A 144,179-nucleotide genomic window follows, 5' to 3' on the forward strand; every position below is an offset into this window, starting at 1 on the left:
GTTAAATTTGCATTGAGTATGGAAACTTGGCACATAGAGTGTCAAGCAGATGGAGTTTCAGACTGGGAAAAAAATGCCCTTCACATTCCATCCAGCTCTGAGCTATCCTCTCTTTCCTGGGAGAATTACTCAGGATGATCTAGAAGAGAAAGGAGCTGATAGTTGGTCCCTGAGCACAAATGGGGAGCAATTGGGAGTGGAGAAGGTGAGTGATTGAAGATGAGAGCTGAAGCATTGCCCCTTTCCAGGTATACAGCAGTGGCAGGTACCTAGCACTAGGCACAGGTTTAAGGGCTGGCTTTTCATAGAAACAAAGACTGGTCTAGACACAAGCCTACAGGCATTTCCAGATGATGGCATTGAATGATGCGAGAACTGCTAAGAGTCCTTTTGCCTTGAAATTCAAAAAAGCAGAGGACCTTACCTGCTTAGCTAGGTGAATGAGAATGTGTTTTGGTGGCAGAGAGTGGATAAGGGAACTTGTGGAGATGTCTTCAGTCAGCTCAGATAAGAAAAGTGAGGGTGGGAATTACCCTCAAATTTTCCTGCCCCAGCCTTTGGTGTAGTCTCGGTTTCAATCATTTCTCCTTATTCTCTCTCCCTATCCACAGCCCACATTCATATTTGCCATGTCCTTCTTCCAGTGTAGGAAAGGGACAGCTCAGATATCACCTCTTCCAGGAAGACTTCTACAGAAACCGGTGCCTCGTACTGTGTCAGATGCCCTAGCTTTATATCACAAACCTTCACTAAGCCCAAGGGCATGTGGTCCTCTAGTGCATTGTGACCATTGGCTCTCTCTTGACTGGGAGCTCCTTGAAAGAAGAGAAGGTCTTATCCATCTGTGTGTGCCTGGCACATAGTGGAAATGAATAAACAGAAGCTAGTGTTCATTGTAGTATGTTAGCTTAAACCATTACCACCAGTGAGGCTGGGGAGCTGTGGAGAGTTTGAAGTTGGAGTAATCAGACTGTAGCCCAGGCTGGCCCTAGTGAAATTTCCCTGAAGCCTCTCCTGCTAAATTTCATCATTCAAGCAACAAATATTTATTGTGCACCTATTATGTTTCAGCACTTTTCTAGGTATTTGGACACATCAGGGATCAGAACCAACAAAAATTATGGAGTTCACATTCTAGTTGGGAAAGGGAGGAGAATGCAAACAATAAATCATACATCATGAGAAGTGAGTAAGTTGGTCGGTCAGAGTAATATGTATGTATCTATTAAGATATCATGTTGGGGAAAGAAAGGAGTTGGGGGAAATAAGGCAGGAGCACTTAACATTTTGACTGATACTTTAAGGTGTCAGCCTAAAAAAAAGACATCAGAGAAATATATCTCCTAATTTAATGAATTTATTTGGGAGTAAGCAAAAGGATTATAATCCAGGATGCACAGCTACAGCAAGCAACAGATGCACTTGAAGAGGGGAGGGTGAGGGGAAGCTGTTATTGGCAAAAGAAGAAGTTCACATAAGCTGCTTGGAAACAGAGTTCATTGGCTCTGGAGGCTCAAAGCCAGAGTTGGTGTCAGTTCATTGGTCGAGATGTTGTTACTAGGCAAGTGCTCTTTTGAGAGTATCTTTTCTGAGTTGCTGCAGTCCTAAAGAATGTCTAGTGATAAACCTGGTCCTAGAAATATGTGCCTACATACAAAACATAGATCATGAAAAGCATGAGATGTGTGAATGATGTGAAGGAATTTCTTAGGGGCTTATTTTAGAAAGTCCTTGAAACAGTCTTAAACAAGCAAGCGTGGGTCTTTCTCCTTCCTGCTTTCCCACCTACAATTTCAGTCTGAAAAAAGTGATTTTGTCCCAGTATCTGTAACTTTCACAAGGGTGAATAGAATTTAGGCAAGATAAAAGGGACAAGGGGAATCATGCAGAAGGGGTATTGATAAGGGATCTTTCGGTAATGGTGACAACTCAAAGTTGCTTAAGCAAGAAGGGAATTTACTATCTCACATAACTTAAAAGCCCAGTGACAGCCCAGGCATACAGGATCTGAGGGCCCCAGCAGTGATGTCAGGGCTCTCCTCAACTTCATCTCTTGGTCCTGCCTTTTTGTGTTGACTCCATTCTCAGTGAAGGGCCTCTTGAGGATGGTAAAATCATCACCGTAGCTCCAAATGCCCATCCTATCTTCTGAGCAGCCTCATTGAGAAAGAGTTCCTTTCCCCTTTACTCCAGCAAAACTCTGAGTTGACCTCTGATTGGCACTCTTCTGGTCACATGACCCTCTCTGACCCAATCAATGTAATCAGAGAGATGTACAATGGTGTGATTGGCTGAGCCCAATTCCATGTGCACCCCTGGGAGCAGGGTTAGCTAGCATCCGGTCCACCTAAATCACATGGCCTAAGCCTGGGGTGGGGTCGTTTTCTCAAGAAAAATCGGGGGAGTGGGCAATAGGCAAGCAAATATCCATTGTCTTATCTACAAGGAAAGAAGTCAAAGTCTCAGATCCAAAGAAGTGAGCTGATTGTCTGAGGTCACACCCTGGCAAGGCCAAAGCTGGGAGCCCCACTCTTAGTTCATACTGCTTCTGAGTGCCCTCAGAAAAAAAACCTGCTGGGGGCCACCTTTTCTAGCCTTCCACTCTTGATTTTCTTTTTTCAATGACTTTAGTTGCAGCAACAAACAACTCCACTATTTGGAATGTCCTTATTTCAAAAACAGCACTCCTATTTTAATTCCTGACCCGAATTTTGTATGATTCCACTAGTTCTAATAAATAAACAAAAAGCATGTATTTCTTTGTTCCTCTTTTAGTGATCCAGAGCCTCAGAGGTGTGGTTCAACCAGAAAACTAAGGACCCCGAACTGATGGTGGTTTTGTGGAGGAGGGTGACCCCAGAGAACATCTAAGGGAAACATAAGGCCAGGTCCATCTACCTCTGGTTGTCAGAGGTTGTTCACTGGTGCTCAGAGGGGGTCACTCCGCCTCCTGCTGGGGTAAATAGGGCAGACCAAATTTCTCCTGATGTACTTCCAACCTGCCCCTGGAGAGCAAGCTGCAGCTGGGTCTACTGGAAACAAAGACCACATAGGAGCAAATTTGTTTTAATCAGCCAAGATCCCTTCATGTATAAATGGCTGAGAGCAGACTGACAGAAGTCTGAACTTTGAACCTCTGAACTTTGGAGTGATAACTCCTGTAATCCAAGGGTTAGAACTTGGAGATTCTTTCAGGCCAGCCAGGCCCTCCCCTCTATTCTCAGTGACTATTTCTGTGATGACTGGCATGGGGTGCATGGTTTAGGTTCCAAGGCCCTGACAGCAACAAGGGGAGTTTTTGTTTGTGTCTGAGTTGTTTCCACCTTGATAATGCCCTGCTCGAATAATAAGAGATGTGGATGAGAAAATAGGACTCATTTTACCCAAAGTCATTTTGTACTATCTAGCACAATACTTGGCACATAGTAGGTGCCTGACAAATATATATTGAATGAATGAACGAATGAATGAGTGAGGAGCTTTTCAGGAACATGCTGTCATTCAAGTAACCCCACAGAGGAGCTGCTTGGTACACAGGCAGATGGTGGGCTCCTGGCCCATCTGGGGGAGGACAGCAGATCTGGAAATTTGAAAATCTCCATTTTTGCAGAGAAAGCGCTGTGGCCTGCACATGCTCATGCCCACCCCACGCCTCCTCTAATGTGTTGTGCCTGATCAGATGGGAAGGTAATCCTTAGCAGTGGAGAGATTTAAGCTGTTATCTAACAGACTGCGGGTGGATTAACGAGGCTTTCTGATAAAACCTTAAAGGGGTTAGAGTTTCATTTTCCCCTTCGTGCTCAGGGAGCAGGTGAAAAGAACTAGCTAGTTGACTGTGTTGCAGTTTGGACCAGAAAATTAATAAAAGGAGAGACAGGGCCGGGCAGTGGGCAGTGAGGTTCAAGGTAAAGGCTGGATCTTGGCACTGGCTCAGCCTTAGGAAATTCTGGACAAGACATTGAATCTCCGGGCCTCTCTTCCCTTAGCTTCAAATGGAAAATAATAATACCTACCTCACAGGGACACTGTGCAGATGAAATGAGATCTCTGACATGAAAGGCTTTTGAAGAAGTTAAAAGCACTTCCCTGTGTGAGGCTATTATTACCATGGACAAGAGACACACTGCAGGGCTGAGGCTTAGCCTAAAACACCAGGTTTCTCGGAGGCCTTTGAAGGATGGCCTTTGGCCTACATTTGCTCATGTGGAGAGGGAGAATTGTGGTGGCAGCCACACACTTCCCTGAGGAATGGGAAAGCTGGTGGTGTCTGGCCCTGGGTTTGGAGATAATGCCACGGCAGAACAGGAAGCCACGTTCACTATTGGTGACTCACCGACATGCTCTTGAAGACAGAGCCAAGCCCAAATTCAAGGTCCTGTCCTCCAGAATGACACAGGCTCAGAGTAAGGTGATTATACCCCTTCTGTCTATGCCTAATTCTCTTTTTCTTGTCCATAAGACTTCTCACAGGAGAAGAAATCTTCCAAATCCTTAATGAATTTAAATTCTAGTTGAGGAGAAAAAATAAAGACACAGAAAAGAATTTCCTAACAATGAAGTCATTATGTTATGAATTTAAAAGTACAGTACAGCACAAGCATTCAGGGAAAGGACGAATTACCTGGGTTGGGGACAGCTGCATGTGGAGTGGAGTGGCTGAGTACCTGAATGGGTGGAGCTTGGACCAGTTGCTTAACTGCTTTGTGCCTCAGTTTCCTTATCTGTAAAGGGAGAATAATGATAGTACCCATTTAATTAGACAGATCTGAAAACTGTCAAGTATTTAACAGGAGATATCTATCATTTCTATTATGTCGTGGCTTTGTGGATATGTAATACTGAAAGAGAGGAAAGGAGAAGGTCTTTGAAACAGAGGCGATGAGAGTGAGTGGGATGCCTGCAGACACCCACTGGGAAGCTGGCCTAACAGGAGAGACGGTATGGTGGGGAGCTGCCCTGCAGACATCCACTGGGAAGCTGACCTAACAGGAGAGACCGTATGGTGGGGAGCTGCCCTGCAGACACCCACTGGGAAGCTGACCTAACAGGAGAGACGGTACGGTGGGGAGCTGCCCTTCAACAAACATTGTTCAGCCTTCCTTGAGATGCTGGAACACCACAGTGAGCAATGACACCAGGGTGGGTGCCCAATATTGGCTGGCCTAAGTGGGAACAAGAACGTGACCCTAAAACCAATCCTACTTTAAGGTTTGTTGAGATTACATTGGATGGTTTATGTGCAAAGGTCATGTAGAATTTTATCACTATTAAAATTTATAAAGAAAAATAATTTGAAGTACAATAATAGATATGCTTATTTTAAAGTATACCTAAAACTTATGAATCATAGCTCTTACTCATATACAGCGTATGGAATGCATCTATATTCTACAGTAGTTAAAGTACACTAATATGAGTGCTTTATCAGTAAAACTTCAGAGAATTAAAAAATCTCTGTGGTCTTACTCTCCCTACACACACACACACATACACACACACACACATGCACACACCAAGCAAATGAGTTTGCCCTTTATCTTGCAGACAGTTGTGAGCAGGTGCCTGGGAAGGGGTGCAGCATAATGAAAGTGATGATTCAGAGGGTTCTCCTTGCTTCAGTGTGCACGATGGCTTAGAGGGTGGAGTGAGATGGGGAGATCGGCAAGGAGGCTATTGCAGTAAGTCAAGTTAACCAATCCAGTGCCTGTCTTTTTCTTCTTTTCCCTGATGATGATACAGTGCAGAATTCAGCAACACCTAATACCACTGACTGTGCATTTCAATCCTTCATGCTCTCCCTTTGTCTGCCCCATGTCTCAGATTCCCTCAGCCCTCCTTGCCAGCCCAGCCTGCCATTTGGGGGCCTACTTTTCTATCCCTCACCTTTAGAGTAGAATCACATAGAAACCCTTCCAACTCTGATTAAAAATCCTCACGTTTGAGAGCTCCAGAAAAGAGCACGTAGGGATAGCCAGGCTGGGGCATCTATGGAAGAATGCTCAACCAACGTGATCACAGCAGGAGTGCCCATTTCCTCAGGGTTTCCGTGTGCAAAGCACGGTAATGAGGGCTGTATAGAAATAATCTCATTTAATCCCCACAACAAACCCAAGAAGTGGGTATCATATCTCCCCTACCTCTGCCTTTTACAGACAAGCCAATCAAGGGGTTAAGCCATTCACCAAGATCATGAAACTTAAAGCGAGGTTATGAAATTGAAAGCAAGGTGGAGAAGGGCTTTGAGCCTGTACTCCCACCACTGGGCTTCCTGCCTCCCAGGGTCTCCTTGGAGTCCCTGCCCCACTCTGGACCATTAGTTCCGAGGGTTCTTGACAAAGGTAAGGACACTGAAGATAGCTCACCTGGCCTTCCTGAGTCTCAGGTTCCTTATTTATAAAATAAGGGGACATGGAGTAGCCATTTTGGAGCAATGAATTCTATTTAGCCAATGAATCAGCTGGACTCCAACAAAGTACATACAGTCAACGTCCTGTACCCTTGGGTTCCAAATTAGCAGATTCAACCAACTGCAGATCGAAAATATTTGGGGAAAAAACAATAAACATAACACTCCAACAATAATAAATAATACAAATTTTGACATAGCATTTACATTGCATTAGGTATTATAAGTAATCTAGAGATGATTTAAGGTATTATGAGAGGATGTGCGTAGGCTATGTTCACATACTATGTATTTCATACAAGGGGCCTGGGCATCCCAGGGTTTTGGTATCTGTGGTATCAATCCCTGGGGGATACAAAGGAATGACTGTAGAAGATTAGATGATCCCTGAATAATTTTCAGCTTGGACCTTCTAGGAGCCTTTTCTTCAGCCTCTTGTTCCAATAATTCTCACTATCATTCCGTGCTTTTGGTCTAGTTCAAATCCCCGTGCACATTAGCTCACCTACTTTAATGTGCAAATTCATCTCCCAGCAGCAGTGAGATGAACTCCGTGTGGGGGGTGTGTATGTGTGTGCTTGTTGCCCGAGGGGAAGTGAGGCATCTAAATGAGCATCCAGAGCTGCTGAAGATCAGAAGCCCAAATGTAAAGTTGGGGACAGATGTGACAATGGAGTGATGCTCAGGCTAAGCTGAACCGGCACATCTGGTAGGCAGCCACCTTCACTCGAAGCAGTTCCTTCCAACCCGCTGGTGACAGGAGCCCCGCCTCAGGTCTGGGGAGATCTGAGGCTGGGATGGCTGGCAGAGGTGATCGGCAGCCCACTGTTCCCTGCTTTGCTAGCACCCCAGGGCTCTCTCCCACCCAAGCCAGGGCTGAGCCTCAGAGCAGCCAGGAAAGCCTGATCCAGCCCGGGGCAAAATCAGACCACAGGGCAAAATGTCTCCAGGGAGAACTCATTCATCATTTTGCCTTTTCAAAATTGAGATCAAATTAGAAGTCTGGTTAAAAGGAAATAAGTCATCCAGCAGCTTTGGTTCACAGAAGCCCAGTGCTTGGCAGGTATGCAGCCACCCACTGGGCCGGGAGCTGCTGGAGGAAGTGATGGGCAGCTGGATGTCCCACTGGGCTAGCACCCCTCTTTCTAGGGCATCAGGGAGGGTAGAGGGATGCAGCTCTGGGGCTTGAGGAGAAAAGAACTAATGACATCGTGATGAATGTATGATTGGAGCTACAGCCATTGCAATCAACAGGTTTTCCTGATTCTAAACTGAGGACAAATTGCAAGTAACAGAGGAGCATCTGTTTGAGAAGAGGACTTTTGAGCATTGATCCTAGCACCTTCCACTTCACACTGGGTCCTGCTGATGTCCATGCACCCTGGCCCCAGGCCCTGACAAAGAGCACTGCTGTCTTATCCCTGAGCCTTGAGTGTGCTCAGAATCCCATCCCACCCAGGACTGGTGCTTTCAGGTCCTGCTGCCATGGGGTCACGTAAAAAGGCAGGCTGCTGGCTGGCAGCTGGTTCTTGGGGGAATCTTCCTGTTTGCCACCAGGCACAGTAGAGAGGGAAAGGTAAACAGAGCCAAATATATGCTCGCCTTCAGTGAAATAGAGGGCCAAGTAAGATGAGCAAATCCATGAGGGTGGGAAGGGGCAGATAATGGGTACATGGTCATTTCTAGTCTCAAAATTAGAGTCACCATTAAGTAAGTATCTTCTATTTGCCAGTCACCTATGCTAGGTACTTCATGTATATTATATCCAAACCACAGAATGAGAGGTAGGGGTTGATCCTCCCATTTTATAGAGAGGAAACTGAGGCTTAGAGAAATTTGGTGATTTATCTTCAAGTCACACATAGAAGGAGAGGAATGTTTTACATGTAGGAAGTGTTAAGAACACACCTTGGAGTCAAATTCTGATTCCCCTGCTTACTGCTTATGTGATCCTGGGTGGGAAAGTACTATTCTCTTCATATCTTAGTTTCTATACCTGTAAAGTGGAGATAATACCTGCCTCACCATCTTTATGAGGCTTATGTGGGCACAGGATCTTCAAGTTTTGATAGGGCACCTAGTGCAGAGCAAAGGCACAATGCAGGGTGGGGCTGGGTGCAGTAGCTCATGTCTATAATCCCAAAAATTTGGGAGGCCGAGGTTGGTTGGTCACTTAAGGTCAGGAGTTTGAGACCAGCCTAGCCAACATGGTGAAACCTTGTATCTACTAAAAATACAAAAATTGGGATACAGGTGCATGCCTGCAATCTCACTTACTCGGGCAGCTGAAGCACGAGAACCACTTGAACCTGGTAGGCAGAGGTTGCAGTGAGCCAAGACTGTGCCACTTACTCCAGCCTAGGTGACAGTGTGTGACTCTGTCTCAAAACAAACAAATAATGCACAGACAGGATTTATTCTCTCTCTCTCTGCTTGTCTGCAGGATGCCAGTCTATGAGGACCAAAAGCTCATTCCATGGGAAAGGGAATCAGTTCTAAATGGTTTTTTTCTTCACCTCTGATTAGTCTCTCCTCTAATGGAAACCTTGGAGGCTGTATTTTCAAGGTATTTAGAAAATGAGACCTCTTACTTAAAAAAAAAATGTTATATGCGATTAAATGCTTCTGTCCTCAGGTCAGTGCAAAAGTAATTGTGTTTTTTGTCATTACTTTTAAATGGGAAAAACTGCAATTAGTTTTGCACCAACCTAATACTTCCCTCAATTCTCCAAGCCAAGAAGCTCTTATTTGAACCAGTCCTCAAAAATGTGTTTACAATAGCAGCCCCTGACCTGCTGCAGCATCTCAGCCCCTTCCTGTCATTTCTTCCCAACTCTGAACCTTGCTGGCACTGAAACTGCCTTCCTCACATCGTCTATGAAGACACTGGGCAGCTCTGGACTGTCTGTTACCTGCCACCTCTGCTGTGGCTTCAGAATCGTGATGGAGTTCCAACCTAGCCACATCCCCTTTAGGATGGACAATCCCAGGTCCTCTGCCTGTTGAACCAGAAAACTCTGACTACCCGGAACAAGCATGCCTCCAATGGTGTCAGGGCTCCTGGCAAGCAGAGATGAGGCCATCTTAAAGATGGCATTGGCATTTTCCACGCTGCCTGGAAGGTTTGCATGGTAGTGTGTGTTAGAGGTAACAAAGTTGGGGCAGTGGCGGGGTGGATCCACACTGTAGAGGGAGAACACTAGCATGTGAAACATCTCTTCCCACCTGTGAGAGGAGAGAGAGCCTCAGGTGCAGCACCTTCCTCCAAATCGGAGATGACTGCTCTCGGCAGGCACTCTGGAGCAACGATAATAATAACATAATTTGACATTCCCCATTCTTTGTGGAAGAGAATACACCTGTAATAGCCATTTTCAAAAGCCAAGAAGGAGGAGTGCAACCAGAGCAGGGAAAGGATGGGCCTGAACTTCAAAGGAGACAGGCCTGATGGTTATGCACAGAGGCAGCCTTTCCGTTTTCAAAGCTCCGTGGATTTCTCTCTGAAAACACCAACTTTTGCACCCACTAATTTTCTTCTTTGTGCTCTGATCGGCATCAAGCCATTCTTCCTTTGCAATTCAGTAGACTCTTGAAGGGTGTTTGCATGACAGGACTGATGGGCACGTCCTGGCTTCTCTACAGTGGCCTGTCACTTGCTTGCCACCCAGGGTGCCACCACAGAGTGCCCCAGTGAGCTCCCTCCAGCCATATGCAGTGCATCTATCCCAGTGAGGGGATCAGGCCATTGATTTTCTTCCACCGCCCACCTCCACCACTCCTTCTGCCTGCCAAATGCCAATTATTTATCTTGGTTTCAGAAATGAAGTTCTTAATTTAAGTCAACAGCTGCCTTACCTGTGAAGAGCACTTTCTTCACAGGGTATGTTGAATAAAATCTCCCTGGCGGAGGAGGATTTCCTTTCCTACATGCTTCAGAGAATGGCCAGCTTTGATTCCTTATAGGACATGAACCTCACCCTTTCCCAGATCCCTCAAACTTTAACCCAACCGACATCATAGTCAACGCCATCAACCTCAAGATAGAGCCTGGTAATCTCTCTCCCTCTCTCTCTCTCTCTCTTTCTGAGATGGAGTCTTGCTCTGTCACCAGGCTGGAGTGCAGTGGCATGATCTCAGCTCACTGCAACCTCCAACTCCCTGGTTCAAGCGATTCTCCTGCCTCAGCCTCCCAAATAACTGGGATTACAGGCATGTGCTGCCATGCCTGGCTAATTTTTGTATTTTTAGTAGAGACGGGGTTTCACCATGTTGGCCAGGATGGTCTTGATCTCCCGACCTCATGATCTGCCCACCTTGGCCTCCCAAAGTGTTGGGATTACAGGCGTGAGCCACTGCACCAGGCTGGTAATTTCTTACATTTGCGTAGCACTTTATAATTCCCAAAGTGCCTTCACCTCCAAAACCTCATTTAACCTTTACAACAGTGGAGGAGGTAGATTAGACAGGTATTAGTTTTTCCAGAAGCAGTAGCCAAAGCTCAGAGAGGTTAAACAAGTTGCCCAAAGCCACACAGCTGGCAGGTAGCAGGATAGGACCAAAAGTCTTTGGAATTTTGGTCTGGGACTCCTGACATTCACTGTACTATGAAGACCCTGTCCCCTACTCTAAAATGATTAACTGATTATAAGGAGGAGCCAGAGAGTAGTGTCACTTACTGAATGTCTCACTTAGGGACTTGCAGTCCACAGGTGACCCTGGTTTAGAGTGACCCTGGGGCAACTGGAAGGGAGCATTGCCTTTGGGGATGGGGTGAGAGTACAAGGTGGGTTAGGGAAATAAACTCATTTGCATCAGTCAGGGTTCACTGCAGAAAGAGATGCCTGTGCTTTGGCACCTTAAGCAGAAAACAATCTAACCCATGGAACAGGATGCCTACAGTCCCACCAGATGGGCTGGAGGAGGGTGCCAGGAGAGACCCCTAGGAACGATTCCCAGAATGATTCACACAGAGCTCTCCTAACAGGAGACACACCACCTACCACTCGCCCTACTGAATTAAGAGCACATGCAGTGGCTGCGGGCCAGGAGTCAGCTGCAGGCCACCGATGACGCCAATGTGACTCTCTCTTAGCACTCCACAGCTGGAAAACGGATGCTGAAATGCTGCTACCAACAAGTCTGATGTTTCTGGCAAACTGCCAGCAGAAAATAGCAAAAGGGGTAGAAAGTGGCATTGGGCCGGCCAGTAGTTCCCGTCTAGAATCGTTTCTACAAGAGAGTCTGGGGAATGTGGCTTTTTGTGAGATGGTTTCTAGCTTCTACCGAACAGGATGGAACATTCAAAGGAGGGAACAATGGAAGTCGAGTAAGCCAGTGCACAGCGCCCACCACAGCAGCCAGCCCACTCTCTTGTTACCCGCGAAAACCCAACATGCAAACACTGAAAATGAATACTTGATTCCAGAGCGGATATTTCAGAGGTCTTTATTAGCATAGGAACAACTCAGTGTGTGTGTTTGTGTGTTCCCCAAGTGCACACAGACACCATATCTCTCAAGAATCACTGATGTATTTCACCGTGGAGTTGAGAATTTCTAGGCCATGAAGCTTTCTTAGTTGAGCAGCAAACCTGTCACAATCAAAACACACAACCCAGGATATAAGTGCCAAGGTTCAGACTTCTGGAGCCCAGAGCCAACCCCCTCTCAGATGGAAGCTGGCTGGGAATGTCAGCCTATCATTCTGGGTGGAAACAGGAGGTGGCTGTGGCAATGGGGTACCCTAAAAATTACAGGGGTAAAGACGATCGAGGCCCACAAAGCACTGAAAACACTCGCTGGAGGTGGCAGGTGTGTCAGGCTGATCAGATGGGACCTTGCTCTTGGGAACTCCCCCACAGGTTGCCACTTTGAAGTCATCCTAGCTAATATGTTTGCTTTCTACAGAAGAAAAATTTTAACTATTCCTTCCATTTGAACCACCAGACAGAACTAGAGAGGACCTTAGTTATCATCGAGGCCAAGCCCCTCATTCTACAGAGGAGGAATTAAAGGCATGTGGCTGTAAGGGAAGGAGCCTCTCTCACCCAGCCCCAAGGTTTACCCCTGCTCTATGGCGGGGCTCCTTCACTCAGCCACATGTGGACACCTCCCAGAAGCACATGCAATGAGGTGCATCCACACATCAGAACAGGAGCACAGCGGAGCGGAGGTCTGAGCTAACAGAGAAGGCACGGGCACAGTTACAGCCCACATCTCTTGTCCTCGCTCGCTGGGGGCCTCGATGCACTGCTCTATGTCTTTGCTTCACTCTGCTTTCTCCTGCATGAACGTGTGACCCTTGCTGGCCATTTCTCCACTTGTTTAGGCTGAGGCAAAGAACATGAAGTGGGAGTGTTTCTGGAAAAGTGAAGCAGAGAGAAAAGAGGAAAGAGAAGGGAAGGTGGAGTGGGAGGGAGGGGAAGGACGATAAAGAGACAGGGAGAGGGATGAAGAACGGCAGAGAATGGAATGGAGAGAAGGCAACGGCAGCAAGTATGAGCAGCGAGTCCTCATCAGACAAGCCGATTCCCTCTCTGGTTGGAGCCTGAGAGCTCCCAGTTCCTCTAGCAAGGCTTTCTTCAGAGAAGCAGCTATTGGGCTTAACTAGGTCTGCACAGAAATCATGAGGGCTCCCCAGTGTTTTGTGTGGCACACAGTCCAGACAAAACACAGTGCCTTAATTCAGCTGCTCTTTCCGCAGTGAGACCGACACTGGGTTAGCCTGACTCCCAGTCCACAACGTACCTGGGCTCAGCTGTGCACAGCTTCCCCAGAGCAATGCCTGCGTTCACCTGCACAGCTGTCTTCTGTGTGTCACTGCCTGCGAGCCTTAACAAGACCTGCACGAGGTCCGTCTTTAGCAGGGAAGACGCAACGTTGGGCACCTCCATGCAGTTACCAAGGCAGAGGGCAGCATTGCCCACCAGAACCTCATCCTCCGAGCTGAGTAGCTTCATCATAATGCTCAACTCTGTAGGAAAGGAAGAGAACAAGCAACAGCTCCTTCAAATCCCAAAACAGGACGCTGGCAACAGGACAGGAGGGGCGCTGTCAACAGACTCTGAGCTTCCCCAGTAACTCTGCAGCAGAACCTATTCACTCACTCCTCAGCAAACATTCACTGAATGCATAGGAACCTCCTCAACTCCTTGCTGAATCTCTGAAGTGTCCCGGGTTCCCAGAGCACTGCCCAGCACAACACAGTTGTTAGATGAATGAACGCTATGTGTCAGACAGGTCTGTCTTCTCAAAAGCCCCTGTTCTCAGCCTCTCACTGCACCAGGGTGAGAGGCCCCATCTGACAGCCCCCAGGTGGGAGGCAATGTGCCCGCAACCTATACCTGCAGGGCATGAAACAGTTCCAGAAGAAAGTTCCTGCTTCCATGGTGGAGCCTCCTTCAGTTCACCTTCTGTGCATTCCAGGGAGTTGGTAAAAAGCACATTAGCAGGCTGCCTCTCCTATGAAGCCTACTGTGAAAAACTACGGCTGGTGCAAGTTACTAGGCTAAAGGTAGGCTCAGACTCTGATATTCCCCTTGTTCACTAAACGTTGAAGGTGTTTTCCCCGCCCTCCTCCTGTGAAGGCAGAGAACTGAACTCGGTAAGAGAAGGGAGTTTCCTAGCTTGGACCCTGTTATCTTTGAGCCGTCTAGATTCTCTCCTGTCTAGAGTCTACATCTGTGCAGCCAAAAGGCTAATTAAATGCTTTCAGATGTGGAGGTGAAACATCTTGTTCTGTAAACACTGAAGTCTGGGAGTGGTCAGCAGCATTGCTGATAAGTTCTTCCTCGGCCACAGTTCCCTTTGCAGCTTCAACGGTGGATGAACCTCTGGGACAAGGGCTTTCTTAAGGAAATCGTCACTTACTGTTATCCAGTCTTACTACTTCTTCCCGAGCTTCATGATAACTATTCGTGCAGATGGCTAGTATCTTTACAGCATAACGTGACGCAGTCTCGCCTCCTGTCTAGATTTCAGAATGAAATTAGAAAAACAAAATCAGTGCTATGATTGCTCTTGACCAGAAGCCACAGAGAACAGTTATTATAGTGCTAGTGGCTTCCTAAACTCTGAAAAGAGAATTCCACTGAGAAGGGCATATGCTTCCAGCATCCTCTCTAACCCCACCCTCACCCCTGACAGGAGTGCAGGCCTGCCATGTACACCTGAGTAATTGCCTCTGGAGGGCTTTTTTAGCAAATGGCTGAGAAGAGAATGATGCTGATGAATGGCAGATCTACCAAAAAGGGAGGAAAAGGCCCTCCCATGTCATTTTACCATTCGAGAATGAGGACTGACTTACTAAGACTGTCAGGCTGACAGTCCTGCATGGAGAACATCAGGAACCTAGATCATTTTAAGAGGTGACAACAGTCAAACATAGCCCTTACCATCACCTACGTGGTGTCTTTAAAAGGCATGTGTGCACGTATGCATGCATGCATGGGTATGCATGTCATCAGCAGTTTTTGGTGGGTTTGCAAAAGTCATAATAAATGATAGTCATTGTTCAAGTGGCAGCCTAAACTCAGACCCCCTGTGCTGCCTCCTTGCCCCACAGCAGCCCCCAGCGCATGCTTCCCTGCCCCACTCTGCCTGATGCTTTATGAATAAAAGCCATGTGTCACCACACTAACATGTGTGCACAGACCTCATGGGCACATACATCATAGGTGGGATTCTGAGATGGCAGCCTAATCATCCTCCTCACCCTTGCAGGTGAATCCAGATAACTGGTCTACTGACTTGCTTAGATTCACTGCACTCATTTCATGGGGAAATCCCAACATCCTTTGGTTACATGGTAATTCTGCAGGCTACATGTCTCATAGATGGAGTTCCATCCAGCACTCTCCAGATAACTATATAAAGCATCATGAGCAGTAAAACCTGATCAAAACAATGTGCCTGAGAAACGTAACAGAAAGCCACTCAGATCATTTTTTTTTTTTCAAGAACAGAGGCCATATATTTTAAAGTTAGGCTTGAGGGGTAAGCAGTTTTTAATAGATGTAGCTAATGAACGATTTTCTTATTTATTCAACAATCTGTTGTTGATGTTCAGAGTATGGTCTGAGTAGACAGGCAGAAGCAAATCCCTATCCAAGAAGTTTAAAATCTCGCGAGGGAGAAATGGCAGCACATTGATCAAACAAATCCCACCTTAATACTGTTCGCCGAATAAAGTGGGAGACTTCTGTACATTTCAGAGGTTGTAACCAATAATGTTATTTTACCTTCAGGAATTTAATCATTTTCTTTATCACTCCTGCTCGCAAGGCCTCCTCAACAATTTTCAGAGAGGAAGAAAGGGTCCGGCTCAGAACACCAGCAGCTCTCTGAGTACAGCAGAAAGAGGATAATTAAATGTCCTTTTCAGAACTGCTGACAACATTTAAAAGTTAACAGGGAGTTTGGTGAGGCAAAAGGCCATCATTAATATTGGAAGCAAAATATAAAAAATATGATGGCCAAATAATAGCAAGCACTGTTCTTTTTAATAAAACTATAAAGGAGCTGTAACCATTGCCCCTTGCTACCGAAAGGCCCATATTATTTCAGCCTCACACAGGAGCAACTAGTTTAACTCTGAGAAAGGAAGTTCTCCCTTGGGATTCCTTCCAGCGCTCTGATTTCAGCAGGCCCTTTATTAGGAAATGTTTGACTTCCTGGGTTGGTCTTCTGTGTCTTTTGTCTTCATTTCTCTGATCTTTGTCTTTTGTTCTATTTTCTGCGATACTTCATTTACCTTATTTCCCAGCTCTTATTTCCTTTTTTAAATAAATAAATGGCAAGCTGTTACTGTTTTATGGATATAACTATCTTAAATCTTTCTCAGGATACAAATGATAGTTATTATTTTTTTCTTCTGTTTCCTATATCATCTCTATTTCTTTTGGATTAATTTTTACGTTTATCTTGATTTTCCTGTTTATGTGTGTGGTTTTCCTGCAGTGTCTGGTGACCCTTATCTGCCCAATCACATGTACAAAAAAGGCAATAAAAATATGTTTGGGCATGCCATGTTTATGGGAAGTTTGGTGACTGAAAGGTAGAGAGGTAGCACGCCCATATACTAGAAAGAAAAATGTTTTCTCTAGATTTTCACTTCTTTAGAGATAAAAATGTTCTGATTTTATGCTTGGAGGATGGATGCCTGCAAGCAAACACAGCTCCACTGCCTCATACTTGCTTTCTATTGTACTGGGAATTTTGAAACCTTGATCCTCTTCAGGGTATTATAAGGCAAACCTGCTACACTGCCCAGCGACATATTCCTCCATCTGTACTCTACAAGAAGGTTTCCTCAGCCCTGCCTCACTAATTATCACCCTTGCAGCTGTTCTCCATCTTCAGAAAACTTGTTATAATTACTTACCTATTGGTAACTACTTGCCTGTTTACCGTCAACGTAGGTCTCTACTTTTTTTTCCTTCAATGGCTTTAATCTCATTTTAATGAGGTCTCCAGAGGGAGAAAAGATAAACTTGTGTATTATCAAGTTTGTTTCCCTAATCTGCTTCCTAAAGATCCTAGAATTTTGCAATAGCTGACACCATGGATCCCTTTTCAGGCCCAAGGCAGTGGAGACTGTTGCTAGACAAGGACCAGATGCCCATGGTGAAGCTGCTGCCCTGCTCAGCAAGCTGGGAAGCACCCAGGGTGGCACATGTGGAATTCTGAGGAAATCTGGCTCGGGCTCCCCTAAAGGTTTACTCAGGGACTAGTAAACTCCACCTTTAGATCTGGACCATATGAGAATGGTGGTGCTTACCACTTTGGGGGTCATGGACCTCTTTTGAGGATCTGATGAAAGCTATGATGCCCCTTCCATGAAAATGAACACTCACTTAAAATTGTCTGCCCAGTTGCAGGGGATTCCAGGAACGCAATGATGAAGCCCATGTTAAAAACCTTTGCCCTATCCTGTCTGAATTGACTTTGGGGACGTTTTGAGAGTGGTACCCGCAAACAAGGTATGTTGGATCTACTCAGAACCTTTTTTTAAATTGTGGAGCCAGTCCTCAGCCTGCAACTGTTGAAAGGCTGGTTTCCCAAACCCACCCTAGATGTGGCCGTAATTGCGTCTCTAGGGGTTTGGGCCCTGCCCTGACAGGGAGAAAAACAGGGGTGTTCACTAAGGTGAGTGAAGAACATATTCTAGGGTGATGGCAAATAGCCTCTTGAATCATACTAATATTCTTTTCCTGATGCACTGTGCTAACATATAGGCCTTTCTCAGTTTTCTTATCCAAATGTCAGACACAGAATTGAGAAAGCCATTCCAGCATATATTTTAAACAGAGACGAAAACTATTATGCACAAACAACCTCTAGGACCACTGGCTTAAAACATGGACCTGGCTTTTTTTTTTGCCATGGAAAAAAGGGATTCCAAATAAGTTGGACACTTGATCTGTCCAATTTGCAAAGGATATTTTGAAATAGGACAAAATATATCCTCTAAGCTGGTTAAATTTCAGACCATACAGAAAAGGGATTCTTAAGTCGGGCTCCTAGACTCTAGGGGATCCACAGATGATGCGCACTGCAAGGAGGTCATCAAATTCCTGAAACTGTAGACAAAACCTGATATCTATGTGTTTGTGTGCATTATTCTGAACAGTATATCCATACCATATCTTGGAGAGTCACCGGATTCTCAAAGGTGGCAGCTTCAAAAAGATTAAGGACCATTGATAATAAAATAAGACAAAACAGAAAGAACAATGGAAGCTACTTCTGGATTTCCCTGGGAGAAACTTACTGTCAGGATTCCTCCATCCTGGCTGTTTAGTAGAGATAGGCACCTTCTGCTCACCTCCACAGCCCAAACCTACAACAATGGGGAGAGGCCAGGAGGTGATTGTAATTTCCTGGCAATCTGAATTCTCGGTGGAGCTTCTTCTGAGCACCCCTCCTTTTTAGCACCACCACACTGTGCTCAGGTTCCCTCATGACACTGGCTTTTACTGCTCTTATTCCTTCCTATGTCTATCTCCCCTAACTCCAGAGCATTTCCTGATAGCAGGAACCACCTTTTATTTGACTTTGTGAACGCAGCACCTCACACTCTGCTTAGTACACCCTGGATACTCAGTCTGTTTTCTGAGTGAATACGTGACTGAGTGACCCATCCACCCCTCAGCAGAGCAAAGGGAGAGTGCATCCCTCCAGCTTTCCCCATTCCATGGCCAGTGTGTCAGTGTACATGCTTCTGTTCTTTTTGTGAACATGCGAACGGTTTTATGCCACAGAATGTGTGCAGGTTGTCCCAGGGTTTCAGGCAGGGAGACGGAATGCCATACCTCAGAGACAAAGGGAGCCTGAAGACACAGGTTCATCAGGAGTCCCAGGAGTGTGTAGATAACCTCTCTGAACAGGTCCACATCCTCCTCACACCTGGCCTTGAGAAACAAAACAAGGTAACCAATGACCTTTCTGCCTTACAGGTTTTTATGGTCACCTTTACCCTTGGACAAGGATCTCAGAGTTAACCCACTCTCTAAATTGCCAATATCATGAACCTAATGATGTTGGAAGATCAGAGACTAGTTCCATGAGTTCATGTTAGTCGAGGAGACTTAGAAGGAGTCTCTGGTGCTTCTGCCATGGAACTATGGCTCAGTTTGTTCCTGGGCTTAAAGTGAAGAGTGAGCTGCTGAGATGGGTGATCATTCAACTCCACCAGAAACATTTTTCAAATTGGGATCAGGCAAGATGGCTGACTAGACACAGCCAGGTGGGACAGCTCCCATGAGGGACAGAGACAACTGGCGTGGTCCTTACAGATCTTCAGAGGGAAGGCATTGAGAGTAGATGGAGAGAAGACACAGAAGCAGGAAGGAATGGGAGTAACTGGGAACCCTGCATGGGGGTCCTATGTACCGAGGCTTGTTATTGGCCCCCAAAGCCTCTGGGGGAATGAGTAAGTTGAACTGGCAAAGAGCAACCTGATCTCATAATGGGCCTCTGGAACCCTGGCAGGAGAAATCCCCTCAACCACCACAGACCCTCATGGAGTTGGCAGAGAGAGCTGCTTAGAGAAGCGGTAGGGTTGGCAAGCCAGCTGATGTGGAGCCCAGAGGGCTGGGTGTGGTAGTGTCTGTAGTGGCGCATGGCCCCGGACAACTATCCCCCTAGGCTCAACTTACTCCCATACGAGACTTTAGCCCTAGGGGAACTGTCAGACCTGAAATCTGCAGGGTAGCCTTGCCCATCAGACAGGGCCAGTCTAACTTGAGGACATCTTGCTCTGTTGGCCTCTTCTGGGGCCCCAGCCTGGCCACACATGCTTGCTGAGCAGTCTCGAGGACCCTGGGGGCCGGCACCATAGTTTCTAAACTGGTGGACCATGGCTGATCAGTGGAGAGCTCCAGGAGGGTACCCCTATCACCACACACCAGCCCACATGCTCCCTCTCCACACTACAACTTCCCCTGGGCCCAGGGCAGCTCCCCACATCACTTTGCTGGTGAGTATCTGCTTTCCTTGGGGAAGAAAGGGCAGGTTTTGCTTTCCTTGCCCTGCCAGAGCATGGGAGTGCAGTCCTGCTCCTCCTCTTCCCTCTGACCACCATTTCAGATGGAGTCTTGGTGGGCATAGAGCCAGCCATCCCACCCCTGTCAGCATCTTGCATTAGTGCTAGCTTGGCAAAGAGTACAGTGGATCCTTCCCCCTCTAGGAGCAACCTCCACTGCTTGAGAGGCACAGAGAAGGCACAACTTTCAGCATGACCATGTACACAGTCACTAGCAGGGACCCTCTTCCCTCAGGGTGGCACTGTGGCAAACACCTGCAGAGAGTCAGGCACCCTGGCACCCACTAGCACCCTGCCACAGGTCTTCCGCTGCTGTTGGCATGAGCAAACAAGTTGAGTTCCCACTGTCACCACATTATGAAATTCTTGGGCTAACACCACCTATTGAAGTGTAGTGACCAGAGGTTCAGAATCACCTTGGCTCCCCCAGTGTGGTGTATGCTTAACCTAGAGGAGACAGAAAACAAAGTCAAGGCCCAATAAAAGTCCCCTAGAGTTACAGCATCCAGTCTAAGAGTTGGGAGCTGAATACTGACCCCCTAAAATCTTCCAGAAACAAAGCCAGTCAGCTGACTCCACCTTATACCACAATAAAACCCTCAAGGTCATCAAATAGGATAAAGGAAAAAAAATTATCCAAAGGTCAGCAATCTCAAAGATTGACATTAGAGAAACCAACAAAGATGAGAAACAATCCACACAATAAACCTGATGATTCAAGAAGTCAGAATGCCTTCTTTCTTCCAAACAACCACAACACCCCTCATCAAGGGTTCTAAACCTGGCTGACATGGCTAAAATGACAGAAACAGAATTCAGAATATGAATAGGAATGAAGTTCATTGAGTTACAGGAGTACATTGAAACCCACACGAAGAAAGCCAGAATCATAATAAAACAATGAAGGAGCTGACAGACAAAATGGCCAGTATAGAAAAGAACATAACCAACCTGATAGAGCTGAAAAACCACACTAGAAGAATTTCACAATGCAGTTACAAGTGTTAACAGCAGAATAGATCAATCAGAAGAAATAATCTCACACCTTAAAGACAGGCTTTCTGAAATAAGATAGGAATAGATAAAAAAGAATAAAAAGAAATGAGTAAAAGCTCTGAGAAATATAGAATTCTGTAAAGAGACCCAATCTACATCTAACTGATGTCCCTGAAAGATGGGAAGAATAGAACCAATGTGGAAAACATATTTCAGGATAACATCCATGAGAACTTCCCCAACCTAGCTAGAGAAGTCAACATTCAAATTCAGAAATGCAGAGAACTCCAGTAAGATACTCATAAGAAGATCATCCCCAAGACATATAATCATCAGATTCTCCAAGGTCGATATGAAAGCAAAAATACTGAAGGCAACTAGAGAGAAAGGTCAGATCACTTACAAAGGAGAGTTCATCAGACTAACAGCAGATCTCCCAGCAGAAACCCTACAAGCCAGAAGAGATTGGAGGCCAATATTCAACATTCTTAAAGAAAAGAGATTCCAACCCATAATTTCATTTCTGGCCAAACTAAACTTTGTAAGTGAAAGAGAAATAAGCAAATGCTAAGGGAATTCATTACTACCAGACTTGCCTTACAAGAGTTCCTGAAGGAATCACTAAATATGGAAAGAAAAGACCATTACCAGCCTTTACGAACACACACTGAAGTGCATAGACCAGTAACATTATAAAGCAACCACATAAATAAATCAGCAAATAAGCATCTAACATCATGATGACAGGATCAAATCTACACATACCAATACTAACCTTGAATGTAAATGGGCTAAATGTCCCAAGAAACACAGTTGCAAGTCAGATAAAGAACCAAGATCCATTGGTATGCTGTCTTCAAAAAACCCATCTCACAAGCAATGATACACATAGGCAAAACAACAGGAGGGAGAAAAATCTACCAAGAAAATGGAAAAGAGAAATAAAGCAGGGGTTTCAGACAAAACAGACTTTAAACATCCCAGTTTCAGACAAAACAGACTTTAAACCAATGAAGACCAAAAAAGACAAAGAAGGGCATTGCACATATTGGTAAGGGGTTCAATTCAACAAGAAGATCTGACTATCCTAAATAATTATGCACCAAACACAGAAACATCCAGATTCATAAAGCAAGTTCTTAGAGACCTTCAAAGAGACTTAGTCTGCCACAAAATAATAGCAGGAGACTTTACCACCCCACTGACAATATTAGATCACTGAGAGAGCAAATTAACAAAGATATTCAGGACCTGAACTTAGCACCAGATCAAATGGGCTTGATGTACATACACAGATTTCTCCATCTGAAAACAACAGAATATACATTCTTCTCACCATCATGTAGTACATACTCTAAAATCAATCATACTCGGAAGTAAAATGCTCCTTAGCAAATGCAAAATAACTGAAATCCTAATACTCAAATTAGAAATTAAGACTAAGAAATGCACTCAAAACTACATAATTACATGGAAATTGAACAACTTGCTCCAGAATGACTTTGAGTAAAGAAAGCAGTTAAGGCAGAAATCAAGAAGTTCTTTGAAACTAATGAGAACAAAAATACAGCATACCAGAATCTCTGGGACACAGGTAAGGCAGTGTTAAGAGGGAAATTTATAGCACTAAATGCCCTAACAGATATTTCTAACAAAAATTTAGAAATATCTCATGTTAACAACATACCACCACAACTAAAACAACTAGAGAACCAAGAGCAAACAAATCCCAAAGCTAGCAGAAGACAAGAAGTAACCAAAATCAGAGCTGAACTGAAGGAGACTGAGACACACACACACACACACACACACACACACACACACAAATCCTTCGAAAGGTCAACAAATCCTAAAGCTGGTTTCTTGAAAAAAATAATAAAATAGATAGATCACTAGCTAGACTAAAACACAGAAAGAGAGAATATGCAAATAGACACAATCAGAAACAACAAGGGCATATCACCACTGACCCCATAGAAATACAAACAACCATCAGAGTATATTATGAACACCTCCATGTACATAAACTAGAAAATCTAGAAGAAATGAATAAATTCCTGGACACATACACTATCCAAAGACTGAACCAGGAAAAAATGGAATCCCTGGACAAACCAACAATGAGCTCTGAAACTGAGTCAGTAATAAATAGCCTACCAACCAAAAAAAGCCCAGTACCAGCCAGATTCACAGTTGAATTTTACCAGATGTACAAAGAAGAGGTGGTACTATTCCTGCTAAAATGATTCCAAAATATCAAGGAGGAGGGATTCCTTCCTAACTCATTCTATGAGACCAGCATCATCCTGATTCCAAAACCTGGCAGAGACACAGCAAAAAAAGAAAACTTCAGGCCAAAATCCTTGATTAACATTGATGCAAAAATCCCCAACAAAATACTGGCAAACTGAGTCTAGCAGCACATCAAAAAGCTTATCCACCACAATCAAGTGGGCTTTATCTCTGGGATGCAAGGTTGGTTCAACATATGCAAATAGATAAATGTGATTCATCACATAAACAGAACTAACAACAAAAACCATGTGATTTCAATAGATGCAGAAGAGGCTTTTGATAAAATTCAACACTTCTTCATGTTAAGAACTCTCAATAAACTAGGTACTAAAGGAACACACCTCAAAATAATAAGAACCTTCTATGACAGACCCACGGCCAACATCATACTAAATGGGCAAAAGCTGGAAGCACTCCCCTTGAAAAGTGGCACAAGACAATGATGCCCTCTCACACCACATGTATTCAACAGAGTATTAGAAGTCCTGGCCATGGCAATCAGGTAAGAGAGAAAAATAAGGGGCAACCAAAGAGGAAAAGAAGAAGTCAAACTATCTCTGTTTGTAGATGACATGACCCTGTATCTAGAAAAATCCACAGTCTTAGGCCAAAAGCTCCTTAAGCTGATTAACAACTTCAGCAATGTCTCAGGATACAAAATCAACACACAAAGATCACCAGCATTCTTATATACCAGCAACAGGCAGACCGAGAGCCAAATCAGAAATGCAGTCCCATTTCTAATTGCCATCAAAAGAAAATACCTAGGAATACAGCTAACCAGGGAGGTGAAAGATCTCCAGAAGAACCACAGAACGCGGCTCAAATAAATCATATATGACACAAACAAATGGAAAAACATTCCGTGTTCATAGATAGAAAGAATCAATATTGTTAAAATGGCCATACTGCCTAAAACAATATATAGATTCAATGCAATTCCTATTAAACTATCATTTACATTCTTCACAGAACTAGAAAAAGCTATTTTAAAATTTGTATGGAATCAAAAAGGAGTCTGAATAGCCAAGGCAATCTTAGGCAAAAGGAGCAAAGCTGGAGGCATCACGTTACCTGACTTTGAACTATACTATAGTTACCAAAGCAGCATGGTACTGGTATAAAAACAGACGCATAGACAAATGGAACAGAATAAAGAACCAGAAATAAGACCATATACCTAAAACATCTGATCTTTGATAAACCTGTTAAAAACAAGCAATGGGGACAGGATTCCCTATTCAATAAATGCTGCTGGGATAACTGGCTAGTTATGTGCAGAAGATTGAAACTGGACCCCTTCCTTACACAATACATGAAAATCAGCTCAAGATGGAATAAAACCTTAATTGTAAAATCCAAAACTATAAAAACCCTAGAAGATAACCCAGGCAATACCATTCTACACACAGGAATGAGCAAAAATTTCATGACAAAGACACCAAAAGCAATCACAACCAAAGCAAAAATGGACAAATAGGATCTAATTGAAGAGCTTCTGCACAGCAAAGGAAATTACCAACAGAGTGAACAGACAACCTACAGAATGGGAGAAAGTTTTTGCAAACTATGCATCTGACAAAGGTCTAATATCCAGTATCTATAAAGAACTTAAACAAATTTACAAGAGAAAAATAAACTATCCCATTAAAAAGTGGGCAAAGAACATGAAGAAACACTTTCTGAAAGAAGACATACAAGTGGCCAACAAGTACATGAAGAAAAGCTCAACATCATTGATATCATTAGTGCAATGCAAATCAAAACCACAAGATACCATCTCACACCAGTCAGAATGGTGATTACTAAAAAGTCAAAAAATAACAGATGCTGGCAAGGCTGCAGAGGAAAAGGAACTGCTGGTGGGAGAGTAAAGTAGTTCAATCGCTGCGGAAAACAGTGTGGCTATTTCTCAAAGACCTAAAACAGAGATACCATTTGACCCAGCAATCCCATTAATGGGGACATACCGAAAGGAACAGAAATCTTTTTATTATAAAGACACATGCCCGCATATGTTCACTGCAGCACTATTCACAATAGCAAAGACATGGAATCAACCTAAATGCTCATCAATGATAGACTGGATAAAGAAAATGTGCTACATATACACCATGGAATACTATGCAGTCATAAAAAGAATGAGATTATGTCCTTTGCAGGAACATGGTGAAGCTAGAGGCTATTATCCTTTGCAAATTAATGCAGGAATAGAAAACTAAGTACCACGTGTCCTTCCTTATACGTGAGTGCTAAAAGATGAGAACACATGGACACATAAAGGGGAACAACACACACTGGGGCCTGCCAGAAGGTCGGGGGTGGGAGGAAGAGGGAGAGGATGAGGAAAAATAACTAATGGGTACTAGGCTTAATACCTGGGTAACAAAATAATATGTACAACAAACCCCCATCACACAAGTTTACTTATGTAAGAAACCTGCAAATGTACCCCTGAACTTAAAAGTTAAATAATAAATAAATAAATAATTTTAAAAAATTAAAAAAGAAAATCCTTCCCCAGGGCTAACGAAACTTGATCTGTGGGGCTGTTTAAGGCTGGTAGTGCATAAAGTCTACAGTTACAGAAGGGATAAGCCACTGCACCATTCCAGCATCTACAGAAACAGAATTTTTGGAAACACCAGACAACTAAGAAGCAGCTAATATCCCCAAAGAGGATAAAGAGCAATTTTGAATAGAAAAGCTAACATACCATGAGGCTCAAGCAGCCATCCCCAAATTCCTCACAGGCTGTCATGTGTCTTCGGGTGGCAGGCTCAGCACTGAGGTTTCCCATGATGGCAATGCACTGGCACAGAGCCGAGGAGCTGCTTACCTTGGGATCTCTCTTCTAAATGAGAATCAGGAGAAGGCAGAGCCTCAGAGGGCAGGCAAAGGATGTCGCATGACCTCTAGGTGGGTCCCTCACTCACCAAAAGGTCCGTGAACCAACTAGATAGCTTCATGTCAAACAGGAGCATCCCTAGGGTCACACTGGCAACAAAATGGAGGCACATAGAGGGGTAGATCCAAAAGGGTCTTGGCCTAGGGCTTAATCCCAGCTCCTCCACCAACCAGCTGGGAGGACTTGGACAAGTCCCTTCCCTTCTCAGAGGCTCCATTTCCACAGCTGTGACATACTGGGGTGTGGTTATGCTCTTCTAGGGCCCCTGAAACTTCTAAGGTTCAGTAGGGACAGGCTCCAGTTGCAACACACTCTCCATGGAGAACCCCTGCCCCCCCCGTCATTCAGTGCTTTATCAGCTCAAATTGCTACACTAGTTTTCCTGACAGGATGACTTCCATTCAGCAGACAGGGTTACACAGCGTAATTAGTGTCAGCAGGGGACTGATGGAGACTGACGGACTCTATCCACCTTCCCTTACAACGTCACCCACATCCAGCTTTTCCTCCCCTGTAACCAGCACCATCCATATGCCACCTCCACCTGTCCCTCCTGTAGTTGTTTCAATAACTGAGAATTGTGTAAATTCCAGCTGTTAATAAATGATTAATCAACCGAGAGACAATAGTTGTTCTAGATTGTAAATTGTGTTTAAACAGTCCCATTCATGCACCTGAGAGTGTCTGTCACAGAGGATGAAAATGAGGGTTTGCTCACCAGAACGCCTGTGAGTGCAGGGAGAACACCTGGAAGGTTGGCCTGGTACCAGACTTGGAGCCTGTTGAGAAACCATCAGACAGGATTTATTTTTACATTGCATAAACTATAACATAAATACAGCGTCTCAGATAATTAATGTTGCAGGCACTTGCAAACTCTAGGCCCATGTGATTTAGAGTGTGCATGGACAATAAAGAACCAAAAAAAGAAAAAAGCATGTCACTGTGTATGTAATGTGGCTGTAATTGTTCTAAGTCTGGAGAATTGCTTTTGATGCGAAACAACAGATCTCAGATGGCAGCTCCCATAAGCAGGAGTTGCTGGAATCTCTAGGCTTCTGCCAAGCTGACTTACCCCCCAATCCCTGCTCTGAGTCTACAGCATGTGTGTGCTGTGCAGAAGGCAAATACCATGCAAGCAGGTTTACCCTTCGGAGCCTCTCCACACGCTACAGCCACTGTTCCATACCCCAGCCCATGCCAGCTGGCTGGCCTGCCTGTGAGCACAAGCAGCTCTCTCATCCCATTACCATCTCTAAGCAAGGTGTCCTACAGTTTGTGAGGAAATTTAAAACACAAGATGAACTTTAGAAAAAGCACTTGAAAAATTATTAAAACTAAGATCTTTACTATCACCCCCAGTAGCTAAGCAAAACAAAACAAAACAAAGCAGCACAAAGCCACGGGGCAGAAGGAGATCATTATTTATGACGTCACTGGCAACCCCAGAGGAGGCTGCATTTGACTGTTCATTCTTGCTTGCTGGCTTGCTCAAGTTTTTTCAATGCAAATTTGCTGGGCAGCTCCTATGTGCCAGGCACTGATTAGGAAGGAGGAAGCTTCCCGACACTTGGGAGGCTTCCCTACTGTCAGAGGCACTGCTTTAAGTATGCGGCTGCTTCCAAACCCATGGAGGCCCAGGTCAGCCTCTACACAGAGTAACTAGAATGGGAGTAGTTGGCCTCGGCCCCTTGGGAGGCATCAGCCCTCCTACTCAGTGAATCCTGCAATACTCACTTGGAGACTTGGCCTCTCCAAATATGACACATTTTTAAAGATCAGACAGTTCAACAAAGACTGAAGAAGAAATGTCAGTCTCTATAAATAAAAAAATTACCTTTCTTCCAGAGCCAAGTCTGTGAACAGTCCCATAGCAGTGTCAGCCTCCTTATCCGAGAAATCAAGAAATGACACCAGGGCTTCCAACAATCTGCAAAAACCCATAATAACCTCAGAGGTAGCTGTCCTCCAACTAACAACATCCCAACAGGGTAACCTTGCAAGGAAACCAAAATGGAGTCCGCACCTGGGTGAAATAAGCAGAAAGGGTGCCTTGCCGCGCCCTCCTAGGAAGCACAGCTCCTTACCCACCCAGACACAGATACTCTTAGGTGGTTGGCTCCACCATTTAATGTGAATCCCCAGAAGGTTGCATACTTTTAACCAAAGTTTATTGATTATCGGACGCCAGCTCAGAAGGAGTTTCTGTGACTCAACCATGTGACTCTGGCTCAGTCAAGTTCATTAACTTAGATGACATCTAAATGGCATGCTTACTAATCTGCTGATGACTAAAGTGGGAGGGCCCCCTAATAAGGTGGGTGACGGAATAAAGATTTAACAAGATTGTGACAGGCTGCTGAATATATTAGATTAAATTTAATAGGGTTAAACTCAAAGTCCTCCACTTAGAGCTGGCAATTCTGCATAAGTAACAGAATTGTGAGACCTGGTTTATAACTGGTTCATATAAGAAAGATTTAAGGATTTTTAGCCACTTACAAACACAAGATGAACAAACAATCTAGCACAGCTGCCAGAAAACACCTGCTGCAATCTCAGGCTGCCCAAACGGACTTATTGGCACCACGACAATGGAAATAAGAGTAATTTGTTTATCCAGCCAGCTTGTATTAAATGTCTATAACGTGCTAAGTATACTGTGCTCAGTGCTGAGCTCCGGGTTTCCTACAGTGATACACATGCAAATAAACAAGTAAGATAAACTGTCTTAAGTGATATGTTAGAGACAGACACATGTTGAGAGGACCAGAGTCTCGCCAGTGGGAGGTGTGGGGATGGAGGTGAAGCAGCCTTCAACAGATGACATTTCAGGGTCTCTAAAGTGTAGGGTTAGCTATTCATTCGTTTATTCATTTGACCAATCACAATGAATAAGCCCTGACTGTGTGCCAGGCAATGTGGTCAGTTCTGGGGTCACAGCAATTAAACAAGACAATGTCCTAGCTCCAGGCAGCTTGCAGGCCAGCATCGCGTTGGGCCGTTGGGGACGCGTGCAGAGCAAGTCAGGCAAAGCGGCCTGCATTCACAGACCATGAGGCATAGAGTAGCAGGAGTACATTTGGGGACTGCTGGCATGCTTAGGGTGAGAGGGGAGGACAGGGGGCGGTAGAGAGCTGGACAGAGCCCAGATCCTGGGGCCTTCTAGAGCCTGCTGGAAAGTCTGTGCTTTGCTTCGTAGGCCCCTGTTCTCCAATGTGTGGTTGGTGGTGGGGGCCTCAGGGACAGATTCCTTAGTCAGTCTGAGTGTGAGGAGGCTGCTTTTTCATTAAGTCCTAGCCATTATATTTTGCAGTAATTGGAGAACTAGCCTTATGAGGAATAGAGAGTCATTTCAGTGTGTTAAGTAGGAAAATAGCAGAACAGACGTGCATTTTGGAAAAATCCCTTTGGCATACAGTGGAGGCTGGGTTGGAGCAGGTCATACAGGAGGCAGGAATTCAACCTGGGGAGAACTGTGAAGAACTGTGATTGTCCAGACAATAAACCCTACGGGAGCAGACTGAGGCAGCAGCAGAGTAAGAGGTACAGTAAAAAACAGACACTCATGAAGACCTGGAAGGAATGACTGGAGACAGTAGAGGACAATACATCCGAATCATCAAAGGAATGATGGATGGAACAAGAATGGTTAACCTGGAATATATCAATATTTTCAGATATGTAACACACTGGAAATCTGGGAGGAGTCTGGACCTGGGCCTTAATGTAGGGAGGCAGGATCAGTCCTAGAATAGTATGAGGCAGGCAGCTTGTGCACAGTGTAAGGAGATGATTTATGTCAATCAGAACTGTCCTAAAATGGGATGGGCTACCTTGGGAGGTGAGACCCACAGCTTCTCACTAACTGGGGAGAGACTTCCTCCACCCAGTCCATTAGCTGCATTACTGCCCATCCCGAACCAAATGTAGGTAAAAATAATGAAAGCACTGGCATGTCCCCTGGAGGGCATGATGCACAGGCTGCACACGGGTGCGCAGAGGAATCTATGCTGAATGGGGCTTGACCGGCTGGTTCCTGAGGGCCCAGGTGACGCCGAGCTTCTGCAAATCCCTAACATCTTCAGGAATGGACTCCAGTGCTCCTGCTGTCAGAAATAATTTATTTGTTTTACACTTAGTTCAGATTCAGCCTATTTTCTTCGGTCTTGAAGATGAATACTAATAAGCCTGAATAGCACAGAAGATGAGACCGCAGTCTCATCTTGGTTTTGTCCTGGGAGACATAAGCAGCTAGGCCCCCTCACCATGTGACAAAGCACACAGCCGAAGCGGACTCAGGACCTAGAGAAGACTGCATAGCTCTTTCTACTTCCTCACATCCCTTCTTTTTTGTGGCAGATTTTTTTGCTCTGCTTAGAAGCAGCTGTCTCTGTGAGTGAACCACAGGTCAGAAAATGCTTTCATGTAACCAGTAAATGCACGGTTACTTTAATTTAGGACCCTGAACAAATACCCTACCCTGAGAGAAAAATGATTATAAGTGTTATTGAGCCCCTCTCATGCCATGTGTCAGGCCTGATACTTGATGTTAGTTGCTTTTTTTTTTTTTTTTGCTGTAGGAGATGCTGTTTGCAGGCTAACTCCACATTCTCCGCTCCCTTCTATTCTTCCTGACTCTACTACAGAGGAAGCTAGGACGATTTTTTTTCCACCAGGGGTAGCATGTGACACAATTCTGTCCAAAGAGAAATAGGCAGTAGCTTTTCTTGATAAAAGGGACAGATTCAGCTAGTGTTGACCTGTCTTAAAGAAGGATGTGAAGCTTGGAGCTGCAGCGAGGAGGAAGGTATGACCACGTGGGGAAGGTCAGGAGAAGGATGGGACTTTGACCTCGACATCTTTAAGTCACTGCACCAACAGTTGCTATCTTTAGCCTCGTTTTATTAGGTGACAAAACAAGCCAGGCTTAAGCTATTTTGCCTAAGCTTCTTTTGTTCAAGTATTCTGCACAATGCGGCAGCAAAAAATTCAACTGACATAGCTGCATCACCCCCCGCCCCGTGTCATCATAAGTGAGGGTGCAGATGACACATGGGGCCCATCAATGCTAAGTCACTTTCCTGGGTCACACAAGCAGAGACATGCAGGGAATTTAAGCTCAGTACTACTTAAGACTAAAACCCAGCACTTTTTACAAAATGACACGGGCCCTTGGCCAGCACATATTCGTCCCTTCAACCTCTCCTAGGAGGATAAGCACTGTGGGTGGAATGTGATACGTGAGCTGCCGTGACAGTCATGGGACTATTTGCATCTCTGTTTTGATTCAAACTGCCTCATTTCATCACAGAGAACCCATTCTTTCTGGTTCAACTGGAGATGAACGGTAAGGAGGCTAGTAGGCATAAAGGTAAAAACCTGAGGTTTCTCTGTCTAAAGAGAGTAGGCAGGACCACATGAGGTGATTGTGAAAGCCACTCTCCGAGACACCGGAAAAATTCACATTGAAACTCAAGCAATTCAAAGACAGCTTGAGGGGAAAAGCTCATGATAGCTATAGCTACATTTACTCAGAGACAAAAACCATATTAAAAAATTATGATGAAGGTATTGAGGAAATGACTGCAGAGTCATTTGAAATGTGAAATGTGCTTTTGGAGAATTTAACTCCACTAACAATCTGCATCTGCCATGAGGCCTGAGCTTCAGGAAGTTGCCAAAGCCTTTCCTGGGAGCCACTGAGGCTGTGACTGGGCCCAGAAGGGGAGCCATAGGCAAGGCTTAATAGCCACCCTGGCACAGGCACACACAGAGCTCCACACCAAACTGAACAGCGTGGGAGGGCTCAGCAGGGTCCCCAAAAGATCTGGCAGGAACAAGAGCCAGTCGCAGCAGGTTTGGCTCTTTTTCCTGCTGGGAAGACAGAGCGGAGCTGGGTCCTCGGAGCAGTGCCTGGGGGCCGGGCTCGCTGGGGGAGATTCCCTTGGTTCCTTGCCACAGTGCCTTCTGCCCCATCAGGGACGTGAGGTAATAAAGCTTACCTTGCCTACCTCGAAGGACGAGGGAAAATAAAACAAAATAGCAGTGAATGAGAAAACTCAGAAGGGTAGTCTCCTGTTTTTAGATTGTGTGAGAAACATTTATAAAGCAAGGTACAATAATTGCCACTATTTCTACTAGATTGAACCATATGAAATGGCTGGCATGCAACCTTTTAGATCTAGTAAGTGGCAATTTCACATGTTCAAACTAATTATGTGAAGATAAATAAACTAAAAACTTAATGAAAGTAAATAAATGAATAAGTAAAACAAGTAAGCAAAATAAATACATAAATGATTTTAAAAATAAGCTAATACATTATAAAGGATGGGGCAGAATCACTGTGGTTCAGCAATCTTTCTAGAAAGGCTACTTAGGGGACACACATTCTATGCCCATAGTCTTACACTTTGGAAAGACCTCCATGCAACAGTATTTGAAATGTTTTATTTATTCATATTCCATCTTGTTCCAGAAGCGGTTTAAGGATATGTAGAATAAGATAGGATTACCTCAAACAGAAATCAAAGAAGAAAAGGAAGGGCAGGAACAGGGTAGAGAAAGGACCGAGGCCAAAGGTGCAGAAGCAAGTGACCTATTTTAAGGTGGGGCTCCCAATCTGGCTATGGAAGGGCTGCCATTTGCACCATTTGTGGGTTGGGGACGAGCCAGTTGCTCAGGAGAAATAAAACTGTCCATGGTACCAAGTGCAGACAGGAGTCTGTCCTGGAGGTCCTCATGACAGAGCACTCTTGTCAAAGGCTCTTTCTGTTATTGATCCTTCAAGTCACACATCAGAGATACGAGGGGGAGACAGGCACGCCTGAACTTGTCAAGTGATGACCTGAGATGTCCCAGGAAGAACCTGCCAGCAGAGACTTACCTGGTCAGGTCAAGGTGGCTGATGATCAGGCTCCGTCCGCTCTCAGTCTGGGCGAGCTGCAGCAACAGGGCCAGGCTCTGCTGCCGGATGGCCAGGACCCTGGAGGACAAGAGGGCGGCCAGCAGCCTACCCCTGTCACGGTCCATCACTAGCACACGCTGGTTTTCCTCTGCAAAACACAGGGGTTGTCTGTCTTCTGCATGCCGTGACGGCAATTAAACCAGCTCTGTTGCCCTCCATCCTAATGGGAAACTCAACTGTTACCCACTCATTTGAAGGCAGGAAAATGAAATGTAAGAGTGTAGATTCTAGAACCAGACTGCTGGGGTCTGAATGCCCAGGGGAGCGAACTTAACAGTGAGCTCTTGTGCTCCTCGGTTTCCTCATCAGTGAAATGAAGATTATGTCCTACCTACAGGGATGTCATGAGGATTAAATGAGTTAATACATGACTGTGCCAGATGGGGACTGGCACCCATAAATCAGCTATGTCCTTATTATTGTCAAGTCTGCTTGGCGTGTGGTATCTGGAAACACCAGGAAAGGGAAAGAAATCAGCTTAATCATGGAATATCTTTAGACCATCAATATTCATACAACGGCTAGAGCGGTCACTTGAGGAAATGTTATCTAGGAAAGCAGAATATCACATGAGAGCATTAACAAATAAAGTGTGCCCTTCCTAGAATATAAGCTCTTCCAGGGTGGTGGCAGAAGATTTATCCCCTTTCGTCTGCTTCATTTTCTGACCAGGTACATGAATTTGTTTGAAACTGCAGGGTAGAGACTGCAGTATGAGGCCAAGCTATAAAACAGAACAAACTGGATTTCAAAGGGGTGGGCCCGGTCACTTGGACCTCATTACCCTGGGCCCTCTCCCCTCCTGTGCTAATTGCCCATTTACACACAGCATACAGCATCAAGTAGAAGACACAAACCAGGACTCTTCTAGTCCTGAAAGAGCCAGAGTAATGGGACTGCAGGATATGATGTGCAGCCCACATATCAAACCATGTTTTTGTTGCAAACATTACATCTCAAGCCTACACTTCATCTATGATTACTCCTGCCCATGTAAGATAGGGTCTACTGATTTCTGAAATGGGAAGGTTCTTGTTGATTTGTTTAGTTTATGTATTTTTTCTTATACTAGACAAGTAGCTTGCTGTGAATAATTCAAATACAGAGTTAGCTGATACCCTCTCCAGGTAAGCCCATTCCCCAAAGGAGTTATTATTCACCCCTCATATAAATAATGTTTAAAATATTATACATCCTACCCTGTAATTGGCTTCTCTTTCCCACTCCACAGTAGATCACTGACATATTTTCATGTCCTTACTTTTAAGCATTCCCTTGCCCTTTTGAAAAACTGCTTTGTATTTATTGAGTTAGATATATCAAGATTTTATTGACCTGAAATATAGCATTTACATCACAGGTATCTGACAATATTTTAAAGATGATTAAAAAAATGTAACTCTAAGGTCCACAGAAATGATAAATAGGTTCACAGAAATAGAGTAAACAGATTGTTATGTCGGATTCACACTGAGTAGACACAGCATCACCAAGTCCTGCCTTCCTCACTCTCCTGTTGGGGAGTTTGCAAAAACACTGCCCTACGCCTGTGCAGGGTCCTACAGAGAGTCGTAAGCTACCTTGGTGATGATATTAGTCTGGGCATAACTCGCCTTAAATCTTGTCAGGAAACAGGCCCCCGATTGTCTAGATGTTTAAGAGCTTAATTTCTTATGCTCTTGATTCCTCCACTCTACTGGAAAAAAAAAAAAAAAGGTATTATCTCCTACTTAACATCTCAGAGTATGCAAACTGCATTCACACGCTCTATCACTGCCTCCCACAGCAGCCCTGTGAAAAGGAGACGTAGCTATCATTATCCCCATTTTCAATGTTTTTGTCCAGGGTCAAAAACACTGAAACATATATTTTAAAATTCGTATTTACACTGAAGTTACAAAAGTGATTACGAAAGATTACACGAAAACGTAATGAACTCTGGAAGATGCGAATATGTGAAAAGCCTGAGTTAACACAGTGAATAAATCCCCGTGGCATTCTACTTTCTCCATATTACACATGAGTCAGTGTGTGGAGATACTGGTGGGGAGGACTGTAACTCTCAGGATGCTGGAAAGGTACTGTGGTTAGCAAAAAGGAGCAATATTTTTAAGCTGGCAAGAAAAGAAAAACTCCATCTACCTCACTGCCAGTGCACAAACAGAAGTCATGAGTCTGCAAAGAGCAGGAGGAGAAGGGAGAGGAGAGAGACCACTCATTGTGCTGACATGACCTCCTCCCTTCACCAGCCTCAGCCCTCATCTGTCTACCTGGCTTTTGATCCATAAGCTTTCCTGGAGGGAGAGGGTGTGTGGAAGTCTAGACAGCAGGTATCCATGGCGCAGTCTTTGGGGAGGACAGTCCCGCCTGACAGTGTATTTCCTGCACGCAGTGCATGAATGGTGATCAGTGGTGATTACCCAGGCTTACCATTCCCACTGCACACTGTTTGCCAGAGCTTGAGAACAGACACACAGACCGTCTCTTCAGCTGCATCTTTTCCTGCTGTGGAAAAACACCTACAATGGACAAAGGAGAGCTATCTTAAAAAATATGAAAATCAGTCTTGATTTTCTCTTCATTTGGTTTTATTTCACCCCTAGACTTGCCAAATGCAGGTCTGAGAAAGTAATTTTATAATCCAGAGCCATGGGTCACCAGGACCAATTACTGAACCATGAGTCCCAGGCAAAGGATGCAGACTGAGGAAGCCAGGGCTGCATAGAGGGTGGCCAGTGAGCCAGGGCCTTGGGTGATGGCTGCACCAGTGAACTGTGGCTGAGCACACAGACATGTATTGGTGACTCCAGCCCACACCTGTAACCTAAACCTCAGGGAGCACACCAGAACAACCAAAATTAAAATACAGTAACTTTAGCAAACTGCCTCCTACCATATAGGCTTTTCTTCAGATGAAATTATAAACGGGATTGGCCAGCACCCTGCTGATCTTACTTCTTGATATGATCAGCAAATTCCAAATGAAGAAAAGAACAAATGACAACCTTGCAAAAACTGGTGGGAAAGCAGCAAGAATGATAATTTCTCTTTGATGAGCTTGGAGGAGCCCTGGGAAGTGCTGCTGTGCCTCTCTTCAATTGCATGGTTTTTTTTGTTGTTGTTGTTGTTTTGTTTCGAGACTGCATCTCACTGTATCCGCCCAGGCTAGAATGTAGCGGCTCACTGCAACCTCCGGGGCTCAAATTCAAGCGATTCTCATCTCAGCCTCCCGAGTAGCTGGGATTACAGGCACCCGCCACCACACCCAGTTAATTTTTGTATTTTTAGTGGAGAAGGTTTCACCATGTTGGCCAGGCTAGTCTCAAACTCCTGACCTCAACTGATTCGCCCACCTTGGCCTCCCAAAGTGCTGGGATTACTGGCGTGAGCCACTGCGCCCAGCCTCAATTGTTAACTGCAGCGTAACTCCAATGACTTGAGGGTCAGCACTCAAAGGTGTTCGCGTAGTAGCTTTGCGGTCCTGGAGAGGCCCCTACTACCGACTGAAGGTTCAGAAACGTGACTACCTATGTGCCTCGTGTCTGATTCATAAGCAGCGGTTATCTTCCCTTGTTTTGATGCTGTGCTGTCTTTATAAACATCCCTACCTTCTTATGACCTCGTTGTCACTGATGATACTAAATCCATTGTGTATTCTGAATAAAGTTTGTTCTGTGCCTGAAACAGATACAGAGAAAACCACTTCAAACTCCCAAACTGGCTGGCTGGTGTCTAGCTGCAACACAGCCACCTGCTAATGAGAAACCTAATATGGAACATCAAAGTCCCCACATTAATGGTTTAGCAGAAACAAATACCTTTACATTTTGAAAAATACAATTGTCAGCAGCCTCTTAGTGCCACAGGCAGAGGGACTGTTTAGAGAAGGAGAGCAGAGCTGGGGTGGCTCCGAGGTCTATCTGCACAGCTCAACATTCTGTAATCTTTAGAGAGCCTCCCAGAGCTGCTTAACCTATGGGAAGTGCCAGCATATCCATCTGTTCTTAAATATTTATTTCAAAGCTGTTTCCAGGCTCTAGAGAGGAATTTATAATCTCCAGGAAACTGCTGAAGGGGATGTTTGTGCACCCTCCATTGCACACTAAAGAGAAGTCAGAAACTCCATCTATTTGTACAAACAACATGCTGTCACTGAGTAGAGAGATCATTTAAGCCTTGGAAACAATGTTTACAAGAGCTAGTACAAGACAACAGTATGGCCTCCTTAGCAGGAGAGCTGATGTTTGCTCTGAAGCCATTTTCACATCCTAAGCAGCCATTAAATGTAACTGGGTGAACCTTACAGTTTAACCTACAAAATTCTGTCCCCCATTCCTCCACAGTGGAGGGAAGGTGTCTGAGGTGGTATGGGATGCCTGGGGTGTCTGCGGGAGTACGTGTGGGGTACATGCAGGATGTACACAGGGTGTGTGGAGAAAATGTGAGGGCATAGTATGTGCAGGATATGTGGACTGATGTGAGTACTTATAGTGTGAGTGTGCTGTGTGTGGTATGTGGTGTGTGTGTAATATATTCAATATGGTCAAGAATATATTCAAGTGAGTGAAAGCTAAGTGCATGTGTGTGTGACATATGTAAGTATGGAGTGTGTGCCACGTGTGTGTGTTGTGTTGTGTATGTTTATTGCATATGTGCTGAGTGTACGCACGTGCTATAGAGAGGACAGAGCAGAGTTGGGAGGACATTTCTTGTGCACCCCTTTTAGCAGCTACATTAGAGTACATCTTCAATCAGTATTTGTGGAAGGAAGGGAGGGATTCTTCGCCTGGTAAAGGCAGACCTCTGAACGTGTCCCTTCACACCGACAGCACTCATGAGATCACACACATCGCTGGCTTACACTCCTTTATAATTTCAGTCAGGATCTCAATCCCCCCGGCATAGAACAAGGGGATCTGGTCAGGCTTGGAAAGGGTCTCCAGGAGGTTCTTGGTGGTCACGGCTGTGTTCTTTCCTGAATCCAGCAGTTTGTGGGCTTCCTTCTCTTGATGGTCTGCTTTTTCCTGAAGATCTACTTGATTCAGATAATCTAGAAAAGCAAGAAAGGAAAAGCAAAACAAAACCCTAACAATCAACAATACTGTGCAAGAAGTAACTTTTTATTCCTTCTCTTTTGAGGATGGGAGTTTGAGAAGCATAAAGCATTAAAATAATTCAAACTCTTCTTCAGCAAGGAACATTTTAGAAACAGCCTAAATCTATAACCAGAATCTTAAATCTTGTTGGGGATTCAAGGGAGTCTAACAGCGTCTAAGGGAGGATGGTGTAGAAGATGAAGAAGGCAAATATTAATATTTGCAAGGGAGCACAGCAGGCAGAGGAGTGGAGTGAGCTGGTAATACAGAGGACTGGACCGTGCAGGAAAGAAAATCCACTGCTGCCTCGTGGCCAAGGGCGGTGTAGGCAAGGAATGTATTCTAAGGCAGGAGGCAGAGGGAAGTGGAGTTCGGATGAAGGGCCCCAGCAGGAACAGGCTCACCTTTCACCTGGGTTTGCAGCTTCGGGTTTATTTCTAAGATCTTCTTATAACACTCTCTAGACTGGAAAAAAGAAACAAGACCTTGAAGAGTGGCTGGGGTAAAGGTGATCACGAGGAAGACATTGGGTGCCGTTAGGCTTAGCTGCTTTATTATTTTCTCCTCGCCTCCTCCTGCTCCCAGCACAGGGGACAGGCATAGGAACGCAGTGTGCATTTGACATTTTGTTCAGGCTTCTCCAGTTCTAGGGGCAACAGGTATTATTTCAAAATTCATTTTAAAAGAAGCAGTGTTGTAGTGCTGTTAGATGCTCATGATGAAAAATGATGAGCAAAATATCCAGTCCTAAATTCCTGTAGATCATGTCTGTCTGGGATAGAAATAATCATAAAGTAAATGCAAAACTTAGATATGATATTTGCACTGACCGAGAACAGGAGGCTGTCAGATATGTCCCTAGGGAGTTAGGAAATAAATGAAGCTAGAGGCAGTGTTGACAGAGACTCGGGAATAGGAAAAGAGAGCTGCCTATTTAAATGTACAGGCTGCGAAGAGAACCAGTAAGGGATCCATTTATGGGCCACATAAGAGTCAGCTGGAAAACTCAAGAGTTAGGGCTTCTCATTGAGGAAATTGCTAGATATAAAGTTACTGGATTCTAGTTCATAGGATTCCTGGGCTTAGGGCAGTATTTCCCACAGGAATATAAGAACTGCCCAGAGTATAATCTAACCAGTCACCTAGAGAAAAAGCTCAGATAAAAAGCAGTTCTGAGATAATCTTGAAGTTTCAAAGTTCATCTAGAAGACTTAGAGTTAAGAAAGAAACTGAAGGGGAAACAAATTACACATTAAAGTAGAGAACAGTGTCCCAGGAACAGAAGTCCACACATCAGAGTGACCCCATATCCAACTTCTCTTCAACCCCAGATCTAATCTAGCAACAATTTTTGTTGGCATCACTGTCAGTAAATATCCAGAATCGCATCACTTCTTACCACCTCCATCACCACCAACCTGGTACCCAACATCACCTCTTGCTTGGATATTTATTGCAATGCCTTTTCACATGTTCTCTGTTCTTATCTTGCCATGCCAAAACGCATGCTCAATATAGCAGAGTAATCCTTTAAAATCTGTCAGATAATTTAATTACTTTACTCAAAATTCCCCAATAAAGCGAGAAGATCACTTGGAGTAAAAGCCGAAGTTCTTTGAAAAGCCTATAAGGCCCTACAGGATCAGCCCCTTTTCCACTCGTATCACCTGTTTGACCTCATCTCCTGTTGCTCTCCTCTTGCTGACTGTATTCTCACTATCCCTCTGCCAGGAATTTATTCCCTTATATATCCACATGGTTTGTTCACCACTCCCTTCCTTCAGAAAGCCTTTTCTTACCACTGTATACAAAACCACTCTCATCTTTACTGCTTCCTGATTTATTTTTCTCAATACTACTTACTACCACCTAACATATTACACATAACATACTACACATCTACTTAATTGTTTTTTGTCTCCCGGTCACTCTTACCCCAAGAACATGAGTTCCATGAAGCCAAGGATTTTGTCTAGTTTCACTGATGTATTATTTATTGCCTGTATTTACAGTGCCTGACACATAGAAAGCACTCAATAAATATCTGCTGAATGAATGAATTGAATGAGTAAATAAAAATTGGTGGACAGGGAAAGATTAACATTTTCTTGATTCACATTTATTTTATTTGGCTTTATTACAATAAGCTTGTATTAGATTATCAATTAAAATCCAACAAAGAAACCTTTAAAAAATGTATAATATGAAGCAATTTATTTTAAAGACATATCTTATAAATGGAAAGACATCCTAAATTCATGGATAGAAAGACTTAATATTGTTTAGATAGCAATACTTGCCAGATTGATTTACAAATTCATATAATACCCATCAGAGTTCCATCTGGTTTCTTTGCAAAAATCGACAAGATAATCTTGAAATTCATATAGAAATTCAAAAGTACCGGAATAGTTAAAACAATCTTGAAAATGTAGTGGAACAAAGTTGAAGGACTGGCACTTCTCAACTTATTACAAAGCTACAAAAATGAAGACACTGTGGTACTGGCATAAGGACAGACAGGTAGATGAATGGTATAAAATTGAAAGTCCAAAAATAAACTCATATATTTGTGGTCAGCTGATTTTTGACAAGGGTGCCAAAATCATTCAATGAGGGAAAAAATGGTCTCTTTAACAAATTGGTACTGGGACGAGTAGACATCCACATGCAAAAGAGTAAAGTTGAACCCCTACCTCACATCATACAAAAAAATGGACTCAAAAATCGATTAGACAGAGCTAAATGTAAGAGCTAAGGGCACAAAACTTTTAGAAGAAAATGTAGGTATACATCTTCCCGACCTTAGATTAGATGATCATTTATTAGACGTAACACCAAAGTCACAAGCACCCAAAAAAAAAAAAATAAGTAATTGAGGCTTCATCAAAATTAACCATTTTTTTTGTGCCACAAAGAACATCATCAAGAAAAGGAAAAGGCAATACAAAGAATGGAAGAAAATATTTGGAAATCATGTATCTGATAAGAAACTTGTATGCAGATTATATAAAGAACATTTGCAACTCATTATAAAAAAAGACATTTCTCCAAAGAAAATATATAAATGGCCAATAAGTACATGAAAAGATCCTCAACATCGTTAGCCACCAAAAAATGCAGATCAATACCACAATGACACATCACTTCACACCCACTAGAATAGCTACAATAAAAATAGATAACAAATATTGAAGAGGATGTGGAAAAACTGGAACCCTCACACACTGCTGGTAGGAATGTAAAATGCAGCAGTCATTTTCAAAAGCAGTTTAGTAGTTCCTCAAAAGGTTAAACATAGAGTTATTATATGATCCTGCTATTCCACTTCTAGATACATACCCAAGAGGACTGTAAACATAAAAAGAAATCCTGCACGTGAATGCCTCATTGCATTGTTATTCATAGCGGGCAAAAAGTGGAAACAACCCAAATGTCCATTAACTGATGAATGAATGAATAAAACATGGTATCATACAATGGAATATTATTCAGCAATAAAAAGGAACAAAGAACTGATACACATTACAACATAAATGTGCCAAGCAAACATTATACTAAGTGAATGACCTTAGTCACAAAAGACCACAGATTGTATGACTGTATGAAATCTACAGAACAGGCAAATATATAAGAGACAAAGGCTGGTGGTTGCCTAAGGCTGATATGGGGCTTCGGGGAAGGGGACTGACTGCTAATATGCACAGGGTTTTTCTGGGAAGGGATGAAAATTTTTAAAACTGATTTTGGTAATGGCTTCCAGACTGTGAATATACTAAAAACTATTGAATCATACACTCTCTACAGGTGAATTGTGTGGTATGTGAATTATATCTCAATAAAGCTACTTTTAATGATATATAATATCTTAACATGGATAGACAGGTAGATAGATTAACTGATCTGCATGGTTTTTTTAGGTGATGAGAGTATAGCAAATTTTGTTTTCTCTTTTGCTTCTGTCTTTTCTCTCCAGAGACTGAACAAACACTGGTAGAGGCTGTTGCAGAAGAGTCCTGCAGCTGGTGGGGTGCAGCTGACACCCAACATTCTTCCCAACTTTAAGATCTTGAGCTTTACCTTGGAAAATACTAAAGGATGGATTAATACCTGATTAGCTTGGAGAATCATGGTTCTCCTCTAGTACAAGTGGGAGCATCGCTCTGTGATCAGTCATGTCAATTACACTCCTCTAAGAACTTACCACACTGTAGTTCTTCAGGGCCAGGTTGGCTTTTCCCATGTGGAAATATGCTTTTGTGCATTTTTCATCACACTGAATAAAAGAGAATGACTGATCAGAAGTTTTAGAAACTGTGAAGTCATTAGCCACTCCCCTCACTATACAGCTAAAAGAGTTAAGGTGAAGCTTTGATTCTCAGGGCAACTACCAGAGTTGACAAAACTTTTTTTTGCATACTTGTGACCAAACTAATTGATGTCTGCAAGGAGCCTGGATGCATCAGCAAGCTCTTCACCAAATTAATTAATGATACCTGCCAGTTTTCATTTCCATTTAATGAGATGCAATCAGGAAGCAAACCCTCAGTTTAAAAGAGCTCTTAACACTGGCAGAACATTAGAATCATCTAGGATGCTTGTAAAAATCCTGCATCCCACGTCAATTACATTATACTCTGGGGTAAAACCCAGGCATCAATAATTTTTTAAGCTTTCTAGGTGAGGTAAATGTGCAGCTAAGTTTGAGAGTCACTGGTTTACTAGAAGAGAGAACTTACTCTGGGAAAACAGCTGAGATTACTATTATATCTTAGCGGACCGGGGAAGTCCTTCCTCCCAAATAAACCACAACATGTGTACTGGGAACTTCTGTTCATATCAGTTAAGATCAATAGGGATGCCCCCTTCAAAAAGCAGGTTTGAAGCTTATGGCAAACTAGACCATTTACACAGGGGGCCCTGCACCTGCCTGCCCCTGCAGGGGATGATTTGACAGAGACATACACTAAAATCTAAGACATTCAGTTAATGAATATTTATTGAGCCTCTTTTATATGCAATACATTGTGCCAAATCAGATGCCCATCAAAGTTTTAAATATGAAGAGTTTAAGAGTTCAAGCTCAGGGCCAGGCACGGTGGCTCATGCCTGTAATCCCAGCATTTTGGGAGGCCGAGGTGGGCGGATCACAAGGTCAGGAGATGGAAACCATCCCGGCCAATGTGGTGAAACCCTGTCTTTACTAAAAATACAAAAATTAGATGGGCGTGGTGGCACGTGCCTGTAATCCCAGCTACTTTGGATGCTGAGGCAGGAGAATGGCTTGAACCCAGCAGGCGGAGGTTGCAGTGAGCCGAGATTGCACCACTGCACTCCTGCCTGGCAACAGAGCTAGGCTTCATCTTAAAAAAAAAAAAAAAAAAAGCATTCAAGCTCGGGAGTCTAAAATGTCCTGCGTAGATCCTTGTTCTGCTACCAGCAGAAGTGGCATGTTGGCCAGGCCACCTAACTTTTCTGACACTCATTTTCCTCACCTGAAAAATGAAGACAATAGTAGTATCTCTCTCGGGTGTTTGTGAGGAAGAAATTATGTAAAACACTTGGTGTGGCTCTGGGTAACATAGTATTAGCTGCTATTGCTGCAGTTATATCAGCAGCAATTCATTTCAGAGCAAAAGAGAAAATCTAAATTTAATAAAAGAGAGGAGAATAACAATAGTAATAAAAGAGAGAACAATAATTGTTGGAGAAGCCTTAGAGATACACTTTTGTGTATATCATTTCCCAATTCACTGCTAAGTGAATGGAAGTCATAATAATAACTGTGCATGACAGTTCAGCCCAAACCATGTGCCAGGCACTGAGCTTTATGGTTCATATGAATGATCTCACAGAAGCTTTATAATAACTCTACGAAGTGGATACACTTATTATCCATATTTTACAGATGTGGAAACTAGGGGTTGGATAGGCTCAAGGTCACAAAGGTAACAAGTGGAAGAGCTGGAATTTGAAACCTGGCCATTAAACTCTCAAGGGTTTAAAAATGACACCAAATCTCCTTCAGAGAGTGCTATAGAAAAAAGTATATAGACGCTATAGAAAATGCTACTGAAAAAATTCAGTGGAAGAAAATATGCTCTAAATTGCATATTTTTAAAAGGGCATGCAGAGGAGGAGGGATCTGGGCTGAGTCTTAAGTGACATGGAGAGGTGAAGAGAGGAGGAAGGAGGGAGAGTGGGGTGGGCAATGACCTGAGGGAGGAGAGTACAGGGGATTTGGGGACAATCCATCTGGGATCGAGGAGCAGGTGCTGGGTGGAGGGATGATTCCATCTTGAGCTAAATGGCAACTCCACATGGTAGCCTCGCATGCCACACTGGAGGAGGGTGAGTCACCAATGGCAGTGTGGAGGTAAGCTGGTAGGAAGGTGGCATGCAGACATGACCAGAGGAGGGAAAGGCTGAACAAGAGGTATGGGCTGAACAATGAGAGATGAGTAAGGAGACCAGAACAACCACTTAGAACAAGGGCTAATGTCTGAAGTCCTGGTGACAGTGGGAAGGAAAGGAAGTGCAGATGCCAGAGCTATGTCAAAGAAAGAACTGGCCAGGATCAACTAGCCATCAATGATAAGGAGCGCTAGGATGTGAAGTCAAAACCGGGGGTCTAGATTCCTGAAAGACATAGTGTGTCATGAACAGAAAGAAGTCAGCCAGGGCAGAACGTGGGAAAGGCTGAGTAAGAAGATGAAGAGTTGACTTCTAGACATACTGAGTTTCAGAAGACATGAAGACAATCAAAAGGCACCTGCAGGAGGCAGCTGACATGCAGCCCTGGAGCCGGGGAAGGGGAGATTGGGGAAGTAGGTCTGACAGCCATTTGCAGAGATGAGAGTTGAGCCCGTGAGAGGAGAAGAGAGCTGTGAGGGAGTAACTGTAGAGAGAAGAAAGGCAGGGAGCAGAGGGGTGACCCCTCATGAATTCACAAAGGATGAAATTGAGGAAGCAGGAAAGGAATGGTCAAAGGGAAAAGAGGAAACTCTAGTACTTCAGCTCATGAAAGCCAGGTATTCACAGTACATTCACTGGCAGAGCACTGGGGTTACAGCAGGCGGGAAAACCCAGCCCCAAGCATTAGAGCCTTGTCCCTGGCCTATCGTGTGTCACCGTGAAGTGCAGATAGTTGTGACTTGCCTTCCTCAGACAATGACACAAAGGGCTGCTAATGGGTTTTTCTCACTAATACGCCCATTCTCCTTTGATCATGTGTCAACCCTCACTAGAATTTTCTTGGGTGAACCCCAGCTTCCTTTTAAAGGAATCCTGCCTTCAGAGGAAGATGTATTTCATTGTGCAAGAAGTGTTCTGCTGAGAAAGAAATGATGTTGATCCTAATTGAAACCAGCTTTGCTGCCTTATCTTCCTTGACAAGAAACATCAGTCTTGAAATATCATCACATTGTCTCTACCAATTTAAAAGTGTCAAAAAAGATTAAATTGGCACGAAAGTACTAAAACTATAAGTAATGGAGTGCCAGTGACATTCACTATTGATACATTAATTTTAAAGAGGCCAAAAGTTTTTCTTTTAATTCACAGCTGCAACATAAAACAAATCATTATTAGTTTTAGACTCTTTGTACATTTTTTTTTCTCATTTCTCCAAGTGTTTACCCAAACCTCTTCAACTAGGAGCCTCGCTGGGCATTTAGCAAGATTGGCTGCTGAATGTCAGCATTTTTTAATGTCAGCTCCATTGGGTCTGCTTGGCCTTGGTTTCACTGTTAATTACACTGTACTTCAATTAACATTTGGGAACAGGCCAGTGTGTTATCCTGAATCAGCATGATGGTATGTCTGCCCCTTTGGCATTTTTCAGATCAGAAAAGATACTCTTGGAGAACCTGTGAGGAGATCGCGTTTCTTCCAGAGAAGGGAATGAGATCCACACCCAGGGACTGTGGGGTTTGAGGCTGCAGTGGAGAGGCCCTTTGTAGATGTTTAAGAGCATGGGCTTAGAGTTAGACAGACACTAGCTTCATGATCCTGCACCAGTTACTTATTCAATCACTGAGGCTTGGCTTCCTTGTTAGAAAAATAGAGAAAATAGTGATACTGAACAGAATAGAACAGAATTTCGTGAGCATGCAGCAAATGATGTTTGCTGTTATTGCTGGAAAAAACAAGGAAAACATTCTTGCCTCTCTCTTCTCCTGCAGAATAATCATAGAAAAAGGAATCATTATCAAGCAAGGTGACAAAGCAGGTTGGTGGATCTATGATGGAGCTGTGAGGAGCTTGATGTCATCAGCTTTGGGCAACTCTTATAACTTAAAGACCATACCCGTGCAATGGGAGAAGATTTGCCATACATTGTATCTTCTAAGGGATAAAGAAATCAGGCACTCCAGATGTCAGTGTTTTATGTATGATTATAAGCAGAGGTGACTTTCTCATTCATCCCTGTTTTCCTTTGCTTACCCTCTCAGTAAGAAATAAAGTAGACATGGCCAGTATGCTACTAGGAAAGTGTCCTCTTGTTTTGGGCCATGCTCATTAGGCTAGGGTCGGTGTGCTGTAACCAAGAATTGAAGCCAAAGAACAAACCTGGTACATTGCCCTGCTACCTCAATTTTACTTTATTCTAAGGTATTGAAAATAATACTATTATATTTTAAAAAACAGATAACTTTTATGAAGTCCTGTGCAAAATTAACAAGGTTTTGGTTTTTTTTTGTTTGTTTGTTTTTTAAGATAAAACACACATCTTAAAAGAAATTTCATGCTGTCTGCTTCTAGACCCTCTCGAGAGGCTCACATTCATTCTCCTTTGCTGTTAGCAGCACTTTAGTGCAGAAGTCTGAGAAGTACTAGTTTTGGTTACTTAGTTAAAACCCCCTGTGACAGAGGAATTTAGGGGAATGTGGATTAAGGGTTACTTAAATATTTGGTCATGTCCCTAAAAAGTGATTGAGTTATTTTTCTTTTAGTAACTCTTAACATTTCCATCAACAGTCTTTACTTCTATGCAGCTTTGATCATCTATTTTGGCAGATTTCAGAGGAAATGCCATGTATAGAATAATTTTGTCTGCCCGAGGCCTGACTAAAGTCGAATCATAGGAATTCTTTCTTCTGATTATTCCTCTACAAATAGAGGATGTTATATTTCCAAATTATTAGGGCCGGAGGGAAAAAGCACAAACTGATGAGGAAGAACCGCATTGCAGAAACAAGCTCCAATGGCTTGCTCTAGAAGAGAGGAGGCATTTCCACTATCACATAGAGCAATGCGTCTGATAACACAATACTAAAGAAGGAGGTGCTGTAATATAAGACCTTGAAAATTCAATAGCAGCAGCTCCCTGGAGTGCTTTCTAGGAACTAGGTAGTTTTTGTGCATTGTTATGACTCTCCTAACAATTTTATTCCATCCCATTCTATAGATGAGGAAACTGAAGCTCTGACTGCAGCGACTGTACTCTTTCCTACCTTGACACACTGGCAGCTACCTTCTGTCTACTTCAGCCCAACACCATCATGTGGGAAAAGAAATACTCTCTTACCTTGAGAGCCCATTCACAATCCACCAGTGCCTTCTCGTAGTCCTCAAGTTTCATATAAGCCTGTAATGACACCAACAGCTGATATTCACACACAACTCTGCATCAGGCAGTTTTCAGTTCACAAAGAAAGAGCATTTGAACAATAGTTCAGTGATGAACTATTCCCTACCTGGATCAGTCATGGTCCTGGCAGGAAACAGATGGCACACTGGCATAGGGCAACTGAGGAGAGTTTAATATAGGGATCTCTTCCACGGTGAAGGCAGGGCATAGGGAACCTAACGAGGGATGCTACAGAATCCCAGGGCTAGCAACAGTGGACAGCCATTACCATGGCTATTACTGAAGGGGAAGAAGCAGGGAGCAATGAACAAAATGGGAGAGGACAGCTTTGCGAAAAGAACTGCCTGGCATGAGCTGAGGGATTCACCAAAGCCAAAGTCCAGGAGAATAGATACCCCAATCTCACGTTCCCTCCTTCTTTCTTATTTTATTAGCTGAACGCAAATGGAAGCTAGAGGGCTGGGAAGCCAAGGAGCCAATCTACACAGGTCAGCCCTCCAGGGCACAGAGCAGGGCAGGGAAGGATCTAGAGGGATACACAGAAGAAAGCCAGCTCACTAACCACATCCACGAAGGAAGAACTGGATTCTGGAGTCCACCCTGCTGTGAATGTTCCAGAAAAACACCAAGTGATAAAGGGAATCAAAAAGACAGACAATTAGAGCCCTCATACACTGCTGCTGGGAATGTAAAATGGCACAGCCCCTCTGGAAGACAGTCTGGAAGTTCTTAAGAAGGTTAAATATGTTACCATATGACCCAGCACTTTTATTCCTAGGTATATACTCAAGATGAATATAAATATAGATCCATACAAATGCCTGCACATGAATGTTCATAGCAGAATTATTCATGAGAGTCAAAAGGCAACAATCCAAATGTCCATCAGAGATGAAGGGGTACATAAAATACGGCATATCAATACAATGGAAAATTATTCAGCAATAAAAAGAAATGAAGAATTGACAGATACTATGACATGGATGAATCTTAAAAACATTATGCTATATGAAAGAAGCCATTCACAAAAGGACAAATGTATGATTTCATTTACATGAAATATCCAGAACAGGCAAATATATAGAGACAAAAAGTAGACTGGTGATTGTCTCGGGATGGGAGTAGTAATGGGAGGATTGGGGGAGTTGACAGCATAAGACGGACTTTCTTTTTGGGATGATGATGAAATGTTCAAAAATTGATTGTGATGGTTGCACAACTCTGTGATTATACTAAAAACCCATTAAATTGTGTATCATAAATGGGTGCACTGTATGGTATGTGAATTATATATCATTAATGCTGTTATCAAAAAATGATAAAGCACTGCTTCTGTCCTCCTGAGCAGAGCAGAAAAAAAATGCAAGAAGAGAGTAACATATGAGAGTCAGAGCATCGCCACGAACCCTCAGTATCAAATGCCTGGGGCACTGTTTTACAATCAATCCCCTTAGAATTGGGGAAAATCATGAAAATCAAGAATTGGCTCAGAATTCCATGATCCATTCAAACTAAACTGATTGAAAACTTAGTTCAATGTTTCCAAGAACTAGAGGAATATAAAGAAATGAAAGACTATTTACAAACAAGCACAATGGCTACTATGACCTCTCCATTATTACTGAACACAGTAAGTGGTCAGTAAAGTCTTACCAAGTTGCACTAAGAAGATTTGAAACACTCTTCTTCTGCAAAGCTCCCTGAGAGGCAGCACCAATCATCCCATTTGTACGAAAGGGTAGCCAAGCACCAGGAGCGGTGGCTTTGCCAGGGATCCATCAGTTACCAATAATAAAGCCAGCACTACATGTAGGATTGCCCATGATCAAAACTGTACCAGGGCACTGCAACCACTCTTAACAATGAACCTGATGAGATATTTACATGGACAAGCCAAATCGTGGGGTCAGTGCTGCAACTCACAGGGAATCCAAGTATCCAACCCAAGTGAGGAAGGAACTGGCAACAGCCAGCAAATGAATTGAAATCATGCAGCTCTTGGCCCCCACAACAAGGAAGCTGCGAGTGGTGCTTTCATTAACTCAGGTTCTATAGTAATCGGAGAAGATGAATCTTTGAGCTGTCTGTTCTATAAAGCATCATCCTTTTCTCCAGGGCCTCAGGTTTAATTTGAAAATTAGGGGATGTGAGGAGGAAGCTGGCATGATTCTAGACAGCTGTAGCCATGATTTCATGGCACTATTATTCAGGACACATGCAGACTCTGAAGAAGTCTTTATGGGTTGCAACAATACACAGCTTTTTACTTTTTTTTCTTCTTTCTCTCTTAAGGCTTGGATTAAACACCCTATAACTTCCTTAATCTCTTTTGCATGTTTTGAAAAATAACTACTTTTTCCAAATAGCAATTAAACTCCAGATTTATCTAAATTACACCGGCAATCTATTGATCATAACATTAACTCCAGGGGGAAAACAAAGCAATGAAAGGTTAGGTTTACTCTCTAGCAAGCAACACTCAATTTACAGGGTCTTTATTAAGTGTTTTCTAACACTGCATGCATACAGGGGAAGCATTTTAAAAATAGTCAATGGTTCAAATGGTTCGTAACACCAAGCAGCACATTTTCCGTTTCTTTGTCTTTGCATAAGCTTTCTCCTTGGGAAAGCTGTGAGGAATCACTCCCTCAGACCTTTTCATGACATTTCCTTATATTTACCCACATTCATTCTTAATGTGATTCTTCAGAACTAATCAAAATGCTGCTTAAAAATGAGTGCAGTGAAAATGTAACTAATTTAGATGAATTGGGGTATAGACAGTCTGATTTAGATATGTCTGAATTATATAACTTTTTTAAAGCAATTCCATTTTTATTGCTTTCAAATAACTTCAGAGTAACACGACTGAACAAGCATCTGTAGGCAGATGTTTTTAGAGACCAAATTTGGTGATAAATAAGAAGGAACTATAATTATTCTATTAATTGCTTGCATTTAAACGATGCTTCTGAATTATCAACAGAAACTTAACTCCCTTAATTGGACTTACTGTGCTTCCAATGTTATGTAACCAAAAAAGGATTTATTGAACATCTGCTATAAATAAAGCATTAGAGGAAGAAAGTATATGGCAGTTTTTGCCCTCAAAAAGTTTATAATCCTGTTAGGGTAATACACTGTACTGCTAAATCAACCTCTGGGCATCTTTTTCACTGACTCACTTCCTTATAACAAGTTTTCTCCACAAATTGAGGTAGTTGAAATAACACTTCGACTCTAGTCTAACTTAACCAAATTGCTAAACTAATGAGGTTATACCGCTTGGATTTATTTATCATTAAATCACTGTCACTCCGCAGAATTTTCAGCCTCCAAATGTCCTGTTTTTTGCTTCCAATATTCTTCCTCAACATCCCACAGCCAGACATTCTTAATCTTGAGTTAGGGAAATTGGAGCTGATGAGGACTCTGCTGCAGCCTCTTCCTCTTGCAAATGACAAGGCATCAAGTCCACCTCAGACAGGTCCTGCTGACATATTCTGATCATGGGTAATCATGTCATGAATCTGCCAATTTTTCAGGCCTGCCCAGCTGAGAACTCTACCACACAAAAACTAAACTACTTTCCAAAGATAAGGTCAGAAGTGCTAGTTTTGTTTCAGCTGAGAACTATCAGCCTATCTCTTCATTAAGTAGTAAATGCACATCTGGGCGGTTTTTAACTGGTGTTCCAGTTAAAACACTAATTTGTTAGTGTCACTAATTGAGCTAATTTGTGACATAAACTAAAGCATAAAAGCTTTTGGAAACCCAAAATTTCCAAGAAATTGGCTCTAGGACCATTGGCTATCCACTTTACCCCTGTCAAAGAATCTTAAAGAGAGATTGATACAACAGATGAGAAACTAATAGAAGGGCATCCCCTAGGAATTAAGGCTAGTGCCAAAAAAGGAGGCTGGACAAATCTATTGGTAGCAGAATTTGAAGGTCCCATAGGTCATTTCATTCCACTAGTTTTCTTCTTTATCCACAGAAACAAGGGCATGGTCGCCATCAGTGATATGATGGAGCTGACTTATACTATGGAGAGAGCTGATATGGGTAGCTCTTGCCAAGTCCTCCTGCAGTGACTCCAAATTAGATCATGGTGAGAATATCTGCATCATGGAAACTGGCAAATGGTACGTATAAGTCAGCGCCCCCCTCACCCAAAACAAGAGCCAGTTCTTACAAACATTTCCCAGCCCAACATCTAGTCTCATCTTTGTTTTCCCAGGTGTAGTGACAACTATTCCCCAAGAAAGCCCCACGGACACATCCTTGGCTCACTGACCTGGGCTCGGTTGGTGTACAGCACTTTCATGTCCTTCAGCTTCTCCAAACCCTCACTGTAGCGCAGGATGGCTGTTTCATAATCGCCTTTAGCAAATGCTTCGTTCCCCTTTTCTTTTAGGGCTAAGGGAATATAAGTTACACAGGTGAGCTCTCACCACACATCAGAAAATCTCTCAGACGTTATTCCCCTGATTTTCCAATTCTACTTTGACGGTCTTCGCTTCTATTGATCCAAAAGGGATTTGTCACTTGTTTCTCTCTGCAGATATTTCAGAACCAGCTTCCTCAAGTATTTTTTTTTCTCTGAATTCACCCAAATCTTCTAAGTAGATTCTCAGAAAAAGTAAATGTTTCTAAATTGAGACTAAGAACCACACTAAGCTTGCCACAGAGACCAAATCTATGCATTCAGTGTCTCATAAAGAGAGTCAAATAATTAATTTTCCCAACAAATATGGAATCATTCAGAACTGCAGCACACACAGCCCTGGGTGGTATAAATGTTGAAAGCATTCTTCTATTATGTGTATGTCCCCCCAACACACACAATCCCATCCCTTCCCTTTCTTTGATTTCGCCTCTCTTTTCTCACAGCTGTTTTTCTTTTCCACCTCATCTATGCCTTAGGCGAGCCAGTGGCACCACACTGCTACCCCCCACCACTTTCTGAGCACTGTTTAGTACTATTCCCTTCGCTCTGCTAAGTGCATAAGAATGCTTTAGAAAGAGGTTTTCACTGGAGGCAGTGAAAGAGCTTTCGCTGAAGGTCGGTATGTCCTATGCCTGCTTGTTGCAGCAGGAACAGAGAAAAGGCACCAATGGTTTCCTTCTGGCCAGGTCCCATTCCCTCAAGCTCGTCACAAACCTCACCACTGGAATCTAGATGTCCTCACATGTCAGCATATAGGCTTTCGTGTGCTCTTTCTAGCAGAAATCATCCCAGCCATTGAAAAGTAAGGATTGGCAATTACCGTCTGCTAAGACTTTGTTTTCCCTCCTTCTCTTGGCTCGTTCCTTTGCATCCTTCTCCACAGATGCCAAGAAGGCCTCTGACAGCAGGGTAATTTCAGATATTAAAAAGAAAAATCCAAATACTATAATCAGATCTTTAGCTCAAATTCTGAAGAGTTACTTTAGAGCCACACGTACGCATATGCACACAGGCACACACACACACGCACACATGATTCTGAGGCAACTAAAATGACATTTTCTTAATTTGACATTAAATGGTAATCTGTGTGATGTATTATTATACATGATGGCTATGATTGTGCTTCAAATTTGAATTATGTCTTTTAAAAGAGTTTTTCTTTGAAGGGAGATTTTTTTTTTGCTCCGTTTAGCATAATGAGTTTCTGAGCTGAGCAATAGAGAAACTATCTGGATCCCCTGAACAGCTAAGAGTAAATTGGATGATACAGAATAACCAAATTGAGTTTACAAAAGGTTGACCAAGAGAAAATAGAGAAAAAAGCTATCAGGGCAGCTCCCTTTGACCACTAGTAACAGAATGGGATGATCAGTAAGTTTTTGTTCCCAGATTGTTTATAAGCCCAGAAACAATAATTTAAGGGTCTGGGAGCTACAATCCATCAAAAACTGATCCTATACAAAGAATAAAAATTGGAGATGCTGTCCTTACCTGAGTCTATTTCTTCTGTACTCTGTAGGATGTAGATTTTCATAAAAACAAAGAAACAAATTTCAAAAACCACTCTCTGATTTATACGTGCATAAACCAAGAAGGCAAATAGTTGCGAACATTTCCTTTAACCGTCAAAACTGAAGGGCTGAGAATTCAAGGGGCTTGCTTTAAATCAGAAGATCTGACTATGGGCACAATTGCTATGGGAATGAGGCTACCCAGGTCAAGGGACCTCAGCTGTGGCTTATAAGTTGAAAATAAGTTAGAATACTTTGCCTTAAAAGTACAGCTTAAATATGTCACACAGGCTCAGGGGGTGGAGAGGCCAAGTTTCCATTAAAATAGACCCAAAGGAGGCCGGGCGCGGTGGCTCAAGCCTGTAATCCCAGCACTTTGGGAGGCCGAGGCGGGTGGATCACGAGGTCAAGAGATCGAGACCATCCTGGTCAACATGGTGAAACCCTGTCTCTACTAAAAATACAAAAAAAAGTTGGCTGGGCATGGTGGTGCGTGCCTGTAATCCCAGCTACTCAGGAGGCTGAGGCAGGAGAATCGCCTGAACCCAGGAGGCGGAGGTTGTGGTGAGCCGAGATCGCGCCATTGCACTTCAGCCTGGGTAACATAGTGAAACTCCGTCTCAAAAAAAAAAAAAAAAAAAAAAAAATAGACCCAAAGGATTGTTTAAAGATAACCCAGAAAGACAAAAGGAAAAAAAAAAAATCAAATTTTATACTTTCTTATAAAAAATAAATATAGTGAATCTAAGAAACAAAAGACCATTTCAGCCTCACTGGACAGTTTGAGATTAAACTACTGCTTTGGTGTAGGTCTTCTCACTATATGTACTTATATAGCTTCTGAATAGAAAAGGAAACCTGCATAGTAGTTTGTGGAGGACTGATCATAGTCTTGTTCAAGGTGGTCCTGCAGTCATCCTCCTCCTGGTCTTCCTCCACAAGCAGTAGTCTCTTTTCTGTCTCCAGGACAGCTTTCTGTTGCACAACTGGGTCATCAGAATTCATCTCCTGAATTAAATTGGCTAGAGAAGAAATTGGACATGACTTCATCAAACAAGATATTCAAAAGACTCTATTCGCTAGAAAGAATGGTGCATAAAATGTATGGGAAAGAGCTTAAAGAAAAAAATATAGAGCAATAGAAAGCAAAATAGAGCAAGCAGAACCAACGAGAAAAAATTAACAGTAGTTGTTTTGTTTTTGTTTTTGTTTTTGTTTTTCCTAGAACAAGTTGCAGGCAAGTCTAACTATTAGTTTTAAGGAACAGGGTTTTAAGCCATTATTCAATTCAACAATAATTTATGGAGAGTTCATTATGAGTTAGACATTATGCTGAATGCTATAGATAACAATGTTGAATAAAAAAGATCCTTTTTTGAAGAGTTTATGAACTTGTGTAGGAAACAAACACGTAAGTATAGGCAGCTCCAAAAATCACAAAACAACAGCCCTTAATCCTATCCTCACCTGACTTCATTTACTGCCTATCCAGCTTAGATTCCATGGTCAATCACTCAGGAGCCATCCTGCCCACAAACTCAACTCCCTTGCCCCACTATCCCACCTAACAGACAAAATTCCAGTTCTAGGTGATTCCAATTACCTACTTCTCTCAGTCTGTATTAGGGATGTAAAGTACTGATGGAGACAGACAGATGCCTCGGGCACTAGTCCAAACTCAACTGGACCTTCAGTGATGCCCAGCAATCCTTGTTATCCTAGGCAAGACATCCTATCATTCCCCCAATGACTTTTTACAGTTTGCAATCTAAACCTGACCATCTCAAAAAGATGACCTTACTTATCAATTCAGAGAGGAAAGAGATGCATCAACTTCCTGCCATTAAAACTACAAAACTGCCTATACCTACATCCATCCTTCCTTTCTACCAGGAAAAGGTGCCCATTCCTCTGTGAGGTTAGTCCCTCATCCTGGGCTTAGGATCCCATGATCCTATTTTGCATAATCAGGAACTTTGCATCACCAATTAATAATCCTATTGCTCAATATTTTCAACCGATTCCATTCGATCAGCTTCTTCCTAAATGTATTTGTGTACCTTAAATCTCTCTTAATGCTCTGTCTTCTCCCCTTCACAGCGAAACTTCTTAAAGATATTTTCCTGTTCCAATTTCTTTATTTCCCACTGACTCAAGGAAATTTGAAAAATTTTAATTGTAAAATATTTCAAACATACAGAAAATAATATAACATTTTTGTTTCCACACCATTTGTAAGTTAATAGTGTCTTTTCCCCAACATGTTTTAATGCTTAGTATTTGTGTCATTTAGATTTTGCTGCATCACACACCACATCAAAACTTAGTGGTTTGAAACAAACCACGACTTTTGTGGCCGAGTTTACAATTCTCTATGTCAACAATCTGAGCTGGAATCAGCTGGCCAGTTCTTCTGGTTTCAGCTGGACTCACACATACATCCACGGTCAACTGTCAGTCATCTAAGTGGCTCTGCTTTGGAAAGTCCGCTGGGTTTTGGCTTGAGGAATGTGAGCAACCAGGGGAAGTGTGTCTTACATGAGTGGCATGAACGCAAGCCCCAGTTCACACACACTGTTCAAGCCCCTCCCTGTGTCATGTTTGCAAACATCCTTTTAGCCAAAGCAAGGCACATGGCCAACCCAGATTCAAGAGGTAGAAAAATAGCCTCCACTCTTGATGGGAAGAAAGGAATTTGTAACCATTCTTGCAATCTATCAGAATACTTTTGTATGTAACATTTAAACAATTTTTTTAAATGGTTGTATAAAATATGCCATTCTTTTGCATCTTACTTTTTTCTGTTAAGATGCCTTAGAAATTTTTCTTGACACATATGGTTCCAGTTGATTCATTGAAACCATTATATATACCATAGTAATCCATTCTCTTACTGATAGCCTGGTGGTTTTTAATTTTCATTTTTTTCTACAGTAAATAAATGCTGAATTGAATACCTGTACGTACTTATTTCCTTGTGCACATACATTATTCTTCAAGATATGGCTGTATAAACTTTTACTCCTACAAAGGTGTACAAGAGGGAGTTCCCATTCTTCTACATTCTTGTCATCACTTGCTAGGTTAAACTTTTTAATTGCTGTCAATACAATGGATGGGAATGGTATCTTGTCAATGTTAGAATTTGCATTTTGCTAAATATGACTGGAATTGAGCATCTTTTTATTGGTCTGTAGCTTATTTGGATTTCTATAAACAGCCTATTCCTATCCTTGGCCAATTTTCTATTGGGTCATTTGTCCCTTTATTAGTTAACATAATTTCTTTTTTAAAAAAAACATTATTTTAAGAGATAGTCTTGCTATGTTGTTCAGGCTGGATTTGAACTCCTGGGCTCAAGTGATCCTCCTGCTTCAGCCTCCGGAGTAGCTAGGACTACAGGCACACATCACCATGCCTAGCTGATCTGATTGTGAAACAGGAGAGTTCACTGATCTCCCTCAAAGGATGTGTGACAGGGGTGTAGCTTGCTTGGTCAGGCATCATTGCTGCTCAAACCCCTGAGGGGAGGGGGAGAACACAGATAGGCAAGTGCAGGGGCCCATTGGACATGTGTTACAGTGGTGCCCTTTCAGCCCTGTATCTGCAGACGGCTTGAGTGTTAACCAGCTCAGTGGACCCTCTGCCTTTTCAAAAGGGCAGAGGGAAGTGACAGCTTTCTGTATTCTGAGCTCTTGCCCAGTATCCCTGGAAGAACTAGGTCACACACAGGCTTGAAGGATGAATGTAGGGTTTAATTGACTGGTGGAGGTGGCTTTCAGTGGGATGGATGGGGAGCTGGAAGGGGGGATGGAGTAGAAAGATGATATTCCCCTGGAGCCAGGCCATCCAGTGGCCAAACTCCCCTCTGACTGCTCCCAACCAAACTCCTCTCAGTGTTCAGGCATTCCTCCTCTTTTCTCTGCTGTGTTGTTCTGCCATTTGTCTGCCTGTATCCTCTTCTCCTCACCTGCCCATCTGCTTCTGGAGCCTGGGGTTCAGGGTTTGTATGGGCACAGGACAGGGGAGCATGGTGGGCTAAAAGGCAACTTTTTGGGCACAAAAACAGAAATGCCTGTTCCCACTTAGGGCTGCATATCTCCAAGCTTGAGGGTGGGGTCTTTGCCAGGGAACCACCCTCCCCTATCCACTATTCCCCTCTCTCCTATCCCTATCAGTTGTATATTCTGGACTGGTCACAGGTATTTCCAAGCATCTTCACCTTGGGTATGCTTTGTCTTTTCATTTGTTTTTATGGAATATTTTGTTGAAGATATTTTCTCTTTAATTCTAATGTGTTAAATATACCAATCTTTTCCTTTACAATGTATGCCTTTTGTGTCAGTAAGGTTATAAATATACTCTTATGGTGACTTATAAAAGTTTTAAAGTTTTTTTCTCATTCAGGTATTTAATTCACCTGGGGTTGACTTTTGGGTAGGGGAGGAGCATTATTTGTTGAGGAGTCCCTGCCAGCAACGTGTCTGGTCATCCCTGTTATGTGTGTAAATCTACTCCAGGCTCTTTATTCCTTTCCCCGACTGTCTTTTCCAGCACCAAAGCCTCCATGCATTGATTACTATGGCTTTATAATAAATCTTGAACATCAGGTAGGAAGAGTTGTCCTGCTTATTTTTGTCCTGCAGTTTGCTTGGGTTTTCTTGGTTCTCTGCTTTGCATGTAAACTCTGCAATCAGCTTGCTGAATTTTAGTATGTACTACTTTAGGAGTTTTGATCTAAATTGTATTTACCGTATAGAATATTTTAAAAATTGACATCTTTACCAAATGAGTCTTCCTATGATCAAATATGTCTCTATTTAGCTCTTCTTTCATGTCTTTTAATTAACATTTTTTTATTAACTCCGCTCCCCACTTCATTCTAATTTCATTGTTTTTCTCCCTAACGTCCTTTTTCTATTCTAGGATCCCATCCAGAATACTATATGACAGTTAGTCACGTCTCCTTAGGCTTCTCTGTGACAATTTCTCACCCTTTCCTTATTTTGATGACCTGGACAGTTCTGAGTAGTACTGGTCAGGTATTTCATAGAACACCTTTCAATTTTGGGTTTATCTAGTAATTTTCTCACGGTTAGACTGGGGTTACAGGATTTTGCAAAGAAGATGGCACACCATGGCATATCAAGGATGCATGCCATCAGCGTGATTTATCATGAGGTTAACCTCGATCATCTGTCTGAGGTTGTGTTTGTCAGCCTTTTCCACTGTAAAGTTATTCTCTTCCCTCCCTTTCCATACTTTACTCTTTGGAAGCAAGTCACCAAATGTATCTCCCATTTAAGGGGTAGAGAGTTATGCTCCATCTCTTTGAGGGGAGAGCCACCACATAGATTAGCTGGAATGGATTTACTGCTCTTAGGGAAACACAAATTCCTTACTGTGGTTTCCAAGGTCTTTCCTAATCTGGCCTCTCCATATTCAGATGGGACTCTTCTGTCCTTGATCTCTTCTTTCCAGCCACAAGGGGCTTTCTTTCTTTCAGTTCCTCAGAAGTACCACATTCTTTCTTAACTCCTAGGTTTCCTGCCTCCTTACTTCTCACACAGAATGCTCCCCTATCATCTCCCCAACGACCAACTTCTACTCACTCTTTACATTTTGCCTAAATCTCACTTCTTCAGGAAAACCTTATTTGATTTCTGTCATGGACGAAATTGCATCCCCCCAAAATTCACAGGTTGAAGCTACAACTCCTGCTATGAGTGTATTTGTAGATGGCGCCTTTAAAGAAGTAATCAGTGCCCTAATCCAATATGACTACTGTCCCTATAAACAGAGAAACACCAAATACATGCACACACAGAGATGACCACGTGAAGGTGCAGTGGGAAGGTACCCATCTGCAAGCCAAGGAGAGAGGCTCAGAAGACAACAAACCTACTGACACCCTGGTCTTAGATTTCTTAACTCCAGAACTCTAAGAAAATAAAGTTTTCTCATTTAAGCCACCCATCCTATTTTGTTACAGCAGCCCGAGCAGACTAATATGACCTCCCTAAGTTGGGTTAGATTCCTACACTTTATAATTCTGTGTCTCACATAGCACACTTGAATTTACTGCTGAATATCTGTTTTCTCCACTGGACTATTGATACCATGAAAAGAGGTCATTCTTTTACTGTAATCTCTAGGGCCTACCAACACTCAACACATAGCAAGAGCCCAAGAAGTAAATGTACAGAATCTATATACATGTGGCTATATAAATTTAATTAAAACCAACCACATTTCAAACCTGGGCTGCAGCCATAAACACACAGAACCCTAACCACTAGACCACAGGGTAGAGTTATAAGCCACATTTCAAATGCTCAATAATTGTATATGGCTAGCAGCTATCAGAGTGGACAGCTATGGAGCATTTTCATCATCACAGAAAGCTGTATTGGACAGTGCTGGTATAAATGATACATGAATGAACTTTGAGTATGAATAAAAGTTAGCCAGGTTAAAAAAAAAAGAGGAAGAGACAGTGGGAATGGCAAAGACCCAGTGTAGAGTGTGAAACGCAGGGTATGCATGGGAAACTACCAGCAGTTTATTGCTGCTCTAGTGTGAGGTAGGGAGAGATGAGAGAGGTAAGGACAAGGTCATGGGAGGACTTAAGTCCTGATGAGAGCGTGGGATTTATTGTGACTGCAAAAGGAATCCAAGCAGAGAAGTGTCTGGGTCAGATTTGCATTTTAGATACATTACTCTGTGGGGAGTATAAGACTGGAGAGAGGAAAAACAATCAGGGGGTTGTTGAAATAGTCTGGGTGAGAGGAACAAGAACAAAGGGAGGGATGGAGAGGATGGCTCTCCAACCAAACTAGGTGGCTAATTGAATGCTGGGTTTTGAGTTGGGAGGAGTCCCAGATGACTTGTAAATTTCTGGATGGAGGTGTCACCAACTGAGACCAGGATGAAGGGGATGGCAGGAGAAGCAGTTTTATTTGGGAGGGAGAGGGCAAGGGGGAAAGAGATGATGCCTCAATTTTGGACACATTAAGTTTGAGGTATTTGTGGGCTACAGTAGGTATGACAGTGACCATAGAGGCAGAGGCTCAGAAAAGAAGGCTAAGCGTCCATATAGAGGTGGGGGTCATGAGCAAACAGATGGCAGGTAAAGCCACATGTTTAGACCAGCTGAAGAGAAAGGTGGCGGTGGGCCAAGGCCAGAGCTCCACGGAACACCATTCAGGATGAGCAGGCCCGTGAGGCACACAAGGCATTATACATGCATCACTTACAAAGCCACCCAAACTAGCTGTAAAATTATTTTATTCCTTGAACCCATACAATCTGCTAGAAGCAGCAATTTCAACATATTGCTTGTATTTACGATGTAAGGTCTGTTTGCTTGTTGATTTGTCTGTTTCTATACTCAGACAAACTCCCTGAACAGGGACTGACAGGTTTAGAATTTCTTGAATGTGATCTGTGGGATCAAAGTACATATTCTTTGAGATCCCAACTGCCTGAGCTTGGGAAAGGACGTTCTTATCTACAGGGAGAGAAGGGAATGATGATCATAAGTCTTCCATGTAATTTGATGGATCCTGAAGCAAAACCGTTTGATCTTACCTCTGCAACTCTAAAACAAAAGGTTCTACTCTAAAACAGGAGGACCCTCACACTGATCAATGAGGCTCTTGACCCTTGAAGGGAACAGCATGGGGCAACAGCAGCTCCTTTAGATCAGATTCCACATAGGAGGATACACGATATGGAAGAAAACAGTCAGCCTGAATTCCTGTCAGAATATTAACAGTTTCTCTGATATCAATTAACAGCCAGAAAATACTGCTCTGAGGCTACAGCTTGCTTCTCAATACCCCTTGTTTAATTTCAATTACATTTTTTTCCTAAGAGTTATAAACCTGTCAAACCACCCAGAAACTTAATCATTTCTCTTTATCTACTCCACCTTTCTAAAGCAGAAATTAATTTATGATTTACTAGTACTTACTGATTTCATCCACATTTTTAAGAAATTTCTGCAAATCTTTCTCTTGATCAGCATCCATTGTGAACTGGAATCCCTGAGGGATGCAGCATAAATGATGAAATTAATAATAATAAAGCACTAAACAGAATGGTCAGGCTTACTAGACTTCAAAACTATGAGCTGAGTGATTATTTTTATGACAGAGTTTTGTTTATAAACGTCAATGAATAACAGTAGGGTGATCCATTTCACTCCAACTGCTGTTTAAGGCCAAGAGACACTCTTGGCAATGCTTCCAGAAAGCTTCCAGCCCTCCTTCCAGTGCAGAAACTGCTGTGCAAATAGTTCTTCCAAAGACGAAATCAACCCCTGCGATTTAGGGTCCTGGCATAGAGATGAGGGGAAACCAGCTGACAGATTGCCAAGGACAGAGAAATACACTAACACCTGACTTTGATTATGACAGGCTGGTGTAGTCAGAAGCTTAGATGTGGATGTGTGACAGGTAGCAAAGCATGGGACAATTTGCATCTAAATGTCCATCCTTGTTTAAAATACGCCTTTGGCTTGTTTCTGAAGTTAAGAAAGGCTACAAATTGGCTGAATGGATTAGAACGTGACGTTACCACGTGTCTCTTCTGCTCCAGGTAACTTAGACATTATTTTACAGTTGTTTTTGTGCGAGAAGGCCCCGTGGTGTATCCAGGGGTACTCAACGGCTCATCCACAGATCATAAAAATCATCGGGAAGCTTGTTATACATACAGCATCCTCAGCCTTAGCCCAAGATTCTGAGTCAATAAACCCAGGACAGTGCCCAGCCTGGAATGTATATTTTAAACACTTTCCAGGTGATTCTGATTGACAGCTAGGTTTCATAGTAGCGCAACACGCTTTTAACACGTAATCTGCCACGAACAAACTGCGAGTGATCTAATTCGAGTCTCCAGTCTCCTCATCTCCACCAGTTACAAGCTGTGTGATGCTGGCTAAAGTCACAACCTCTCTGAGCCTCAGAGTCCTCACCCATACTACTGGAACGGTAGGAGGAACCTGGAGGACTATTTTGGGGACTGATGTAAAGGCACGCGAAGAGGGCTCACTGTGAAGCACCCTCTCTATATAAAACGGGGAGTGGGGTTGCAGCTTAACTGAATGATCACTAGAGTTTCTTCCAGGTCAAATCTTTGCAATTACCACGGAACAGAGGCCCAGTGCAGTGAATTCACCTGCCCAAAGATATGAGGGTTAGAAGGCAGCGCGCGGGTGCATGGAAGCCAACCCCCGTCTCCCAGGGCATGGATCTCAGGGTCCTCACTGCCTGGCCAGTGCCACTCACGCTAGGGCAGGAGGCCCAGAGCCAGGTGATGGCGAAGCGGCGCCGCGCGCGGTGTTTCACTCGGTAGGGCTCTGGCAGCGAGGACCTGCGCCGGAGCCCCGCGCCCAGACCGCCCCAGACGCGCGCTGCGGCCGGGCGCAAGGAGGCCAGGCCGCCCGCACTGTTGCCCGGCAACCGCTCCCCGGCGTCCACAGGCCCCAGGCCCTCCAAGCAGGTCCCAGACCGCAGCCGAGACCGTCCCAGGCTCTGAGGCCCAAAGCAGCGTCCTCTGCTCGGCTCTGAAGGCCAGTCCAGGACCAGCTCCCAGGGGGATCCCGGGGTACCCCGCTGCACCGACCTGACGCGCCCAGCTTTGGACGGGAAATGGCGCCGTGATCCGCCTAGGCCGAGGCTGGCCAGGGGCCTGGGGCCCGGGGCGGGGCCAAGGGCGGGGTCAGAGGTTGGGGGCGGGACCGGGGGCGGGCATGGACTCGCGATCGAATTCGCCACCCTAGAGCTCTAGTTCCCGAGAGCGCCAAGTTCAAGGCCAAAGTCGGGGTTGTTCATCACAGGCTAAGTGGTTAAGAGCTGGGACTCTGGAGCCATTTTGCTGGGTTCAAATCTCACATCTCCACCTATTAGCATTTATTAAAATGTCTTTAAGCACCTACCATGCACCTTCTATTGTGCTAGGTACTGGGGATCATATTCCTTCTCTTTTATTACTAACACTTTGAAACCATCCTTACAAACTTTATAAAATTAATCAGGGCAGCAGGGAAGGAAGAGAAATAAAATCTCTTTCCAGTTTGCAGCACATTCGGCATGAACCACGAGGCCAGCTTGCTCTCCGGCCTGCTTCTTCATAATTGTTTGATGTCTGTTATCTCAGAATCACATAGACTCAGTTACAAGATTACAGTTCCCTTTAACTGCTCTGTAGATAACAACCTGAACATAAATCATTACGTTTTCCACTTGGAATACTCTTTCAGGTCCCGCATACCAGTGAAATTACTAAGGTTAGCTGTTCTGAAGGACCCACTGACACCAACTGATGTGAGGGCCCCCTGTCACCCTGTCCTGCTGGGCCCCCCAGGTCTCCTGCTATAGCTGACCAGAAGTTGACTCACCAAAGAATGCAGCTTCCACATCCTGGTATTTTCATCCCCCATACCCCACCTGGACAACCCCAGTTTTCTAGCCCATTGCCCTAGATGATCTCCTTAAAAGCCCCAGCCCAGCACTCCACCGGGAGATAGATTTGAGGGGCTCCTTCTCACCCCAGCTCTGCTCCCCCTCACTTGGTGCCCTGTGATCTGACTGTTTCTGTGCTGCACATCCTGCTGTCTCAATGTAACTGGTCTGTTATATACAGTAGGGATACAAACTGTTGGTTCTATACATCTGCTACTGCTACTGCCAGATGTGTGACCTCAAACAAGTTACTTAATCTCTGTGGGCCTTAGTTTCCTCATCTGTAAAATAGGGTTGTTACATGATTCTCTATCCCATCGGGTTTCTGTGAGAGGTACATAGTTAATACAGGTAATGTGCTTAGAACAATGCCTGGAGCATTATCAATACCTAGTATTATTAACTATTACTGCTACTATGATTAGTATATGTTTGACCAGGTCCTCCAACCTTGATTGTGTGTAGAAATTGCCTGGGGATCTTGTTTAAATCCAGATCAACAGGCATAGGGGCTGAGATCTGTGGTGACACTCCTCTGTGGACTGTGGACACACTGAGTAGCAAAGTACAGTCATTTCCTTAAATGCTGGGATGCAGCAGAGCACCAGTGGTACCTAGTCACCAGACTCAAGAAGCTTACCACCCAAGGGGAATAAGGGTCAATAAACAAAATCATCATGTAAATTCTCATTGTGATAAGCGCTATAAGAAGTGAACGGTGAAGAGCAAAGGTAGCACAGGCTGCCATGAAAGTCTAGTCTCAAACTCTGAAAGTCTTCCCTGATGATGTGACGTTTAAGCAGAGACTTAGGGGGTGAGTGGGCATTAGCCAGTTAAAGAGAGACGTGGAAAAGGAGGGAATGGCATTAGCAGTTAGGAAGGAGCCTGGTATGGAGGAGGAACCAGCAGAAGGCCAAGTTTTCCCACTGCATAGAGAGCAAAAGGTAAGCGGTGCAAGATGAAGCAAGGGCCAGATAGCATTAGGCCTTTGAAAGCCATGTAAAGGTTTTTGGTCTTTATCCCAAGCACCATGGGCAGCCTTCTAGGGGTTTTAGCAGAAGAGTGACATGCTCGGATTTTTTTTTTTTTAAATCAAATCTTTTTTTTTTTTTCCATTTATTTATTTTATTGCATGTTAGGTTTTGGGGTACATGTGAAGAACATGCAAGATGGTTGCATAGGTACATTTTTTCTTAGAAAATCATTCTGGTTGCAATGCAGAGAATGATCTGGAAAGAGCTGAGAGGGACACTGGGAGACAAGTTAGGAGGTTGTTGATAGTGGGTATTGGCAGTAGGAATGGAGATGAATTTGAGATGTATTTTGGAGGGAGGCTTGACAGCAGGAAAGTATCAATAATGACATTAGGTTTCCAGCTTGAGCCAGACTGAGGTTCTCCATTGGCTGTGCCAGAGAATATGAGAGAATCACGTTTGGAGAAAAGATGAGTTCAGATTTGTGACATTCAGTCCAAAATGCCTATGAGTTATCCAAGTATAGATGTGGAGTAAATTGATAATTGTCCCTTAATATTTGTTCTCCTCTAGAATAGACTGTGTTTCCCAGCTTTCCTTGTGTAATACATGACCACGTTCCGACCAACTAGATATAAGCAGAGGCGGTGGCGCTACATCTGAGAAGTGTCCCCAAAAGGATGCTCTTCTTTTTGCCTTTTCTCTTTTGTGCTGATTAGAATGGGGACCCAGTGCCTGGAGCTGGGCCAGCCATTTTGAACCATGGTGTAGAAGCATTGTGTTAATAATGGGAAGCCAAGAGCTAGAAGGAGACTGGGTCCTGAGATCATGAGATGCCTCATGGGCTTTGGACTGCCCAACTTCATATTTCTATATGAATGAGACATTGAATGCCAATAAGAGATACTTCAGTTGCTGGAAATATAAAGACTTTTATTGAAGATTCTGCTGTCTTGGGTTTTCTGTCACTCCCAGCCAAACCTAACGTTAACTGATATGGAAAGCACTCTTCATTCATTCATTCATTCATTCAACTAACACTGTCTTAATGTTTATATCTAATTTTTTCCATCATAAGTCCAAATAATCTAAATGTTATACAAGCATAATAGAAATGTTGATATTTAAAAATAAAACACGTCAATTTTTAAATGCATCTCATCCAATAAACTTTAAACATTGGAGCAATTGGCTACTGAGGTCATACAATTAAGAAGTTAATGAATAATGTTTTACTTTATAGTTAGAATTTGTTATTCTTTTTTCTCCTTGAAGTCATTTTTCCATTTTATATTTCCCCATACACACTTGGAATACTATCCTATACGGATTTTTTTTTTTTTTTTTGAGATGGAGTCTTGCTCTGTTGCCCAGGCTGAAGTGCAGTGGTGTGATCTCCCAGGTTCAAGCAATTCTCCTGCCTCAGCCTCCCTAGTAGCTGGGTTTACAGGCATCTGCTTCTGTGCCCACCTAATTTTGCATTTTTAGTAGAGACGGGCTTTCACCATGTTGGCCATGGCTGGTTGGCCAGGCTAGTCTTGAACTCCTGACCTCAGGTGATCCACATGCCTCAGCCGCCCAGAGTGCTGGGATTACAGACGTGAGCCACCACACCCAGCCTTATGGGATATATTTTTATGCTTGCATCTCTTTTACTGATCCTCTCATCATACTTCTCTGCCACAGTAATATCAAAAAAAAGTTGGAGTGTTTGCTGTGACCAAATATCATACTATGAGGCAGGGACACAGCCTCTGTCCTCAAGGATCCCACAGTCCAATGAGGAAGACAGACGCATAAACAGATTATTATATTAATAGAACAGCATAAGAGCAGTGAAGGTCTAGTGTCTAAGGAAGAGGAAGGGAGGAAGAAATGCTGTCAGTCAAGTCCCCATAAGAATAGGGATTTCCCCAGTTAATGTGAAGGCTGGGAGTGTGTGGTCGGCTCCAGGCAGAGGGGACAGGACTGGCAACAGTTTAGAAGCAGGAAACATTGTGAAAGGCAAGAGTGGTGCAAGATGAGCCCAGAGATATGGGTAGGGGCAGCTGAATCCGGGAGGGAAGCCGTAGGAAGGGCGTGAAGCAAAGACACGACGAGGCAAGAACCCAGGGACAGAATGATGAGAGTTCCTTGGGCAGGAGGGATACAAAAGTCAGGGGCAGCGTGTTTGCCTCTGGTTGAGCTGGAAGCCACAGACACTCATGACTTCTTCAGAAGTCACTTCCATCTTGATGATTCCCACATATATCCCTGTGAACCTGGACTTCACTTCAAGTCCCGACACTCTAAATCCAACAGGGCAACGAGACAATGCCTTTCTTGGGAGTAGAGATTTGCTTTATCTTTGTATCCCCAGCTCCTGGTGCTTAGTTGGAGCCAAATAAAGATTTGTTGAATAAGTGAGTTAATCTATTGCTGTGCTCAAATACAAGTTATTCTAGATGGAAAAGGAATAAGGGTGTTTATAGTTTCTCTGCCTCAGCCTTTCCAGGGTGGTCCACCCTGGAGGACAAGCGCTGTTACAGTCACAAAATACTTTTTAGGATAAATATTGCACTTGACAGATTAATCACTTTAACATGTCAGAAGTCCTAGTAAACCCTGAATAGCCACTGGGTTGTCCACAAAGATTCCAAATTCCCCCGTTCCAGGTGCATTGTAGGATCTCACTTCTCTATGGCCTGGTGATTTGCTTTGGCCAATGCGGTGTTGGGAGAAGTGAAATGGGCAGAAGACTTTAACAGCCAGTTTGACTCCCTATATGTGTCTTTTCCCCCCACCCAGCAACCAGATAGCGAGGCTGCATGTGTCCACATCTCTAAGTGAAAATATGGAGCACAGATGCCTGTCTACCTTTGATGGGTAAGTAGAATGAGTGAGCAATAGAACTTTCTTGTTATAATCCATAAAACCTTGGGGCTTCTTTGTTACCACAGCATAATGTTGCCCATCATGTCTAATACAGCCACTCAGACCACTTGCTCTTCAGTTGTTACAATGACAAAATCTAGGCACCTTGCATATGAGAATATGTAAATAATGATTGTTGTGATTTGCATTTTAAATGTCAATGTCTGTGCATTTTCATATATATTCAAACACACAGAGGGAAACACACTTTCAAACTGTTGCTGACTTGCATTTCAAATGTATTTCTCCTAGAGAACCTTTATGAATCATCCTTTCACAGCCACTGCTTCCACCTGATCTAAATCCACTGTGTGGTACTTAAGTTTTACTTTTGCTTTATGTCCTCAATTCAGATGGGAGAACATTTGTTCACCTTTTGCTGTACAGTAAATCTGAGACTTGCAGATTGTATACGCTGTCTCCTCTCTCTTTTACTTTGCTCTTTCTTTAGCATAAATAACTGTCTTTGTTGTCTTTATCTCTTTGTTTTTTCTCATCAATCATACTTGAAAAGCTTAGGAGGGATAACTTTTTTTCTTCTGAGGACAACTGCATGAGGAATAAAGAGATCCCACCTTTGCCTGCAGAGAGCAAATGGTGTAGACAAGGTCAATCTGAATCCAGGAACCAAACTACAAAAAAAATGGCCCATTAGACAAAGACCCTCAGCATGGATGCTGGGGCTGCAATTGACTTGATAACTTTGGCTTCAAGATTTAGAGAAGGAGAAAGCTGAGGAGTTTAGTACTGTCCCTTTCCTCCCTAAAGAGAATTCAAAAGTCACGTTTGATTTTTTTCCAAAACCTATGTCTTTTTGTTAAAAAAAAAAAAAAGCTAACATTCTTGCCCCTTGACTTAACAACAACAACAAAAAGCCAATATTTTACCATACATGTAGAAATAATATCAGGATCCAGTTAGACTTAGACTGTGTGGCCACAGGGGCCGAGAGTCTTCTTGAGATTTCTATACTTAATGAATGACACTACAATGATTAACAACAATAACAACAGTAACGATACTGACTGGCTTTCACTGAGCTGCGATGTTCTAGGCTTTGTGCCCAGTCCTTTATATGCACTATTTAGTTTAAAGCTCTTACTAGCCTTACAAGTTCTTATTCCTATTTCGGAGACAAGAAGATTCAGTCATAGAGGATAAATGACCTGTCAGGGGCTGAACTAAGATGTAAGCACTTGTCTGTGTCCCGCTGTAGCTCAAGCTAACTCACCTCACCACACTGCCTCAGGATGTCCTTTCTTGAGAGAGCCCTGTTTGAAACTCTTGCCGTCATTGACCACTCCAGGAGCCTCTGGGCCTCGCAAATGTGGAGGCCTCCTTACAGGCTGCTCCCTCCACTTCACAGGCTGGCCGACCCTTGCAAAGGTGAAGGATGCATCTACAGATGGAGGGGTGTGGCCCCCACTCCATTAAGAAAGACAGGATGTCTCCACCAACATCGTCTTTAGATTCTTTCTGGGGATCATAGAACTTCTCCGCTTGAAAAGGAAAAGCGTTAGGCATTCAGTGCTGGGTGGAACCGGTGCCACCAACCCTGACTAGTGTGGAACGGCACTGCCACCGTGTGGCAGGCTGGCTGTGCCTGGACAACCACGGTGTCAGAGAAAGGCCTTGACCCGTGAGCAAGCTGTTCATGCATTTATTTAATGTTTGCTGAGTACCTACTATGTGTCTCGTACCTGGCTAGCCGTCTCTGATTGCTACTGCTGCTGTGATCACTTCTCTGGATAGTGAATTAAATGATGTCAACTATTTAGGCTCCAGAGAATGTTTAATACTTATTCGTCATTTACTTAGGGTACTTGTTCATTCATTTAGAGGTGACTCGTATCACTCAGAAATTATAAAGACAGAGCCAGACACAGTGGGTTATGCCTGTAATCCCAGAACTTTGGGAGGTTGAGGCAGGAGGATTGCTTGAAGCCAGGAGGTCTTTCTCTTTCTGTATTTTCTTTCTTATTAGAGATGGAGTTTCACCATGTTGGTCAGGCTGGTCTCCAACTCCTGACCTCAAGTGATTCTTCCTCCTCAGCCTCCCAAAGTGCTGGGATACAGGCATGAGCCACAGCATCTGCCCCATTATATCATTCCTATGCCTTTGCGTCGTCATAGCTTAGCTCCCACTTATAAGTGAGAACATATGATATTTAACTTTCCATTCCTGAGTAACTTCACTTAGAATAACGATCTCTGACCATTCGGGTTGCTGCAAATGCCATTATTTTGTTCCTTTTTGTGGCTAAGTTGTATTCTATGGCACATATATATATATATATATATATGAGTGAATTAAAAATAATTATACATATATATATATAACTATATGTATAATTATATGTATAATTATTTTTAATTCACTCATTGGTTAATGGGCTTTTAGGCCGGTTCTATATTTTTGCAATTGGGAATTGCTCTGCTATAAACATACATGTGCAAGTATCATTTTCATATAATGACTTCTCTTCCTCTGGGTAGATACGCAGTACTGGGATTAGTGGGTCAAATGTTAGTTATAATTTTAGTTCTTTAAGGAATCTCCATGCTGTTTTCCATAATGGTTGTACTAGTTTACCTTCCCACTAGCAGTGTAAACGTGTTCACTTTTTACCACATCCATGCCAACATCTACTTTTTTTTTTTTAATTTCCTGATTATGGAATGGGAAAATATTTTTGCAGTCTACCCATCTGACAAAGGGCTGATATCCAGAATTTACAAAGAACTAAAACAGATCTACAAGAAAAAAAACAAACAAGCCCATTCAAAAGTGGGCGAAGGATATGAACAGACACTTTACAAAAGAAGACATACATGAGGCCAACAAACATATGAAAAACTGCTCATCATCACTGGTCATTAGAGAAATGCAAATCAAAACTACATTGAGATACCATCTCACGCCAGTTAGAATGGTGATCATTAAAAAATCTGGAGACAACACATGCTGGAGAGGATGTGGAGAAATAGGAACACTTTTACACTGTTGGTGGGAGTGTAAATTAGTTCAACCATTGTGGAAGACAGTGTGGCGATTCCTTAAAGACTTAGAAATAGAAATTCCATTTGACCGACAATCCCATTACTGGGCATATATCCAAAGGATTATAAATTGTTCTACTATAAGGACACATACACACGAATGTTCATTGCAGCACTGTTTACAATAGCAAAGACCTGGAACCAACCCAAATGCCCATCGATGATAGACTGGACAGGGAAACTGTGGTACATATACACCATGAAATATTATGCAGCCATCAAAAATGACGAGTTTGTGTCCTTTGTAGGGACATGGATGAACCTGGAAACCATCATTCTCAGCAAACTGACACAAGAACAGAAGATCAAACACCGCATGTTCTCACTCATAGGCGGGTGTTGAACAAAGAGAACACATGGACACAGGGAGGGGAGCACTACACACTGGGGTCAGTTGGGGGGACATAGGGGAGGGACAGCAGGAGGTGGGGAGTTGGGGAGAGATAGCATGGGGAGAAATGCCAGATATAGGTGATGGGGAGGAAGGCAGCAAATCACACTGCCACATGTGTACCTATGCAACAATCTTGCATGTTCTTCACATGTACCCCAAAACCTAAAATGCAATTAAAAAAATTAAACAAATAAAAAATAAAAAAAAATAAAAAAATTTCCTGATTATGGCAATTCTTGCAGAATGAAGTGGTATCTCTTTGTGGTTTTAATTTGTATTTCCCTGATAACTAGTGATGCTGAGTATTTTTTCGTATGTTTATTGGCCATTTGTATATCTTCCTTTGAGAAGAAGATATTCTTCTTAATGTATTCATGTCATTTGCCCACTTTTTGATGGGATTATTTGTTTTTTCTTGCTAATTTGAGTTCCTTGTAGATTCTGGATCTTAGTTCTTTGTTAGATGCATAGTTTGGGAATATTTTCTTCCACTGTGTGGGTTATTTCTTTTGCTGTGCAGAAGCTTTTTAGTTTATTAAGTTCCATTTATTTATCTTTGTTTTCGTTGCATTTGCTTTTGGGTTCTTGGTCATGAACTCTTTACCTAAGCCAATGTCTGGAAGAGTTTTTTCAGTGTTATCTTCTATAACTTTTATGGTTTCAGGTCTTAGACTTAAGTCTTTGATACATCTTGAGTTGCTTATTTATTTATTTATTTATTTAGAGACGGAGTCTTGCTCTGTTCAGAGCCTTGCTCTGTTGCCAGGCTGGAGTACGGTGATGTGATCTCGGCTCACTGCAACCTCCGCCTCCCAGGTTCAGGTGATTCTCCCACCTCAACCTCCTGAGTAGCTGGGACTACAGGCATGTGCCACCATGCTCAGCTAATTTTTGTGTTTTTAGTAGAGACAGGGTTTCGCCATGTTGGCCAGGATGGTCTTGATCTCCTGACCGTGTTATCCACCTGCCTCGGCCTCCCAAAGTATTGAGATTACAGGCATGAGCCACGGCTCTCCGGCCAAGTTGATATTTGTATAAGGGGAGGGATGAGGATCCAACTTTATTCTTTTACATGTGGCTAGCCAATTATCCCAGCGACATTTCTTGAATAGGGTGTCCTTTCCCCACTTTATGTTTTTGTTTGCTTTGTCAAAGATCGGTTGGCTATAACTATTTGGCTTTATTTCTGAATTCTCTATTCTGTTCCATTGTTCTACATGCCTATTTTTATATCAGTACCACGCTGTTTTGGTGACTATGACCTTATAGTATAGTTTGAAATTGGATCATATGATGCCTCCAGATTTGTTCTTTTTAATTAGTCTTGCTTTGGGTATGTGTGCTCTTTTTGGGTTTCATGTGAATTTTAGGATTGTTTTTTCTAGTTATGTGAAGAATGATGATGGCATTTCAATGGAGATTGTGTTGAATCTATAGGTTGCTTTTGGCAGTATAGCCATTTTTACAATATTGACTCTACCCACTCATGAGCATGGGATGCGATTCCATTTGTTTGTGCCATCTATGATGGGGATACCAGCGCCTGCTGTGGTGGAGGAGGCAGGGGAGTAAAATAGACTCTGTGAGAGTCCTTGGCTGTAGATGAGTTTTGCGTGTTGGCTTTCTCTTTTTCTTTTTTGGTTTTTGAGACAAAGTTTCGCTCTTATTGCTTAGGCTGGAGTGCAATGGGGCAATCTGGGCTCACCGCAATCTTTGCCTCCCAGGTTCAATCTTTGCCTCCCTGCCTCAGCCTCCTGAGTAGCAGGGAGTAAAGGCATATGCACCACGCCCTGCTAATTTTGTAGTTTTAGTAGAGACGAGGTTTCTCCATGTTGGTCAGTCTGGTCTCAAACTCCTGATCTCAGATGATCCGGCCGCCTCAGCCTCCCAAAGTGCTGGTATTACAGGTGTGATCCACCGTGCCCGGCCGCTGGCTTTCCCAAATGTTAGTTATGCTAGCATTGAAGTTATCATGGGGACAGATTCAGGACCACTGATTAGCCAGGCTATTGCCAGCAGTGGAATTAGCTGTTGTTTTCTCTTTCCTCGGAGCTGGGTTATTCTGTCTTGAGTTGTTGTGATGTCTGGAGTTGGTTGACCTCCAGCCAGGAGGTGCTTTTAAGAGAGCATCAGCTGTGATAGTAGAAGGAGGATATAAGCTTGCCAGACCTTAGCCAGGATAAGTATTTGTGTTAGGCGGGTGTTAGGCGGGTGATAGGTGATAGGTGGGGCCATAAAAGCTCCCAAGAGTTTATTTCTTTTGTGATTGGCTACCGGGGTGGTAGAGAAATACCAACAGGTGGGGGCAGGGTTAGGCCCAGCTGAGCTCAGACTCTCCTTGAGCAGGGCTTGCCCAGGCTATTGTGAGAGATGGCGGTGGAGTGGTTCTTAGGTCAATGGGGTCATATTCCAGAGGGGATTATGGCTGCCCCTGTCACCAGGGAAGTGGAGGAAAGCCAGTAGGGTTAGCTCTCACTTAGCTTCCAGGCGGTTGCCTGGTGAGGCCAGCCTTTCTCCTGCTGTGCTCCACTAATAGCGCTGAGTTTATCTCCAGGCAGCCTGCATTCAGGGCTCAGACCTTGCCCCAGGCTATAAGCTTCCCTGCTGAGAAAGCGAGATGGCATGCATAGGAGAGGGAAGAGTAGGTGTGCAGGCATACAGTGTCATCAGTAGTTCCATCTTGTTGAGAGTGAATAATACAAGGGGAAGTTGCACTCAGTGAGGCACAGAGGGAGGCAGGGGACATTCCAAGGATTTAGATTTTGTCCTGTAGGTGAAGGTAAACAACTGACGTGTTCTAAGCAAGTGAGTCACAGTATAGTATTTTCACCACAGGAAGATAAGAAAGAACCAGGACATTCCTGGCTATGGACAAAGGAATGACCCCAGACTTGCCTTGAGTCTCCCTGGACTGGCCCTCGCTGCCTGTGCACCCCCATGCCTTTTCTCTGCCTCTCTGCCTCAGAGCATCGATGTAGCCTTGGACTGTGCAATCCACAGACGATAAACGCATGTCCTTTACTCAACTCTCACTTGCTGACTTTTTAGTGTTGTGGCCCTTGCTCGGCCACCAGGCCTTTGCCTATAGGCAAGGAAGCGTGTACAATTGCAAAGCACAGATGGGAGGTGTTGAGAGACCAAGTCAGCAGTTGCGGGTTGGAAAGGGGGAGATGAATACAAGAGATGTTCAGTAGAGAAAATCAATTAAAAACATTGACAAATTGGAAAGGGGGAGGAGGGGAAAGGAAGGATTCTGGTGATGATGCCAGCTATTCAGCTTAGGGAAATGAGTGGATGACCCTGCCCTTCTCTGTGATTTGTAACAGAGGAAGAAGAAGAGGAGGAGTTGGAGGAGGAGGAGGGATGAAGAAAGGGATAATGAAGAGCTTTGGTGGGCTGAATTCATCATGCTGGGGAAACAGTTGTCCATCTAGACTTTGGAAGAACCATTTAGGATGAGGATAAAGATGTGAGGTTATCAGCATACTTCTGGGATCCTGTGGCAATAGGATACACATATGTATCCATACACATATGTGTCTCTTCCTCTTAAGCCAGCTTTCACTGCGATAAATAAAGAGCTGTGGGCTTAGAGTAAGATAAATCTGGATTCAAGTTCTAGTTCTGCCATGTTCCATCTGTATCAGGGCTCTTCAGAGAAAACCAATAGAAAAGAATCTCTCTCTCTCTCTCTCTCTCTCTCTCTCTCTATCTATCCATCTGTCTATCTGTCCATCCATCTATCCATGTGATATGGTTTGTCTGTATCCCCACCCAAATCTCATCTCGAATTACAGCTCCCATAATTCCCATGTATTGTGGGAGGGACCTGATGGGAGATAATTGAATCAGGGGTCAGTTTCCCCCATAGTATTCTCATGGTAGTGAATAAGTCTCATGAGATCTGATGGTTTTATCAGGTGTTTCCCCTTTCACTTGGTACTCACTCTCTCTTGCCTCTCACCATGTAAGATGTACCTTTTGCCTTTTGCCATGATTGTGAGGCCTCCCCAGCCCATGGAACTGTGAGTCCATTAAACCTCTTTTCCTTTATAAATTATCCAGTCTTTATCAGCAGCGTACAGATGGATAAATAATACACCATGTATCTATATATCTATAAATGGTATGTTTTAAGGAATTGGCTCACACAATTGTGGTGCTGGCAAGTCCAAAATCCACAGGGTGGGTCAGCAGGCTGGAAACTCAGGTAGAGGCTGAGGCAGTCTTGAGGCAGAAATTTTTTCTTCTTCGGGAAACCTCAGGTTTTGTTCTTAATGCCTTTTGACTGACTGGATGAGGGTAATATCCTTTACCTAAAGCAAATTGGTGACAGATGTTAACCTCATCTACAAAATGCCTTCATAGAAATGCCTAGGTCAGTGTTTGATTAAATAACTGGGTACAGTACTAGAGCCTAGCTGAATTGAACCATAAAACTAACCAACACATCATTCATTTGATGTTAGGCAAGTCACTTAGCCTCTTTGAGTCTTAGTTTCCTCATATGTAAAATGCTGAAAATTTGCTCACCAAGGAAAAAGTATCAGATCTCTTTTAATGAAAGTAACAGATCCATTGTAAGCTCACTTAAACCTAAAAAAGAATTAGCTGGGCATGATGGCATACACCTGTGATCCCAGCTACTCGGGAGGCTGAGGCAGGAAGATCGCTTGAGCCCAGGAGCTCGAGTCCAGCCTGGCCAACATAGCAGTACCTTGTCTTTTAAAAAAACACACAAGAAAGGAATTTATCGGCTTGTTAATGAAATGAACGTCCTGGAATTATATCCAGCTTTGGTCGTGGTCAGATTCTTGGTCCCGAATGGTAAAATCAGGGCTGAGGTTATGCCACCACTTCTCAGCCCTGCTGTCCTCTGCTGGCTTCATTCTCAAAGATGCTCTTTCTATGCAACAAAGTTCCAGATATTCAGATGCCCTGTCACACTCTCTGGAATGCCAGCCCTTGCCACTTCTGTTCCTTGCTCTCTTCTGAGAAAGGCATTGGAGGACTCCTCCTTTCTTGGGTCTGTGCCCCACATTAGCAGCTCATTTCCTATGGCTATGGGTGGGGGCAACCATGGCGCTGGAGTGAGGGAATCTACATTGGCCTAGGGCTTCAGCAATCACAAGCCATTTTTTTTTAGACTTGAAGTTTCTCTAGTAAAATAGCTTTCTTAAAACTTTAAAAGGACTTTTACCTATCATCTGTCTTCCTGAATAATTCAGTGCTAAAGCCACTGGAGGCAGGCAGACTGTTGAAGCCCAAAGCAGGGTGTCTGAGGCCAAATAGGGTGAGAAGACATTCCCAGGGAGAGGCAGCTGGGAGGAGTGAAACAGTGCCCCAGTGAGGAAGGTGTGGGTGGAGGATGGAGGTGAGATGGAGGAGGAAAATCTGTCTGTGGAAATCGCAGCACAAGCGGCATGCGAGGGCACCCTTTGAGGTGTTGGGTGGCCTGGCACAGAGCGTCAGAGCAGAAGGAGGCTGAAGAGTGCCTATGTAGCATGGGGTCGGGGGAAGGGTTGGTGTGGGCCATCAAAGCCTAAGTGAGGGGAAAGGCATCTAGGCAGAAAGATGGCCCTGTGCAGGGTATCAGAGCTTCTGCAGAGTGATGAAGATATGGCAGGAAGTAGTCCAGCTTTGGGAGAAGGGTGTTCCCATAGAGGAGGGGCATAGCCTGGCCTGGGACATTCAATGCCACACAGGGTGAGGAGGGTGTTCACATGGTGAGGTGGACTGGAAAGGAGAGTTGGCAGTGGAGAAAAGAGAGGAAGAGGAAGGTACATGCATGTTCTTGCGCATGCACAAAAGCAAATGTGTGGCTGTGTCCACTGAGAAGTCCTGGGAGCAACCAGTACACTACACCAGCATCTCTTGAAACTTAGGCTTCATGGAGAAATGGCTGCTTCTGGGGCCGAAGTAAAGAAAGGACAAGATGAGAGTGTAACATTCTGTTGTGTCAGAAAAGAATGAAGTGCTCCAAGAATGATAAGGTCATGTAAAAAAGATACAGAAACCAGACTGAATGGGCTCCCACTGAGTGACTGGATCAGGGACAATTTGAGCATCAAAGTAAATAATGAAACTAACAGAATCCACTGAAAAGGAGAAAACCACTAGTCTAGTCTACATTGTTTCAGATAATCAATTGAAAGTTTGATGGGGCGTGGGATATTTACAAAGTTTTAAGGTCCCCCCCCCACACAGCATGCCCTCAATTAATATTAATACTACAAAAATGAACAAATGCTTTTTAACTACAAAGAGGGGAAAAGAGTGACATCACGGCAAAAAAGCCTGGCAGACACCACCTTAATGAAATGATCCAAGTGGGCATCGTCAGACACAGGAGGCTAGAAATCACGGGCCACTTCATAAGATTTAGCCAGAGTGACAGAACCAGCCCCACGGCACTCCTGTGAAAGAGCAGCACCTGAATTTCATTGTGAGAAAATTTTGGACAAACTAAAATTGAGGGACATTCTACAAACAAGTGGCCTGCACTCTTCAAAAATGTCAGGATCATGACAACCAAAAAAAGAACTCATCTTCCAGCTTGGTGAAGACTAGAGGGGCATGAAACAAACAAAAAAAATGGTGTGTTTCTGGGGTGAACGTTGAACACACAAAGATTATTTTTCTTTTGCCTTAAAGATCATCAGAGGAACAATGAGAAATTTGAATGAGAACTGCAGCTTAAATAATAGAATTGTATCCATGTTAATTTCTTCACATTGATTTTGATCTTGATGATGAAGGAGAGAGAAGGTCCTTGCTTGTGAGAAATAGTACGATATTCACTGGTGATGAAGCATCCAGTCAGAAATATACTTTCAAGTGAATTTCTGGAAAAAGAAACATTTTTGCATCGCATTTTCACTTTTTATGTAAGTTTATGATTATGATTGAGAGTTGCTGCAGACATTTGTGTATGTGTGTGTGACCAGTTTTGTTCCCCAATCTACCACAATATCGTGTCTTTTTTTTTAACCTACCACAATGGCCAAAGTAGAACTCTTGTTTCCAATCCTAGGTAGGCTCTTTTCTATCTCAACAAATGGCCTCAAACATTCACTTTCTTGCTTAAGGGAAAGCCTAGGAGACATCTGAATTCCCTTTTTAGACACATCTTCCATCCAATTTACCAGCAAGTCTTGCCAAGCCTACTTCTAACACAGATCTTGAACTTGTTCTCTTTCTATGGCTGCTGCTTCCTTGCTCACCTGAGCCACCCCACATGTGTGTGAAGGGGAATTTCATAAAGAGGTCCACAGGAGGCTACGATCTCTGTGTGTCCCGTGGCCACATATCCAGCAATGGACCTGAGGTGGAGCTTGGTCTGAAGGACATTGATGATTAGCTGAACCTGAGTGGAAGAGAGCAAAGATGTGCAGGACTCCTGAGCACATCCACATTTCTCTGTCACTGCAGGAGACTATGACAAGCCCTTAAGAGCATGACGGACACCACGTCCTTCTGCCTTCAAATCGCACACGAGTTCTTCCTTTGTCTAATTCTAACTGGAACCATGCAAACAAGGGGGTCTAGGAAACGTGGCTGCCAGCAAACACGTCGACGAGCACATTCTCATTGCACTGGCCCCTGCCCATGCAACCTTAAGAAGACACGTGGCCTCACCCTGTCCCATCACTGTGCTCAGTACTCTGCAGAGCTGCTGCGTTCTCAGTGGTTTATGGTGGCATCCTCTGTCAGGAAGTTAGCTCAGGAGCATGGGTCACGCCCATTTTGGTGCTCACTGAATCTCTAGCACCTAGAGCAGTGTCTTAGTCCCTTCAGGATAAAATCCATAGACTGGGTGGCTTATAAACAACAAATGTATTTCTCACAGTTGGGAAGGCTGGAAGTCCAAGATCAAGGAGCTAGTAAATGGTGTCTGCCGAGGGCCCACTTCCTGGGTCATAGACCTTCTTCTCACTGTGTCTTCACATGGCGGAATGGGCGAGTAAGTTCTCTGGAGTCTCTTTCATGGGAGCATTAAACAAGGACTTCACCCTCATGACCTAATCACCTTCCAAAGGCCTTTGCGGGTTAGGATTGAGGGTTAGGAGTTCAACAAATGAATTGTAAATAATGACATCCAGTTTATAGCAAACAGAGAGTGGCACATGGCAACGAATAAATGCCCCCCGACCTTGACATATAATTCCCTATTTTTGGATCTACTACTTACAACAGCCTACTTCCATGTGCTAATTACATAGCAATTGATATTTTTTTTTATTTCAAGTAAAAAAAAAATCCACATAGATTGACTTCAGTAAAGGGAAATATATTGGTTCAGGGAATTGAAAAGCCCAGGCATTTTTCAGGCAGGGCTGGTCCACAGGACTCCAATGCTGCTGAGATCTGCTCTGCTTCCTGTGTGTTGCTTTCAGCCTCCGGCAGCCTTTCCCTCCATCGGGCTGGCACCTGGAAGCTCAAGACTGCTCTTCCTATGAGTTCCAACAGAGCTGCTTTCTTGCCAGTCATTTCCACGAAAGTCCTAGCAGTGGAAGGAGCATTCGTCAAGAAAAATAGAAGTGCTAAGAGAAGGAAGGAAAATGGATATCGGCTGGGCAAATGCATTCGTTTGCTACAGACTTGTTGTGAGGATGAAGAGATGATATTTTAAAGTTTCTGGTATGCGTCAAGCCCTCAATTAATGCAAGCTGCTGCAACAATAATTAATATCATCATGTACTTATTCTTACTCTATGAAGCGCTTTATAAACTGTAGGATAGCAGCTCAATGCTAGATTTCATTATTTCCTTTGGAGTTCAGCAGATGTGGACGGCTGAATTCAGGAGCAGAGGGGAACAGCCTTCGTTTTTAGGCCCCAGGGGGAGGCAGCAGCTTTCCGTTCGGGTGGCCAGGTTGGGGGAAAAGCCGGGTTTCCTGTGGTTCTCGGCATGGCCACTTGGTGGCAGCCTTAGTCCACTCTGCCCTTCCCAGCCAGCGCGAGCCGCTCATCTGGGTTTCCCCTGAGAGCCTCAGGGATCCTACATCTGTGCATACCTGAGTTCTGTCCCTAACGCTGGGGATGGGACACTCACGTCTGGTTAGATGCATATAAAGGACTTCAGTGCTGTGCCAGGGTCACAAGGAGGGGGAAGGGAGGCTTTTGGCCAGTCTGGGCATCTCCACCAAGGGTTTGCAGGACTGGCAAGATGTTGGGTGTGTATTTGGTGAGCGGGCGGGGCCAGGGACTCCAGTGGACGTTTGCCATGTTGCCTAGCAGTTGCCCAACATCGTTGCTTCACTGGAGGATGTTGTGGCTTTCGGAGTCCCAGCTCCCCATGGTTGAAGGGTGAGACCTCCATTCCCAGGCTTTACATCACTGACATCGGTGAGACGCAGGCTGCACAACAGACTCACCAATGTGAGCCTTCAGTCCGGAGATGAGACTGAAGGAGGAGAGAGGTTCTTTCCTGTACCCGTTTTGCTGGCAAAGATGGTTGCAGAGGCGTCCGGCTTTCTCTCGTGGGGCAGGGGTGGGGAGGGGAAGTTGGTTGTAGCAGTTGGAGGGTCAAACTCTGGATCCAGATGTGGTATGGAGGGGAGGGGAGGGGCATGGACGGCAGTGGCTTTCCAATAAGACTGATTGCTCAGCATTGTAACAGACACTACTTTGGAAAGCTTGGCCTTAATGCTTGTTCTCCCGACCTCCCGCAATGGTGTGAATCGCTCAATGTCCTTTCAATATACTCCTTGTTTTGTTTAATCAGCCGGAATCGCTTGGGATGCTTGCAGCTAAGAACCCGGGCTAATATAAATACTAATGCTGATGTTTCATGTACCAAGGACCGGGCCTCTTGAAACTTCAAACACTTCTATGAATTAGGAATTCTCGTTGTAGAGACGAAGTAAGCACATCAGAGGGTTTAAGTACTCTGTCAGTGTCACACAACTTGGAAACACCAGAGCTTAGATTCCAATGTGAGATACGTTGCATTTTGGAGCCTGTGGTCTTTCTGATGTGCTGGCCCTTGAGTTCCATCAGGACAGGGACAAATACATCCTTGCGTTGCGTATGTGCTGACATAGTAGGTGCTCAGTAAACATTTCACCTTATTAAATACTGAACTCATGGGTAACTAAAAATGCCACATTCTCGAATCTTGGAATGTGCTTGGACTTGGGTCTTCCCTGAGGGCAAAATGGGGTTAAAGGGCAGGTAGGCTTTGCAGCTGGAAAGTCTCCCCCCCTCTTTAGGCCCCTCCTGCTTCTCAGCACGCCGTGTCCTGTGTGCTCCAGCCCCTTTGTGCATTCTGACCTTTGTCAACTCAGCTCTCTGCCTGTGCTTGGAAGGTGACCTGGAACAATGGCTGTGATTGTGTTGACCATTTGCTTCCTCTGCCTTCAGTGCTCCAGGTCCCAGTGGGAGATCAGAGCTGTTGCTATCAAAGGCATCTAGAATTGGAACAGGATTATCTGTGCATCGATGCATCAGTCTCCTCTCCCCAGGCCTGAAGAGTGGCTGCCTGGCCTCTGCTTAAGGGCACTGACTGTCCACTTTTAGGGCCACTCCAAGAGACAGAATGGTTTGCTTTTCATGTGCATAAAACAGATTTCCCTACAATGTCTGTTCTACTTGAGCCCTCCGGAGTATTAAATATTAAGTCCACCCTCTTTTCCCAACAACAGCGTTTCTAAATGTGAAGACAGCTGTTCCAAGCCTACGTTCTTCCTCCACCCTCCCACCTGCTTTCATGGTTTCTTCCCCAAGTTAAACATACCAACTCCTCTACACGCTCCTCCTCAGACATGGCGATGAGCTCCTTCAGCCTCCAGTGCTTCTGCCCTGGACAGGCCCCCTGGCCACCACTTCTCCTTGGGTATAGCATGGGGGCTGGAGGCTGTGCCGCAGTGAGGCAGAGTGCTGGCTTACACATTGCTCTCTGTGGAGACCTCATGACTGGGTTCAAATCCTGTCTCTGCCTCTTCCTAGCTCTGTGACTCTCAGCAAGTGATCAAAACCCTCTTGCCATGGTTTCTTCATCTGTAAGGTGAAATTAATAATAATCTACCTCAGAATTCTTCTAAGTGCTAAATGAATAAATATTTATGAGTGCCTAGAGCATGGCCAGACATAGTGTCATAGAAGTGTTAAATATAAATAAATCAAACGGTCAGTTTCAATATCACAAGTATTTTTAAGCATCTGCACCGCATCAACACTCATATTGAGTTTATAGTCCATTTATACCCCAGAGTCTTTTTTTTTTCAATTTAAAATATTCTCTGCTGCTGAGCGCCACTGCCGTCAGTGTGTACTTTCATGGTTGGGTTTTCTGAGCGTGTGCAGGAGTTTCCATCTGTCCCTGTGGCATTACATCATCTCAGCTGCTGTTTCCCCACACAGCTGAGCTGAGCTCCTTTGGGGTGCTAACTGCCGTCCAGTGTGTGTGGTGAAATATGTTGAGTTTTGGGAAGTGTCTTGCTGACATCCAGACACATAGCTGTGTCTACAGCATTTCCTGTCTGTCTACATGGAACCACAGAAACTCCTGGAGGAGTTTCCCCAGCCCTCAGTTGGATGGTGCTAGGACCGCAGGCCAGGTGTTTCATGGTGATGTTCCCCAGCTGCACACCTGCCAGTGTTTCTCCATGTGTGGTCCAAAGACCACATGCAATGGAATGTTCCTGCACAGACCCGAGTCATCACACTGTGGTATGGCTTCCAGGTCCCATGCCATAGCCAAGGTGTGGGTCTCTGAGGCTGTGGTCCATGGATGTGCAGTTTAAACAGTGCCTCGGGAGACTCAGAAGGGTGGTGTAGGGGATGATGGAGGAGCTTGGCCAAGTGTTGTGGGGAGGAGAGCTGCTGCTGCATCCCAGCCTGGGCCTGCCCATGACATACCCTCTCCCTGGCTCAGAGTACCGGCTTTCTTTTGTCCTTCAGCATCAGGACATGGAGTACAGAAGGACTTGTGGGCTAATTTCTGCATTACAAACTGAGACTCCTTAGTGAAGATTCATCACCTGTTGGCATGAGCAGTCTTCCAAGCCTCGCTCCTCATGCTCACAGCCACCTTTCCAACAGACTGTGGATGACCATCCCCATGGGAAGCACTCTGAACAGACAGACCTCTGTGGGTTATCATGCTCTGAGCTGTGGTTGCTAGCTCAGCTGCTCAGGAAGAGAAACAGCACAGTGCTGTCCCTGGTCGCTGACAAATAGCCCTGGAAACCAGCAGACCTTCCTAGATCACACCCTGCCTCTTGTTTGCTCTTTCTCAGCCTTTCGACTCAGAGATTTGCCCCCTTAGAGAGGAGACTCCAAGGAAGGAGGCTCCAAGGCTTTGCATGGTCTGCCTTGGGCCTCAGATAACCACAGCTTTGAGAGAGACACAGGTAGACCCCAGTAGCAATGCTCCTGTTTTACAGGGTCCTCTAACTCAAGTCTTCCCAGCTCTTCCCCATCATGAAGGTTCTGCTCACTGGCTGGACATTGCCACCAGCCTGGAGGAAGGAGGAGGTGGTGACCCATGACCAGGGGCTGGGAAGGCAGAGCAGAGAACCTCTAGGCACATGTGAGCCTGTGGCTGGACGGGTGGACTTCCTTCAGGGTACTGGGCGGTGGACACTGCTGTGTGGCTATCAAAGGCATTTTCTTAGCCAGTTGTAGACCCTGTTTGTGCACACATAGATGCATGCACAGATGAACATGGGCAGGTCACCATGGCTGGTATGTATGTGTAATCATGTCATTCATGCACTCTGTCATTCATGAGACTGATAAATATCAAGTCCTGACTTTGTGGTAGGTACTGTATGCAATGCTGGGGTAAAGTGGTGATGAAGACAGAATGAGAACTTGACCTACAGGAGTTCAGAGGTCAATGAGAAAGAGAAACAAATCAGAGATTAAACAAAGCATGAGGTCTTAGAATGAGTTAAAAATATCTACATACTATATTCTCTGAACACCAGCCACAGCATTGGAGCAAAGCCCTGGAGATCCTCTCTGGGCCAGGTAGAGCCACCTACAAATTCCTTGTGAGGAGCTGTGGTGACAGCAGCTACTTATAACAGCAAAGAAGCATTTCAATATTTTAATAACCTGATACAACCACACAGGCATAGGCCAGCTGTATATTGGCCGTCGACAGAATACAGAACAGCAGAATGCGACCTGGATCAGGTGACAGGAAAGGCTTACCTGAGTCTTTGAACTAAGATATTTGAGCTAAGACTTAAGGATGGAGTAAAAGTCAAGGATTGGTGCAGGCATTGGAGGGTGCTAGAGGGGCTTCCAGGGAAAACAAGACGCGTTTGCGCCTGTGGAAACACAAAGATGAGAAAGTGCCTGGCATAGCCCAGGAAATACCATCATTTCACTATGTACAGCACGTAGAGTGTGAAGAGAGAGCAGTGAGATGGGCTTGGAGAGGTCATTAAGGCATCTCATCTGCAACATTAAGAAGGTTGAGGATGAGACAGACCCTAATTTGATGAAGACTAAATTTCTACCACTGCATAGAATGGCAGGTTGAAGAAGAAGTTAAGTTCAATAGTAGAGAAAACAGCACTTCATATTCATTGAGAGTCTTGCCTACCACACATGTTTGAAGGAGCCAGCAGAGAAGGTCTCCAAGTACTTGGAACACAAGCTCCCTTCTGATTTTAGGTCTTGGCTTAAATGCCGCTTCAGAGAAGTCTTCCCTAATTGTCCCATGTAAAATGGCAGCTCTTCCTCCTGAGCTACCCCTTTGTATCATATGTGCCTGCCTCTTTGCAACACTTGTCATCATTGACTTATTGTATATAGTTATTTAGAATGTAAGCTCTATGAGGGTGGTCTTTGCTTCCTCAGCACCTAGAACAGCTCCTGGCCTTGGCAAGCTGCTCAGTAAACCTTGGAAGGGATATCAAAAGGATGAGAAGGAACTCATTGAAGTAGAAGACAAAGGCCAGGGCCCACGGAAAGGAATTGGCTTTAGAAAGGGGAGATATTGCTTCTGTTATAACATGGGCAAAGGAAGAAGGGGCGACCTGAAATCAGGTAGGTGTGTAGATTTGGTGTCGGTAATGAAGGCTGTTCCTTTCTGGTAACTTCACTTTTTCCTTACAGGAAGGAAGCAAGACTGCTAGCTGAAATGAAAGAGGTGGCTGAGGGACGAAATGGTTGAGAAAGTGAAGACATTTTTGTAGAGGAGAACTGAATGAGTTGCTGAGAATTGTCAGTAGGACTGCCAGGCAGTGCTGAGGACCCTGTGGAGAGTGACCTTCAGTATTGCTACTAATGAGCCTGGTCATGTAGTTTCTCTCGAATAGCACCTAGCTGACCAGGTGGAATTAAAGAGATGGCAGTCAGGTGATTTTCCAGGGCTAGAGTTCTACAGGACAGATGCAACGTGAGAGCATTGAGTCAAGGAAGTTCCTGATATCATTGACTGTGTGGCTGCCATGCTAGACCGGGAATTCAAGCTGGTTATGGAGGGAGGTGAGGGGAGGATATGGCAAATGGAGGAAAACCTGGGAGTCAATAACTAGGGTCCTGAGCAAGGACAAAGAACTGACGTATGAGAGCAGTTGGGTGAGTGAGCTACATGGATCCAAGGGAGTATTGGAGAGTGGGGACCCTGTACTGTGACTTAGGTGAATGGCATGGCTGGGTAATGATCAGCCCAGTGTTTGGCTAAGAGAAAAGATGGCTTAAGTGGAGTGAAGAGGAAGGTCATTGGGGATGAGGAGGTCAAGCTGAGGGACTATGTGTTGGAGGGGGTGCCTATATAATGTACTGAAGTCACCGAGGATGATGGTGGACCTTCAGGAAAGAGGAGGACCATGGGCTAAAGGTTAAAGTCTTAATGAATAAGTGCATATTCGGGATTCTGCACTTGGCAGTGACAGCCTAGTGGACCCAATGGCATGAACCTTGGTGGAACATCAGCCTGGCAATGAGGTGCGGGAATGACAATCTGGGGGTGACAATCAGGAGCAAGCAAGACACAGCCCCTGCACCGAGATCCTGGGGCACTCATGGTTCAGAATAAGTAGCAGGGTCCAGGAATCAGTGTCTGGAGAAGAGGAGAACCAAGTAAGGAAAGATGGTGCAGACACATTGACAGGGAAGCTGAAAGCATAGGGAAGTTTGCAGATTGTCTTATGGGAATCCTAGAACCTGGCAGAATAATTTAGGAGGGAGGAGAGGAATGGAACTGTGCTTTCTCTGTGTGGATGTACCTCTACCCGTTTTCCATCCTTTAGAATCTTTTATTACATGACCACATCTAATAGAGAAAGCAGCTGTGTTTTACCCTACCTTTCTTTCCTTAGCATTACTTGAAAACAAGTCAGACTGGTAGGGAAATGGCAAAAGCAAATAAACCCTAATGCTTAGTTCTGCATACAAGGTACGCCATGGTGATTGCCCTAGCCCAGAGGTGCATGCTGCCACGACCCACGGGGCTTCTACAAGCTTCCAGGAATATTAAACGAATCAAGAGCATAGTGCAAGTATTGGATATGTGTTGCCATGCCTGGGAGAATATTTTCCTGAATAGCAAGCCAAGCTCTAGCCTGGTGTCCCTAAGAATCTCTGCTTCCACCACTACTGGTCCCACATCCCATGACCATCACCCTGCTCAAGACCATATGACCCTCTTCCCAAGAGTTCCAGTTGTTAGCCAGCTACCCCTGACTTACCCCTTGAGATGAGAGCACATATGGACTCCCACAAAAATGTGTCAGGAACATAAGAAGCCCCATGCCTTCCTGGGTCTCCGGTCAGATGAAATGCCTGTGCTTCCTTTACCCCCAATGTAGTCTGGACCCAGCCAACTGGGCTCTGCTTAGGAAATACCATTAATGAAATAGTCTCAGTAGCTGTCACAAACTGGAGATTAAAGAAACGTGATATCTAAATACAATATGGTACTCTGAATTGTATCCTAGAACAAAAAATGGACACTAGTGAAAACACTGGTGATATTTGAATATAGCCATTTAGTTAATATAATTGTATCAATGTTAACTTTCTAGATTTGATGATTAATAATATAGTTATGTAAGATGTTAATAGGTTAATGTGGATGAAAGGTATATGGGAATTCTGTACTATTTTTACAAATATTCTGTGAGTAAAAAATTGCCTCAAAATAAAAGGCTAAAACATGAAAAAAAAAGCTACTGTAAACTGTGTTCATCTTTAGAATATAGTCAAATGTGTTTAACAATTCCAGGCATTGAAGCAAAATTAAACAATTCATGTAAACTCAAGGAGGTGGGAGAGAATGTGAATAATTTTAGGACCCACAGTAGTTCAGCAGGGCTGGAGCATAGGTACAAGTTTTAGGAGCACTAGAACTGGGGCTGGAGCAGTAAGCAAGACCTGACCAAGATGGGTGGTGTTAGACTTGTTAAAAAGCCTGCATTCTCTCCTGAAGGTCGTTGAGAGCCATTGAAGATCTTGTTGGGGGAAGCCAGAAATGGCATGAGGTTCCCATTCTGCACAGGTCATTCTGTCCAGAGTGAGGGCAGTGAATTGGAGGCCAGCAGGTACCATCCAAGCTCAGCGTATATGAGACCTTCACCTGGAGGGGTGTGTAGGTACCTTGCTTTCACTGGCAAGGCTAGGGTGACTCTCCACACCAATACTAAGAGGCACCCTACTCTGCCTGCCCCAGTAGTACCAGCGTTAAGTCCAGTGAGGAGGGCCTGGAAAGCAATGGAGAACACTCACCAGAGTAACAGTGATCACGGAAACACCCAGGGTGACATGGATCCCAGGAAATCTTTTTCTAGCTACAAGTCAAATTTATTTTCTAGACTCCAGAGTATACCCATGCCTTCCAGCCAACAGGATATGTAGATGCAAGTTCCGTTAAGGGACTGGGAAAAGGGGGTCACCCTGAAAAGGAGACACCGAGTCACTGCCTCTCCTGACCTTGTCCTCCATGGGGAGGGTACAAACGGTGTAGTAGGAATTTCTGACAATTCTCCTTGAGATGGAACTCCTTACGCATTTTCCTTTCTGGGTCCCCTGCTTAGTTCTTTTCTCTCTTTAATCTGTATACTTTGCGAGATCTCATGGTGATCTCTCCAACTCCCAGAGTTTGAAGTACAAGCACTATGTGGACAGCTCCTACGTGAATCTTCAGTCTGGACCTCTCAAACTGCAGCCTACTCAAAATCTCTGCTCAGGTGTTCACAGACATCTGACTTAAAGTGTCCAGAGACAAACATTCCATTGTCCAAATTTGTTTCTCGTGCACTCCTTTTAGAAAGTAAATGGCAACTCCATTGTTTCAAATGTGTAGACTCAAAATCTGAAAGTCATCGGTGATTCCTCTTCAGAACCCCACATCCAATCTATTATCCAATCTTGCTTTACCTTCAGTACATGTCCAGAGCTGGCCACTGCTCACCCTTCCACCAGAAGCAGCTGCTGCAAGCACATCATCCTGTCCCCTCCGGATCATTGCCCCCTCATTGGTATCCTTACATCTGCTCTTGCCCTCTTGTAATCTGTGAACCACCCAGCCACCAGAGTGCTCATTTTGATACTCAAGTCATGTCAGGCTTCTGCCCCAAAACATCCCTTGGCTTTCCATCCCACCTGAAGAAAAGGCAAAATTCTAACAGTAGTCTAAAGAGCCTGTGCGATCTAGCTCATAGATACTTGTGAGTCCTCTCCTAGTTCTTCACTCTCTACCCCGCCCCATTTCTTGCTTTCTGTTCCAGCCACACTAGGCTCTTGTTCTTCCTCCAAGACACTAGCCAAGTTCCTGCCTCAGGACCTCTGCGCATGCTGTTCTCTCTGCCTGAAATACCTTCCTTCAGATACTTACATAGTTCAGTTCCTTATTTCAGGTCACTGCTCAAATGTCACCTTTTCAGAGAGTACTACTCTGACTGCCCTATATAAAATAATACCCATAACCCCTTCACCTGGATGTATTGTTCTCCTCTGCACTTACCATTCTCTGAGTTAGCCATGATAGCCTAAATAATGGTAAGGTTACAAATCCCAAATTTAAGTGGTTTATAATATAAAGGGTTTTACAGTGATATGCTGGAGCCAGCTTGTAGTGGCTCCAGAGAGCCAACTGCTGTATTTTCAGGAAATTTGAGAGACAGTTGTTACACAGACATATATAATTTATAAAAAGCTAAATTATATAAAAGTTATAATTAACTAAATTATATTAAAACCAAAGGCAATGTGTACTCAAAATGCATCCCTTCTTGATTATATTACTACTTAGTTTATTATTATTAATATATTAAACATTTTATTATTACTACATACTATTATCTATGCACTTGATGTTATGTCTATTGTATCTGCATGGTGGAAATACAGTATTATATAATGACATGCTACTATGCATCTCTACCTAATTCCTCATCTGGTGATGCCATACTGAAATCAAACATGTTCAGAGTATTTACACACTGCTGAAATCAGTAAATGCTACAAATCAGGGTTTGATTTATTTTTTTTAGTGCTTGTCTAGACTTATGAAAGTAATGGGGAAATATTTTATGATGCAGATTAAACCTACAAGTGTGCCATGTCTGCAGCTGTTACACTGTGAGTGAACAGCGGAAAAAAATTGAGGCAGAATTTCTCTAGTATTAAAAAACTTATCCCCAGTTCAGCAAAGAAGTCACTCACACCATAGATGGATGAGTGAAGTTGTTATGTATGTCTTTATTGTTTCATCTTACTTGTTAACATAAATAAACATATCAGCCAACATGCAGGTTGGAACTACAGCCCTTCGTGAACAGGAACCATAGGCTGATTACGGATACAAGACCAGCAAAAAATAAACCGAAGTAGTCCATAGCAATTACAATGTAGAATACTGTATATTTTATTATTTGTCAATTGCATCCTTTATAAGTAAACACATACATGTCTGCACACATGCTGCCCTTCTCCTTGGAAAGCTGGCCATTAAACATTTACCAACAACCACTGGCTCAACCATCTCACACACTCCATGTCCATCATGGAGCACCTGTTCACATCCCTCACTCTGGGCCCAGGTGATAGCACTTCCACCACCTGAATTATTGCTGGTTCCTCCAGGAGGTGTGGGGGAAAGGGGCAAGACAATGTCTCTGCCTAGAGGTGACACACACTACTTCTGCTCATATTACATTTACTGAAGCAAGTCATCTGGCCCCACCTACCTTTAAGTGAGGGGAGAAGTATAATCCCACCATGTGCCTGGAAAGAGGAAAAGGAGAACCGCCACAGCACATTTACGTGTCTATTGTCTGCCTCACTCCCAGGCATGAATGTAACTTGCATGAGAGAGAGCTGCCTTGCTCGCTGCCATATTCCAAGCACCTTGGAGATGCTCTGTGAAGGCTGAATGAGAGGAAACAAGACCAAAGGAGGAAGGCTCTGGAAGCAAGCTTTCATGGATCAATGGAGAGGGTCATCATTTCACGTTTTCTCCAAATCCTGTAAAACATGTGTTTTAGCCTTAGCCTGTCATGTGCAGCTGAAATCTGTGGCAAAGAAAATAACATAGATGCATTTGGCTCTGCGTCACTATTATAGGCGAGTGAGGCAAAATTGAAGGACGTATCACTCTCAGATTCATGTAAGTGCACAGTCAGCCCCAAGACTGGGCACCTCCTTACATTTTGTGCCCTGGGTTTCTCCCTTGCTTTACCCTAGCCTTGGCTGTACAGCCAGCTTTCCTCCAGAAATTCCCAATTCCACAGCCTAGTGGACAATTCCAATTCTAGCAGCTGCTTCTTTCAGATACAGCCATACAGCAGCATATGTAAGAGAATGCTCAGGTGATGCAAAGTTTTCTTCACTCTTTGTCTAGCTCAGAGACATAATAAACTCCAGGTGCTGAATAATGGCTCTGAATGCCAAGAGATAGGCCAAAGCAGTAAGAGGGAGATATTACTTATTTTAGAATAAGCCTCATGGGATTACCTTATTGCTGAAATCTTGAAGCTCAGGTGTTGACTGTTACTGCAGTTAGGTCTGATGGCATCACACACCAGGGATGCCAACAGCAATAACTCCCACTGCGTGAGTTCCTATTGTGTGCCAAGAAAGCAGACACGACACCTTCCTCATTTCATTCATCAACCAGCACCCTAACTCTCTTCGCTTGGTACTTCCTGTATGTCAGAAAAGGAAACTGAACCTTGGGGAGATTAAGCAACTCTTTCAAGGTCAACCAGGGAGGGGCAGAACCAGGGCTGGAAGGCAATCTTTCTGAATCTGATGTCTGCCCCTTCTAAATGAGGACGCTCATCTGTCGATCTGTGAGAAAAAATACAGAAAGCATCACTCAAGCAATGTGAACTCAAGACACTGAGATTTCACTAACCTTCCTCACACACAAGGTCCAAAGGAAACTACCACACACACGTCCACATTTGATGCACAGGACAGACTCACACTGCATCAAAATAAATCACAGTATGACCATAATAGCTTTTTTCTTTCAATTTTTATTGAACACAAGTATTCTGACAGAATGCAAAGTCAAAATTCTCAGTTAGTACTCAGTATTTACACCAGTGAGAATGGAAACAAAGGTGGTATTGATGTTTCACTTGGTAAAAAGTTTTATAACAAGAGAGAAGGCCCCCGAAGTACAGAATGCTGGGTAGGATTGTTAATGGAGGTCTGAAAACCACCATCCAGACAGACAGCCTCGAGTGAAAACCTGGGACTCGGAAGGCTCCATAGAAAAGTGTGAAAATAGAGTTCCACTTCCAAAGCTGCACTATATACACCACAGCCCTGCAGGGTCCAGAGGCCCTGCTCATCACACTTGAGTGCCTCTCCAGCAGAACTTGGCCATGCCGGTCTTCATGTGAATACATATGTATGGCACATACACACATAGACACACAGACATTGGAAACTGGTGGAGTTGATCCCTCCTTCAAAAATTAAAAAAAAAAAAGAAAATTATAAGCTTTGATCTCTTAACATAAAAGATAGAACATCTTGGAATAAAATGACTCCCTCTTTGATTTTAGAGAAAGCATTGCTCTTTTTAATTTTTTTTTAAAAAAGGAAAACTCTTGCATGCTGGGACAAACCTACATGTAATGGGAGAGAACAGACCGAAGTGTGGGCAGAGTCTTAGGTCCTAGCTAATGGCAGAGCCAGGGTTCTAGGGGGTCAGCTGCCCTGGACCAGGTAATCTGAGGGCTGACCTCTTTCTTCCTAAACATTGGAACCATCGGAACCAAAATCAGTTGGCCTAACCACTTTGACAGTCTTGACAAGGTACGGCATGGGCTTGGCCTGACGTAGCAAAGCCACTGACATTACAAGATGAGGAACTGAGTCCACTGAACAGCCTGGTGACCGGAAGTGCCTGCCCCTCACTGCTGGGCCCTCCCAGTCTCAGACACCCAGGCTCTCACATTCTACTGTGCGCTCCAAGATCTGTCTTCATGTTCCTTTATCCTGAGGGCCTGTGCATTTGAACCAGAGATCTGTGCAGGCCCTCGAATCAAAGGGGCCAGGGCTGTGTGGTCTGGGATCCTCCATTTCCATCCCCAGGAGCTGAGAAAATCCAAAATAACCCCACATTGAGCAAATGACAAGACCGTTATTCTTCACAGTTTGAAATTATAATCTAGCACTGCCACTGATCAGACTGCAGAAGTGTCAGAACATTGGGGAGAATGGCCCACAGAAGGGCTCCGGAGGCAGCCTTGTCACCCTAACCTCTTGCTGCTTTGTACCTTGGGAGAGGAACGCATGCGGAGTACTGATTTCTGTTTACTTAGCGTCATCTTCATCATCATCATCATCATCATTTGTATTTCATTTTCTTTGTTTAAAGGCTTCGATTCCTTTTAAGAGTGATTTTTGTTTCCTGAATATTTTTCTGAACTATCTGCTATACCTTCCACAACCAAACTATGTTGAAGTTTTATTTCAATACTATGACAAAAACACGTTTCACACTAAAATATTCACGCATCCACAGTGCACAAGCTTGCAGTTCTAAAGTAGAATGAGAGAAAAAAAAAAAAAAAAGCAAAATTTCTATACAAAGGGCTGGCTTTTCCCTTCTCCCCCCTCCCATCCCCCTTAAAGTTTCTGTATTTTTTTCCCCCACTTGATTTCCAATCCAGGAAAGTTGTGTTATGACTCCAGACAGTAGGTTGTTTCTTTTTTCTTTTGTTTCTATAAATGCTGCCTAAGTGAACAGAAGGCCGATGTTACTTTACTTCAACAGATTTCCAAAAAAAGACACTAATTCCCTGAAGCACACATGCTCTTCCGCTCAAATCTAGATTCTGGGCTCAAAAGGAAATGGTATGTATATATTTTATTTGGCTTTCTACACAAAGGGGATGTTTGGGGTAATAATGTGTGTTCACCAAGACCAGCCCCAACTATACAATCTTCTCTGCTTCATTCAACAAAGCCTAAGGAGTCCTTCAAAAGAAGGGTGAGTACGCCTGGGAGCAGATCCCTTTTCACAGATGCAGGCAGGTGGCAGCTAATCAGAAAGTGGTCTAACCCCCAAAGAAACACAAAAATAACCAAAAATTTAAAAAGCAAAACCATTCCGGAATGAGATGGATTTTCACCCGAGTGGGACCCAGGCAAAAACTGCAGATCAGAAAAGAGAGGAAGAGCGACTGTAAACAATCATGTTTTGTAAAGTTGTCCTGTGCTAAAGCAAGCATGTGATGATCCTACCTACCTCTAGGTGGTATTTGTTACCTTAAAAAGCAAAAGGCAGCTATTTTACATGGACATTTAAACACAACCAAAGTCGAACATTTGTCATCTTGTAAACACTGGAAAACAAAGTTGGCAGAAAGAAAAAAAAAAAGAAAAGAAGGTAAAAGAAAGAAAAAGAAGTCTGAATACTGCAAATTGAGATCTACCCCCAGAAGCTGCAATTTGGCATTCTTCCTACAAAATAAGAGTCTACGTGGGAATTGAATCCAGCTAGAAAGGGTGACACACTTTGCATACTGAACAAATACAAAGTGAACAGAAATTATAACTTATTATGAGGTTTTACAGAGTTCAAACTTGACTGAAAGTATAAAAATAAACTGTGGACTTTGTTCATTCGATTAGTCTCAGTGCCTGAAAGTATTTCTCTGAAACTGGTCTGTGTCGATCGGGTAACACCAAGTGTGGTCTTTCTGAACCTAGATTTTGTTTCTGAGCTTCCTAGATTCTTAATTTGGGGTCCTTTTGTCTGATTTTTAAATGGTTTCAGGGAACGGAGTGTCCTAGTTTGGCTGTGGGTTTAACCTTTTTGTCTCATTTTCTTACAAGTGAGTGCGCAACAAAGGGACCCTTTCTATAAGCCTACAAAAAGGAGATTCCCATGTTTTATCTGTTTAGGTTTTTTTTAAAGGCAAAAGACACTAGAGAAATGAGATGTGTGTGCGTGCGTGCGTGCGTGCGTGCGTGTGTGTGTGTCTGTGTGTCTGCAGTGTTGGAAATGCTCTGGTGAAGCTGCTGTGTCACTTTTTATTTTGATCTTTGCTCGGTTCTTGTCACCCATCATGCTTTGCTCTCGTTCTCCTTTGTCTGTGTGGCGTCATTGGGGACCGTCTTGACTTCGGCTGGCGCTGGCTTCGTTTCTGTCTCCTGGCACTCTGGCTTTGCTTCTATAGGGCCCTTCCTGCAGAGAATCAGGAAAACAGTACCACTGAGACCACGGTCTGCAGACATCTCACCCCTGCATCCAGGCCCTGGGGACAGTGGGGAGTAGGGGGGTTCTCTAGTGACAGCACCTGGCTCCAGCCTCTGCCCATCAGAATCATCTGGGAGCTTGAAACATCAGCCAAGCCTGAGCCGTGCCCCCGGAAATCCTGATTTAATTGGTCAGGACATGGTGACTTTTAAAAGCACCCAAATGACTCTAATGTGCAGCCACAGTTGAGAAGCACTGAGTCAGAAGAACTAGTCTTCTCTCTTCCAGCCCTAAGTTGATGCCAGGGCCTGTGTTTTTACCTGGGGTGGTAGAAGAGGACAGCAGAGACAGCTCCTCCTCACCCTGACCAGTGGCAGCAGCTCAGCTGGATGTAAATGGGGCCTGATGGGTTGGGCTGGGCTCCCAGCACTCATTCCAGGGGCCCTTTTGCAAACAATCCACTCTTGCCTGTCCCCTCCCCACCCCACCCTGTGCTGTTGCAGGATGATGCCTCTATGGCCTGCCTGGGTAGGATGAGAAAACACTGATGGAGGCAGCTTTCCATGGCAGCCTGGTAGGCGGCTAGAGTGGGCCGGGCTATTCAGGAGTTGAGGGAAGCTGAGCGGGCAGGGCTATCAGAGTCCTTTTTCCTCCTGATGCTGAGATTCACGGCTCCTGGAGACAGTGCCCTGCAGCCCTTGGTGGCGGTGTGGCAGCTTATCTGGGGAGCAGCCACAGGAGCCTCTATGAAAACCTAGGTCTGACTCTGCCTCCCTCAGTTCCAGGAAAGAGGGTTGGGTCTGAGGACACATGGGGACAGGCACAGTCCCCAGCCTCAGCTGGTGCCACTGAGTTTTGGCAAGACACTTAGAAACCTGAAAGGTTAAGGACTTTCTCCTGAACTTAGAGGCCCAGCAGCCATTTGATGCTGGGGAGACCCGAATCCTCCCACCCACTCTAAGAGCAGGAGAAGCAAGAGTGGGCTGGGGCCAGGGCTGGAAGGGTAGGGTGGGCATCTGAGCCAGCGTGTTGGGGGGCCTCTGAACTGCACCCTCCCCTGCCACTGGCCCGGGGCCTACCTCTTTTCTTCCTGCACATCAGTGCCTTTCTGGTGGGGACTCAGCCTGGCACTGAATAACACGCTGACTGGGGTCCCAGGGTGGCTGATAAGGGCACCTTGGCCTTCTTAGCCTGCTTCCCAAGCTATTCTCATCAGTGGGCCAACTGCAAGGGCTCCCCCAGGGAAAACAGAAGCCACTGCTAGGAGATAAGGATAAAACGTAATTAACATGGCCTAATTAGCCAGCAGGCAGCTGCTCCTGGGGCCCAGCTGCCTGTCCCGCTCCCTGCCTTATCCCAGCCCCTTGGTTGACGTCTGCCTCAGAGAAGCCCTGGATGAGGCTGAAGACACATCTAACAAGGAGGACACAGCATAGCACAAATGCACACCACCACAGGACACAACCCGACGACAGCAGACAAAGAGAGGCCGTACTCGGTCTTTGCTGGCGCAGGCGAAACAGAGCTGTCTGCAGTGGAAGGAGCAAGCTCAGGGGCTTGTCCACTGGCCCCAGCGGCGGGAGCAGGAGAGCCCAGGGCTGCAAAAACATCCTTTGCAAGGTCAATATCTGGGGTCTTGAAGTTCCCTTCGTCCATTTTAAAGTCCTCGCCCTGGGAAGGGTTTGTGGTGCTGACGGAGGCAGCCTCGCTCTTCGGGCTAGCAAGGGCTGTGGCTGCCTCGGGCGGGCTCTTCACGGCTCCGGGCTGGGTGGGCTCCGGGTCCGGGCCTTTGGTGCTGGGAGCCTCCTGCTTGGCCTGAGGGGCTTCTGTGGCAGGGGCAGCCGCTGCTGCTAGAGGACTGGCTGCCCCAGTCGGGGTGGGGACTGGTGCAGGGGAGGGCTTGCTGGTCGGAGGAGCCTTAGAGGCCTCCCCGACACTAGCAGGGGCGCTTGGGCTGAGGACAGCCCCTTGGTTAGCCAGGACACTAGAAGACAAATTGCTAGCAGCAGGGGTTGAGGTCGGGGTGTCGCTCAGGTCAACGAGGGGGGCGACCTTGGGGGCTGCAGCTGGGGCCGGGGAGGAGGTGGAGGCGCTGGGCCCCTTGGAAGGGGTGGCCTGGCCAGCCGGTACAGAGTTTGAGTCAGGCGTGGCCGTGGCTGGCGGGGCAATACTGGAGGTCAGGGTGGTGGTCTCACTGGTGGGGCTGTTCTGAGCAGTGGCAAAGGTTTCGGTGATAGTGTCAGAGTTAGTGGTGACGGTGGTGACAGAAGGCAGCATGTCCTCGACAGTGGCCGTAGTGTCGGCAGGCAGCCTGTGGGGAGGACAGGAAGTAGAAGAGAATAGACAATGAAGCTGAGATGTGACAGAGAAGCGGGGGAGGAGGGCTGAAGCCCGGAACAGGGACCATGGGGGGGCATGCAGTTAGGCACAGGCATGGACACAGGCCCACAGAGAGACAAGGATGGCAAGAGGAAGCACGTGCCCAGGTGGGCAGAAGAGGACACAGGAGACGACAGAGAACGTGGCGGTCTCAAAAGGGACCTGCCGGCCCCTCCCTGCTGATGTCTCTCCAGCTCTCTGCACGGAGCTTCCTTTCCCCGAAGTCCCTGCAGACCTGTCTAGGGCTTCCTGATCCCTGCCCTGGATCTTGACACAAGGAGGGCAGGCGTCTGTTCAGCATCCACATGTTCTAGGCTTCCCAGGTCCCAGAGAAACTGGGCCCAGCTGCCCTACAGGGCTCCCCAGGGCATTGATGGGAAAAGTCATGAATTAGGCAGATCACGAGTACTTGGAATGGCTCCTTGGAGCTGTGGGTTCTTCAGCCACAGATTTTGTGGTTCCGTGAAACTCCATTCCCTTCAAGCCCATAGGATCCTTGGCAGCTAGGCAGGCATTACAACCACAACTGGTCAAGGGCTCCGTGGGTCCCCAAGGTTTCTGAACAGAGGAGGGCCGGGGAAATTTACCAGGTCCCCACCTTCTCTTATCCTTTCAGGAGGAAAACAGAAAACCCTAGAACTTCAAGAAATCCTAAGCAGAGTCTGCTAAGCCTTTCTGTGAGATTTTGCCACCTTAAACCACTTCCAGAATACGTGTATAACTTGAGAACAGGGGCTAAGGATCTAGGGATCCCCACTTACAAAGGAGCCCTTTAAGGGTACCCACAGCCACCGAAATAGAACCAAAAATGCCTTCTCTCTGAGGACACAGTGAGGTCAGGCATTTCTTAGCCAAGCAGGTCTTGTAGCCAAGGATTTGGAATCCTGGCCTGAACTGTTTGGCTGGGAGCTGTGGGTAGGGGCACGGGAGGTGGGGGTGGGGTAGGGAAGTGGATGGGTGGGTCTCTATGGAGCAGGTGCCAGCCCCTCCCAGCCCACGTACTCGGGCTCCGTCAGTGGCGTGGTCTCGTTGGGCTCTGTGTGTTTCCCTCCGTCATGGTTTGGGGTCCGCTCCTCCTCTGTTCGAACCTCCACGATGGGCTCCTTGGACTCATCTTTCCTGTGGAGACAGCACTGCTGGTTAGACCTCAGGGCAGCTGCAGGGAGGGGCTCCCCAGGAAGAGCAGCTATGACTCAGCCCAAGGCTGGCACGGTGGGCCTTGAGAGCCAACAGATTCAATGTCTGAGTCTCAGCCCAACTCTGGCTAGCTGTGTGACCTTGAGCTTCAGATTTAATCACCCTGCCTCAGTTCCTTCATCTGTAAAATGAAGCAAAAACAGTATTACCCTGCCTAGTTATTATGAGAATTCAGTGAGAGGATGCATGGGAAGTGCTGAACACAGCGTCTGCCACAGGTAATTGCTCAAATACATACATCTATCTCCTTACCCAAGTATACAGACATTTATTTTCTTTCTTTCTTTTTCTTTTTTTTTTTGAGACGGAGTCTTGCTATGTTACCCAGGCTGCAGTGCAGTGGCATGATCTTGGCTCATTGTAACCTCCACCTCCTGGGTTCAAGTGATTCTCCTGCTTCGGCCTCCCGAATAGCTGGGATTTCAGGTACATATCACTGCATCCGGCTAATTTTTGTATTTTTAGTAGAGGTGGGGTTTTGCCATGTTGGCCAGGCTGGTTTCAAACTCCTGACCTCAAACGATCCACCCACCTTGGCCTCCCAAAGTGCTGGGATTACAGGTTTGAGCCACCCCATACACACATTTCTAAGTGTGTGCACATACATGTGTATGCATATACAGTGCCTGGCACCTGGTGGTGCTGAACAACTTATTTCCTCACTGAGTCCCTTTCTGGCTTGCTCCAGCTCTGCTCCACCTAGTGACAGTCTTCGAGGGGTCCCGCTAACTGGCTTAGGATCTGTTTCTCCAAGATGCTGCTGGAGGGACAGTATCTGGATCATCAGCTCCATAAGGAGAGGAATTTTTATCTCTGTTTTCCCTGTTGTCCCTATGTGCCTGGGAACAGTGCCTTGACTACTGCAGCTGCTCGATACATATTTGTTGAGTGATGGATGAATGAATGAATGTTGTAGGAAAGCAAGGCAAGTGTGTCCTTCTAATGCCTGCCCACCCCATGGCAGCTCCTCTCCAGGTTTAGTTCTGACAGTTTCCCTTATTTTGACCTACACAGGGATTTTCACATTCTGGGGAGATTCTAATACAAGAGATCTGGGGTTAGGCTCAAGAGTCTACATTTCAAACAGGTAACCCCCCAAGACCATGCTTTGAGAAAGTTTTCCCTAATGCTTTTCCCCACCTCAGGGTTCCAAGTGGGGAACGTGCAATGTAAGGAAAGGTCACCACAGGCACCAGCTGACGGCTCAGGGGGTTGCGGCGGCTGGGTCCCTGGCCTGGGGCAGAGCCCAAATCTCAGCAGGGCAGACAGGTCTGCACTCACGAGAAGGCGGCCTTGCCCTCCTCCATGTCCTTGCCCTTGGCCCCGGGCCCGGCTTTTCCGCACAGGTTGACTGCAATGCACATGAACAGGCCACACTTGTTCAGGAAGTAGCAGGTGATGTCCACGACCACCAGGAGCAGGACGAAGATGACGATGAGGATGCCCACGATGGCCCCGGTGCTCAGGCCTGAGGTGGGGCTGCCATTGGCTTGAGTGGGAGAGAGATGGCTGGTGGTTAACAGACTGAGACAAGAGACCTCCGGACCCTGCCAACAAAAGCCCCTGGGGGTGGGGAGGGCCCAGAGGACACAGTCATGGCATTCATGCCCAGAGCGACACCTTCCTGGGGCCTTTGCGTGCCCCAGAGTTGAGACAACAGGGTCTCTCTATGCCTTCCAGAGGGAGGGATGACAATGTCCCCTCACAGGCTGGGGGACGAGGGTGAGCCTGGTCAACTGGCCTCCCATGAGTCCTGGGAGCAGACGGAGCCCCGACTGTCTGAGGACGCTGGATAATGAGGCAGTTGAAGGGTGCTGCTGTTTTTCCTGGACCAGAGCAAGAGGCTTTGCAGCACAGGCAGGCAGTGACCACTGATTTCAGGCGGGGCTGTGGTTCCTGAAGTGCTCAGGGACAGGGACTCAAAGGGGGTGGTGGAGGGTTCCTAGGGCTTTCTTGGGGCTTGTGGGGATGTCCAGCACAGTAGCACCCCCATTATACTCCTCCCCTTCCATTTTCCCTCTTTAGGAGCGACCCTAAAGGAGCCTGACATTAGAGCACACTGGGTGCACGGTTTACCCTCCTCACTGCACCCAGGAAGATGAATGAAGCCTGGGTGACTTCAGAGACATAGAGGCCTCCCCAGGCCTAGTGGGCAAGGTGAAAGGTCTGGGAATACTCACCATCTAGGAGCTCAGGCCTGCTTGGACCAGACTTCAGGAAAACCTGAAGTGAGTGCAGACTCACTCAGAGGTGCAAACACGCACAGACAGGCACACTCAAACGCAGGACAAATGCCCACGCAGACAGACATGCACTCTCCCATTCTAGCACCTGGTACCCTGGTTCTGGCTGGACTCACTCTGAAAGACTCAGCCCGTGTCTTACTTCCCCGGTGCCCATCTGCAATCCCCTCAGGGTCTTTGGCTACTGACAGTTTCACAGAGGGACCTGGACTCAGATCTCTGGGATGCCTGGGAGATCAACCCATGGTTATAACTGACACTAGTTCCCTGGGATGGAACAACTGACCTCTTGGTGGTTCCCACCAGTGTCTGGGAAACAGCGGTCACGCTGCAGGAAGCAAGGACCCATGTGGAACTCCGCTAATAAGTCAATGTTGGAAGAATGCCCCTAGACTGAAATATGGGCACTTCTAATTCATCTTTTTTCCGGATGGACCTGCTTCCGCAACTGGCAGCCCTGCCCCACCACTAGGCTATGTCTAAAGCTTCCTGTGCTTTCCGGACCCACTGAAGCCACCTAGGATTGCAGACTGAAGATGGGAACTGTAGCCAACACTACCTGGGGCTCACCCCACCCGTTACCCCACTCCCAACCCAGCTCACTAGGCTTCGCCAAACACCAGGCCAGGCCCAGCAGCCTGTGAGCCACGTATCATGCCAGATAGTGGAAGGAATGTATAACCCAGAGTGATCAGCACCACAGCTGGGCCATATATTCTTTGTTTTCCATGCAGCCTGTTTGCTGGAGGGTAGTGATGGCTCTGTGTGCCCCAGGGGTCTCCGCCCAGGCACTGTGGTGCTTCTCCAGTGGCTGTCCCTCTCTGCTGGTCCATCTTTCAAACTTCAGTTTAGGGAATGGGCCATCAGCCTAGCATGCCAGAGAGGATCCCTCACAAACTACTCCTGAGACCCCTTGGTGCATCTCACACATGTTTTTAGTCCCTTTGGGACATTGGCTTGCCTCCCAGCCCTTCCTCCTCAGGCTCTCTGAGGAGGAAGAGAGAGCTGGTCCCTGTGGATCTCGCACTGAAGATCCCAGTGCATTCCCCCAGGAAGGCTTGAGATGGTGAAGAACTCTGTGCTTGGAGGACCCCGCTCTGGCCACCTGTTTCTGGGCTTTGGCAGCAGGACGCTGGCCACTGGCCCCAGCCATCAGCTGGAATAGGTCATTTTCTTAGCAGCCACAAATGCAGAGGTATTTCTAGTTAGTTTCATAAGAACAAAACCATCCATTTCCCAGAGTCCTCACACATTCCACCCAAAAAGCAAAGAAGGAGACACAGGCCTTCTTAGTCTTCAGGATCCCAAAGCTGTTTCCCCGAACAGGAGAGAAATGTTAGCCTTGGGTTTTCTCTCCATTCTCCATTCCATGACACAGGGCTCCAGGCCACTGCAGCCTCTGGCCATCAGTGCCTGATAGGTGTGAAGTGCCTACTCCCTGAAGAAAGAGCTGAAAGTGTGTGGTTTTTTTTTTTTTTTTTATGACAGTGGAGAATGCCTGGAGTTTTGGACTCAATGGCACTAATTATATCTTCTGAGGTTTATGTGTAAATATGATTTTGTGAAACTAATCATCTCTCTAAAGAGGAAAAATAAACTCCTGCAAAACTGCTCTATGTGCTTGAGAGGACAGCAGCTGAGACAACTGCTCTGTGCTCGTCAGACCCAGCTGGAGCGCTGCACTGGCACTGCACACACCCAGGCGAGGGCCTGGTGGAGGGGAAAGGCCCTGAACTGTGGTATAGACAGGGCAGCAGCCTCCCCTTTCATTGGAATATAAAAGTCAAAGTCCTTCTCTTGGCCTTTAGGGCCTCCACATGCAGCAGACTCTGCCCACCCCTTTGTTGGGCCTCTTGGCGTGAACCGGACCCTCCCTTCTGCCTGCTGAACACACCCAGCTTGTCCCGCTTTAGGGCCTTGATGATTCTGTGTGTGGAACACTCCCTCCGGGTTGGCTCTCTGTTGTCCTGCAGGCCTCAGTTCCAGTGTCACCTTCCCAGAGAAGCCTTATCTGATCTCTTATCTAGTGTGGCACCTCTAGCCGATATCCACCATGCTGCTAGCCTGTTTTATTTTCTTCTTACCACTATCTGCCACTTTCTGTTCATTTACATGCTTCTGATCTGGGCATCCCCCGCTAGGACATCCCAGCAGGTACCCTGCCTGTCTCTCTTATATCTCCCCAGCATCTAGGACAATCCTGATTCGCAGAAAATGTCCAAAGAATAATTGTTGTACAAATGGATGAGTGTTTAGTATGGAGAGGAGAACACTATTTACAAATATGTGAAGGTGTTCAATGAGAAGAAAGAGGTAGTCTTATTCTGTATGGCACCAAGGTGTGGAAATTATGGTGGTGGCAGATTTTAGCTCCATCTGAGAAAGGACTAACAAACAGGGTAATCCAACATAGTGTGGGCTGCCCTGAGAGGTGAGTTCCTTGCTTCTGAGGGCATTTGAGCAGAGGTCAGAAGACCCCTGGCCTGCATCCATGCTATAAGGCTGTGGATGAGGCTCCTGCACTGGGCAGGACCTTGGGTGGAGAGTGTCTCAACCACAAGAGTCTGTCATTCCAAGTCATACGTTCTACACTGCCTGGCTCATGGTATAGATTCCCTAATGCCTGTCTCCTCCAGAGCATGGATTGAGAAGGACTTTTTCCTGGAAGACTAAAATGCTTGGTAGGTCTCATCTTTAATCATTGATCCTTGTGATTTTATTTTTGCAAGAAAAATACCTTTAAACTCAATGTATCTCCACTTGTAGGAGAATTCCTAGGGTGTTTGTTACAAATTCAGAATCGGGGGCTGCTCAGCACTATGGGATCTGAATCACTGGGCATAGGCTCAGGAATCAGGCGTTGAACAAGCAGCCTAGGTGATTCTTATGAGGACCACACTCCTAGGTCTTCCCTCCCCGGCATCACAAAGAGGAACAGGTGATTCCATGATTTGTCACCACAAGGTGCACTGTGCTGTCTCACCTGGTGACCCTGAAAACAAACTTGACCTAATGTATTGGATGGATCAAGAGAAAGCAGAGTATCCCCCAAAGGAAAAGGGACCACACTGTCCTCCACCACTGAGTCTAGACTTCTCGAGCAGGTGAGACGCTTTTTAAGCTAGGAAGAGAATGTTTGTGGCTTTTACAAACAAGAGGCTGTGAAGAAGGGACAGGCTGTGGGATGGGCAGAAGGGTATTCCAGGCAAAAGTGAATACCCATTCCCTCTCAGTGGGTATCACAGAATTGTTTAGTCTAAGATAACTAGAAGAACAAAGCCTGCCACTTGTGTAACATTTTATAAAAGAAAAAATATAAACTCCCAGGGGTCTCTCTTTGCCATGGTCTTCCCTCGGCCCTCCCTTGACTAACTCACTTGTATACCTTGGATGCAAAGAAGGCTTCTAGGGAACAGTTTCCCCATAACCTTGAGTTCAGAGCTGCCCAGGACAGGGAGATTATGAAGCTGGAGCTGTCCATCCTCTGTGATTCCTGCCTTGGGAGGGGTTGGCACTAAAGACAGAACTGGCTTGATCCAAGAATGAGACCCACAGATGCCTACTTTTGTATGCCTCAAAATAGGAACATGGGTCTCACATTTTACAAATGTCCAGATGGGCCTGAGTCCTTGTGCCATGAAATTTTGGTGCAGCAGAAGTGCCCTCTTCACTCCCCAGACCCCCAGAAGACATCAGATTCTTGGAACTGTTGAGCTAGGGTTCTGGTTCACCCCCGAGCCCCTTACATGTCTGCTTGCTCCTTCGAATCAGCTAAACAGATGCCTGGTCTCAGGGGCTTGCAGGAGGTGTCTGAGTTAAGTGTGATTATCAATAGAATACAAGAGAATCTTCTCTCAGATTCCCTCTCCACAGGCTTACTCTGTGCAGCCTTTGTTAGGGAGAGTATAAAGGCTGCTGTACCATCAGGTGGCTGAGCCACAGAGTTGTGCATCTGGTGGCTCAGAGTGTGGTCCCACCCCCATAGTGACCACTTCCCCAGTTCTGCAAGGGCACTTTCCCCTCCCACTGCCTGCCGGGGACTCCAAGGCAGCAATGCCCCTTCACAGCTCTTAGGATGCCTGGGAAAAAAGAGACTGCTCCCCGTTAGGAAGAAAAAATATTTCCTTCGGTTAGAACTCCATTCACCAGGCTACTGTTTCTCTAGGTAACGGTTTATCCAGGTACATGTGAGGTGGAGGGAAAAGGTCTTTGATGCTTTGTTGGACACAACTATTGAATAAAATCAAGCCACGCTGGTGAGTTCACATGAACTGTTATTTCCTTTAATAATGCAAAGGTGTAAACTTCATAAAGGCCTCGCTGATTATCTACACAACAATGTTAGCATTCTTATTAGTAGAAAAACGTGATCCAAACCTGCTGTATAAATAGTCCAAAAATGAGCAGAGGAGCCCCATGGCGCGTGGAGCGTGGGCCGCACTACTACAGGCTGCGGGAGAGTGGGGTGCGGCTGAGCAAGGTGGGATGTGCTTGCTCCTGCAGGGTCTCTGAGGGCTGCTGTCTTCAGCACTCCTGGCAGGGCTGTGGGACGCAGCCGTCACCGGGAACTCAGTGTCCGGTGGGAGTGGGTGTGCACTAATGCTGCCTCCTGAAGGGCACACTGGTACAATGTGGGCCCCTTGAGGACCCTGATGTTTCAGCTGAGGACTGCCTGACCCTGGGATGTGCTGAGGGGTCAGGGCCACATCAGCCCTCTTCACACTTAGGATGAGATCTCCAGAAGGTACTTTCAGAAAGACGTACACTGCGCCTCTCTCGTATCCTGGGATCATGGGGAGGCAGACCCCCGAGCTGCGCTGTCCTAGGGTGAAGCCATGTGACTTCTGCCCAAGGTGATCCTAAGAGCCAGCAGCTCTCCACACTGACCTATGATCCTTATGTTCTGCCCTGGCCCCAAGAACCATGCCTGCTTCCACTGCCCTGGTGCGAAGCACCATCTGGGACTCCACTGGGGAGAGTTTTGTAGCCTGGGTGAGAGGCACTATCCTGCCTGAGCTACTGCACAGCGTGGAGCCTCTGATGTCTGCATGTGAGCCTCTAAACTGAGTGCTGGGGATTAATGGTGGGCACCAATATAGGCGGCTTTGCCTCTTGGACCACAGCATGGGGTCATTTGGATTCCCAAAGGGAAAGCCTAGTCTTTCAACATTAAAAAATAATAACAACAGAAAAAATACATAAAGAAACCAAAAAGAACAAAAATCAAGTTTCCGTGGAGATGCTCAGAGATGAGATAGGTAGAATGATGTGTGACCACATGGAGGGAGGGAGGGAGTTTTTATTCAGTAGAAGGTCCATCTCCAATCATACACACTGATATTACCAAGCAGGATTCAGCCCTGGGCTTCCATGAGGGACCTTAACAAAACACACCCACTTCCTCTCCTGGGTGACCTCCCCAGCAGCAGGGTGGAGCAGCTGGTTTTTCAGGAGAGTTTAGAAAATGTCACTGAATCAACTCCCCAGTACAGAGGCTGGGGCATTCAGGAAGTACTGACAGGTTGACCCGGTCCCAATTTTTTAAACCTTCTGGGCTGGGCAGTCTGGGAGTGGCCTGTCCCTCCCATTCTTTACTGAGCACACACAGGTCAGGTGGGGGACTAATGCCTGGCTCACAGTGGATACTTCCAATCTGCCCTGTAGGCTGATGCTCACAGCCATTCTGTGGGTCACTGCTGAACGACAGCCCCACTGTGCTGATCTGTGACATGCTGCCAGGCAGCAGGGGAGTCATCCTGACTGGGAGACAAACACCTTTCAAAGCTGATACTTGTTGGCACATCATGGCTTGGGCCTGTTCACAGAGACAGTGTAAGGTGCTGGCCATAATACAAGGACTGAAAGCACATCCCAGGACATTCATCAGCCCTAACTGATGGAAAATATCCAACAAATTCAACTTTTTTCCAACGCATGGGCAACAGGGGTGAATTAAGTTGCCCACTGTGTCAGCAAAAAGCTCATGTGAATCAGTGTGGTCTGGCTCTCTTAACATGGGCACTTAAATGCTTAATTGCAAGCAAAGCCAATTACATATTGAAGGGAGGACGAGGAGCACAGAGTTAGAATGAAGGGAATGCATGGTGATTTTAACAATCTGACGCAAGCTTTAGAGGGTACTTAGAATTCTTCCTCTGCTACTTCATATTTAGGTTTGAACACAAAATGCAACAAGTAGCAGATATGCAGAAACTTCTCTGTAAACCTAGCATGATGCTTTTTAAAAAATAGCATTTAAAGAAAGAAGCTCTCAAACTCGTTTTACTGCCATTAAAAAGGGCGCAAACTCCTTATGAAGTGGCACAAAAGTATCTGCGAATGGTAACATGTCTGGAGGTAAAGATTTTTCCAAATGCAAAGCCTTCTCTTCCACACAGAATGGTCGCTTGGCAGCTGTGGCCATGGTGGTCCTGCCAGGTTCTTCCAAAGGGGGGCACTGATCTTTTTCATAGGAACTGGGCTTTTAAGCAAATTTAATTTTTGTGTTCAAGTTCCTAACAGAGCAAAAGAAGAGTCACTGCAGAGAAAAGCAATGAGACAAAGGTGTAGGATGCAGAATTGCCTCCCAAGGTTGCTGCAGGTGTCAAGCAATAGGTCCCCAGAGAGAATGTGGTTGTTTAAAAACAAATGTGGCAGTAGGGATGTCCCAGTGACGTCCAAGGTGACAAGTGTGACGACAGACACAGGAAGGGGAGGGGGAAAGAAGGAAAGAGAAGGTAGAGACAGAAACAGAGAAAAAAAATAGATAAAAAGAAAAAAAATTAGGTCAACTATAGAAAACACAGAATCAAATGTTAATTCAACTTAGTAAATTAAATTGACAAAGGTTAGAGAGGGCTCAGTGCAGTATCAATGCCATAAGGCCAGTTCAGAAGCTCAGCAATGCCAGAAGCAGCACAGCAGGGTTAATTTGGGGGTTAGGGGTCAGCGAGCAAATGAAATTAAAGTGAGAGAACAGAAGCCTCCATAGTAAAATACCAGAGTTTGATTAGGAGAGTGTTACCTTTCACTAAGGTGAAGCCTCTTAGATACAGCCAGCGAGTGTATCGTCTTCTAGTGTCTAGCGTTTTTTGCCCATAGTGGTGGAGATGCATTGGATTGCTGCACTATGAGTCGGCAGACTGTGCAGAAGGATTGGGGGTGGCCTTGTCAGAGATGAAGCAGGCTTTTCTTCCGATGGCACAAGTCCCCCACCATAGCGCTGTGAAAGGAAGTCTCGTTCTGCACCCCTCCTCACCTTCTACCCCGCCTGCTGACCACAGAATTCAACCACAAATATCCAACTTACAATTTAGGGAGATATTATTCTCAGATCCCAATTCAATGGCCAGGAAAGTCCAACCAAGCACAGAGCCACCACCTTTTCAGACCTGTACAGGAGAGCCACAGAGCCATCACCGGCGAGGTGGGCAACCCCCCAGCCCTCTCTGGCTTCAGTGGGTACCTGGGCGATTTACAAGAAGGACTCTGACATCTCTGGCAGGCACAACTTTGGAGGACAAGGCCTACCCAGAATTTCAGTCTCTGACACAAAAACCACATAAGCCGGTGCTGCTGTGAGTATCCAGCGTGTGAGCACAGCAGGTCCAAACAGCCTACCCAGTAAGTCTCACCCCAGGAAGCAATCACCATAAGGAATCTGTCTTGCTACAAAAGGGCTTACTCAAACCTCACCTGATCTCCCCCTTAAGTGTCCCATAAAGGCTGGACAGATTTGGACATTCACCTCAGACTGTCCATTGCAAGGAAACTAACCAAAGAATGCAGAGAAAGAACGGGCAGAGAAAAAGCAAGAAGAACCCCCATTGGAATATCCTATTAAGGTGTAATGAGGACATTTCCTGCAGCCACACCCATGTGCCTTGCCTTCTGTACTGACCATCTAACCAGCGACTATGGAGAAACACCCACCCCAGCAAGCACTGGGGAGCCTTCCTGACAATGCAGCGGGGACCAGTTGATGCTCCTGATCTACAGCTTAAAACTCACCTGCCAACTCACTGGAGGTCCAGCACACGTCTCTCAGACACATACATCCATGTACAAACAACCACTGGGAACCACACACTGATCCCATTTTGTTGCTGCTCTCCTAGCCCACTTTTGCACATATGTCGCTGCATCATTGGCAGCCCACAGCCCTCCGGCCTGTCTCCCCCTGGGAGGAGGAATCATGACATGGAGCCAAGAGCTGGGCAAGCTCTGTAGACAGGGCAGGCATGAGGGGAACCTCCCAAGGCCATTTTCCCACCACATTTGAACATGGCAGAGTACATGGGGCCCCCAACGGGCTACAGCTATATGTTCTATGCCCACCTCTCCTGCCTGTGGTTGGCATTTGGCTGGTCTGGAAAAGCAGAGTGATCAGTTGAAGAGCTCCTTCTTCTCTAAGGGATTTGGCCAATGAGGAGACCAGCCATCAGTGGTAAGGCTAGGTCCTGGATCTCTGGAGACAGATCTGCATCTCCTAGGAGAACTGCTGCCATCACAGTCTCTAGCAGACGTGATTGCTTTCATTGATGGTGTTTCTAGCATCTATTTTCTCCACTGGTTCTATTACAAGTGGTTCAATTTAATCTATGTTTCATTTGGAAGGCCTTTGGTAGATAGGGTTTGTAACTAACTGGGCATCATCTCTTCCTTCTCTTGGGGTCACCACAGAGAAGAAATTTGGACCATGGCTGTGCAGATAAAGCAGGCATCAGATAGAAAGTGCTCAGAAACGGTTATGTGGTCCAAGTATGATGTGGCAGATGGCAGATAAGGTCTCAAAAAAGGGTCCTTACTCAACCAGCTTCCAAATCTAGGCTGGAGCTGGGGCATTACCCATCTGGGGGGTCCAATGGACTGATTGGCATCAGTCCTTTAAGGCCAAACGAGACAGAACCTTTTCCCCAGGATGCTTGGCCAAGCCTTCCTGGGGGTCCAGTACATCTCACCCCATTGCACAGATAGGTACAAGGCAAAACTAAGCTTTGCATGGGCAACCAATCATGAGGATGGCTGTAAGCAAGCAAGTTGTCAGGGTTGTTCAGGCGCATTAGGAGGTGCAGCACTTGTGCATTAATTCAAAGCGGGAAACAAACAGAAAGCAGAGGCAGCCATACCTGGGATGGCTGTGGGCTGGGCTGAGGTCCTGAACACAAAATGAGCTGCCTTGGATTTTCCTTGCTGGTTCTCAGCCACCACGTAGACCTCATACTCAGCATTCCATTCCAGGGACTTCAGCATGACGTGGTCACTGCCAGACGGGAGCCTGATCTCTGGTTTCCACTCGGAGGAGAGCTTCTGGGAGAAACCGGCAAGAAGGATACAACAGACCAAAAATGCTTTAGATGAAAGTACTGGTAAGACCAGATAATAGGCAGAACTTATGGGATTCAATAACTGTTGGTTCAAAATCATGAAAATAAGAAGCAATGATGGGGCTGGGCACGGCAGCTCACATCTGTAATCCCAGCCACCTTGGGAGGCCAAGGCAGGTGGATCACTTGAGGTCAGGAGTTTGAGACAGCCTGGCCACTATAGTGAAACCCTGTGTCTACTAAAAATACAAAAATTAGCCAGGTGTGGTGCCATGCACCTGTAGTCCCAACTACTCAGGAGGCTGAGGCAGGAGAATGGCTTGAACCTGGGAGGCTGATCAGGCCACTGCACTCCAGCCTGCATGACAGAGAGAAACTCTGTCCCAAAAAAAGGAAGCAATGGTGGGACATGGTCTTTATTCTTTACCAGCCTGAAAAATTGCACAGGTCAGGAGGTCAACCTTGCATGCTGGCAAACACAAGCAGCAGCAGATGCCAGTGTGGCATCTGGCCAACCCCATCAAGGTCCCATCACATTCAGGGCATGCAGAGACTCAAGCAGCACCCCTGTCTCCAGGCTACACTCTGGTGCTGGGGACATATGCATAAGGATGTCCTAGAAGAGTAATAAAGCAAGTACGTTTCTTGTCATATTTCAGGATGCGGCTTAAGTTAAGGTGTGTGTGTGACTCACCTTCCTAATGTGTGAATACTGTGTAGACTCCAATTTCATTAAAAATAAAAACTATTATTGTTGAGCCCTTACTAAGTGCTAGGCACTGCAAGAAGCTTTACATACATTTTCTTGTTGTATCCCTACAATATGTCTGTGGGTTTTGTCAGGCGCTTAGTAAACCTGATGATGAGGAAGTGAGAGAGAAGTAAGGGTCTAATGTAAAATCACACCTGTAGTCAAGGCTGAAGCTAAGTCCGTTTGGGACCCAAACTGTAATCTTTCCTTTTTTTTCCCCCTTAATTGTGTTCTTGAAAATAACAGTTTTAATTGATACAATATATATATATATATATTTTCAGGGCACATGTGATAATTTAATACATTTACTTAATTTGTAAAGATCAAGTCAGTGTAATTGAGATATCTGTCACCTTAAATATTTGTCTTTCTTTAGGCTAGAAACATTTGAATTATTTTCTTCTAGCTAGTTTGAAATATACAATAGGTAATTGTGAACTACAGTCACCCTATGGATCTATCAAACACTTGGTCTTATTTCTTCTGTCACACTGTTCCCATTAATCAATCTCTCCTTATCCCCTCCTCCTCTCCTGATCGTTCGTTTCTATAGTAGGGAGCTCTGCAAACATCTGTTGAACTGAATAAGGTTTTTCTATTCCATGCAGTGTGGTCTGGTCTCTACAACTGCAGCAAATAGATGGAGGTACCTAGGGTCTAAGTTCTGCTGTCCAGTCCAACAGTGGGCTGCTCAAAGGGCCCACAAAGAATGATAATCAGGTGACCACCTCCCTCACCAAACAGTTGTTGACGAGGACATGGACAGCCTGAGAAGTCTTCAGATGGTTTCACAATTGCACAGCCCACCTCTTTGCAATCTTTGGCCTTTTCACAAGGCAGATGCTCTGAGGTATCTGCTGAGCACAGAAGAAGGCTTGATAGATGTTTATTGCATGACAGGCTGCTCCTTGGAAGGGCAGAACACAACAGCGCTGTCACCTGGACAGTGGTCTATTGGCTGTTGTAGGCCCAGGGCTAAGGCTGGATGAGGAGTTATCTTACAGCAAAGCAGTCCTCCCAGGCAAAAGTGTTTGCATCAGCCTGAGAGATGCTTTTAGGAATGTGCCAGTGCTCATGTCATGGCCTGGCACTATTATGGGTAAATGCTAGTAGGGCTGGAAGGGGAATTCTAGTTTCCTTAGGGTCTAACTAGAAAGTCTGGCTACGCTGTAAGCTAGGGTGTGTATATATCACTATGTGGCCGCATTTTCATTTAAAACAAAGCAATTCAGGTTTCCTTTCTCTTCATTTATCTGTCTTCCTTGGCAAACATCATTATACAAGACAATCAGAGTATAGACAAGATGTTAACGTTATATTATACTTATCCATAATATAAAATTATAATATTTAGCAAACATGAATGAGGTTTTGAAGTCAGAGAGGGTGGTTAAGGTTGTTGAAGTCTAACATATTTCAGTGTTGTGTCCAGTTGTGTCTTTCTAATGCAGAGCTGACTGCCACAGGCACAGTGGCTCCTCAGATGAACTGACATCTGACGTGGCTTCATACGAGAGATGGGTCCGTCCTGCGCCTGCCTCTTAGCAGTAACCATAGTGAGCATTTGTAAAGGTTTCCAAACGTCAGGCACATTTCAGGTTCTTTGCATATATTATAATGCACCTTTACAACAACTTGATAGGCTATTTCATCCCCATTTTATAGATGGACGAATTGAAGTTCTGAAAGATTAAGTGGCCTATTCTTCCAGAACAAGTGGTAAAGCTAGAATTGGATGCCATGTCTGTCTGGCTCTAAAACCCATGTTCTGCCCACTGGACCACATGAGGATAACCATTGGAAAGGCATCCAGCATACCACGCCTCTACTTCCAGGGGGATATTCAGGGCCACCTACCCAATCCTTGCACCCTGCTTGGCAGTGAAGAAGCTCTCATTCACTGGGATCTCTGGACTGGGCATTAGGGTAGTGACAGGCCTTTCCTACTATTTTAGCTTACACCTGCTTACAAACTAAGCGGGAACAAGGGCTGCCCAGCTGAGAAGCGTGCCTGCAGGGCTCTGTGCTGAACCGACTCTCCAGAAGGCTAGCCAGCTAAAGACCTATATCACTTCCACAGGGCTGATCACAAGGCAGAGAAGGAGTAACTCAGCTTCCTGGGAAAAGTCTTCTCTGGGGCTTTTTGAAGAAAGGAGACTGCTCTCTGGTTCATTATTTTCTACTACTATGAAACTGTAGCAAGAGGTTATTCTCAGTGCTCAGATGTGGTCTCTAAGTCTCTCAGTTCTAAAACCAAAAAAGGAAAGGGTTACTTTCTGTGTGGGGGTTGGGATAAAAGGTAGAAGAAGGGGAATCTTGAGTGGGTTGGTGAGCAAACCAGGAGAAAATGGCTTAGAGCCAACTTGCTGCTAGCAGGATTAGGGCAGCTCAGGTGGCCAGGTGAAGGGCTGGTGAGGGAACTGGAATTGTTTGAGGACTTTTAGGCAGCCTCGGGCAGTAGTGAGAGCCCAGTCTCTCAGTCAGATCTGGATTCAAACTCTGGCTCACCCAGCTGTGTGAGATCCGGCAGTTATTGACTGCTGTCTGCCCACTTACTTCATCTGTAAAGAGGGGATAATGGTAATATCTATTGCACAGGGTTCTCGTGCAGAGAAAATGCATGTGATCACAGTGACAGTGCAGGTGCCTGGCCTACAATACACATTTTCTCCCAGGCAGTGATTCTTATATATTAGTATGGCATTTACAGGAAGTACTAGATAATGGCAAAACAATGTTGTAGGAAAGTTCAAGACACAGAAAAATCAACCATGGTATGAGTTTGTCACCACCGCCGTCATCTAGGAGGTTTTCAGATGGACCCAGTGTGAAGATGGCCTAACAGCTGTGGGGCCATCTTGGGATTTTAAACCATGGCCAGGGCCCACGGGCCACCTGCAAGACACAGAGTAAGGCCCCATCCCGCCCCTGCCCCACTTGTGCTGTCCCTGTTGTTTCCCTCGCAAGCTGGGTGTCAGGGTTGCAGGGTTCAGGTGAAATCTGAGAAGGAGGCCACTCACCGCTCGGTACTTGACCAGATAATGTCTGATGGGGGAGCCGCCGTCATCCTGCTTGATCAGGTTCACCTTAATAGAGTTTCCATCCTCTCCCATCTGCCCTTCGAGCTTAGGTGCACTGGGCTCTCCTGAAACAGCCAGTTAATTCACATGAAATTCTCATCCACAGAATGAAGATCCAACCCATCAGAATGGGATGGAATGACAGGGTGGGGCTGGACACTTTTCTTGCTTTCTCAGAAATTCAAATGGTTAAAAAGCAATAAATATAAAACTGAATTTCAGGTAGACACCTCAGACTGAGCCCAGACTGAGAGTGCCTCTTGGGAATGTTCTGGTAAATAATCTTCCTGTGATCAGGGTCCTTCCACTATTTTAGGAATACGCTTTTTTCTGTCTCTTTCACTGGTACTTATGTTTCCTTTTAGCCGCTCTTACAACTGAAGATCTAATTTTTATAAACCTGACATATCTTGAGGAACAGCCTGAAATAGGAGAAAGTGTAAGTGTTTGAGTAGGAATCTCCAATCCATAAAATTATTTTGCAAACAGCCCAGTTTCTTCCTGGGACACATCACTAAGCCCTGGGGCTAGGAGGCCTGTTCTCTAGTGAGAGTAAATAATGCCGCATTCTTGGGACTGGCTTTTCATGTACATTGTATTACTTAGATTCATCAAAAAAATAAGAAGTTTCCGGTTGTGATTAAATAAAGCACAACTTGCCACAGGCAAGTTTTTTTTAAGTATCCTTATGGCTCTGATGCAAGTTTCCTATAAGTATCCACTTAGGGCTCAACTGAGTGAGTGCTAATCCTCAACACTTTAATGTGTTAAAGTAACAGTGTAGTCTTTTTCTTTGTGTGAGAGAGAAAAACATCTTTAGCAATTCTCAACAGAAAATAAGTTGTTTCTTGATTTGCAGTATACACTTAGCTTGTAGCACTGCCAATCCAAGGTTGAGAAGGAAGACGAACTTGCATGTGACAAACTGCTAGGGCTAGGCTGCTTCTCCAGTGAGTACGGCACTAATTTACTTTAAAAGAAACAATTTCATTGATACACAGTGAAAGCAATAAGGTGAGAGGACATGTCATATACAAAGTTAAAATTAAGACTGAACACACTGGGGACCCCTGCACTTCTGTGAGGAGCTCTCTCTGCATCTATTTCATAACCAGAGAACACTCGGAGAGGCTACAAAACTGTGACCTTTGGGGTGGGTCACTCCGGCTTGCTCTCTGGAAAACAGAATCACAGATATGTGACAGAAGAGCCACAAAACAGCTTGCCACCAGCGCTTGGACCTAAGCACCTAACACTGCATTACTGGCCATTTATGAGATAGCTGCAGGTACAGCTAGTGTCTCACCTCGCTTCTCATTCAGCTTCTCTGGGAACCACCTTCCTTTGATACGAGGAGGAACCAGAGAGAAGGCTAAGGAACAGCCCACTACTTATCATCATAGGGCCAGCAGCATGCTGATCACCTGGACGCGTGTTACAAATGTAACAAGATCCTTCCAGTGATCTGTGTGTACATTGAGGTTTGAGAAGGGATATATTAAAAGCTACAACAGGGAGGCTGCATAATGTCTGGAGGATATTGAGGAAAAGTTGTGCTTACTATTTGTTTTCTTCCATCAATAATTAAAGAAATGAAAAATTTGTTTTCTTCCATCAATAATTAATGAATAATTAAATGAAAACAGGAAGGAAAAGATAAATGGACTTCAGGCAAAGACCTGTCCTGTTTTAAAGCCACTATCTAGCCCCGGGCCATAACTATTCAGTGGAAAATATGTAGAAATTTGGTTTAGACATGTCACGGTATGTAGGCTTTCCAAATTCCTTTGGACTGTCCCAAGTCCTGGACAATACATCAGTTATGTCTACACCATTATAGATACCTGGTGCTAAAAAGCAACTCAAAGTGGCATATATTTTAGATCAAGGCAGGAGCTCTGTGTAGATTCAGAAATGCTGAATAAACAGAAGGAGACACAGGAGAACTTTACGAATTCTGGAAACCCTTCAGTGCCAGGCAAACAGGAACGGCTGATGACCCTAGACCTACTGCAAATGAACATCAATGATTCTAACTTTGTCCACTCAGAATACACTGACTGTGCTGAATGATCTTTCTGCCCTAGCTTGCAGGGGATTTTTATGGGCAGCATCTGTGGCCCTTCCAACGCGCCCACTACGTGAGGACTATGTCCTTCTCCCATGGCCTCCTTTTAGGGATCAGTCCTCTGGGACTTCTCCGGCTGCATGTTCCTAATTAGTTCCTCTTGAAATTGAACAGTGTGAGTTTTCAAGGCTGACTCAATCCTGCAAAACACTGTCTCTGAACTCTGCATCATGAGGGTCTGCTGCCTCGATCAAGTTTCTTTCCATATTCACAAAATATGGGCCCTGAATTGGATGCTCTTTAGGGCTCCCTCCAGCTCTGCCATCATGTCAAACAGTGACAGCCACTGCACTAGCACAGGCTACCAACGCCACCTGGGCTGTTTCTCATGACACTGTGGGAGGCAGAACACAGCACACATGCCTTTCAGCCAATTTTAGGGAGATGCACTCCAAGGTCAACAATTCTACATTTATAAGGCAGACAGTTGTCAACTTTTTGCTTTAAAATGTTGAAAAAGTTATGTCTCAAAAGGTTTATTTTTGAAAAGAGACCCCCAAGTCTCTTCAAAGGCCTAAGAATAAAAATCTCTCTAAGGAATTGTGAAGAAACCAACTTCCCTGATGAAAGTACTCTCTCATCTTCAGAGTTGTTTCAGAAAAAATGTAATTTGAATCAGAGAAAAACCATCAAAATCTATACCATAGTTAGAACAGTTCCTACATTTGACATAGTTAGAACATTATATTTAGCTATCATTTTATCTGAATGACTATCATAGTACTCTGATATGTGTGTATTGTTTTTCTCATAGAATTTAGAGCATTTAATATCATATAATAATATTGGCTGGGTGTGGTGGCTCACGGCTATAATCCTAGCATTTTGGGAGGCTGAGACGGGTGGATCACTCGAGGTCAGGAGTTCATGACCAGCCTGGTCAACATGGCGAAACTCTGTCTCTCCAAAAAAAAAAATTAACTGGGCATGGTGACGTGTGCTTGTAATCCCAGCTACTTGGAAGGCTGAGTCCTGAGAATCACTTGAACCCAGGAGACAGAGGTTGCAGTGCGCCAAGATCAGGCCACTGCATTCCGGCCTGCGTGACAGAGTAAGACATTGTCTCAAAAATAAAATAAAATAAAATAAAATAAAATTTAGGTTTATTATTTAGAGTGTTTTACCTATGATTTATTCAACAGATGTGTACTGAGTATCTACTAGGTCCCAGGTAGTTTATTAGACATTAGTCTTAAAGGTAAATAAGACACAGTTTTGTTTGCTGAATTAAAAAAACTTAGTTATCATGAATTCTTTTTAAAAAATGATGGGGCCCTTGGACAGATACATAATGCTTCCTATGACAGTATTTTTTTTTTTTTTTTTTTTTTTTTTGAGACAGAGTTTTGCTCTGTCACCTGAGCTGGAGTGCAGAGGCACAATCACAGCTCACCGTAGTTTCAATCTCCTTGGCTCAAGTGATTCACCCACCACAGCCTCTGGAGTAGCTAGGACCACAGGCACATGCCACCACACTCGGCTAATCTTTGAATTTTTTTGTAGAGACGGAGTCTCACTATGTTTCTGAGGCTGGTCTCAAACTCCTAGGCTCAAGCAATTCTCCTACCTTGGCCTCCCAAAGTATTGGGATTATAGGTGTGAGCCTCTGCACCCAGCCTATGACAGTATTTCAACAGGAAGATCACATTCAACCAATATCACAAAGATTTTGAACAACTTGGTGGCTCTGTAATTTGCTGTGAGTACATGAATACATGCAAAGAATAATTGTTTAATAAAGTGTCTTATTTTCCAGTGTTCACTGTCAGCTATTTCTCTTAAAGATTAGAAATGGGGTTAGAGAAACTTTCTTAGGCTTTCTGCACAAAGCCATGCCTGACGAGGGAGGGGCTGTGGGGAGAAAAGGGACCTTGCCATTTAGGAGGCTGACTGCTTTATTGAGCACATTAGCAGAAGAAATGCCTCAGAGGGTCCTGATGTGCACTGTGTTCTGAGATGGCTGTTCTGATTGAAACCATTATGGGTAATTTTAGTAAAACCAATATTGTAATTATTTGTAAAGGTTGGTTTGCGATTCAGCAGCAATTGGCAGGTTGCTCCCAGAAGAACCCAGGGGTTAATTATACCCTTGGAGTTTAGCTTCAGCCATGAGTCAAATTTTCCCCCCAAAATGTATTAAGTAAAGACTAAACCAGCAGAACATTAAGAATAAACTTTGCCAATAACAAATATAAAGTATTGGGCAGTTCTGGTATTTTCTAGGAGGATGTGAATCATGAACCCAAGAAAGAAAGAACGTACCATGGAGGCCACATATAGTCAGATATATCATAGGCAGGTCCTGTGAAAGTCTCCCTTAGAAACCATAATTGAAAAGTATATTTCTGGTCATGCCGATTGCAGGTTCTCTGTTTGTAATTACTATGATACTGTACCCTTAAATCTGAATCGGCTTCATGCCCTTCCTCTCATCAGCAGAAGCCCCAGGAGTTAGAAAACTCCTGCTGGATATATGAATTCCACAACAAAAATTATAGCAAATCCAGGGCACTTTGATAGCATTTGTGAATTTTGCAGAAAAACAATATCCTACTTCTCACTCAAAGGAGCCCAAGCACGAAGAGTTAGCTGTGTCTTCTGAATGAAAGGCTGGGGTGCCAAATAGGCATCCTCAAGAAAGCCTCTATCTGGGGCTGGGCGCAGTAGCTCATGCTTTAATCCCAGCACTTTGGGAGGCTGAGGCAGGCAGATCACCTGAGGTCAGGAGTTCGAGACCAGCCTGACCAACATGGTGAAACCCTGTCTCTACTAAAAAAAAAATTAGCTGGTCATGGTGATGTGTGCTTGTAATCCCAGCTACTCGAGAGGCTGAGGCATGAGAATTGCTTGAACCCGGGAGGCAGAGGTTGCAGTGAGCAGATTGCACCACTGCGCTCCAGCCTGGAAGACAGTGAGACTTAGTCTCAAAAGAAGAAAACAAACAAAACAACCCTCCATCTCTGTTCTCTGTTCATCTACTTTGTTTTCTCTCTCATCGAGATCTGCATGAAGTTTCAGGTGTCTGATCATAAACCAGTGATAAATGTGGGGCTTGTATTATAATCTTTTGCTTTTCCTATCAAATAAGACTTCTAGTTTTCAAAATACTGTTCATTTTGTTTATCCTAATTCCTGTCTTTTTTGGTTGATTATTTCTTACAAGCAATTTGAAACTTGTGTTATACATGCCTTTTACTATTAGTTTTTGAAAAGTCCAAAATGTATGACTTAGTTTTTCAATTATGAAGTCTATTTACTTTTCCCAAGTCAGAAACATTACAATTACATCCAGAAGTTAGAAACGTGGCTAGTCCTTAGGGGATCAGCAAATTATCTCAGGGAATCAGGATTTAGTGTCATTAGGCCACTAATTCTCTTTCCTGAAACAAAGCTCTTAGCCTTTGATGCCAAACAAAAGAATCGGATGTGATCTATGTTGAATAAATTCTTGGATACATTCTTGGCTCCCCACGACTTTCCCTGGCACCTCTTTTGGTAGCCTACATGGCTATTCTGGGGATGCCAAGTGGCTTTCTGACAGCCCTGAAGAACAGCCTGACAGTGTAAGGATGGGTATTAATTTCTCTCAGGCATTGTTCCTGCTAGATCAAGTTTTGGAGTAAAGTGTTGGATGTTTTCCTCCCCGGGTCCTTCTCTCTTCAGCATTAAGGCTTTGCTTGTGCCTGAGTGACCAGAATCTTTGCCACCCTAGTCCCTGGCTCCAGGGAACCTTGGGATATACAATGAGTCAGTGCAGGCAAGGCCGGTTCCCAGCTGGCACAGCAAAGATGCTGAACTCCCCGTGGCCACACTCACTAGGGCATCTGGTCTGTAAATCTTTTCCAGCACCAGTTTCCTGAGGAATTATGAATGTGAGAGTGCGTGTTGGGGTGGGGCAGCAAATGGCAGCACAAAGTACAAATTAAACAGCAACCAATGAGCTCTGACAGACTGAACCACAAAAATACCAGTTCCCTTCTCGCGGGTGTCATTAAAACACTAACAGACTAATTGATCAATTATCTTTGTTTCATCATCCTAAAAAGAAAATATGACCAGGAAGGTATGGCTTGTTGTTATGGGGCTGACCCAGGCTGAGGAAGTTATGACAGAAATAACTGCTATCATCAACAGTTAACTTGGCTCCTGCCTCCAAGGCCACAAGGGGGGCTCATGACGTCTTCAACTCTATTTCGTGGACATTAGATCGGTTATGAAGAAGAATGCGGCTCTTGGGGCGTTTCATCCCTCATACTGGTGCCCCTAAGGGAACTGGCAGTTTCCAAGGCCAGCAGTAGCTCCAGTCCCTGCCCACAGGATTTGGGCTGACACACCTCACTGCCTTTGTCTTCAGCCCCTTTCCACTGACTCTCTACCTGGGAACCTCCAGTGCAGGGAATCCTTAGAAATAAAGGCAATTAGAGCAGAAACTCTGGTGAAAAGTCTGTGTCGACCTGCCAGAGATCGTGGCAATCCAGACACACAGCTGTAAAAAAATAAAGGAGGGAGTGGAAGGGGTGGTTAGTGATGATTTCAATCTAAGAAGGAAGAGTGGGTGTTAAAGAGCTTAGCTCATCAGAATCAGCATTTCCTAGTACGAGTCAGTGTCAGTAGCTAAAGAAAAAAAATATCATTATGAATGGCTGGGGAGGGAGCCATGCTCAGACATGCAGCACACTGACAGAGAGGTGCAGGGGGGCTTCTCATCTCACACATGCTGCTGGTGGGGAGTCCCATTTACACAGAGTCCTCAGTAGTTGGTGGACAAAGCCATGGCTCCGTGGAGTCATTGGAGGAAGCCCTGCAGTGACGTGATGCCATGACAAAGTTCACATCTTCACTTCTTCTTTCCTGGGACGGGTGTCTAAGTGTATCTGTCACAATCCTCCATAGGCCAAGCCCTGTAGGCTCAGGGGCCAAGTACCCATAAAGGGTGGGGCTCAATGCCTGTTTTAATCTCCCTTCTCCTTCCGAGTTGCCATATTTCATGATGTGCTGCTGGACTCTGTAAACACTGCCCCACTGAACTCAAGATAGATGGAGCATCCAGCATATGGTAAGCATATCCCAGGCAGTTTTGTTTTTCTGAGGGTGTCAAAAAAACAGGGAACATTGGATGTCACCAGTTGTTGAGTGTATAACCCACTGACAGCAGAAAGTCCTCCTTTCACCCCCACTTATTTTCACTTTTCTCATTCAGGCCCAATTCAGCTTAAATCTTTGCTAATGCCCAGGGAGAGGAGGTGATAACTGTTCTTAACTAGGCTTTATTGCTCTCCTCCATGAATTTTATGGCCCTGACCTCTCTATTCCCTTAAATTTTATTGCTAAAGTCCAGTTCCTGCTGCTTGAGGGGCTCACCTGAATAAGTCCTCAGCTTGCCCCCTTGCAGATGGCAGGAGAAGGTCCTTCAAAAATGAGGACATGATTCCAAAAGGGGGTAATCATAGCTTTGGAATTCTTTAAGGCTCTCAGTGATTTTTTTTTTTTTTTTAAAGTACTGGCTACATTTTTTACCAACTGCCAAGACAATGGCTAAGGAGTGTTTCTACAGCAACTGCAGAACACATCTTTAAACATTTCTTGCCCTTGCTTAAAATGTCTGCAAGAGATCTCTCTTTAGAGGAATGAATTAGTGTCTACCTTATTAACATTGTGCTTTGTTTTCTTCTGATTATATCATTGCATAGAAATGACCAAACTTGTTGTAAAAAAAGAAATGAATAGGTTTCAAATTCAACATCCAGTAACTGCTCACATTTAATGTTTCATGAGGAAGGCCTAGATCTTTTTTCCAGAACATCAGCTACTGAATAGTCATCACAAGTCTGAAAAACATCTGGTCTTGCTGATGGTCAACCCTAGGGAAATCATGAAAATACAATATTTTGGATGGGATTTGTAGTTTAGAAGATCTTAGGCTCTCTATATTCTCTGCCCTAAGACTTGCAGATTCAGATGATTTTTGAAGGTAAGCCCAATTTATTGGCATGGACTGCATCAGATGTTCTTCTGCTTCTGGGACATTCTCACCTTATTTCATCCAATGTAAATACCCAACAACTCCTTTTTGGAAATGAGGATGGCTCATAGGCACGTCCAGAAGTCTGGCTGTAAATGGGACTACATGGGGGCCAAGCTGCCATCCCTGTAAAGCTGAGGTGCTCAGAGATGGGAAATGTGGAAGGTGAACGAGAGGGAAGGTACACAGGGCTAACACACAGGGGGAGAACGAAACACAAGAACGGACCAGGAACAAAGGACATGCGAGACCAGCTGTTGACAGTTTTGTCTGTGTGGATGTCGCCCAATCAGTTCTCAGAGAAGTGAGGTCGAACAGGGACCCCTTGCATGCACAGGCATACGGGGGGTTATTGGTGTTAGTTTTGCTTTCGTGATCAATGTAGCCCGTGTCTCGGTGTAATCTGAAGGAAAACATTTCAGTTAGGAGAAAACTGAATGCAAATGACTCAAAGGGCAGGTTCTGAATAGGTGATTTTAGTGAGGGAAGCTGTGAGCAGCAGCTTCCTTCTCTCTTTCTGGTAAGCGAGAAACGTTTTAACAAGGTTGTGACAGTCAGAATATTAACTAATTATTTTGTCACCACTATGCGCTTAATTAGGCTATAATTTTATTTCCTTTGCTGCAAGGGTCAATCATGTGTTTCTTGATTACACGGAGATCTCCAGTCATGGTAATTGCCAAATGACTTTTGCTTTGATTTCCTCCCCCTCCCTGGGGGAGGGCCACTCTTAAAAAGTGGCACCTCGGTAATCACAGCCAAACTGCTCTAATCCAAATTCTTAAGTGTTTTATTTCAGAAAGTCCTCAATGTGCATTAATTTTATGAAGCACTCTCATTGGGTTTTGAACAAATACAACCTTTGCGATGGATATATTTCACTCTGTAGCGTTTCAAGGTTGTAAACATTTTCACAGGAATGTGACTTGTTTTAGAACCACCATGGTTTTTAGAACTATGGGATACAGTTAAATAGCAATGCTATAAAGCTAATTTGCCAAACACCTTTCTGGAAAATATTTTTTACGAACCATCTGGTAAAAATTCAAGTTTGCAAACTGTGCTGTGGCTAATGTGGGTTGACTGTAGAGAACAGTTTGTGTGACCAAATTTCTTGAAGCAAAATACCAAACCAAAGGTTGTCATGATATCAAATTGTCATGTCAAGTTTGCAAGGAATGATGAATTCTGAATGTGAATTGAGAACAAGAGGAAATCTCCCAAATGGCTTTGCTTAGGAAATCTGAGACAGGAAGAAATGAGTGTGCCCTACGTGCCAGGCTGTGGTCCCAGATTTATTTCACTAATCAGAACAAAGAGTTTTACCTTCTGTTCACCAGCGTGGACGACATCATCAGCACCATGCAAGCCACATGACAAAGTCACATGATACGCACGCACATGATTGGTTGAAAGGAAAGTGGAGGAGGTCACATGGAAAATACAAAAAAATTAAAAACTGATGTAAACAATGGGCAGGGAGAAAAATCAACAACAAAATCACAGACTAAATAAAAGGAGAAACCAAATTAAATTAGCAGCATATATAGGAAACATTGGGAGGGCAGCCAAACTGCCCAGAAATAGAAGAATAACAAATCATAAAGAGCATTTGGTTAACAACACCAAAAAGCATTAGCTACGGCTGCAACACTACATATTAATACCACATCAGGAGCATGTAAACTTGTTTTGAAATAGGGAGGTGTTGCTGTCAGGACCCAGCTGTCAAAGTCAATCCAGGAGACTGTTAAAGGAAAAGAAAAAAGCAAGTTATTATCCACAGATTCCAGAAATGTCTCAGCATCCTTGGGAAACAAGGGTAATGAAGCAGAATATGGGTCATCAAAGAAAAGTCTGCTATTCTTAAGGTGAAGACTGTGTGCCCTAGAAGAACAAAATATTGTATTAAATTAAGAAGAGTCATTTCATGTTTCCTATGGCATGAGGAGGAGGGGAGCATGCGCTGAATGAGGTTGGGTGTATGTATCTCAGAGATGGTGCTTTGAGGATCTTATCTCACTTCTCTGTCCACAAAGCCATATTATTCCTGAGACCTCAGTGAGCCTCCCTAAAGTCAAGACCCATATAAAGGAAGAGGCCAGTCCAGACTAGGGAATAGGTTTCCTTCTGATGGTTGAGACAATGGCTGTGTCGACAATAAACAGCAGAAACTGTGCCTCTGGTGCAGTGTGCTGAGAGTTTGAAATTAAGCAAATGTTTGACCATTTGTGGTTAAAGTTTTTTGTTTGTTTGAAACAGGGTCTCATTTTGTCACCCAGGCTGCAGTGCAGTGGCATGAAGACAGTTCACTCCAGCCTTGACCTCTCAAGCTCAAGCAATCTTTCTGCCTCAGCCTCCTGAATAGCTGGGACTACAAGCATGTGTCACTATGCCAGGCTAATTTTTCTACTTTTCGCAGAGATGGGGTTTCGCCATGTTGGCTAGGCTGAGCTCAAGCGATCCACCTCAGCCTCCCAAAGTGCTGGGATTATAGGTGTAAGCCACAGCACCCAACCTGTTGTGGTTAAAGTTATATCTTTAGACTTGTGATTGCACTGATAAGACATACATTTGAGATTTACAATGAAACAAAACAAAACAACCTTTTCTTGTATGCATTAAAAGGCATTCCTTTTGGTCCTATGTTGTGACTGAGTGATCCTGACTTGTTAAAAAGGCATTTGGGCTTCCCACCTTAAATTTCAGAGGCCAGGGAACGTTTTGGTCATTGCCAATTGAGGTTAAGGGAGAAGGGCAAAGAAGGGAGATGAAGGCAAATTTCTGAGCAAAGAACACCGCTGAGTAAAATTAACCTGAGAGAAATGCTTTAACCAGGCTACATCTTCCCTTGTCACTGTGAGCTGACAGAATGTGTGCTTCTTTCTTACTGTCTGACATTACACAGATTCAGGCAGATTCCTACCAAAGGGGCTGGCAGGGATTATATACAACTAAGCAATTTCTCCTTTGGTTTTATTTACAATACCTTTATTCACTCATAATTATAAATGGGTCCACACACACACACACACACACACACACACACACACACACACATATATACACATACACAGACATGCAAACCTGGGAGAGATTTATTTTCAACCCCATTGATGATCATTGATGGATTTTCACATGCTGATAGCAACTCTGCTATTAGTTCCACTGCAATTCACATGTGCTACATTTCATCTTACTGGTGAGGAACATGTTCATGCTAAACACAGACTGCCGTCCAATTGTGACAGTTTTGTCTCTATCTCGGTATCCACTGGGACCTACAATTTGGGTTAGTAGTCAAGTGGCTCAAAATAAAATGACTCAAACTTTCTTCCCTTTGGATGTCACAACTAAGCATTTTATCTGTGGGCAGAAATATCTGATGTTTAAAAATTAAAGACATGTCAGGGGAGAGACACCTAATTCCTTCTTCAGGCAAAATCTGGAGCCAAGATTGTATTTCACCAACAGAGAAGACCAACCTACGTGAGCCACCTTAAATGTGACACAGTTGTACAATGACTTTATGTAGCTTTCTCCTACTGTGCCTGGACACACATTGCACCAGGCTGAAAAAGGACAGGAGCGACACTGCAGAAGCAGAAAGGGGACTGTTAGCTGCATTCCTTTCCAAATGCAAAAAAAAATAAAACTCATCATCTGAATTAAACCCATGCGAGCACAGCCTATTGTCACCAGCTCTGCTCTGCTGACAAAATGAAACCTCAAAAGCATCAGGAATTAAAATTCATCATAGCACACACACGGAGGGAACACCAAGAAAGCAGACCCTTAGCTGTGTTCTGCAGTAGAAAAAAAGAACCATTTCACGCAACACACAGAACCAGGAAACTCTTTTCTTCTCTGTTCAATTATGTATCAGAAGGCTTGGCCCCGGGAGCTGGAGCTATACTTTGCATACCTGCTTTCTGCCTTCTCGTTCTGCTTGATGAGATGTATGTCATTTTTTCTGTGCAACCAGAAATATTATAAAATCTAAAACTCCCACACAGCTTTGGTGCTTGAACACTGTAAACATGCACACATACTCATATGGATTCTCAGGGGATTCAAGTCCTCCACACACATCTTTCTTCATTAGAGCATTATAAAGACCAGCTTAGAACATGTTACAGTGGTGATTCCGTGCACATTTTCTACAGTGAATAAAGAGGATGCAGTATGGCTCTTGACTCCATTGTCAAGAGATAAATTCCAGCCCTTTCATGTGGACTCTCAACCCAGGGGAGCCTGGATTAGGCTTCTTCTGCCCATCATTTTTCAAGCACTGAGGTGGGAGCCTGAAAGGAGACAGCAGGAAGGACCTCTCTCCTTCCCCTGCGCTCTACGTGTGGGGAGGCAAAGCGGGGTATGCTCTCAGGAAGCAGTGGCTCCCTCCTTCTCGGCATCACCCTCTCCCTTTCCCCAAGCAGCCATTTTCGCCTATCCCTTCCCTCCCTCTCAGTCTTTTCGCACGCGCATGTGCGTGTGTATTTCAGAAGGAGGGACAGCAAAGCAAAAGCCAGAAAGGAGATGCTGTTCTTTTGTGTCCTCAGTGTTTCCCTAATCCGGGTCTATTTTTAACTCGAGAGTCGATTTGGAAAGGCCTCCTCATGCACGGAGTATTCTTCCAATAATCACCCCCGTTCTTTTGCTGATGCTTGGTTTGCTCTCCTGGCCAAGCAGACAGCATGCTTAGGAAACCACACCAGGCTAGGAGCTTCATGCATTCACAACTGTTGCTTTTAATAAAAGGGAAAACAACAGGCAGCGCTGAAACCTAGAAGTCGGCTCTACAACAAGCGATCAGAGATCTGGCTGAGAGCAGCTCAGCCCTGTACTCACTAGCTGGTTCTGTGGTTGCAAGGGCAGGAAGAGGCCAGGTTGCTATGGAAACATGACAGACAGAAAGGGCACAGAAAGGTGAAGAAGAGAATGGAGATAAATTAAACTCATAAATATATATGCATATATACATGGGTGTGTATATATTGTGTATATGTAGGCATCATTATAAAGAAAAGACAGAGATGGTGAAGGAGGTATTCTCTCACTTCTCTATCAATATTAATATACATACTTATTTATTTATTATTTTGAGATGGAGTCTTGCTCTGTCCTCCAGGCTGGAGTGCAGTGGTGCAATCTTAGCTCACTGCAACCTCCATCTCCCAGGTTCAAGCGATTCTCCTGTCTCATCCTCCTGAGTGGCTGAGATTATAGCCATCATGCCTGGCTAATTTTTGTATTTTATAATAGAGACAAGGTTTCACCATGTCACCTAGCCTGGTTTTGAGCTTCTGGCCTCAAGCAATCCACCTTCCTCGGCCTCCCAAAGTGCTAAGTTTAGTGCCCCACTTTAATACATATATTTAAAAGACCTCAATACACACATTTAAAACAGATGATCAGAGAGTTTGCTGACAAATGACTCTCATGCAGCAAGAGATAACATAACTTTCATTTATTCTTGCGAACTATATTCTGGGCAGTATGTTTTGTGTTTTTCACATTTAATCTTTAATTTTCACAAACACTTAAAAGGTAAGTCACCGAGCTAGCTCAGTGGAACCTAGTGGAAGCTCGCTGGAGTTCACCTTAGAGATAAGAAATCTGAGACTTGGGGAAGCTCAGTGACTTAGCCTAGATCATGGAGTTTCAGGTGGAAGTAGTGGAGCTGTGATTTGAACCCAGGTTTGTCTACTTCCAAAGCCTGAATTCCATCTGTGATAGGATAGTGCCCGGAAAAGCACCGCATGGGGCAGTGGGCATGCTTCTGAGTCAACCGATGGTGACAGAGGGCTTCTGAGCTTGAGGTTTGAGTCACCTCCTGAGTCTGAGCCCGAACCACAGGGGCTTCTGATATATGAAGGTGAATAAAGCCTGCCAGGCGGCACCACCCTGCCTACCCCTTTGCTGCTGTCTGCTACTCTGAGCAAATGCTGACATTGCATTCTTGTCTTACTCAGCTGTGGTCTTACTTTGCTATTTCCCCCTCGAAACCTACGTTCACAACTCCAAATGGTGGCAGGTCTGAAGCCCCTTCTACTCCTATGCATTCAGGAGAACAAAAGGACAGGATAGCAAAATTAATGAGATCGGAAATGAGCAAGGCTTAGCCAGGATGATGAAACCTGAGAGTGACCAGTTGACGTGATTGCTGGCTCCGTGGTAACGATCCCGGCTTGGCAAAGCAGAGCTTGATAAACATTAAAATGTTTGTGATTTTCTTTAGGGTGGTGGGTGACTACTCATCCTATTTCACAGAGGAGATAAACAAGGCTCACTTGTGGAGGGTTAAATGATTTGCCTAAGCGCCTACTGCCAGGCACACCTGCAAGCAGACACTGTTTATTTTCCCACAAATATTTACAAGAAAAGTATGCATTTACGGATAAAGTGAAAGCTACAGGCCTCCCTATCTAATTTCAATGTCTAAATCCAACTGTGCCAATTAAAATGAAGGTAAAAACAAAACACTCCAACACATTTTCTATGACCCTGCAGAGCAGACATTTTTCTTGGTCAATTCCTTTGGCTTCTCCAAATACGAGCTTTGATCCAGCCCACTCAGAATCCTGAGGACAGGGCTGGCAGCGGCCGCTTCGGGGATCCTGCCTGCAGAGTTTTCTATCCAGAGCAATGCTTTTCCCCCGCTTCTCCTCCAGGGAAGTCTGCCCCTCATGGAGCTTAGAGGCCCTATGCCTATTTCTCTTCTCATCTGCTTCTCTACAACCTGACGCTGCTTTCCGCCAACTGAGTTGAATTGTCACCTGGTGAAGGAGATAACGTTAGGCAGAACAAACTGTGGCTGGTGGAAAGCAACCTGCGGAGAGACGGATGAAGAAAATGATACTCACTATCTGGTGGAGACAGTGGAACAGGGGTAGACGAGCTAGTAGATGCCGCTGAAGAAAGAAAAATGAAGGTGGGAAAAAAAGATCATTGAGACACACAGATACTGAATGAAAAAATGGAAGCGACAACTCTGGGGTGTCAGTATGGGGAGCTGAAGCGAGTTAAAGTGGGAAGAACAACACCGTGCGTGAACAGGTGGCCAGGGCTCCTGTGAGGAGCAGGGCTCTCTCTAACGTCAAACCGTGAGGCTGTGCGCCTGCCAAACCCTGCAGCTCAGGTAAGGTCTGGGCCAGGAACAGCTGCACAAGCCTCAAACCTTGTCTGAAAACAAATACCCAGTTCAGCAGGACCAGCTGTCTCCATAGGACCAGAGGTGCAGGAGGAAAGGGAATTTGGACCTCAGTTTAAGGTGAACCAGTGAAGGAGAAAACAGACATTGGCTTTCATGTTACACATCTGTATTTGTGTTTCTATATAGGTATATATTTCCATATATGACTTTATAGAAAAATCTATATGCCTCACTCATTTCCACATCTGAATGAATGAAACAGAAATGGCTGTCCTACTTAATGTGTACTACTGAGTGAGGTTCATGGTCCTTTATTATACATATGATGCCGTAACCGCCACTGCCTTCCAAAACTCCCATGCAGAGTTATTTGGAGGTTATTTGGAGGCTGGTACAGAAAAGCTATGCAAATAATGTTCAGTGTTATTCTCACTCCTACAGAGAATAGAAATGTTGAAGAGACTGGGACTGAAATTCTAGCCAATCTTCTGTGTGGAGGATGGTTAGTTGTGCATCTGAGATATTGGGACACTGAATGGATCTTTGGTTTTTCATTGGCAAATATTTGGAAATAGTCCGATAAACAATCACAAAACAAAGTCCCCTTTGAGAGTTGGATGAAAATTTGGAAAAACCTCAACATATCCCTGACACTGCCTCAACATCTGATACTCATGGTTTTATCTTCCATATGAGGTCATCTCATTAAACCATTAGTACAGTGTCACTGGAATCAAAGCAACAAAGAACTGTAACTCATCATGATTGGATGGTCTGGTTAATGCAGGTAAAAGTATTTCTCTCCTTCCCTCTCTTTTCTTTATTTGGCTTGAATTGTTTGCATAATTGTCCATATTATTCTGGCAAAGAGATGGAATTTTACATGCTTTAACTACATATAAGACAATCCATTTAACTTATACTTGCAGTGTGCCACCTGGGGGACAACATGTGAAAGTAAAAATCTCAAGATGTCTCTTTTAAAAAAGTAGAGACTCATTCATAATCTCCATACTTGGAAAGAAACCATCTATTTTGCTTCATGGTACAGAAGCAAATTAAGAGGTAACGTTTGGGCAATGAAATTATGAAGGTGGGTAGCTTGGTCACGGAGGGGAAGATTCATACCAAACTGTAAGGAATCTGACAGAGCAGCCCCTCTTAAGGCAAACAGAGGTTCTGAGCTTTCCACCTGAGTGTCTTGATGGCATGCAGACATTTGGCTTAAAAATACATGAAATCGGCACATTTTCCCAGATTAGAGTTTTATTTGTTTGTTCGGAGTCACAGCTTCCTCATTACCTTCATGTACATTCATGAACTATACACAAAGGAACCTCCAAACAGGTAAGCCATGCTTTCTAACTGGCCGCTTGAAAGCAGTAGTCCATTAAGTATTTGTGGCTTTTACTAGCTTCCCCTGCTCATCCCTGTCTTGATATATGCACATCCCTGAACCTGGAGAGGTCCATTAAAGAACGAAGAAAGCAACCCCATTATTGAACCACCTCAGGGAACTTCAAGTGGTGAGTCAGTGCCAAATGCACTGGTCTCGCCTGACCCCTGGCAGCCCCAGAGTCCGGCAGCAACACCTCCCTGTGCAGCACACTGGCCTCTACTGATTCTGTGCCTTCTCTTTCTTGGGTCTTGGGGTGTAATCAGGGCACAACTCCAGTGGCATGGGACCCTGCTGTGCATCTGCGTCCCAACAGTATTATAGGACAGGGATGCAGTGTCAGTGATGCCAGAAGCTGGCATCGGAAACCAATGCCACTGGTTCTTGGGCTCAGTGCAAGCACACAGCTAAACTGGTGGTTGATTCTTTTTACCTAAGTTCAGAACACCTTTGTTTCTTCCAAAAAATGGGTGTAAGAACTCTGAGAAGGTCCTTCCTAAGGCTTGTCCTCAGCTCCTAGCAGCAAAAAGGTGGGTTTGTCATAGCAGTGGCAACTGCTGGCAGCATCCTCCCAATGATATCTGTTTTCAGGGTGGATCTAGGGGCAGCAGGATAATCCGTGGGCTAAGTCCTCACTTCAGCAACTCAGGGAAGGTTATCAAGCCACAAAGAAAGACCATAACAAGTTATATTTGGTGATAATATGATGTTCCCATATGTTCACCGCCTCATCCTGCTAAAGTTCTTGAAAAAGGAATGCTCAACTCTAAGACTATGCCATGGTTCTACCTATCTAAAAGAAGTTGCCTTTGATTCTTCAAACCATAACTTGATTATATGATTGAGAAAAACTGACTTTTTGTACCACCAACAATGCCTGCTGTTGTATCATTCATGATCTACTTGGAATGCAGAGATGACACCATCCTTTTCCAAACGGCTTCTTGGAGTCATGGTTACTTATCTGTTTCGATACTATCAGACAATAAAAAACAAGATCCGGAGATCTCTTTTTTGTAGTTAAAATTTTAAATTTAAATTTAAAATTTCATTAAAATTGTCATTTTTAACATTGACTTTAAAAATATAGCTTCTGCTATTAAAAAGAATATCTCACCTTTGCAAGAACTGAGCTGGCAATGAATGAAAACCACTGTGGTCTTTGAAGTCTAAGGCCCAGTTACTCTGATTCGGTACTCAAGCTCCAGTTAGTGGTTAGAAACTCAGAGGGGGGCCTCATCCCAGCCTTCCTCTCTTTAATGTAGCCAAGCCAGCATTCATTTACTGATCAAATCCAGATCAGAGGAAACCTGGAGACTCAGGTGAACCACCAGTTAAAGATCAGGGGAAAGATACAGAAGGAAGGTTCCCTCATGCCCAGAGTGGCTCCTCCTGAAGTTTCTTAGGGCACAGCTGCCAGCCCAGAGCAGGCACCTGTCAGTCCTACCTGACGGCTTCATCCCCCAACTCTGGTGCCTTCCAGAGCTGGTTCATCCTGGCACCAACTCTGCTCAGGTAGGAGATTTGACACTTGTTCAGAATCTTAGAACACCTACATGTAGCTACTTAGTATTTGCTGTTGCTGCAATATTTCTGAATAAACATTAAAAAGATAGGCTTCCCTGGGTACCTTTCAGGAGCCAGGAGACTTTTATAAAAAGAGTGTACAGCTTCCTGAATATCTTTTCTTCTGTGTCTGTCTGGGTAACACCTCCCTCCACTATTCTCTGCACTCAGCCTAGGAAAAGCCAAATCTCAGGAGAAGGGAAGTTTAGGGGCATATCTGCGGATGGGGTCAGCTACAGTTCATCTTTCTGTTACCCTTGTTCCCTGTGTCCTCTATTTACAGCTTACACGATTAGCATGTCCTTCCAGTGGGGAATCTCCCCGTCCCTACCATGCATAGCAGAAGAGTTCTTACATTAGCTGGTTAGTCTTCCCCAAACAAGGAAATGCACACTGCAAGTAACTACATGCTGAAGAACAGAGATGACCAGAGCTAGAGATTTAACCCTGCAATAGCTGCCTGCTGGACATGCCCATGACTCGGAACCAAAGTTCATGCTCTGTTTTGACGATGGCAGCTGATGTAGGAGCCTCCCTGACCAGTCCTCCTGTTCCCCTCTAGCTACCATGCTGACAGGCCAAAAGCAAGGAAGCAACTGAGCTCCATTCCTTTATCTTCTAAAAGCAAATATGAAAATACTTTCAGATTCTTTTTCCCTTTAAGGTGTTTTGAATAGTGGCCTGGCGGGGCTGTGGTCACTTTCCCGGCATCTGGCTGAAGGTGAGGTGGGAATAGCATGTTATTCAGGGCCCATCTGCAGACTTCCACCATGCTTGGCTCAGCAAACGCCATCTTTGCCGTGGGGTAATCATCACACACAAAAATTAATAAATAAGCACAATTTCCAAAGACACAGAAGTTGCATGCTCTAAAACAGGAAGAATGTTAGACTCTTGGAGTAACCTACAGACGTTAACAACAGCACAACTAGACTAAGGTCAGTGTGGTTAGGGCCCAGACAGTATCATCTACTTCAGCCTCTAGGGGACAAAAAAGGGACCGGAACTAAATTAAGAACTAGAACTAGCAGATGTTAACGCTATGGAAACAGGTAATGAGGTATGAAGAGGCACTTACGTGGAGGAGGGCTATCTGCATTTCCCATGGATGGAACACAGACGAAAAGAAAAGGCAAGAGACAGACCCAAGGAAAAAAAAAAAGATGTAAAAGAAATGAATAGAATCCTCAGAGCACATGGAGCTGGAAACTCAAATTATCAAATTACTTCAAATCCAGAGAAAGAAGCCATTCCTGTAGAAGGAAGATGAGATAGACTTTCCTATTTCTGGGAAGAGGTAAGGGTCATGGGTCCCTTTGCAGGCCCCTAGCTTCAAGGAGAAGGAAGCAAAGGATTCTCCCAGGTGCATTTTAAATCCAGAGGTCAGAGAGCCCAGGGAACTCTGAGCACTCGGGAATTTAGCTCTACAGTATCTTCATTAGCTGGTGGACTCAGGAGCTTCCCAGGGCAGCATCTCTGTCTGCAGAGGGGTAAGCAGGAGCAGGGCTTGCCTGGAGCCTGGCTGCTGGTAGGAAGGGAGGGCAAAGCGGGACAGGCGTAGTTTAGGGAAAGAGGGAATGGCAGAGGAAAACCTAGAGATATTGTCCTGAGTGGAATCAGGGAGAAGCAATTCTCTGGAAAGAGGCTATGAGGGATGCTCCTGGTATGGGAGAGAGAGGAGCAGAAAAGGCCAAGGCCAGGGCTGCCTCTTCCCCTTGGCTTTGCTGGATTTCTGCTGCTGCTCATATATTCTATAGCAATCTCCATTTGTCTCCAACTTAATATCTCTGCTGCATCAAAAATCCCACAATGCGTTATGTGAACTGTCACCATCTTTACCCTCTTCCTGCAAGTCACAGGGTGCTTAGGGCTTCTGTGGCCTGTCAAAAAGCAGCTCTCCCAGATCCTTCGACAACTCACTGCTGGTTTTCTCCCCACTGCCCTTAATAATGTGTCGCTGGCTTCCCCCTGGCTGTTACTCTAATAAGCTGGACCAGCTACTAGGACAGTGTCCCTAACCCCTTGAAGAAAGAGAGGGTGAAGGGACCGTATGTTAGCTGTCACTGAGAGCCAGAGAACTAGGAGGTGGGGCCTCCGGGAGCAGAGGGATCTGAAAGACAAAAAGCTGTGATCTGAACAATGACACGGGCCAACTCAAGGTCCCCTGCTTCCCCCAGGGAGGAGAGGGTAGGCTGGGAAGAGGCAGGCAGCTGCCTTTACTTACGGACTGGCTGTGTCTTGAACTCGGAGGCCGCGCTGATCTCGCCCAGCCCTTTGCCGTTGAGTGCCGCCAGCCTGACAGCGTACGTCGTCTCGGGCTTCAGGCCCACGATGGTGACAATGCCCTCCATGCTGGCTGTTGTGAGAATATGGGAAGGATCACAAAAGAGTGAAAGTCTATCGTTAAAATGGTGCAGCCGCTCTGGAAAACAGTAGGGAGGGTCCTCAAAAAATTAACTGTAGATTTATCATTTGGTCCAGCCATTTTATTTCTGGGCATATGCATAGAATTAAAAGTTGGGACCACACAGACACAGATACCTGGATATCCATGTTCACACAGCATCATTCATAATAGCCAAAAGTCAGACACAACCCAAATGACCATTGATTAATGAATGGATCCATGAAATGTGGCATATACATACAATGAAATGTTATTCCACCTTCAACAGGAAGGAAATTCTGACACATGCTACAACATGGATGAACCTTGAAGGTATTAGGGTAAGTGAAACAAAATAAGCTAGTCATAAAAGAACAAATGCCATATGATTCCACTTACATGAGGTACTTAGAATAGCTAACTACGTAGAGACAGAAAGAATGGTGGTTGCCAGGGACTGAGGGGAGATGGCAAATGAAGAGTTAGTGTTCAATGGGTGCAGAGTTTCAGTTTGGTATAATAAGTGCTGAAGATGGATGGTGGTGGTGGTTACGACTTAGTGCCACTGAATTGCACACTTACAAATGGTTGAATGTAAAATGTATGCTATGTGTATTTTATCGTAATAAAAATAACTAGAATTGATCTTTTTTTAACAAAAAGGTCTGTTGGACAGATAGTAACATGAGATCAATCTGCTACAAAATTGGTATGAGGTTTCAGAGGGAAGTTAGGAAGGTAAAATGATTGCTTTCCTCTGGCTCTAATCCTGATTTCCCAGCAGCTTCTCTTGGCTTCCCCGGCTCCCCCAAGAAGCTGAAGGAGTGATGGAAGCTTTCTGGCAGAACTAATTCTGAGGAAAACTGTGTTGGACTATGTCTCTGAATGGCCGTGATACCAAAATCCCAGCTCACTCCCAATTCCACTCTAACTACCCCACAGCAGACCAGGATTAAAAGTTTGTACAGAAACAAAACATACTTCGCTGAGTTATTCCAATTAAACCCAAAAGGGGGAATCCAACATAAGCACACACCATCCTCGGATGATCTGGGCTCAGAAGTTTCACACTGCAGTAATCCAAGGGTCAGTCTTTTCATCTTTAGCTTGGAAAGATATCACAGGAGTGATTTAAGAGCAGATTTGTCCTGCTGGCTCTGCTTGCTTTGTTACTATCACAATTATAGGACAGTCACTGAGCACAGATATCCAAGCAGGACTGGCTGGGTCTAGGCAGAAAACCTGAAGCACAGGTAACTGTGGACTGAGTAGGGTGGACTGGACTCATCTGGCCATGCTCAGAACCTATTCACTGGCCTCATCTATCGGTGCTCAGAACCTATTCACTGGACTCATCTATCGGTGCTCAGAACCTATTCACTGGACTCATCTATCGGTGCTCAGAACCTATTCACTGGACTCATCTATCTGTGCTCAGAACCTATGCACTGGACTCATGTATCTGGGCTCAGAATCTATGCACTGGACTTATGTATCTGGGCTCAGAACCTATGCACTGGACCCATGTATCTGGGCTCAGAATCTATGCACTGGACTCCCCTATCTATGCTCAGAACCTACGCACTGGACTCATCTGGCTGTGCTCATAATGTACAGATTGGATTTATCTGGCTGTGCTCAGAACATACCAACTGGATTCATCTGGCAGTGCTTCAGAACCTATGGACTAGACTCATGTGGTTGTGCTCAGAACCAACGGACCTGACTCATCTGGCTGTGCTCAGAATCTATGCACTGGACTCATCTGGCTGTGCTCAAAACCTACGCATGGCTCCTGCCTGGAATGTGGTAGAGATGCCTTCATCCATCTTGGCAGGGTCATGAGAATCAGGCTCCAAAGCACAAGCATGGGTTGGGGCTGCAGTAGGGGCAACAACTCTACAGGGAGATGTGACCGTGACCTAATTCTGGAGGTGCAGTTCCCATTTCTGTAGGAACACGCACAGGATGGCAAGTGGGGACATCTGAGCACTGAGGCACTCATGGTCCCAAAGGAAACACTGACTCCACCCAACTCACCTTCCTTGGCATCATACCACTTGGAATGCCATACTTCTTCACCCACTGCTCTCCACTCAGCTTTGTATTTGAGGATGGGCACCCCACCTGTGGCCTCTGGTTCATCAAACTGCACCTGGGCTGTGCTGGAGTATGGCTCCACCTGGTCGATGGATGGTGAAGAGGGGGTGTCTGTGGGGAGGACACATATGGAGACCCAGGTGAGCCCAGTTTGGCCCAGGACTGTTAACTCCCAATCACCAAGGCACGTCTTTTGTCATTTCTACTCCCTCTTGGGAATCCTGTTGCTATATCCTGTCCTCCTGGCCCATCTCACCACATGGTTCTCCCACAACATGCCCCATGCTCAGCTCCAATGGCTCCCAGCTTTCCAACCCTCTGGCTTTGCTGACCCTGGCTCTTTCTTCTTCCCAATATCCTGGAATCACTCAAGTACACAAATTGGGCTGGCAAGGGTAAGGGAGTGCATGTGGCAGCTGCTGTAAGGGGCACTTACCTGCTTGAACAAGGATGAATTCCAACGACTCCTGCCCAATGCGGTTCACTGCAGTACAGTTGTAGTTTCCAAAATCATTCTCAGAATCCGGGGTCACCTTTAGAAGGAAGGGGCTCTTGGGTTATAAGTGTCACATGGGATGGTCACAGACTCAGATCTTTATTTACTGGATTAAGTTAGTGAAAAATAGAACTAGTAAAGCACGAATCATTAGCTCCAGCCCAGCCTTAAACAAGAGAAAACAATAGCAGCAGGGCTTATGGGAGAGGCACATCAGGGAGGAGACTGGTGGAGCAGGTGAAGGGGAGCTGAAATGAGGCTCAGCATCTTCTCCAGCTCATGCCTTCCCTGCTCAGGATGTGCCACAGAAGCAGGAGGGAGGACTTGAGCTACATTCTGGAGCCCACCTCGAGTCAAACTGTGCCTCCTCCATTCTGCCTCACCCCCATCCTGACTCACCTCCAGATAGCTGGCAGAGGGGGTGTTGTAGATCTTGATATTGCTGTAGTTGGAGCTTGGCAGCAACTGACCATCCCGAAACCATGAGATTGTGGCACTGGGATAGGCAAATACCTCGCAGGTGATGTTAACCTGGTTCCCCTCCCAAGTGTACACAGCCACAGGGCCCTGTAGCTTGGGGGCATCTGCAATAAATAACAATGACTATCAGGATGACCGCCATGGTCATGGAGCTCCCATATCCTGTCTCCTGGCACTGGAGAGGCAGGTGTGCCCCAAAGCAGAGCTAGCGCCTGGTATAGTAGAGGTCAAAGCCATTTTAGAATTCCTGTGCACTTGTGCAGCATGGGAAGACTCAAGGGCATGGCAGGCTTGTAAGAAGCCTGGAGATAATGTGTGTGGGTGGCATGGGGACAGAGCTCTGAAATGGCCTAGGGCCAGCTGCAAGAAATGCAAGCAGAGCTCATAGGGTGCAGGTAGGTCCTTGCTGCTCTTTTCCTCTCTCATCCTGATTCTGCCTTGCCCCTTCCTCCCCCAAGTCCTTCCCCATTTATTCCTCACATTGCACTTCAAGGTACATGGACTGGGAGTCCTGGCCGATGGTGTTGCTGGCGGTGCAGATGTACTCTCCAGCGTCGGTGTACTGGATGCTCTTCAGGGTCAGTGATGACACGCGGGCATGGCTGCGCACCACCATATGCCCATCCAGAGTCTGCCAGGAGGAAAGGGAGTGTGTCAGAGCCTGAGACAGAGCGGAGGGCAACAGTGCTATGGCAGGACAGGGGCTAGGAGACTAGGTCATCGCTTGTATGTGACCCATCTCACCTCCCCTCTCCTCTCTGTGCCAATGGCTGTCTTACTCTAGGTACCATCTAATGGGGGAGGCTCTGGGAAGCAGCATGAGAACTTGGGAGTTTCCAGAACAGAAAATGAGTCTCAGTTACATGAGGCATCCTCATCTAAGTGCCAAGATTGGTTTACAGCTAGGTCCTCCAAGATGACTTTGTTTGGGATGTCTAAAATGGAAGCCAAGGCTTTGGCCAGCAGATATTACAGCAGCAGCAGTCCTGCCTCATAAGATCCTGGGAAACCTGCATTCCCAGCCTGTCCTTTCTGTCTGCCCACTTGCCAGTTCTACGGTGCATGCACCTGTAGCGGGACATTCCAAAGTGCCCAACATAAGAAATTATTAAAGAAACCCTTATTTGTGCAGCTGCCTCTCTTACCTGGATGCTTAAAAGTAAGATAATCCCATGTAAAAACAAGTCAAACAACTCAAAGATCAGGAGCCGTTGCACTGGAAGTGAGGGTAATTGGGTTCTCTCTCTAGGGACAATGGCACAAACAGTCCCAGGCAGGTCTGGGAACCTTGACACCTTGGCCACCACCATTTTATAGTCCTTGATACAGCAATGGGCTTCCTGAATCTCTGGAATTATAATGACTGGTCAAAAAGAGAATAAGCACATGGTCCTTAGGCAATGGGAACTGGAATATTTCCAAGGGAATTTTACCCTTGACATTCTGTGTAAAATGGTTCCTGCTGGAACAGGAAGAGTCTAGGCATATGGCCCAACTTCAGATGCTCAGGAAAGTTGGTGATCTGGAGAAGGGTCTTGTTCCATGTAGACTGGGCCCCCTTGTCTCCAGTATGTAATGTTCTGTACAGATGGACAGGAGGTTATATTCTGCACCTAATGTCTGCCATCCCATGCGTTGGGTCTTTAAAGAATGACAGAACACTTGGCTTCAGGCTCTTGGGATATGCTGGTTTGGGGCCGTGAAGCCCAGAACTGCAATGTCATACAGCAGCTAGATTAGGAAGCTCACAACAAGGCAACACTGGCCTTGTTCAGCAGTCTCAGCAGATCTACCATGAGAAGTCTCTCTGACCCTCACTAACAGGTCATCTGAGTGACCACTCTGGTCACCTGAGCCCACTGCATTTCATGTCTGGAAACTGAAAAACAACTGCTAGCAAGAAGAGAGAAGAGCCAAGCAAAGTCATGACTGCCTACTGCTGCGGGTGCTCTCTGGCATGAGTGCTCTGATGCTCTGCTTTGATCAATAAATCCAGGAGACTGGTTGGTTGAGAGCTGCATCCCAGGAGATTCCATACATTAATGAGAGATGACAACAAATAGGTGTAGAGCATTTTGCTAGAAAGCCTCATGACACCCAGTTTGTTGGAGATACTGGATTTTTGAGGGCTGACATTGCTGACACATTCCAGGACTGTTTTCATACATCATACCCAAGACTTTACCCATGAATCTAGACTAGTGGCCTCGAGAGCATGGGGCATCCTGGCAGGTATCTCTAAAGGGCTATGCTGACCTGCTTATCACTCCTACTTGTCCAAAACAAAGCAGGACTGAAGGCAGAGGGAACTGAGGATAACCCCTGACCTTCCTGGTTATCTCTGTGGTATCAACCAGCAACTGAACTGTAATTCTTTGTGACACAGACCAGACTTGTCCTGGGGCTGCCACACACAAACTTGGAAACTGGACCATAATCTTCTGGAAGTCAAGAGAACATTTCCATAAGGAAGATATGTTGTAACAAAAAAGGCAGAGAAACTCATGTAGGTAAGAACAGGACCTTAACGACAACAAAGCAGGGGATATTCCAAGACTTTACTCAGAATAATCTAGAAAATAGTTGAAGAGAAACTCAGAAAACAGTTGCAAAAGAAATTTCCTATCTAGTTTCTTTCAGGAAATTTCTCCATGTGGAAATTTCTCTTGTTTATTGATGTCCACAGACCACCCTTCTTACTTTGCAGTGATTCACTACAGATTTCATGATAGAATTATCTGCCAGATGCTCAGTTCTTCCTTTGAAGATATACAGATAGACTCCAGTGTCATTAGACTATCTTCCCCTGAAATGCTTTTACTCTGGCTCCTGCACAACTTCAGGGAGTGCCACCTACCAGCCATCCAGACAAAAAGTCACGCTGACCACCCAGGATGCAGTAGAAGGAGCAGATGAGCTCTGGGCAAGTATGAAAAGATACTGATGGCAAGAAAACTCCCTTTTTTCCCCCAAAAAGTATGAAGGGTAATGATAATTATTCTTCTCATCAAAATGTTTTTGTCTTCCTCCTTCCAGGTAAAAGTGCTAACCCTTTTCCAGAACTTACAAAATGAAATTGGCCATAACCCGAGCCTCCTTTTGCACTCATCTGGACTTATGGTCTTCATCTCCGAATGAGACAAACAGGAGAGAATGGAACTTCTGAGCCCTAGGGGCAGCATTCACTTGAAAGTCAATTACATCCAAAGTAAGACACTCACGATAAGGACACTTCTGAAAAACGGAGTGAGGTGTCTGCTTTCCTGGGAGTAAACCTATTATTTCCACTTACAATAATAATTCTCTTAACATCTCCTTAATGCTCCTTGATAAATCTTAGCTCCTCCTCAACCAGGTCTAAATGAGTATGAATAGGGAAAGTTGTATATGGACAAGCAGAATGAGATCTGCAGCTGCTTAAAAGTGGCTGATAACCCTTCTTCTCTCTCTTCCCCAATCCCAGTGCGTCCATGACTTTTGAACAATAAAGTACCCAAACTGCAATAGCACTAAGTGACTCCTATGCCACAGATGGGGGAGGATCTCAGTGAGGATGTACATTTAATCGTCAACCCTATGACAGGGAGGAAGGTCTTATACAAAGGAAGTTTATAATGAACTGGATTTGACAATGGCAGCATGTTCACATGTGCAGAAACTAAGATCAGTGCCTGGGGACAGGCAGTCAACTTTTAAATATTAAACAGCACATGAATATTTATAACCTTGACCTGAACACATGAGTTATATGTTCTGAGTAATTATCATTTCTGAGAGACTAAGAGAATAGATTTACCAAATTAAAATACAGAATCTATAGGATCATCATGTTTTGCATTTATAGCATTACAGGATCAAAGCCCCATCTGGATAAGAGGCAAAGGCTACTTTAAAAAAGTCCTTAGAGATTAGATCCTTGAATATCATCTCAAGTCTACTGGCTTTATTTTCACTGTATATCACTTCATATAAATCAGGTAAAAAATTATAGGCATGATGATAAGTAGGGTCTTGAGGTGTGGCAATCAAGGTCTAAAGATTAATATTTAGCTTCAGTTTTCAAACTAAGTCCCACGTTATCCAAACTGAAGCAATGAGTCAGAGAAATTTCAAAGGCTAAGTGCTACTGACTTTAAAAAAACATAAAACCATTTGTACCACATCATTCTAATCTCATTAATTTAATGCTCTATAAAAGTAATGGAGATAGGTTTAGCATTTGGGAAAACCAACGAGAGACATCATTTGCATTGCTTTTGAGATGAAATGTGATGTGATAATTTACCAAAACTGATCATTATAAAATAAGTGAGCAACAAGATGAGTTGAGCTGGAAAGGAAAGGGAGGAGTGGGTTTTTAGATCACTAACTCTGTGACATTATGGTCCAGAGCCACATCAACCACGTGAGTCAAAAAACTTTCACCATTTCAAAATGCCTGGCCTGGGAATTGGGGGCAATTTATTTATATCAGTATAATTACCTGGATGTGATTTTACCAGCACCAGCGAGAGAATAAGATCCCGTTTTAGGAAATAATATGGATTTGTTCATCCACTCCCAACACAGCTTGCTTGCTCATCCTAAAGTAATACTATTGCTAAGTAATGTCTACCACTATCGACCTATTCTTTAATCTAACTAAATTACTAATTAGTTTAGCATGTCTGGTTATTAAACTGCAATGGTGAGTTAAACTGTAACACTTTCAAAACTAAAGACTGGCTAGTGGTCAGGTAAGCTATACCTCTTGCTTCTCTGGTCGAGTCCACGAAGCCTGGAGAGAACAAGATATAAAACACAACAAGAAAGCAGTAAAATTTTACAACATGTTGCTTTAGAGAATGTTTCACACTGCATTCCGTGCACATGCAGCTTTTCTTTAATTCAGAACTTTTTCCAAGGCCCACTTTCAGTGGTGTGTTTATTACACAATTTAATTCAGGATTTAGGTTATGTTCAGCTTTTTCCCCCCTTAGTCACATTAAAATGTATAATTCAAAAGGTTCAGGCTTTCCTAATCTTTGGTATACCTAGATATGAATACCAGTAGGACCAGACTGCTCTCATTCCAAAACACCTTAAGTATTGCTCATAGTATTTGGTGGCATGACTAGTTCTAATCACATTATCTAAAGATACTTAGAGAGTAGGTTTCCTCCTTTGGATTTTATCAGGCAGCTTATCACAGATATACTAATGCCATTTTATGCTCATGCATTTTATAATTCTTTGCATGCATTCTGTTAAAATCAATTATTTTTTTTTTTTGTTCCAAAAGGAACAAAGCAAGGAGCAGAGAGGTCCTTGAGACCGGGAGTCAGGAAGCTTTGAGGATACCAAATGGGAGTGGTTGTGGGATGGCTCCTGTCCTTAACAGCAGAGAATGCCCAGATGGTATGCAGGCTCCAGCATGTACCATCTCCATCAAACACCGCATTCCATTCACAAGTTGGCATTCGCAAGCCAACCCAGACACACAGAGGTTAGGGGGATTTTCCACCCACATCTAGATTTTTTATTTCTCTAGCATTTGGGAATCTAGTCTCCTTACAGTTTGTCTGTTTTTCATACTAGGAGTCAAAGATATGATAGCTGCATTGTTCTTTTTATTACACGGCAGGACTGCCTGATTGTCTCTGATGTTCAGATGGAAAAAGGATAGAGAAGATGCCAGAATCATAGCAACGCAATCCAGGGAATGCAAGTAAGTTAGCAAACATTTAGTAAGAGTCCACTAAATGCAAGGAACTTTTGTGAGAAATGAGGATGGAAATACCGAGTTACACGATGTGGTAATGAACTAGAAGATGAAAACAGAGGAACATGCAGAGACCAAAGTAACGGTGGGCCAACACGTCAAGTGTGCTTGCCAATTCCACATCACTTAGAAGCTTGTCTGTTACATGCCAGGGCTGCAGGAATCAAGATCTTTCTTTTGAGAGATGATATCACATTGAGTTGTTTGTTGTTTCAAATCTGATTCTTCTTGTGTGTCTCCCAAATCACTATGGCTCTATGGCTTTTAGAATAAGTAGTTGCTAGTAACACAAAGCTTCCAGTAACATCACCTCCTACTTGTGTGCCTGGTGAAATGATAGGAAATATCTTGGTCCTAACAATTTGGTGAAGGTGTGACCCACATTAAGGCAACCTGATATGCAAATACACACACATATGAAATAAATCAGGGTATGATTAGTAATCCTCCAAAAATTGTTTGTTCTAGGTTGTTTTGATATTCATATTTTATTGTCTTACACACAAAT

General features: G+C 44.6%; 2 protein-coding genes across 25 annotated transcripts in view; both read right to left on the reverse strand.

The window, feature by feature from the left end:
• Nucleotides 1-11,831: 11,831 nt before the first annotated feature.
• Nucleotides 11,832-63,482, reverse strand: TTC12 (tetratricopeptide repeat domain 12). 2 transcript variants are annotated; one of them, XM_032285514.1, is made up of 22 exons: nucleotides 63,400-63,482; nucleotides 61,745-61,817; nucleotides 54,628-54,791; nucleotides 53,750-53,771; nucleotides 53,076-53,153; nucleotides 52,103-52,224; nucleotides 47,743-47,802; nucleotides 42,418-42,489; nucleotides 38,618-38,678; nucleotides 37,979-38,167; nucleotides 36,726-36,795; nucleotides 35,548-35,636; nucleotides 33,037-33,205; nucleotides 27,985-28,077; nucleotides 26,866-26,926; nucleotides 25,956-26,093; nucleotides 18,717-18,815; nucleotides 18,176-18,244; nucleotides 15,645-15,746; nucleotides 14,275-14,374; nucleotides 13,153-13,378; nucleotides 11,832-11,996 (listed from the first exon to the last, which is right to left on the reverse strand). In XM_032285514.1, the coding sequence occupies exons 2-22, from the start codon at nucleotides 61,800-61,802 to the stop codon at nucleotides 11,921-11,923; spliced, it is 2,118 nt and encodes a 705-aa protein (XP_032141405.1). In that variant the 5' UTR covers nucleotides 61,803-61,817; nucleotides 63,400-63,482; the 3' UTR covers nucleotides 11,832-11,920. The 2 variants fall into 2 exon arrangements, with proteins under 2 accessions (XP_032141405.1, XP_032141404.1); XM_032285513.1 differs by lacking the exon at nucleotides 11,832-11,996 and adding an exon at nucleotides 12,314-12,765.
• A 28,522-nt stretch (nucleotides 63,483-92,004) lies between these two features.
• Nucleotides 92,005-144,179, reverse strand: part of NCAM1 (neural cell adhesion molecule 1) — a 311,891-nt gene continuing 259,716 nt past the window's right edge. Inside the window, exons 9-24 of one of the 23 annotated variants that reach the window (XM_032285517.1) lie at nucleotides 142,658-142,687; nucleotides 138,391-138,541; nucleotides 137,830-138,014; nucleotides 137,371-137,467; nucleotides 136,875-137,045; nucleotides 134,673-134,804; nucleotides 133,527-133,541; nucleotides 129,197-129,244; nucleotides 127,182-127,223; nucleotides 123,660-123,662; nucleotides 114,124-114,248; nucleotides 110,152-110,329; nucleotides 100,062-100,269; nucleotides 98,586-98,702; nucleotides 96,700-97,515; nucleotides 92,005-95,192 (exon numbers count right to left, since the gene is read on the reverse strand). In XM_032285517.1, coding sequence (XP_032141408.1) covers nucleotides 95,072-95,192; nucleotides 96,700-97,515; nucleotides 98,586-98,702; nucleotides 100,062-100,269; nucleotides 110,152-110,329; nucleotides 114,124-114,248; nucleotides 123,660-123,662; nucleotides 127,182-127,223; nucleotides 129,197-129,244; nucleotides 133,527-133,541; nucleotides 134,673-134,804; nucleotides 136,875-137,045; nucleotides 137,371-137,467; nucleotides 137,830-138,014; nucleotides 138,391-138,541; nucleotides 142,658-142,687 — 2,439 coding nt within the window. In that variant the 3' untranslated portion in view covers nucleotides 92,005-95,071. Of the gene's footprint in view, nucleotides 95,193-96,699; nucleotides 97,516-98,585; nucleotides 98,703-100,061; nucleotides 100,270-105,284; nucleotides 107,619-110,151; nucleotides 110,333-114,123; nucleotides 114,249-123,659; nucleotides 123,663-127,181; nucleotides 127,224-129,196; nucleotides 129,245-133,526; nucleotides 133,542-134,672; nucleotides 134,805-136,874; nucleotides 137,046-137,370; nucleotides 137,468-137,829; nucleotides 138,015-138,390; nucleotides 138,542-142,657; nucleotides 142,688-144,179 lie in introns of those variants that run through there. The other 22 variants (XM_032285516.1, XM_032285519.1, XM_032285521.1 and 19 more) reach the window with 22 other exon arrangements.

The sequence above is a fragment of the Sapajus apella genome, unplaced genomic scaffold (genome assembly GCF_009761245.1).
Source record: "Sapajus apella isolate SASKATOON/1434 unplaced genomic scaffold, GSC_monkey_1.0 scaffold16, whole genome shotgun sequence".
NCBI classification, from domain to species: Eukaryota; Metazoa; Chordata; class Mammalia; order Primates; family Cebidae; genus Sapajus; species Sapajus apella.

Bases quoted from the DNA above. Each gene is read 5' to 3' on its own strand.
- TTC12 (XM_032285513.1), bottom strand. From the start codon at position 61,802: ATGGATGCTGATCAAGAGAAAGATTTGCAGAAATTTCTTAAAAATGTG. The intron at 47,803-52,102 runs GTCAGTGAGCCA...GTGTCATTACAG, and splicing joins TGTACACCAACCGAGCCCAG to GCTTATATGAAACTTGAGGA. The intron at 12,766-13,152 runs GTACGTTGTGGA...TCACTTTTCCAG, and splicing joins CTGTGCACAGCTGAGCCCAG to AAACACTCCCACTTCATGTT.